At 49.7% G+C, this 111,525-nt stretch overlaps 5 protein-coding genes across 11 annotated transcripts in view; 2 read left to right on the top strand and 3 right to left on the bottom strand.

Moving 5' to 3' along the window:
- The window catches only part of TADA2A (transcriptional adaptor 2A), a gene marked incomplete at its 3' end in the record, with an annotated part of 22,140 nt that extends 13,685 nt beyond the window's left edge, over positions 1-8,455 (top strand). Inside the window, exons 9-15 of the mRNA XM_080629781.1 lie at positions 831-874; positions 1,515-1,625; positions 3,022-3,093; positions 3,692-3,824; positions 4,465-4,508; positions 6,555-6,628; positions 8,270-8,455. Of these exons, the coding sequence (XP_080485907.1) occupies positions 831-874; positions 1,515-1,625; positions 3,022-3,093; positions 3,692-3,824; positions 4,465-4,508; positions 6,555-6,628; positions 8,270-8,455 (664 nt within the window). The remainder of the gene's footprint in view (positions 1-830; positions 875-1,514; positions 1,626-3,021; positions 3,094-3,691; positions 3,825-4,464; positions 4,509-6,554; positions 6,629-8,269) is intronic.
- Positions 8,456-16,074: 7,619 nt separating this feature from the next.
- DUSP14 (dual specificity phosphatase 14) lies at positions 16,075-27,161 on the top strand. The gene is made up of 3 exons (XM_080630232.1): positions 16,075-16,180; positions 23,671-23,769; positions 25,143-27,161. The coding sequence occupies exon 3, from the start codon at positions 25,249-25,251 to the stop codon at positions 25,843-25,845; it is 597 nt and encodes a 198-aa protein (XP_080486358.1). The 5' UTR covers positions 16,075-16,180; positions 23,671-23,769; positions 25,143-25,248; the 3' UTR covers positions 25,846-27,161.
- A 5,218-nt stretch (positions 27,162-32,379) lies between these two features.
- SYNRG (synergin gamma) lies at positions 32,380-68,014 on the bottom strand (the record flags this gene model as incomplete). Of its 6 annotated transcripts, XM_080630141.1 has the most annotated exons (23): positions 32,380-32,511; positions 33,509-33,544; positions 33,992-34,102; positions 36,856-37,004; positions 37,290-37,386; positions 38,069-38,122; positions 38,840-39,003; positions 39,282-39,869; positions 47,338-48,288; positions 50,240-50,302; positions 50,481-50,599; positions 53,004-53,140; positions 53,987-54,235; positions 54,396-54,592; positions 55,291-55,368; positions 57,261-57,485; positions 58,215-58,514; positions 59,239-59,350; positions 59,953-60,058; positions 60,392-60,522; positions 62,108-62,226; positions 63,460-63,500; positions 67,932-68,014. In XM_080630141.1, 23 exons carry the CDS (start codon positions 68,012-68,014, stop codon positions 32,380-32,382), a joined length of 4,242 nt encoding a protein of 1,413 aa, XP_080486267.1. The 6 variants fall into 6 exon arrangements, with proteins under 6 accessions (XP_080486267.1, XP_080486268.1, XP_080486269.1 ...); XM_080630142.1 differs by lacking the exons at positions 57,261-57,485; positions 58,215-58,514 and having other exon boundaries at positions 36,766-37,004; XM_080630143.1 differs by lacking the exons at positions 57,261-57,485; positions 58,215-58,514.
- A 1,613-nt stretch (positions 68,015-69,627) lies between these two features.
- Positions 69,628-76,872, bottom strand: DDX52 (DExD-box helicase 52). The gene is made up of 15 exons (XM_080630100.1): positions 76,772-76,872; positions 76,395-76,596; positions 75,854-75,984; positions 75,470-75,655; positions 75,115-75,258; positions 74,415-74,526; positions 74,054-74,126; positions 73,703-73,906; positions 72,959-73,049; positions 72,325-72,447; positions 72,046-72,196; positions 71,581-71,656; positions 70,901-70,972; positions 70,426-70,518; positions 69,628-69,907 (listed from the first exon to the last, which is right to left on the bottom strand). The coding sequence occupies exons 1-15, from the start codon at positions 76,856-76,858 to the stop codon at positions 69,820-69,822; spliced, it is 1,833 nt and encodes a 610-aa protein (XP_080486226.1). The 5' UTR covers positions 76,859-76,872; the 3' UTR covers positions 69,628-69,819.
- An 8,061-nt stretch (positions 76,873-84,933) lies between these two features.
- HNF1B (HNF1 homeobox B) lies at positions 84,934-106,226 on the bottom strand (the record flags this gene model as incomplete). 2 transcript variants are annotated; one of them, XM_080629984.1, is made up of 9 exons in its annotated part: positions 84,934-84,954; positions 87,616-87,734; positions 88,399-88,590; positions 88,685-88,817; positions 91,390-91,553; positions 98,774-99,018; positions 99,463-99,727; positions 100,946-101,145; positions 105,889-106,226. In XM_080629984.1, 9 exons carry the CDS (start codon positions 106,224-106,226, stop codon positions 84,934-84,936), a joined length of 1,677 nt encoding a protein of 558 aa, XP_080486110.1. The 2 variants fall into 2 exon arrangements, with proteins under 2 accessions (XP_080486110.1, XP_080486111.1); XM_080629985.1 differs by having other exon boundaries at positions 99,463-99,649.
- Between the last annotated feature and the right edge of the window lie 5,299 nt (positions 106,227-111,525).

Raw genomic sequence — 111,525 nt, 5'->3', positions numbered from 1 at the left:
TACAGCAGGATGGGACAAAAACCTGGAAAATGGCACCAAAATGCTGACGGTGCTCTCAGAAAGGCCTCTATACATGGGACAGCAGTATTCGTTTATACATACTAAAGAAAATTGAATGATTTTGTAGAGCAAATTCCAAGCTGACCTCAATGAACCCAGCTCTGGAGCATCTCTCACCATTTGCAAAAATGGGGTGTTTATCAAATCACCACAAAGCAATAACCTCATGACATTGCTGCAACCTGTGACAGATGTGCTTGTCATGCACTTGTAAAGCTCTTACCTGCCTTTTTGCTCTGCTCATTTCCCTGATGCTGGCAGGAGCATTTCCAGCTTATGAGTTACCCAAATCACTTCCCTGTTTTTAACATCTAACCTATCATGGACAAATTCCTTCCTCCAGTGGGGAAATGTACAGTCCATGTCTCACCCTTGCTCTAGCAGAAGGACGTTTGTCCCTCTCTGAGGCTGGAAATCATGTTTCATGAGACATTACCTCAGTTTTGGAAGGACAAGTTGTAAGGCACCACAGATGCAAAATCGGTGCCTAAAGAAGCAATTTCAAACCTTTAAAGCAATTGTAGCTCCCTTTGTGCTTGGTGCTGTCAGGGTTGGGCTAATGCACATCACCATCCAAAACTGACCCTGATTAAAGCCACGCTGCATCACTGCATCATGTTTCTCAGCTGGCCAGCTCAAGGGTTACGGAGATTTCATCTGTGTTTGGTTTTAGACCCCTCTGAATCAAGGTTTTCTCTGAAGCCTTTGCAGTTATGAGGTAATACACAAGTTAATGCCTTCTATTAATACCACTTTGCTCCTAATTACAGGATTATAAGAGATCACGGCCTCATCAACCTCAGGAAATTTCAGAGTGAGTATCAGTTGTAACTGATTAACTTTAAAGGGGCCTCTACTTGGGAAGCACAGCTTTGCATGTTCCTAGTTTCCAGTGCACCAGCATGGTTTATTCATGCTGGACCCTATTCAGATGGTCTGAATTCCAGCAGATTTCCTGCCCCAACCATTTCCAACCAGATGGCTCTAACTATTCCCAGCTCAGTTCTCGTTACTGCCTTGGAATTGCTCTTCAGAAGCATTTTGGGCTCCACTGAGTAGGGATAGGGATGAAGGTGAAATCTAGACCTTTTAAGTGCATCTCACTACCTCAAACAACATTTAAACATCATCCTTTATGCTTTCAGAATTCTAAGGGCTGTATAATTGCGTTACTTTCTACTCAGCAATCTGTAGTTGTGAAAGCAAAATGGCCAAGAAGCGTACCAAATCTGGATCTAGGAAGCGTACCAAATCTGGATCTAGGAAGCGTACCAAATCTGGATCTAGGAAGCGTACCAAATCTGGATCTAGGAAGTGTACCAAATCTGGATCTAGGAAGTGTACCAAATCTGGACCTTTGGGCAGATCACAGGGGCTGGTACTCACTTCGGGTTCTACTGCAGTTATGCTCACAGCAGAAGAGATAAGGAGTGTCACTCTTTTCCCTTCCCTAGTTCTGGAAAGGCGATATCCAAAGGAAGTTCAAGACCTCTATGAAACAATGCGACGATTTGCCAGGATTCTTGGCCCAGTGGAGCATGATAAGTTCATTGAAAGCCATGCATGTAAGTATCTGGAGGATTTTAGCATATATCTTCTTCCATCAGCATAATGAGGGGTTGCATCATCTATAGTCTTTCCTAAATACATGCCACTTCTGGAGGGCAGAAGGTTGTTTTTCTCCTCCTCCCCATCTACCTACCTCAGAAAAACAAATACATTTGTGGTTTCATACATTAAATGAGCAGCAAGTGGTTTTTTCCAGTAAACTCTGTCTGAGTTCCTTGTTTGATTTCTCAGTTGACTGAACATTCTGGTCGTGCATTAGAAGTAGTATTTTCTTATCAAAAAAGCACTGTTCATTTACTGGGACTCTGTACCACTGGAAGAACAAAATCCCTGAAGTGTATGTATGTCTGGATTGAGAGATTGGGAGCTGGCAGCAAATGGTGAATTCTTTGAAAGATCCATGTTAAGCTATTACATATCTACATAATTATATAGTACTGTGGTCATTATGTCCCTTACCTTAAAGGGAGAGGCATTGTTCCATCACTGAATCATCTCAAGTCTTTATGCATAATCATAGCATGCATTTAGCCGCATTCCAGTAGGAGTTATTATATCCTGCTTAATTCTGTGACTTAAACTGGGAAAATTGTTGCTCATTAGGAGGCACAAAGCATTTAAACAGTTGTGACTGCATTTTCAGGACACCCTGAGTGAAATACCAAAAGCATGATCCTGCAGAATCAGGAGTCCCACATGTGAGTGCAAGCCCTGGAACCTAGTTTTGTTATTGTAGTGACAGCGAAGTCCTCAAGTTAACCTGAGAGTCAAGTACAGGCATTATCCAGCTCTCCTGAGTTGTATGAATAGACAAATGGGAGAGAAGCAAACTTGCTCACTGTAAAACTGAGCAATGCCTGGAAGCCAGCTGATAAAAGCTATAGGTAGTAAATACCTCTGAGCAAAAGAACATGGGTATTTCATCTTACTCACTGCAGGAAAAGAGTTGTCTGCAAGTTAAAATTTCGAAGGTCCTGTTATGAAAATCGTAATTCAAAGACCATATTAGATGTTATAAGGAGCCTGGATGGAGGAGTTTTTCAGACCTATTGTATTGCCTTCCAGAAAACCTGTGTTATTGTTACTTGCCTTGTCCAGGGTATGGCAAAGGAACTGTCAAAGCATGAAGATAAACTTAACTTCTCTAAGCACACGAAGGCTAGAAACAAGTTAAATCTGTGATCAAGGAGTGTTAAACACAGTGAATATGAGATCTGATACAGACTTGTACAGGAAGGTTAAGCCGGGCTGTGGTTGTGCGTACTGCATAGCTGACCTGTGCAGACAAAGAAGAAACAGCAACACTCCTTGTGCACCACAACTCACTGCCACTCCCACTGACCCACATTTGTTTTTTGGCTTTCCCTTCTGCTTGCTCTTGGGGCAAACCAGTGGAATTTGAGCTGCGAAGGGAAATAAAGCGACTGCAGGAATACAGAGCAGCAGGAATCACCAACTTCTGCAGTAAGTACCTGATGCATTATTCAGCCCGTTCCCATTCATCAAGGTGTGGAAGGACGATTTTACAACATTTAGGATGTGTTGAATAAAGAGACACTTCTTTGTGAAATGCCTGCCTCTTTAACTGAGCAGGGCTCTAGCAACAATGCTTCAGTCCAGCTGTGCTTTTTTAAAGCTAGTCTGAGCCATCAGCTTGGAGAATGTGCTGTCTCACTTTGCAAAGAGTCAGAAAGAATACATATATATATTGTCATGGCACAGTGCTCCCCAGTGCTTTATCTCTGGCCACTTTCATTGCGTGTCAACAAGCGTGATGTCTGGAGAGAGGCCTTAGACCTCTACATAAACAAAATAGCCTGGTTTATCCTGGAATTGGATCATGGAAGCTTTTTTGTTTGGTTTTTGGCCTGAAATTAACAGGGGGATGGGTGCAGGGTGGAATCTGATACCTTCTAATGCCAAGTAGTTGTCATGAGGGAGAATAGCAGAGTCTGGTCCAGACTTAGAGAACAATTTCTCACTTACTTCCTACTGTAGAACAACAACAGCCTGCAAATCTTGACCAAGGCAGCTGGTGAGACGTGGTTTCTGTTTGCCATAGGTGCCAGGACATATGACCACCTCAAGAAGACAAGAGATGAGGAGCGCCTGAAGCGCACGATGCTCTCTGAGGTCCTGCAGTACATCCAGGACAGCAGTGCCTGCCAGCAGTGGCTCAGTCGCCAAGCTGATATGTATGGTTACAGTAAGGCTGTGCATTTACACACCTCTGCTCCAGGCAGGTGCAGAAAACACATTGCTCTGTGTGATAACAACAGATTCGTTCCCAATTTATTCCAGTTCCAATTAATTCAGCAGGGCAAGAAACTGTGGGCAAAAGTGATAGTGCTTGTTGAAGTGCAGACAGGGAGGTGACTGGTAAAGGCTCAAGCGTCTCAGTTTTCTGTATTCTATATTTCAGGACCTGAACCGCTGTTAATAAAGTCATAGAGGGAAGTGAGGGCTTTATGGATAGTCATGAGTGCAGAGATGACACTTGAGATGGTTCAGATGATTTTAGATGTAGCGGCATTATTAATGTGTACTCACCCTGCACGAACACTTTGATTTAAGGAGTACACTGCATGGCAAAGGAAGTACATCCTGAATGCACATGGTCTGAGAAGATGGTTTGTCGCTTCCCCACTCACTGACTTTTTGTCATCCTCTCCTTCTGGGGGTGCTGAATATGTAGGAATCCTTTTGACTTCAGATCAGGGCCTGGGTTATGCAAAGTGAATTGTATCATTATTAGAAGTTGGGGGGGGAAATAGCCAATACATGCAGTTAAATAAGAAAAACATGAAGGCAATTAAATATTTCCTTTCTTTTCAGTGATTCCGGCCTGACCCCCACAGTCCCAGTTCCTTCAAATTCAGGTAACTGCTTGATGCTGATGATGAAAAGCCAGCCATGCACCAGCAATACTGTTCTGACAGCCACTTGGAGAGTGGCTCTTGTCCTTGAGTGCTGAAGCATCAGTCCTCAAGCCTCATGGTTAAGCTCTGCTTAAATCTGCCTTAATCCACAGCTCATTCCACCTGCAGATCCTGTAGGATTTTTTGCTGAGCTTCTAGATCTTTCTAACTACAGGTGGAAAACCCATCCTAGAGCTATGTTAACATGGCAGGAAAGAATCTGCACGTGGGAACAAAGTTTTGTCTTTAGAAGATTAAGGTAATCCAGGGTTTTAATGGAGCTGTGTAGCACATACCATAGCAATAGGAGCCTGACAGAAGGCAGATGTGGGAGTGACAGAATGAGATGGTACAGGCTGCCTGTGCAACCTCAGTTTTGCTTTTCCATGAATATGGAAAAATTAAATTCGTTAATTCTATAATCACAAATTATGGGGGTTTTTTTCCATCAAGAGAATCCCTACTTCTTTCAGTGGCCAGAAAGGACAGATTCAGGGCTCAAAGCCCTTATGAACAAGACTTCTACAGAATTCCATCGTGTTTGTTGAGGTCACAGGGTAGCATGCAATGAATGAGACCAGGATAAAGTTTTACTATAAGGTTGTTAAATGTTGCCAGGGAAAACTGGCTTCTGGCTCTGGCTCTACAACTAGTTTTTATGTGGATGCTAGTAAACTCAGAAGGGGACACTGAGTCTATATGTTTTTTCCCATTCCTGCCAGAAGCCTTGGAAATTTGGGTCAGAATACCAAGCAATTAGTCACTGCAGTTTGCACTGTGTTTTAAACATAGTTGCTGATTGCTAAGATCTGGTTCTTTGGAGAGAAAACAGCATTGTGTATCTCAGGGCATGCGAAGCCCATGAAACAGGGACAGCATCCCCCAGCTGAAGGACTGGTGTGAAGAATGAAATTCACTTCTTGTCAAGTATTCAGTGGCCCGTGAAGGTGAAAAGCCCAAGAGAACATGGATTGTTGTGCCTGTGGAGCTCAGATAGCAGGCAGTGTTTACAGCCAGCATCACATGTTGAACAAAACCCAAACAAAACACCATATAGTTGCTAATTGAGCAAACATCCTGCATAGTGAATAAGGCAAGGCTACTGCAGGAAAAGTGCCACGTGTCTCTGTAATTAAAGGCTGCATCATACTGAATATACAAGAGAGCAAATTAATGTTGTTTAACCTCACTTCTAGAGAGATCTTGACTTTACAGCCGTAATATGTTTTCTTTAATGTAGTTTGTATGCATTTCCTAGGTTTATAAGAGAGTAGAAATCAGATTCTGGCATGGCTCATTATAGTGTGCTTGTTCTGGGCTATAGAAAGAGGGAGCAGCACTGAGAAATACTATTAGCAACACAAACCAACCAACCTACAAGTAGGCAGCTCTCGGAAAGCAAAGTTTATGACCAACAGTGAAAGAGAGAACTATCAGTACTGTTTGTATCAATAACAGAGAAAAAGAAATCCACAAACTGCATTGGCTTTGCAACATCTGCATCATACTTGGAGGCATCTAAAGAACACTGCCTCATGGAGTTGTCAACTGCCAGAGAAACTGGCTGCTAATCCCAGCAATACGTAATCCCAGCACCCTTGCAGAGCACACCCCTTCACACCTGCGGGAGTCAGCCCTGCACCCTGTGCACACCCTCCATGCAGCACCCACCTCCCTGATTTGGCTGGAGAAGTGCTTTAGTCAGGAGGTTCAGCCCAGCTTAAGGAGGGTTGGTGCTAATTTGTCTTTCAGTTCCTCCTAAAAGCCAGTGAGGCAGAGTTAACAGTGTGAGAGTCTCATGTGTTCACAGCGCTTTGTCACTTCCAAACTCCTGCCTTTTATCAAATTAGTGCAGTTTTTGTTAAGCCCTGAATAACCCTGCTATAAACACTTGGATCACACTGGGTTAACATCCCGGATTTAATTGCCTCTGTGCTAACACAGGTAAGAAACAGTCACCATCAAACTGCTCAGAGTTACTCACCCATTTCCACGCTGTCTCCGCAGGCAGACGAAGCGCTCCACCGCTGAACCTCACAGGTCTCCCAGGGACAGAGAAACTGAACGAGAAGGAGAAGGAGGTGAGGAAAGGACTGGAAAGATACACCTATCCAAAACACCACCTTCACAGTGCAGGGGGGCTCACACCAGCTGTCCCCTGTGCTCTGAATATCACCCCACTTACATGCCCTGACTACGCTTCATTCAGGTTTTCCAGTTGGCTTCTTAATTTCAGCTACTGCAGCAAATCAGCTTGTTTAGCAAAGAAAGGCAGAGAGCACCGAGGTGCTATTACAACATCGACAGTGTGATCTCCTCTCTCCCTCTGTTGTGAGACTGGGCTGAGCAGAAGGGTTATTTTTACTTAATGAACATTGTCTTTAAAATGGGCAGAGGATTCAAGGGCTTCACTGGACGCATCATTGAACCTATAGAAGAGCTCTTTCTATGTTAAAGGTATCTCCCAGCCAAACCCCAACCAGTTATGGTAGTTTTTTCCCAGCAACCCTCATGTGAACCATGGAGGCATAACAGGGGAAAACCATGGAAAGAACACCACCCTATTTCTGGATTAAAGGCACATACCAAGGTTTTTGTGTGCACATGTGGCAAAGAATAAGAATCTGGTTTTCTTCAAGCCATGGGTTGTTAGCTCAGCCTGGTGTTACAGTTTGCAGTCCCATACCCTTGCCACAGTCACCTATAGCCCTGTTCTTTAATTCAGTGAAAGGCAACACCAGAAAACTACTGAAATAAAAGATGATTTCTTTCTTTCAATAGAAGTCATAACCTGCCCTTAACCACAGCAGATTTCAGTGTATGTGAAACACAGATGTATTTCAGATTTCTCCCCTCTGTGTGGAAGCTGTTTCCCCTTCACTGGAGATGGCAGCATTGAAAATCAGATCACAGATTCACCATGGAACATGGCACTTCTGGCTCCATTCAGCATATAAATAATTGTGACTAGGACAGTATAAAGGGAATCTGATTTCCGTGTGAGCTGAGACAGAAGGTCTGAGTTCCTCTGAATTCTGCAGTTTCCTATCAATGAGGAATAATCATTAAGCATTTCCTTATTAAAAGGAGGAGACAGCCACTATTTCCATCGGGAGTAATACAGCGCACCAGCTAGAAGGCAGCTGGTATTTGGGAGCTAAATGGGAACACTGCAGCCCAACAGCAGGCTTTTGAAAGCAAGTCCTTTTACCAGACTTGCAACCACGTCATGCCCTCCCTGCACGGTTTCCATCACAGCCTTCCAGAGGGGGCTGTGTGCATAGCTGCTTTTGTAGAAAGGTATTACAGACTTAGGCTGCAGGGGATTAGCAGACAGATGCCCTCCCTGGCTCTGTTCCAGCATGCCCAATTGCTGGTTGCAAGTCTCTTTGGCATGTGTGCTTCCCTTGGTTTGCAAAGAACACCACCCACACAGGACACACTCATAGTTCCGCTCCTGCGAGCCGGGAGCTCGCTTTCATCCTCCTAGTTTATTCTTTAGTCAGGAATGTTTTTGAAGGCAGCAGCCAACAAGCTCCTCCCCTCCCTACCTGTGCATGGAAACAGCTCGCAATGCCATGACCGTGTGTGTCCCCCTGCAAAAACACACATTTAAGATGCCTTCGGAAGAGTATTCCCAGTGTTACTCCCCCAGCAGGGATCACAGAGTGAAGGAGTGTGACAAGTGTTTGCGTTTATTGACTCCACCTTTTGTCTTCCAGCTCTGTCAGATGGTGAGGTTGGTCCCTGGAGCCTATTTAGAATATAAAGCTGCTTTAGTGAATGAGTGTAACAAACAAGGAGGCCTGAGACTGGCGCAGGCCAGAGCGCTCATCAAGATCGATGTGAACAAGACCAGGAAAATCTATGACTTCCTGATCAGGGAAGGGTATATCACCAAAGCCTGAGGACAGACATGGGCGCATGGGCTGGAGCAGACAGACGTGGAGCAGCTTTGAAGTCACTTTGACAGCGCTGACAGGTTTTAACAGTGTTGAATGAAGGACATTTCCCTTTGTTTAAAATCTTTTGGGGCTCTTTCTTTTGGTAAAAACAAGCAGGGAGCTGTGTTAAATTGTATGAAAACTGACATCTCTTTGTCTGGTTTCCTTTTGACTCCGCTGTTTAACACTGCTGTTGTCAGAATTCCGCTGCCCCATAGGGCTGGGAAGAATCATATGCCATATGAGCTGATCTTGAATGTGAATGGGCATTCGTCTCTTAACACCTCTTGTAACTAAAAAGAGAATCATGGTACTTTTATGCTGGCAGTGACCCAGAATGAGGACAGAAGAGCAGCACATAATGAGTCACACTTCGACTTTGTGTGAGTACAGGGGGACAGAGATGCCATCCCCTCCCTTCTTGTCCTCCCTCCTAAAGCAGTGGCAGCTTTCGAAGGAGATGACACTTGCCTGAGGGTGTAAAAGTAGAGCTTGGAGTGGTCTGGTCTTTTTAACTTAATTGTGACAAAGGATGGGAAAGGACATTGCGGAGCAGCTCCTCAACAGTTGTTGCTTTTATGTGATATTAGCACAGAGCACAGCAGGAGAGCACTGTACAAACCAATAAGCTTCATCTGCTTGCTCCTTGATTTGCGATTGTCAAGTTCTATCTAATCCCTTGGTTTAAGTCTTTGTTGCTCCTGCTTGCTGGAAAAGCTGGATGTTATGACCAGAGCAGCCTTTTGGAACTTAAGTATGAAGATGCTCAGTGCTCCGGCCTTCTCTCACTAAAGGGAGTAAGCAAGGAGCACAACAAACAGCCCAGAGCACACTGCAGCCCTTCCAGGGGCCTCAGCTTAGTACATTACCCAGTTAATCAGCAAAGCAATGATAAGTTACAAGTTACTACGCACACACTCCCCACCCTGTCACATCCCATGATCACTGCACGACTTCAGTACAGACCATTTGTGTTTGGAAATAGAGCTGGATGATGAAGACTGTTCTTTTCAGATGCAGCTTGGCATGGTTTAGTAGACAGTAAAGTCTTTATCAAACAGCTCCCATTCCATTAATGCTGCAGTAGCATCCCATAAGTAACCTAACAGCCAAAGCAGGTGGGGTGTTGGTGCTCTCAAGTTTGGGATGTCATGGAAAAGCCTGAGCTACAACTGTAGTGATGCCTACTTAAGGTTTCTTTCCCCAAGAGTAATTGCCCCGTGTACCCAAGGTGCCATTGAATATGAAGTATTCTGGTTTGTAATAAAATCAAAATGACTTGAAACAACCTTACAGCCACGTTCCTAGACTCTGAGTGAGACTATAAAGGTCAAGCAACTGCCTGTATCTATATCCATCATCTTCACACCGTGAGAAAGCACAACAGTAGCTGCATGGATCACTAAATTACCTAAAAAATAGTAACACTTAAAGAAAAGTAGCAGTAATAAACTACATGGTGAAGATTAAGGTCTGTAGAAATCGAGACTCTATAGATTGAACAACCAGGGAAGGGACAAAGTAAGCTGTAAATCCTTGGGAATGTTTTTCCCAGTTGTCTTTTAACACTGAACAGCCAAACTACCTTTCCTCTTGCCCAGTCTCCTGTGCCATCACTGGTACAAGAAAGCAGTAGGTGAGCTAAATACACTGATCCTTGCTGCAACCGTCCCAAAACCTGCCACATTCCCACCCAGCAAACCTTAGTGATGTTCCTGTGTCTCAAAGGGACCCCAACAGGACTCTTGAGAGTGACCAAACACTGAACTGCCCAAACCCGAGCTGAAAAGCCGGGAGAGGGAGGCAGGACATGAACCTCTTCACTCAAGGGCTTTCAAAGCACTTAAAATTGAATAAAACCCAAGAAAGAGACAAGCAGAACGACCCAAACACTGCAGCTGAGGCTCAGAGCGGGCTCAGCTGCGCTGCCGGTTTCCAAACAGAGCCGGCTTTCTGCAGGAGGCTCCTGCAGCGGACAAGGGCTCAAGCCAACACCAACAAATCCCTGCCCCTTCAGTGACAAAAGCTGCTGGTGCTTCCTCCCCTCCAGGTTGCCACGAGAACCATTAAACACACAGGAAAGGAAAGCCGTGGGACAGCCCCTTATTCTCATCCCTCTCTTCCCAGCCGGGTGCACACTGCTGCAGCCTCTCCAAACCACTTCCCAAGGCTCAGGGAAGGTGGGATTTGGGGACAAAAGCTGCCCTGAGCCAGTCGCTCCTCCTTTAAATCCCGGCTCCTCTCCGACTCCTCACAAAATGTCTCCGTTACTGCTGCCAGAGCCAGCTCCAGCCTCCCAGGAGCTCGCTGTCTCCTCGCTGTCATCTGGAGAGGCTTTCAAAGGGGGGATCTATCTTTATCCGCGCCGGGAAGCGCCATGTGCGGCTCTGGCACTGTGCAAGTAATTAACAATAATGGAAAGTTGGGGTTGCCATGGATATGCTGCTCTATTTACAACCCGCACCTCGCCCCAGCACCCAGCCTCGTGCGGCAGCCCGGGGAAATCAGAGCCCCATTCACTGCCTTGGCATGGGGCTTTATTTGTAACCAAGATGCTGGAATAAAGAGGCACACAAGCAGGATGGCAGGGGCAGGACAGAGGCTGATCCTGCCCATTGCTGAGGCACTGGCTGGATGCTTGGGCTGTGGGTTGGGAAGCAACTCATGGGGTTTCTATGTTGTCTGACCTCATGAGCATCCTGGACGTGTGCTGCCAATGAAAGAAACCAAATCAAAGCACCAAATTAGGTACCTCAAACTAGTCGTGACTTTGCTGTAAAAAAGGGAAAATATAAACGGCACTCCCCACACCCCTTTTTTAGGAACTTTGCTGCCAACAGGCCTCAAGCAAAGAGAAAACAAGGAAAAACCATCTGCCTGGAGGCTGGATTTGGTGTGCTGCTGCTGTGTGGGCCTCGCACACACGGCGCTCCAGGAACACCGGACCTCATTAGTTCACTGCAGGCTCCCAGCTAAGGATTGGAGTTGGCTTAATTAGAGACTTAGGTGAACATGAAAGATTAAATATGGAACAAGGCTGGGGCCAGGCAGCCAGATTGGGTTCATGTCCCCATACAGGTACCTGCGGAACTAAGGATGCCAGGGCTGGGGAGCTGCAGGGTGGCTCCATCCCAGCTCTTAGTCACTAATAAGCCCTGGCAGGAGGAATGCACGGTATGAGCCCTCTCCAGGGCTGTGACTCGCTGTCATGAGCAGCAGCAGCAGCACTGGGCTGGGTTTGGGTCTCTCACTGCCGTCACACCAGCAGCAAGCACACAGGACCCGGTGTGACTCAGCTGGAGAGGTGGGAGCTGCCACAGCAGCACCTGGGGCTCCGAGCGGCACCGGGCTGGATAACGCTGGTAACGAAGGCAAGAAGAGCCCTCATGGCAGTGCCTGCTCGAATTCCCATCCCCTGTGCCCCGTGAAACCTAAACCTCCTTTTGGAGACAGACACCAGGGCGCTGGCACGGCAACAGCAGGTAAAGGAACACCGGAGCTAGCGTGCGGAATGGTGTGACACCAAGAAGGGAAAATCCAAACTACTCAGTGATGCTCCACAGTGATCTCCCACTCTTCCAACACACTGGTTCAGTGACCTTGCAGGAAAAGCCAGCATGGATTTGTTGGTGGGGAAAGCACACACAGTGGCAGAAGTAAAACACATGGGTTTCCATAGTGCTCCCTTCAACTGGAATGGATGGAGAATGCCAAGCAGCAAAGACACAGCCTCATGCACACAAGTATCTGCAGCTCCCCTGTCCTGCTGTGCCCACATCCTGCCTGGATGCTCCCCACAGATCCCGATGTGCTTCCACAGGGAACCACAAGCCAGAACATACACCCCAGCCATGTGCTGGCACACCATAGCAGCATTGGATCAGGACTGTGTGGGAACCCAATGGGCATCAGTGAAGCAGGAAAGAGCACCACAGCCCATCCAGTGGGACAGCAGAGGGAATACTGGCCTTAGGGGATAGTGTTTTGCCCCATGTGATGGGACAGCTAGGAGGAGGCATGGATACCCGGGCAAGGCACGAGACTGCCCCAGCAGTGACTAAGCCTCTGGCACACAGCTCCCCACAGCTGGGTTCAACACACATGGGCTGTGGAATCACTTCCCCTTAACTCACAGTCCCATGAATGAGAGCATCCTATGGATCTGGGAATGGCCACACACCCAGCTGTGCCCAGCCGCATCCCAGGAGCCCTAAACCGGAATCTCCCCCTGCCCATGGATCACAGGGCTGGGATATCCCATCTGCTCTGCTCCTGGTGTCACTGGGAAGCAAACAAAATCCCTGTCATGTTGTGACATCCCCAGAGAGGCCTCCAGCGACCCACATTCGGCCACTTAATCATACATGGTGACCTAAACCCCTGGGTTTGTTTTGCCCCATTAGCAAACCACAGCCTGAGCTGGCGCCTGCTCAGGGATCCCTGCTCCATGCTGTCACCTCACACTGAACTAGAGGCAACTGATGGCTCCATGGCCAGATTTATCCCCTCTTTGCCTCCTCCCTGGGTCCGTGCTGCTGTCAGAGAGGTGAGAAGGAGAAGGCAACACCCCAAAACCTTGCCACAGTTCTCCAAACACCACAAAAGTGCCATCTGCCTGGGACACAAGTGCTGCCAGAATGGTCAGTGCCGGCTGCTCTGTGTTTGACTACCCTGGGATGTAGTTGTTGCTCCCAAACCCCAGGAGGTCCCATGTCCCTGAGCCCCCAGCATCACACAGGGACCTTTCCTTGCATCATGCCTGCGCGGGAGGCTGAAGGCAGGGAAGAGTAAACTCTGGCGTAGCCATGGAAACTGGAGAGGATAGATGGATGGATGGATGGCAGCGGGTCCCTGCGCACCGTGCCACAACCAGCCACCTGCTCCCCACTCAGCTCCCAGTGCCCTTGCGGCTGCTGAGCACCCAGCGTGGCAGGAAAACACCTGCGTGATTAAGCTAATAACCCTAATGAGCAGTTGATGGACTGCAAGCCAGACGCATCCTTCAGGAATGTGCCCTGGACCACACTGTGCCATGCTCACCCCAGCACAGGGTGTATCTGCCAGGCTGGACTGTGGTGAGGTGGGTTAGAGCCTTTTCAGTGCTCAAAGGCACCACAGGGGTAATCGAGGGGGTCTCATCCTGCTTCAAGCATCTTCTCCCTACACGGTCTTTGTATCTCATTTCAGAGATGCACAGGTTCCTATGGGAAGAGGGGAAACCAGCCCAAAAAGTGATTTCTGCCTCCTAGGAGAGCATCCCTCTCTGCAGCCACACTGAATCGCACACAGGTCCTGGCCAGATGAAGGTTAAGAGCACAATCGCACACAGGTCCTGGCCAGATGAAGGTTAACAGCATGAGTTACACCAGCATTTAAAACATCTGCACGCAGCTGTAGAGTTCGGAGCGACCCAGGGTGAGCTGGGGCTGTGCAAGAGCCTATTTCTCACCTAATGACAGTCAAAGGAGGGGGAAATGAGGGGGTGAGATGCTTGGGAGGGAACCCCACAGGCTGCACCCCAAACCCCATCCTCATCACTCACTGTGCTGCCTGTGGCTGACACCACCCTGGGGGTGCAGTGCAGTGGCTCAGAGCCCCAGGCCAGGGCATGGTCCCTTCCCCCCAGCTCCTGAGGTGACACCCCAAAGGTTCTGCTGCCTCTGAGCTGCTCCATAAACCCAGCCTCACCCCGGCTCTGCCTCTGCCCCACGGTGCTGCAGCTCCAGGGAGGCAGCAGAGGAAGAGCAAGGGCTGATGCGAGGCGGAGGCAGAGCCGAACCCCTTCACATTTCCATTTTCTGGCCTTTTGAGGCTTTCTTAATTTGTCTATTTCTGTTCCTCGCCCACCTCCGCGCGGAGTGTGACGAGAGCCCGCGCTGGAGAGGCAGGGCTTGAAGGGAGAGCGCTGCCTGCTAGGAAGCCTCATGGAAAAACAGCCTCTGGAGCAATAAACAGCTTTGGTGCTGAGGGCTGTGAGGGATGGCTCCATCTGGGCTGCTGAGTCACGAAACCTGCTCCAGTGAGACACCAGCCACAGGGCTTGGGGCTGGGGGAGCTTCCCATTAGGGATGTAGTGCTATTTCGGTCCAGAACGTGCGACAGCACCACCAGAAGCGGAACAAAAAGGAGCCGGGGTGGGAACGCTTCGCTCCAGCGGCTGGGGAGTTAAAGTGGAGGCTGCTGCCCTCCTCCTCCTCCTCCTCCTCTGCCAGCCCTGCCCCATCCCTGACATGGAGGTGGGAGCAGAACCTTCCACGTTAGGTGGTTTCCAAACGAAGCCAAAGAATCCCATTTGCCAAGTGGATCCCCCTGCCCCTCCATGGGGATCCTGGCCCATCCTGCCACCGGGAAGGGACCACCTTGGCTCCCAGCACAGTGCCCATGCGAGCCAGGATTCCCAAGGCACACTCCATCCTTTTCCCTGCTCCTGGCACAGGGAGGAGAGAGCAGTGGCTGCAGCTTGGGAATGTCCTGAGCCCATGAAGACCTGGCTTGTCCTTCCCCCAGGGCTATCCCCCAACCCCATAGGCACCCACCTCATCCCTGCAGGGACTCTGGCACGTCCCCATCGCCCAAGGGAGCCCACCTTGTCCCCACACACACTGGCAGGGGACATGACCTGTCCCAGCCCTAACAAGGGACCTCACTGTGCCCCAGCATGGATGTGGCCACATCCCCACACACCATCATGTCCTCACTGCGACCTCCTCACGTCCCCACAGGGACCCCGCCATGTTCCTTCAGTGACTCTACCGCATCCTCCTCCCCACAGAGCCCCGTCCACGTCCCTCCATGAACCCGCACTTGTCCCTACTCCCACAGTGACCCACACACAGCGCCATATCCCCCCAGGGCCCTCACCACATCCCCATGTCCACAGGGACCCTCGTGTCCCCACAAGGACCCCTCACGCCGCCATATCTCCTCAGGGACCCTCATGTCCCCTCACTGACACATTGCCATCCCCACAGGGACCCCATGTCCACAAGGACCCTCATATCCCCTCACTGACTCTCTAAAACATCCCCATCCCCACAGGGACCCACATTTGTCCCACACAGACTCCCTCCACACCGCCATATCCCCTCAGGGAACCCCACCATGTCCCCATGTCCACAGTGCTCCTCACGTCCCCTCACTGACTCACCGCCATGTCCATGGGCCTCCTTCATGTCCCCACAGGGACCCTCCCCTACCGCCATATCCCCTCGGGGACCCCCACTTGTCCCCACAGGCCCCTCACTGACACACCACTATCCCCATGGGCCTCCTTCATGTCCCCACAGGGACCACCCCCACACCGCCATATCCCCTCAGGGACCCCCCACGTCCCCATGTCCACGGGGCCCCTCACATCCCCTCATGTCCCCTCACTGACACACCGCCATCCCCATGGGCCTCCATCGCGTCCCCACAGGACCCCCCCCCCATCCCCTCAGGGACCGCAGGAACCCCAGCGGGCCGCGGCGCCTTTAAGGCTGGGCCGGGCGCCAGCTGCCTCCGCCCCGGGGCCGCGCCGGGCGGGCCGGGCCCCGCCGTAGCCTGGAAACCGCCGCTCGGCGGGCGGAGGGCGGGGGGTGGCCCCGGCAGCGCCGCGGTCAGGTGGCAGCTCCGGAGACCGAGCCCGGCGGCCGCCCGATAAAAGTGCTGCGCGGCCGCCGCCCGCCGCGGAGCCGCCACGGAGCCATGGTGAGGGGGTCTCGGCCGCGGGTGAGGGGACAGCGGGGCTGGGGGGACCGGGGAGGGGAGGAGGGGTACCGGTTTGTCGCCTTTCGCCGCCGATCTTGCGTTGTTTACAGCTCGCCCTGGGCTCCCTGCCTTCAGTGCCGTGTCCCCATGGAGACCACCGGGCCTCCCCTTCGCCTGGGGTCTGAGCCGGTGGTCTCCCCCCTTTACCCGTCCCGTTGGGGTGCGAGGAGATCCCCACCCACCCACCACCACCATCAGAGCGCGGTACTGGGGCTTAGAGCCCCGCTGGGGCATTGGGGCTGGATGGACACCCAATGGTTTGGGAGCTGGCTGTGCCCATTGCCAGGCTGGGATGGTCCCGTGTGCCCAGGGATGGTGCCGCGGTGGTGGGATGCTGTGGAGCACCGAGGCAGCAATGCCAAGAGGTGCCCCAAAAGGCCGGGACAGGGCAGGAACCTGTTTGTGGATGGTTAAAGCCCAGCCGGGCCGGTGATGGGGACTCGCTCCCCATCCGCGCCTCATTAACCCAGCGCAGAGGTCGGGTGCTTCCTGGGTTGGAAGCCAGCATCACCCCCCCCGCGGGCAGCGCTTCCATCCGGATGGGAGCCCATGGGGTGCCCTGGGCACCCCGGTGCTGGCAAACCCCATCGCGTGCCTGCGGCTCGCCAGCCTCCAAACCAAACCGGTTGCGTGCGCGGCCCTTGACTCAGCTCCGGAGTCCAGCAGGAATCAATGAGTGGCATTTGGCCGTAGGGAGATGGGGAAGGGTTGTAACCTGTTCGACTGGGCAGCCAATGAGTCTGTGTATGCCGGAGCTCCGAGTATTGACAGATGTGCTAATACCATGTTGCAGGGTCAGTTTATCCCTAAATGCCGTCACCACGGGAATGGTGGCTGGATTAGCACTGACAAAACACTGTTTTCTCTCATGGAGCTGTCCCTGCTTGGGCAGGGAGGGGATTCCTCCTGCAGGGCCTCTCCATCCATGTTCCTGGAGGTGAGGATGGGATCTATAACGCTCCAGCTATCCAGACAATGGATAACAGGAGTCCCCAGTCTGGGAAGCTCGTACCATTCCCGGCCATGGCTTGGCTAAGGCAGCCCTGGTGAGCCCAGGAGGGGAGCACTAATGCAGCAGGTTTCAGTCGGTTCACACCTACAAGGTGTGAGCCTGCAGCTCTGCCTGTCCTTCCTGCCACCAAGGGCCCTGGACAGGGCAGGCACATCCCATCCTTCCTGCAGGAGCAAAGGAGAAATCCCATGGATATCATCCAAGCCCTTGCTGCTCTGCTGGGTCTGCTCCAGGCTCTGGTGCTGCTTCCTCCTTGGTCAGGGTAATACTGGAATTTGCATGGCTTAATTCAATACCTGATCCCGGCTGGAATCTTGGAGCTGGAAAGGCAGAGAGCTCCTGCTGCTCTGGTGCTAGAAACGTACAGGGTGTGGGGGGGGAACCTGCCTAAACCATCAGACACTGCAGGAGGGAGGAAAGAAATACAGGAGCCCACACAGAAAGTCTCAAGCAGATCTCTGCTTTGAGTCGGTACCAGCTTTATTCCAGGGAACCGGCCACGGAGCACATCTGGGTGCCCAGGCAGAAGTTGGGAATGAGGAGAAGGAAAAAGGCATCTGGGAAAGGCAGCAGGTACCAGGAGCACTTTGCTCCTGCTCCCCAGTAGAGCCAGAGGAGTTCTCTGCTACCACTGCAGGACCTTCCTTATGGGGTGGCTTTCCCTGGAATGCCTCAAATCGGGTAGAGGAGCTTCTCCCGGTTCCTTTCCTCTCCAGGTACACAACCCTCACCACACACACACTGATTTATCGCTCAGGAAACAGCCCACTGAGCAACCACAGTGCTCAGGAATGCAAACAGCCAGCAGATAAGGCTCTGGCATTGGGAAATAGCTGAGGAATCCCTCAACAGCAGCTCCAGCTCCCTGGGTAGGAAGCTTTAAACCGGAAGGCAAATGCACTGTCCGCTGTCCTTGAGCAGCACAGGGCTGGGGGAGGCTGCCCCCATGCCCAGCACTCCCCAGTACTGGCACTGCAGCTCGTGGCTGGTCTCACACAGCTACTCCTCCGCTTAAATCTATAGAGTGGTAATATAATGGTAATAATAGATAGTGAGGATAATATAGTGAGAATCTAGTAACAACGAGGCAGGTTTTAGTTTCCCAGCAGGAAGCTCAACAAGTGCCGCCGCTCATCCCTGCCCTGTGCTCCATTGGGGTTCCTGGGCTGAGGAGACTTAATATTCCCCTTCATCCCCATCCCACGTGCAGCACGGAGGGACCCTTCCCGTTGGGAGGCTGGGCAGCAGCTCATGGAATCCCAGCAGCAGGAATCCCAGCGCTCGTGCTGCTGGCACAGGGAGTGTTTGCTGCCACACGTAAACCTGATTTCTAATGGATGAAAATTGGCCTCTCTTCCTGTTACCCAAAGCAACCCCATGGATGTGCTCAGAGGTGACCTCATTCCTTACGACCAGTCCATTCCCATCCTGCTTTCCTGCTGCTCTCCTTGATTCCTGCTTTGACTGCCCTGTGATGAGCTACTACCTGGAATCCACAGGGGATTCCTCCAGCGGGAGCTATGTCCCGGTCAGGTTTACTGGAGACCCCTCCTGGGAAGTGGGGCTGCATTTGGAGCATAGATTCATGGAATGGATTGGCTTGGAAGGGACCTTAAAACTCATCCAGTTCCAACCCCTGCCACGGGCAGGGACACCTTCACTAGAGCAGCTTGCTCTGTGTCCCCTTTGTCACACACGGACACAGGGGATGGAGCAGAGGAGCTTTTCTAAACCACCTGCAACCCAGATGCCGTAAGCTGGCACCCAAATAAGCTGTAGCTCTCAGAACAGCCCCTGTCTCCACTCAGGGTTTGAAACCAGCCCTTGGTGTGCAGCTGAGCACAGAACCGATGCCACACACAACTGTGGCATCCTGTTCATGCCTCCTCAAGGCTTGGGTCTGGTTTCTAAAGGATGTTTCAGAGGTTTTAAGTAGGATACAGATGGCCACACTGCAGGCTTGTACTGGGAGCCCTGTGCTCCCCGCAAGCACATTGGAGCCAGCAGCTCCTATATAACAGACACTGCTTTAACAAGAAAGATGGTTTGTTTCTCCTGCATAAAACCCTGTTGCAGAAGGAAGCTTGTCCCCGGCTGTATCACATACAGAATACAACGTGCATCACATACAAGGACCAAAGTGCTCTGGAGCAATCCCTATGGCAGCGGCTTTGCCGGCAGGACCCAGCTGTGCAGCAGAGAGGAAGCAGCTCTGCCTGATCCCGATCCCAATCCCGCTCCACAGCAGTGAGGAAGAGGCGGCTGCGTGGCAGGGAGCAGGGCACGTGCAGCGTGCCTGTGGGCAGGCTCTGCGGGAGCTGCCTCCCCTGCACATGGGAGAGCCCAGGAGCATCCTCGGATGGATCTTTCCAAAAACCTCCCCACCCGTTTTTCCAGCTCCTTTGGTGCTGGGAGAATAGGAAATCAGGAGCCAGGCTTTGGCTCGCAGAGCAGGGAGGGATCCAGAGCACTGCTAGACGTTTAGGAGCTCAGCCCAACGTGTGTTTTACAAGTTCCAACTATAACGTATGCCCTGATGGTCTGTGAACGCTTGCAATGCTACCCGTGCGGTTTACAAGTGCTTGTTAACCCCTCATAGGTTTACTCAGTGCATTAACCTCAGCAGCCTGGTCACAGACTGAGGCTCCATGGGGTAATGTGCCTGCAGCAGGAGCTGCAAGAGCAAGGACACTGCTCCTGTGTGCAGAAGGGTTACAAGGTCCTGGTGTTCCCCAAGCCTGGCCAGAGCAGCAGGCACACTGTTGGTGCCCATGGAAGGGAGATGGGCTGTGATCTCTCACCCCTCCAAAGGCAGCATCACAGCAGGCTGGGACAGGCTGATTGGGAATAATCAGCCCTGAGAGCTGGCTCAGGTCATGGGAGCAGCCCGAATTCCAGCTGTGTGGAGGAGGCAGAGCTGCACCTTGGAACAAGGCTGTGCTCATGGAGTAAATGTGTTTGATCTGGGGCTGTTGAGCAAGGACAAGTCCAGGACCTGTGCCTGAAACCCTTGTGAAGTTACCGGTGTGTGGCTGCAAGCACAGGGTCCTGCTGGGTGCTACACAGGCAGCCAGGCCTGCTCACAGCCTTGGGTACCCAGATTGTCACCTGGATTTAACACCTGACAGCTTCCACCCTGGGCTTGCCTGGGAGGATAACGCAGGCTGCGAGCAGGAATCAATGAGGGCTCAGCCCAAGCATCCTCCATCAGCCTCAGTCTGTCCCCTCCTGCTCCGCTGGCTTCCCAGTTCAAATCCAAACCACTCATCCCTCGTGTGCTGATGGTTCTGACCCATGTTCCCAAGAGGAGTCTGTGACAGCTTTGGGAGCACATCCACAACAGCCAAAGGCAGAAAGCAAAGACCCAGCACAGCAAATGGATGGGAAGAGGAGCACAAGAGCCAGCAGTTCCCACACATCCTCCCCTCGGCTCTGCCAGGTGACTGCTGGATAAGGGTGTAAGTGATACCCAGGATAAGCAGGCAGCCATTGGCCTCGGGCCCACTTCGAGCTCGCCTGGACTCAGCACAAGCAGGCCCTGACCCTGAGGATGGCTGCGGTTTGTGCTCTCTGCTGAGATCTGTTCCATGCTGCTCTCCACAACCATTTCTGAGCAGCAAATGGCTTCAGCCTGGCCAGGAGAGCCCTGAGCTCGTTCCTTCAGCGCCTGCAGTATTGACTCTTCTCTTCACTGCAGCATTAGGGAGCGTTTGTCATCTCTGAAATGAATAACGTCTCCTCTCCGGGGAAGGGGGAGAGGGTTTGCTTCAGCACTGACCAGTTCACACCCCCAGCCCACAGACCTGCCTCGAACATGATGCTCTGGGAATACAACCAGTGCCCCTACAGCAAAGCCAGAGCGGGACCAGCCATCGAGTCACACAGGTGCAGAATCCCACATGGTCCAGGGGCAGAAGGGCCTGAGGATGCTCTCACCTCTGCCAGGTACAGCCACAGCGCCATGTTCCTGACACAGAATCCAACACAAGCTGCAAGTCTGACTCAAGTCCCTCAGAACCAAGCCGCAGCCTCTGCTCGCAAGCCAGAGCCCTTAGAATAGGAAAATCCCCCCAAAGCATCCCAAACCATCAGAGAAACCATCCAGCAGCACCAGAACAAGCAAGCAGAAGCTCAGGCTTGCCAACTCATTGTCTAGGGACCAACAAACAAGGCTCTCCCCTCCTGCCCCGGAGATCACAGCGTGTTTAACTAACATCTGCCTGTTTGCCTCTGTCTTTTAAGCTTTCAGAGGTATTTTCAAGCCTTTCTCAGGAGGTCCTGGGCCCAGGAATACTTTCCTGTGGGAATTTCAGCCTTTGTCAGCAGGATGCATTCCAGGGAACAAAAGCAAGAGAACCAAACTCCAGTTTAGCAAGGCCTGGAAGAACAGAGCCACGAGCATTGCCAGCAGCAACCCCTTTGAGGCAGTGGAGACCACTGGATCCAGAACCCATGCCAGCAGCATCCTGGTAATGCTTTTGAGGCACTCTGATGCCAGGAAATCCAGCCCAGGTGGGATACAAACCAGGATCACACACTACCAGCCTCCCATGGGAGCCACCACCACAGGCAGAGCATTGCCCCATCTCCTTATGGACCTGACCACAGATGAACCACGCAAAGCACAACCTGGAGGTACAGCAGGAACGCACAGTGCCCTGTAGGAGCCAGCCTGAGCAGTGGAGAGCCAGTGGGTGCAGGATGAGGTCCCAGTCATGGAGGGTGCTGGCCAGGAGCTGTGTGGAGAGGACCTGGAGGCTTTGAGGACCAGAGCCACCTCCAGGCTGTAATTACCCACTTGGTTCCCCCACCCCTCGTCATGCAGATGAGGGACATGGCAGAAGCCACCAATCTGCTGGGGAGGGAGGAGGTCGCCCTGCTCCCAGCCCTGTGCCTACAGGGACCCCCTGCACCCAGCAGCATGGTCCCTGTGCATGGGGAAGACCAGGGCAGAGCCTAGGGAGGGTTTGCTTGAGTGCTACAAGATGAATCATCCCATTAACTGGAATCAGCTCTGCAAACGAGGATGGGAGCAGCAGCACCTGGTTGCTACCAGCCCAGCACCAGCCACTCTTTACCCAAGGGCTGTATCCTCTGGGAATTAAAGCCTTTGCAGGAGAGCACCACCACATCCATCCCTTTGGGATGGAGCCGCTCGGAAACTCAAGCCAAGGAGCTGTGGGGTTTGTTTCACACGAGGTGGTGCCAAGTGGCTGTATCAGAGCGTGTGTTGGGAAAGGCAAAGGGAGTTTGATGGGAGCAGGGCAGGATTCAGGCAGCCTCTGTCCCAGGGCCAGGCAGGAGGGTTGGGAGAAGGGGCAGCTACAGGGGCAGATGGAGACTCACACCCACAAGCCTGATGGAAGCTCCTGATCTGCATCAGCCTCTACTGATGGCACATGAGGCTCCTTCCCATTTCCAGGCTCCTGCAAGCCAGCAGCTGCTCAGCCTGGTTCGTGTGGGCACCGCGGCTCTGTCACATGCCTCAGACAGAGCATGGCAGCCGATGGCATCCCAGCCAGCTCCTGCTGTGGGACACGGGAAGGGATGCAGGGCTTGGCCCTTTCCAGAGCATCTTTCCCCCTGCATCTGCTCCTGCTGGGCAGCAGCAGCCTCAGCTCTTGCTTATATAAGGATCTCTGCTCCAGAACATTAACTCTTTATGTTCTGGTTCCTGCTGCCCAGTGTCAGCTCCATGGAGCTGGTGTGTGACTGTGACACATGACTATGGGCACCCGCCTGGCCCCACATCCATCCCGTTCCCCTTCTGCTGGTGGCAGGAAGCAGAGGTGGGACAGATGGACACCTCCCCGGTGTGCTCTGCTCTTCCCAGCGGAGCAGCGTGTCCCATAGCAGGAAGCTGCTCATCGCTGGCCGTGTGATGCTGTCCCGGGGGTGCTCAGTGCGGTTTGCTGGGCGAGCCCAGCCTGTCGCATGCAAATGCCCGGATCAGTTGGTGCCTGCAAACAGGAACCACTTTATGGAAAGCAGCTGAAGCCCTTCCCAAACCGCCCCGAGGAGCGCCCTGGGTGCCTGTGGGGAGCGGCTGCAGCCCCATGGATATAGGGCAGGTGAGTCCTGGGATGCTCTGCCCTGCACCAGAGGCCCTTGGCTGTGAGCAGGGTGAGGAGCTCCAGCAGTCACCCTCTGCTAACTCTTCCCAGCCATCCTCAAGGGAGGTGAGCCATTAAAATCCCCATTTGGGGAGCAAATTAATTACTTAAACTACTGTGTTTGAGCCATGACTTCTGTGCCAGCTCAGACTCCTCTGGGCCCACTGTAACTTTAATGCTGCTCCCAGTTCTTGGACAAGCACCCAGACTGGGGTTAACCATACCTCAGCAGAGGGGCTGCTTGGGATAGAGTCCGGGTCCAGCACAGATCCCAATAAACCCCATGAACTCTCTTCTCTCCCCAGCTCAGTGTTGGACGTGCTCTGTGAGACATCCCACCTTCAGCAGCCCATCACACCCGTGAGCCCATTGGTGATCTGGAGCAGGACACTTCCTTACCAAGGGTAAGTGCCCAAATCCTTTGTGTTACCAGTAACAGCTGCTTGATTCCCCCTGCTCAAAGGACTTTATTCCTTTGGGAGAACGTGCCTTTCCCTGCTGCTCCAGCTGGGCGCTGCAGTGGGGTGTCTGCAGGGGAAGCTGAGCGCTCCCCCCTGCACCAACCCTCTTCTTGTCGGGGCAGGAACTCAAAGTGCAGCACCAGCACTTTGGGCCCACGGTTCAGGGGCTGCTCAAGTAGGTGCCAGCAGGGATAAGGCACAGAGGAGCCCGTGTTATGCTCAGTAAGTTACCGTACCGCAAAGCCATGCCAAAAATCCCCTGGCAGCTTTACAAGCTGCTGCTGAGACCTGCCGCTGCTTCCTGGAGCACGGGATGCAGGCAGGGCTGTGCTGTCGTGTCAGGGCTGCAGGAGGGGTCTCTCAGCCCTTTGAGGACCCTCTGACCCATAGTTAATGGCTGGAGGGACAAAGTGGTCCCCAGGTCCCCTCCATGTGGTGCCCAGTGATGCTTTGGTACCTGGGCATCAGTCACTCCCCAGCATGCACTGGCTGGAGCCTTCCCATGGCCCATCTCTGGCTGGAGAACACAGAGCTAAAAGGGACTGGGAATCGGGATGCTCTGGGGCTCATCCCCTTCTCCAAGAAGTCCTAAATGAACAGGGGAAAGGAAGTGGGGCTCCTTCCTGGGTGCCCCAGCCAGGGATGCATGGCTCATGCAGGCAAGCCCAAGCCTCTGCAGAGCAAGGCTGTCTCCAAAGCATTACTCAGTCATTAGAGCAGAGGAGAAGAGCCTCCCGTGCCCCAGCCTGTGCTTCGGGTTTACTCGCAGCTCCTGACATAACCAGGTCACTCTTTCCACACTTCCCGGCCCAGCCGAGAGCCGCTGACTGATGTGGATGGACGTGAGTCACGGCCCTTCCACCCAGCAGCTCTCTGCCGCTGTGTGCTTTGGTGGGGCCGATCCTGCACCTCAAAAAGGAGCAGGGTGGCACTGGCAGAGGGCAGGGCTGTCTGAGCTGCTGGCATCCACAGCACTTTCTCACCATCCCTTTGGACTGTGGCCAGTTGTGGAGTTGCTGCTTTTGAGCACGGAGCAGGCAGAGGTAATCTTCCACGTGCTAATCCGTGCTGGCCGGGCCCACAGGTACCTGCCTAAGCCCTTGACGAGTAATTGGAGCTAATTAGGCTGGAAGAGTTTTTGGTGAGTATCTGTCCAGGCAGTGCCCGGGGGCCCCTTGGTAACAAGCTGGGTGCAAACCAGAACTACTTCTCCCAAAGAGCTCTGCCAGGCCCCAGCAGGGCGAGCTGGGTTTCCCTTTCCATGCCCAGACCCGGTCTCCTCCATCAGCTCATGGGGCCTTGCTTGTGTTTTGCAGTGACTCTTGCTGCCCTTGCACCATCAAGCCAGACCAATCCTTCCCCTTGGCTGAAGATCCCATTGGATCTCTTCCCATAATGGAAGCGTGAGTGCCAAGATCCTCCATGACCTCCAGAAGCCACAACTCCTTACCGAGAACTCTGATGGCTCCACGAATGCTTTCTGAAGGTGCTCTAGGGGGCATTGCCCAAATCACCCCCTCGCTGTACCTGAGCCGGGGCAGCGTCGCTTCCAACCGGCACCTGCTCCTCTCGCGGGGAATCACCTGCATCATCAATGCCACCATCGAGATTCCCAACTTCAACTGGCCCCAGTTTGAATACGTAAAAGTGCCTTTGGCTGACATGCCCAACGCTCCCATCTCCCTCTACTTCGACAGCGTCGCCGACAAGATCCACAGCGTGGCGCGGAAGCACGGTGCCACCTTGGTCCATTGCGCTGCCGGCGTGAGCAGGTCGGCCACCCTCTGCATCGCCTACCTGATGAAGTACCACAAGGTGTCCCTCTTTGAGGCCTACAACTGGGTCAAGTCCAGACGCCCCGTTATCCGCCCCAATGTGGGCTTCTGGAGGCAACTGATAGACTACGAGAGGAAGCTCTTTGGGAAGACGACGGTTAAAATGGTACAGACACCCTATGGCATCATCCCAGACGTTTACGAGAGAGAGAGGAGACCCCTGATGCCTTACTGGGGGATTTAATGGGACTGCAGACGGGGAGCACAACGGAAGGGACGCGCTGTTCTGAGTCAACCAGACTGGGGACATTCCCTTCTCCTTCTACAGCCAACTTGGGTTCTTTACCATACAGCAGAACCTCAACTAATTCTCACCTCACTAACCTGCAAGGCCAACGATCCCCTTCAAAGCATTTCTCTCTACAGGGATTCCCCCCACCCCCATTTCTCTGATTTAGAATGAGGTCTCCTTATGAGTTTATTCCTTCCATAAAGCCTCCCCTCTTTTTTTAGTCAGTTTAGGAGTATCCTAGGAGGAAAGACCAGAAAGGCATTTGGCAGAGTTGATGGACAAAGCGTGCTTTGTGATGCGGTAGCCTGGATATTCATTTATAGCTTATTTGCTTCCTTGCAGATCCCTATAGAGGCTTGGGAGCAGCACCAGCACAGGAGGAGCAAGGTCCTGCTCTGGGGTGGCGGGTTCTTCCAAGAGGGAGGCAGGTGTTGTGGTGCTAGTGCTGGTGTTTTCTTTACCACCCATAGTGACTCTCAGTATATAGTGTTTGAGATCTTTAGTTAGCTCTTAATCTGTATTAAAAGTAAAAAAAAAAACCAAAAAACCAATAAAAAGTATAAAGAGTGAGGTCAGTCCTTGTCAGCCACAAAACTCCAACGATCCAGGTCAAATAGTACCTGATCCTTTTTCACTCCTTCCATGCCAGGGCAATAGTCCTGGGATACGCTACTGAAAACTGCTGGTGTTCTTTGCTGGGTGGGAAGTAAGCAGAGATCCGGTCCAAACATGGCTCAAGACAGAGCGAGAGCTTGACCCTGCCCGCACTGGACAGCCAGAGAGATGGTCAGGGGACTCTGCGTGCATGGCCACCTTCCGAAGGGGCTGGGCCGTGTCATCCAACATCAGCCTGCCAGGAAACTGGAATTAGGCAAATCCTCTTTATTACTGAGCCCTAAGCACGGTCGTGACCTGCCTTAGCTCATTCCTACATCACCACGTCCTCAAGGTTATGCTGCATTCTAGAGCTGCTCTGCGCAGAACAGCGACCTGCTCACCTTCCCGGGCAAGGATGGCTTCGTGGAGAAGGCTTTGCCTTGTTCTGCGTGCAAGGAGCATGATTCCAACCCCAATGTGGGAGAAGCCTCCCCATGGCAGAGCTGCTGCCTCCCGAATGGTTTCACTAAAGCACTGACAGGACCATGGAGAGAGCAAGGCAAGCCCGTTCCTCACTGAGACGCTTGTGTCCTCTGTTGCATCTCTGAAGGAGGAAAAGCAGATTGCTGGATGCTGAGGTAGCTGATCTAACTGAGATTCTATACTTGTAAAACAACAAAAATCAATAAAGATTAAAGAAGAACATGTGTTGGTTTCCTCTTCAGAACCGCGCTGATGCACCACAAGTAACAGTGAGAACATGGTGTAACACTGGGCAGTGGCGTTAAACCAACCTGGACCTCAGTCTTGAGGAAGATGCTGTGGTCTGTGCCCATCGCTTGGCTGATCACTTGACAACCATCCAGGTGTCCTGCAATCCCTGCTCCTCATCACAAACCCCACACCATTCATTTGTCTGTATCAAAGGTTTTATCTCATTTAGCCCCAGCTGAAGCTGAGGTTTTAAGGAGCAGCAGATGTGGTTAAAGGATTGTTCCACACTGAACAATCTTGGCCTCTGTGATCTTAATGGTCTTTTCCAAGATAAAAGAACTAAATCTGAATTGGATGCAGAGGCTTTGACCAGAGGGCTCAAGTTCACTGTACAGAGCAGAATGTTCCCAGTGAGGATGGCTGTGCAGGTTCACAGCTTCACATTGGACCACTTACCCAGGGGGTTTGTGCTCCCAGCCACTGTGGGCATGGAAGTCACGAGGCTGATCACAGCTTCAGCACTGCATTAATGCCAATCCTGCACGTGGAGACACCGCTGTGAGACAAGTTAGTGCAAACTGAACACTGCAAGGGCTCCAGAGCCAAAAAGTCTTAGATATTCCCTCCATTCCCCTTCCAAACCCTTCTCTCAGCCATTATCCAGGATGCTCTTAGACAAAACTGCACGTAACTCCCCCCAGATACTTCCACACCAGTTTTCCCACCAATATCAACACATCCGTTAGCATCACGAGTGGGAAGCGCAACCCCATTGCTGGCACAGGGACATTTCCTCCTGCTTTTGCAGCTGAGCAAGCAGGAGTTTTCAGCCCACTGGAATGAAAGCTGCATGCAGTTCGGGTTTCACGCTTGTGTCCTGGTTTCAGTGACAGACACAGGAGACCATCCATTTACAAACCACATTCTGCTCACCTCTCTATTTTTACCATGGGTTACACCAGGGAAATGGGTGGTGAGAAAAGGAACTAGAAGGGAAGAATCAAGGCTGATCATGAGGCTGAAGCCTGACCGTTCAAAGGGGAAAACCACACTAAAACTGGGGTCTGCTTGCAAAACTAAACTCCCCCTACAAAAGGAGTGTGTCTGATTTAACACTATTGTCTATATAAGAACTGGGAGGGTGAAATTCTCTGCTTTGAATTATTATATAGATTATATACACAGTATAAAGCCCTAGGACCCAGGGAAGGGGAAGAGCCTAATGATTAGCCAGGAAAGCATCAGGAGTGAGACTTTGAAACAAAAGGGAAAGTTAAACTTATAAAACCAATGTAATTGCCTAATAAAGCACATAAGGAAATGAGGAATCCACCTGAAATATCCAGTAGGGATTCTATTACGGAGCAGCGCCGTGGTATTAATACTTGTGGGTGTTTCTTTGCAGAAGTCCCTCTTGTGTTCATTCAACAAAGGATGTTTTAGATGAGTGTTTTCCTTGGCACAGGAAGGTTTCTCCCTGCCAGGTATTTCCATGGAGGAGCTTCCCCCCATGGAGATGACACCTTTGGCACCAACAAGCAGCAAACCCAACGCTCTTCCTAGCTGTATCCTGGAGCATCCTGGAACAAGCCACTTCACAGGTCGGTCAGATATGGAACAGGCTCTTTATTGAATCTCAACACAGGATTTCAAACCCATCACAGGAATCAAGGGAGTTCACAGGGTATTCAAGCCCATCACGTGCTTCTCATAGGCTTTAAAACACTAGCAGTGACTCCAGCATTGCACAGACCAAAACTGCTCCAACCGCTGATCACAAAACCACTTCTGTAAGAGAACCGACGCTCGCCCCCAAGGTCAGGATAAAGATCACAAAGCAAAGAGAAGTTTTCTGACCACTTCTCCTCATAAAATCATGACATTTATATTTTAATATTGATTTCATACAGAGCAAAGATCTTTCTGAGGGAAGCAGTTTGTACAGCAGCAGCTTGTATTGCAAAGGCAGGTTTTGTTTCCAGTTGGATTCACCTGATGCGAGCTAACCAGGAATTGGAGCATTCCTTGGCTTCTCATGAGCTGCTTCCCACCCTTATGTTGAACTTCACCATCACTTCATAAATGCTGCACCAGTGTCAAGGAAGGAGCTGCTCAAACCGAGCCAGGTGAAGAGAAGCTGCTGCCAGAGAGGAAGAGCCAAGCATAGACTGGAACAATTCCCACTCCACAAAGAACCTCAGCAAGCTTGGGGAGATGCTCAACCACGATGTGGGAATGGATGGGCAGGGAATGGGCTGGGGATGCTCGGCTTGACCCCCAGCTCCCCCGTGGAGAAACTGCAGTGCACAGGTAGCACGGATGCATTGGGATACAACCGGATAAAGCAATATATACATTAAATAGCCAAGCAAATAATCCCATAGAATTCCAAATATACACAAATAGATAAAAATATCACTTCTCACAGGTAACCCCAGGGCAGCCTCAGAGAACAAGTACCTTAAAAGCAAGGAAGAAAATCCAGTTTCTCTTTCCTAGTGAAGAGCATGCAGGAGGAGGAGTTAAGAGTCATGAAATTCAAGACAACCGAAGCGAAAGGCAGCGTACCCATCAGCCTCTGTGCAAAGCAAGGGGGGAACGTGGTCTGAGATGGAGTGCTGTAGAAAACACTGTAACCTTGGATACAGATTGCAAGGACACTGGGCTTTGGCTGGCAATGCAGTAGCTGGGAAGATGCTGAATGCAACAGTGAGTCACTGTAATGACTAGGAGATGGGAGATGATCCTCCTTGCGCAATGCCTTTATCGAGGGTATCAACATGGAAACCATTCGGGATATTCCCATGACGTAAAGCGGTGCAGCTCAGAGCACTTTCTGCTTGCCACAAGCACCATAGCACTGCCTGTGCCTTCCCTTTGCAGTGGTGCCATACCCCACTTAGCTCTGCTGCAATTACAATGGTACCTGTCAGTTCCTTGGTTTTATGGTCTCACAGGCAGGCTGGATGCACCTCAGAAGGGAACTCACCTGCTTAACACGTGCAAGGAACACATCACTGAAAACCGCTTTCACGTCAGTGCAGCCGGTGCTGCAGTTGCTTTAAGTCTCACATTGTGGCTCCTTTTATTTGTCGCATTCCCTTTCAATTAGGGAAACCAAGAATCCCATCTAGCTCAGCGCGCAGGAGCGGCGGTGGAAACCCACACTAACAATAACCTCCCTTTCCCAATATAGCATTTCATAAGCAGCAGCCTTGCGTCAGCCCAGCCGCTCCAAACCACTTGAGAAGGCCCCTCGCTAGCAGCCAGGAGAGGCGTTTGCTTCCAGCCAGGCAATGCTGAAGTGCTCCTGGAATTCAGGATAGGAAAGGCAGAGCTGGCTCCCTGTGCCAACACGGAGCCCTGGCAGCAGTGGGAACACTCACACTGGTACAGCTGCCCCTGACTGTGATGGGAAACCGTATCTGTGCTCAGAAAGCTGCGGTGCTGAGTAATGAACGCCCCTAACAAGTGACACACAGAGCAGGCAGGGAGTGACTGCCCCTTCACAGGTAATTCCTGGGCAAGAGAAGGCAGGAGCCACCGTCACGCCAGGGAAAACCCGCCTCTCGCTGAGCGCGAGCTTGTGGCTAGAGGCACAAGAGGCTGAGTTCATGAAGGAGCTGATTTCAGGCAGCAAGATGATTTAATTCCTGTAAATAAGGGGCCAGGCACCCAGCACTCCTTGGAGCCAAGATGCTTCCATTTGGTGTAATTGACCGTTGAGGATAACTAAGCCTTTTTTTAATACGGAGCATCGTTTTTCCTCATTGGAATTCCTATTTCAGCAAATAACCAACCAGTGTCAGCTACTTATAACAGAGGCAAGGCTTGGAAAAGCTGTTGGTATCTTTGGAGAGAAGGGAGATTCTTGTAGAGAGCTGAGAAACTTAAGTCAAAGAATTAAGAGGCAACTTGTACCTGATGGATGTAGACCTCACTGCACACTGAGGAAGACTCTGTTGTGCTAAGGCTCTTACACTAATGCCATGAAGCTCCCACTGGGTTGAACAATTCTGTTCCTAGCACGAGAGCTGATTGCACTGTCATCTGCACACTGCATCTGAAGAGAGAATCGGGTATTTTAGATGCATGTGTAACACTTTAGGCTGTTCCACTGACCTCCTTCTGTCCATACAGGTGTACCTACCATAAGCAACAGCAACACCCTGCTTCAAACCCCAGCTTGCGTCAGCCCACCAGCGCCTTGCAGGGTTAAATCACACCCACCTGCAGCCGGAGCTCAGGGCCATCTTGTGCTGCCAGCTCTGAGTCAGAGAAACACGTTACTACAGAGAGCACAAGTTACACACAGGCATCCCATCGAGAAAGGCATATGAAGGTGTGACAGAGGTAACACACACATATACACACAGGAGCAGACACACTGCTGTCAGTGGAGTCCAGTTTTCAACAGTGATGCAGCCACAGAACTACCAAAGGATCAGGTGGAACATAAACCAAGGAAGGAGTCTGTATTTACAACAGAGTAGCAAAGACAACAAGGTTTAAAATCCAGCTGCCTGTACTAAAGAATCCAGGTATTATAGGGCAAATGTCAACAATTCCTTCAAGTCCTTATCCCCCAGCACTAACCAGTTACACACATGAATACAGTATAATTTACAGTACAGATCAGTGGAAATATAAATATACAGTGGCTCTGCAGCCTGATTCCTTCTAAGTCACTAATTCATTTTGCCTTGAGAGTTACTGTGACTCGTGCATCGCAATATTGGAGCAGCAAATAAGGAAAACCATCATGGTCCATAGACCGAAAGAAAAGATGTGTTTGCAAAGCTGTCCTTCAAGTATCTAAGTGGTCACTTCTGTGCAAATCAGTCCAGTTTTTCTTGGAAGCCGGGTACTGGCCTCTCTCAGGTTTATGCACTTGGTTAGCAGACTGCACTGCATATAAAGACTAACCTGCTTCCATCAGAAAGACTGAAACGTGGCTTTTTTTGCCACCCTGGTTATTCCTAAACCCCTGCCCCTTTCAAGTGGAATTCTTCACGAGCAATTTGTATGTGATGGTGGCTTTAACCTGTTAGGTACAGAACTCCAATCTCAGCCACTAACCGCAAATCCCAGGCCTTCCCACTTACCCTATCACACCATTTACCCCAAGTGTCGTGCATTATCAGACCCGATATTCCATCTTCAGTGCAACTGCTTTCAGAGCAGGTCTGGCAAAATGAGCCCTGGAGGTTTGGGCTCCACACAGTTGATCCAGAAGTTTGCACAGCTTGCATGGTACTGGTGCCCTCCATATGCCAGCTTGAAGTTATCTGTCTCCGAATTGAAGGCCTAAAATAACAAGAGTTGGAACAAGTGTGACAGTCTCATCCATTCCAGGGTCTGGAAACTCGAGTGGAGAATGGCTGTTGCCCAGGTATCACCCCAGACTGGCATAATGTGCTGGGACCCTCTCACTCTGAACACGCAACACTCTACTTTAGTGTGCAAAGGGTTTACAAGTGGACAAAGTTCCATCCATCACACCCGATGCCCACTTTGCCTCTTACACCCTGGTAAGGAGCCATCTGATCAGCACCCTGCTGCCTGATCTGAGGCCTGGCAACTAACTCACCTTGTTTCATCCATCCTCTAGTTCTGCTACAGATCCACAAAGGATTAAAAGCTGCTTCTGCCAGCCAGTGGGTAGCTACTGCATTTATTTCACCAGCTCAATTTTTGCAGGTGCCATTCTTGATATTGGAGTTATTTCAGGTTGAACCTGATCTACTTTCTTTTGTTAATTGGAGCTGCTTTACAATAGGAGCTGCTGAACAGCGTGTGAAGCCATGAACAAGCTTCAAACATCTCGATGTTTGTTGCTAGGAGATGCTTTCCAAGGCTTCACAGCCACCTATTTAAAACCCCCATTCTACCCTTGCTCCCCACACCCTGGATTTCCTGCAGAGATTGCTAAAAACGCCACTGCCTACTCCATACAGCCAAAAGTCAATATTTGTAGCACAAAACCCCTACAGCTCCCCCTCTCCTGCAACAGACACAGAGGCAGCTACAAACTCAGAAACTCACTGCAGTGCGTTTCCTACCACACAAGAGAAGAGGCACAAAACCAGGAAGCTATTCACAAGATACAAGCATGCAGACAAGACAAAGGGGAGGCTCTAGAGCGTGTTAGTTGATCAGATCAAGTGTTACGGTCACAAAAGATGAGACTAGGAGAAAAGGATTCATGATTGATACAATCACGAATGACAGCTGAAAGCCACTTCAGCCTCCCACACTCAACTAAGAATGAGTCTATAGAGAATATGGTTTTACAGGTTCATACTTTTCTAGGAAGCTCTTCCACAGGTTTCTCTTCTTTCTGCAATAACGTTGAAACCAAAAAGTCAGCAAAACTGCCCGGGTATGTTACTGAGTTGGCATTACTCTGTACACATCCTGGGATTCCCTCCCAGCTCTGCTAAGTGCAACAATCCCCTCCTGGTGAGCCTCAGAGATGCATTTCATACAGAAAAGTCATTAAGAGTTGTATTTTTAATATATAGATATATACACACACGCTTTTTAAGTCTTAGTATCCCAGTTTCCCCCTTCTGTGAACAAATTAACCCTTTATCCACATCTGTGTCATACCCAAAGCCCCGTGAACACAGGACTATTTGAGTCCCATCTATAGGTCAGATGTTGCCTTTTCCACTTCCAGTTATAAATTATAGCCATGAAAATGTTTTAGATACACCCAAGGCCTAAATGAAAGTCCAGACTGTCGATTACAACTGAGTTTAACAGGGAAGGCTGCTCGACTTACCTTACTTCTTGAATCCACGTTTAGGAGGCACACTCCACAGGCAAGATCCTGGGCATTTTTAATCCCTGGCCGCAGCATGCAGGAAGAGAAATCCAGGGAGTTTTCATCTGGCTGAAGAAAGGAGACAACAAAATTAGGCTTATACCTATATAGATAATTAGGCAATAAAATTAGTTACTTAAAGTAACTGAAAACATTTCAGACATCACAATCAAACTTATCAATCTGCTTGCTCCCAAGAGCCGCGGCAGGGACGACCTAACACATTCCTGCATAAACCTCTGCGTGGCTTCATTGAAGTCACTGGTGTGCATTTGCAGTCCTGCCACGCAATCTCCACCAGCATTCATTTATAACACTTGAGCAATTGAAGAAAGGGTTAGACTACAAAGGAAAGAGTTCTGAAGTTCCCACATCAAAAGGGGAAGAAACCTCTGAGCTGAGAGCCCAGGTGGTGGCTGCTCCATTTCAGCTCAGTGTATTAAGAACTGGACGGAGATAAACAGTGCTATGCACCAGCTATTTGTGCAGCTGCAAGGGAAGCAGGCATGGGCCAGCACAGCTTGCACTGCTCCCATTTGAAGTGGTGTCTGTGCTGGTGTTTATTGTCCTGGATTCTCTCTCATTGCCTGAGAGAAAAGGGGCAGTTGTTATTCTCTCCTAAGGTTATTTCTGCATCGAGACTATGGCACAGAAGTACAAAGTATTAAGGTTAACCAAACCAGAGAAGAATTAAGGTCACCGGCAATACACAAGCTCAGGTTAAAGAGAGGTAAAGGATGGGGGAATAACCCTGCAAATAAGTAATACATGAATATAGTCCCCTTTCCACTTACATTTCAGCCACAAGATAAATAATAGTTTAAAGCTTTGCATAAGGATGGTATAAAAGTGTTGAAGTTTTGCTTTCAGATAGTAGTGCAGTGACTGGAGATACAAGAAGCTTAAACAAATGGTGTGCTCCTAGGACACGTGTGCTCTTAATCCACATTCCTGCTATGCTGGCCCTGCTCCCCCGCGGAAGGGCTGGAGAATAATTGGAATCCTGCAGAAAACACTCTTTAATCTTTAAGTAAATCAATCAAATTAATAAAGGCAATCTAAAATTTGTTTACCAGATGCATGAGTGAAGCCAATGAGAAGGTCAGCCTCTCATTTGCACTGGAAAACCACAAGGCTCGGCAGGAAATTCCCTTGTAACAAAAGCCTTTAAAAGATAAAATTAACCTTGCCCAGCACATGCCTCTGAGCTAAAATCCTCCTGTTTCATTGGCACTTCTGCATCACTTGGGAGCTGTGATGGAAACATGAAGTGTGGGTTCCACAGCTTCCAGTGACCCAGTGGAGGAGAGGAACAAGAAGGGGTGATGCAGGAGTGAGGAGTCCCTGCCTAGTCAGTAACTCCAGGAGTACTGTGTGCGTAAGAGAAGTCCTTGCTCACGGCTCCTACCATGCTTACAGTTTAGCTGGCCTCCCACCAGCCAGGAGCTGCTGCGGCTCAGAGAACACGCGGCCAAGCTTTGGACTTCACGGTGATCCCTGTGATCTTCCAAGGAAAAGCACTTTGAGGGCTAAATTTTAATCCACTTGCTTAAACCCGGAGAGGATCCCGATAGCTTTTTAGGTTGTTACTGTCAACAGCACCAGAGTTCAAAGGGATCCGTCCCCATCTATCAGCTTCATCCGCCAAGCTGTAATGTATGGAAAGCATAACACAGGACAGCACCCAAAATACCTGCTTACCAGTGCTGTTTGTACTGGAGGTGTGTAAAGAGGGACTGAGCATCTACAATAGCTGTTTTGCAGGGAATCACAGTGAGCTGAAGATGGGTCTTTCAAGCAGAAGCCACGGACTCTGGGCTTTGCTTATAAATGAGTGTTTACTGGGAAGCCAAAACCTTTAGTGGCCATAGTTGTATTGCAAGAAGGAAGCCACGAATGAACATGGTCACTGAAAACATAACCATGGTAATGATGGGCTTACTGATGCTTGGTGTGATGTACTGATATGAAGAGTTAAAGACTCCTAAGGTATATACTGAGTTAAAGAGATCCATTATGCAAGATGGTATCAAGCACCTACCAATAGATGATTCCCTAAAAACAGGACTTTTACCATAGATAAATAAAGCCATTTTGCTCATTGTATTTCTTGCAATATACATACACAAAGAAGTGCAAAGCATTTAGTGGCGAAGTGATTTTATTGCCCTCTAATGGCATTTATCCTGTACCGGGCCCCAATGTGTCCCTCTCTTCCAGCCTCTTTGCAGGCCCTTCCCATGGGCTGCTGCCTCTCTAAGGGCCACCCCTCAGACAGCCCCCTGTAGCACTTGCCCAGTTATGCAGAAAGCTCTCAAGCTGCTACCAGACTGTCTCAGAGCATCTGAGCTTTTTCTGGCAGCTCTATTCAGAGGAGGGGAAGGAATTCAGTCTGCAGCATGAACCAAAACAAACTCAGGCATTTCCAGAAGCAGAGAGAAAGGAAACAGTTCAAAAGAACAGTTTAGTTATCCCTGTGCTCCTGGGTTGTGAGCATTCAAACTCATTGCAGGGATATTACAAAGCCAAAATATGCCCCACATTATTCTGGCTTCCTAAATGAACTTCAGTTTTACTGAATTTCCCTTATTGGAGAGGTCCATAGGCACATAGAATATCACTGACATCATTAAGACACTAAGAAAGCTCTTATTTACGTACAAACATGGCATTTTCTTACAGAGAGCTTTACACTGGATTTCACAAATGGCCATTTTGCAAGAGGAAAACACAAACCATAACGTTAGGGCACCCCATGGAGTCACTCTATGTGTAATTATAGCATTTCTTTTAGTAAAGCCATCGCTTATTTTGGGTCTTACCGTTAAAGCAGCAAGTGACATGAAGCTTATCAGGTTGTTCCACACTTTATCAATATCCTTCAGCAGCTGCTGGAGTTTCTCACTACAAACCGCAGTTGCTTTGATACCCAGCTCAACTCTCTTTGTTACTCGATAGACTTCCACAACCCCTGTTGACACAAAACACAGTGGAGGATTGCAGAGAACGCACTGCCAGCACAGGTTCCTGAAGCTTTTAACTCAGGAATAGCACAGAACAGGCACAGAACACAAAAGGTGGTCATGGACAGGTACTTCAAAGGAGTATTACATTTACTGAGCAGGGAGTTGGTCCTTATTTAGGGGCAGGCAAAGATTAAGCTAAAAAGTAACACTATCTTGGAAAGAGTGGGTATGTATTGCTGTTTTTCAGAGGAGAGCTTCCAGTGTAAGAGACACGGTACATTAAAACATACCGAGTAAATATTCCATGCCTTGGGCAGACTGGATGACTTCAGTGCAAACCGATGAACTACTGATTCCATTTAAGGTATCATTTGCTTTCTTGATGACCTGGTGGAAATGAATTTCATATGATGATGGTGTTATCTACCTTAAAACAATCATTACCAACAAGATTGTCCCCAATAGAAGCTGTTAGGCAAAAAAAGGAGGCAAATTGAATAAATGATTGCCATACTCCGTCACGTTTTTATATATTCAAGCTGTAACTATAAGAAGATGAGGGGGAGAATATAACATTTCAAACCTTAATGTATTCCCCCAAATCTTTTCATTACTGAAATAAGAGTTTGAAGAGCTGCATGCATTGCTGTATGGTTTAATAGCAGCATTCACAGCTTTGCCTGATACACAAATGCAAAGAAGGTCTGGCTGTGAAATACCTGACACCCATCACCAGAAAATGAATGGCCTCAAGCCTGTTCCTCAAGCAGTGCTGATGAGCCAGATGCTGGTATCAGTGCCCTGAACAAGGCACCCAAACACAGGACCACCACAGGAACCAGTTAACTTGTAATTGTAGGCAAAGCCAAACTAATCACAGCTGACAGGGAGATTAGGACAGGATCTTTAAGTGAGGGGTTATGCTTCTGCTGCGTGACAGCTTTGGGTTTAAAAGCTATAATCTACTTGGGCAGATTCCCACCCTTTCTATGCTTGTATGGTCTTAAACATTGGGCGACGTGGTACCTACAGGAAGGAGGAAGGGTTGTGGAGGAGGCTGTGCACTTACCTGCAGGGCACTCTCCAAGCATCTTTGCCATTCATACGCATACCTCTCACTTTCCTGTTTGAAAGAAAAGGACAGTCTGAATCTTGTTCCTACATTTCCCTTTCCCCTATCACAACAGACACACAGTAGGCAGGTATTTTAAGAGACTATTTGCAGAGCAGCTGTGTAAACTTCTCACAGCCCTATTCCTGGCTTTTTCCCCCATTCTTTAAATATTCCCTTTGCACCTGAACTCTAAAATTTAGTTTCTGGGGGTTATAACCAGTTTCAAAAGGAAGAACATAGCTGAATGGGTAACAGGTTTGCACTGTGCATACCCACTCCCAACATATTTGTTACAGATCTGCTGCTCTAGAAATGTGGATTGGCAAAATCTAATCTGAGCTCTTTTATCACCTATTCTCAAGATGAGCAAGAGAAGTAACTACCACACAGCCAAAAAAGCCATTTCCCAACGCCAATGGTCTCAGTGCCAAAACTGGGATTAGATTCAAGTTGTAACTAAGTTCCAGTTACAGGCTTAGACTGCAAGGTCAAGTGGTTCTGAGTTTCAGGCAACAGCACTTCTCCCACTTCATAAGTTTTAAGACAGGAGAGAAGCAGCCTCCTTTATGAGGAGACCCCAATCAAAACATCCAACCTAAGATGCTGTCTTAGAATCATACCCCAAGTTCAAACAGCAAAAGTCCCAAAGAGCTGGATACAGAACAGCCTTGCTATCACACTGATGAAGTCACTGCCAATTTACTTGTATCCCAGAGAACTCCTTACCTCAACTTCCCCAGTCAAGTCTTTGTATTTGTCCCTGATGACAGGCAAAGCAGGCTTCTCACTTAGAGTATTTGAACGATCTCTGAATGGCTGCTCCAAGACTGGTAAAGGTGAAGAGCGATTTATCTCTCTGTCTCCTAGGCTTAAGCTCCTTTTGTGAGACCCTAAAAAGCGAGGTTATAAACAAGTTATTCCTTTACTCATAAAGGCACAGGCTATTTAAAATTAATAAAGCCCCAGCTCCTCAATTCTCCAGGTTTTTGGCACAGTATTTTCTATCTAGACAGAAGATATCCAAATGCCACAGGAATCAAAGAGAGATTCAGCTCGTTTCCAGTGGCCTTTGGAACAATCCCCATCAACTAATTGGTCATTTGATTAGAAAAACCAGTCTTTGATAAGCATATGCATCATGAGCATCCTCCACCTTGAGCGCACCTACCTTGAACAGACAGGTCGAAAGTGGCCAGCTCACTCTTGATCATCTCCTCACTGGATTTCACCTTGCCTTGGGAAGTGGCCACCAAGAAGTCAAACTTGCTGATTTTGGGCTTCTCGCTCTGGAATTCTCCAAAGTCATCTGTGGATTCTCTCTGCAGGGCTGAGGAGAGAGCACCACCAAGGAAATCTGCGTCTTGATCACCTCCTGCATCCTGTGCTTCCGACGGAGGTCTTGCAAAATCACCAAAGTCTCCAATGTCATCCTCACTTGGAGCGCTGGATACGGGGTCTTTAAAGCTTGCGAAGGCTGCAAAGGGAACATCCTGTAAAGCATCCTCACTAGGGAAGGTTGTCACTTTGGAAACTGTTGTCATGGTAATGTTCTCTGAACTGCCAAACAAGGTCTCCTTCTTCTGAAGGACAGAAGTAGCCGCAGAGGATCCACTTCCTGAGGCCTGGACAAAGGAGGAGGAGAGCTTCTTGCCCTGATGAATGTCTTCTTTGTCGGACCAGTCATAGCTTGCCAGGCTGCTGACTGCAGACCCACTGTTATAGCTTCCAAATGGGGCACATTTTAAGTCATCCATATCTGAGAAAAACAAACCCCTGCAATTAGAAGCTGAAGTTCAAACGTTACATCTCTCTACGCTGCATAAAACCAACAGCAACTTGCTGAGGGTCTTAAAGACCTGCAAGAACACACACAGCGAATTGTTGCTTCAGTGAGGCTGAAACGAGGGTTTGCACAAAAATAACCTGACAAATACCTAAGCCTTTGGTGTAAAAACCCCTCCATTTAATAAACGTAAGCCTTGACCTTTGAATGCTGTCTTATATTTTAAGCTGAAAGTCACCATCCCACCACAGGCAGTGAAGAAGCACTAATAAAATAACCAGCCAGTACAGCCTGCACACATCACTGGTTCAGTTCTCTGATGCTGGCTGCACAATCTATGAGCTGAATTCAACCATTAGCAAATCAAACATCTTAACGCATTAGTTCATCTTATCAAACCCAACCGCGCCGAAGACCGGGCTAACTTCCCATCCCCTCCGATAGAGAATTAATACACTTTATTTGTATCAAAGCATGAATACAAAATTAAAGCCTAAGGAATGTGCTGCGAGGACTTTTAAACCCCAGAAACGCTGTTTAAGCTTCTCTCAGTTACACGGCCAACTTACAGGTTCCAGGAATGACAGGAATGTTGCAGACCACGGTTTAGCTTTCACAAACTACTTAGTAAATATAGAGCAAATCCAATCATTTTGCAGAAAGCTCCAAACGTTCATACTCACCTGGCAATTATATGGGCCAATAGGTTCTTCTCACTGCCATGAGCAGGTAGGAGATATAGCCTGGTTACATTAGAGCCAACAAAGGAGCCTGCACAGGGACCAGGGTCTGCTGCTCATTCACTGCTCTTTCATGTTTAAGCCTGACTGATCCATAGCGAAGGCGCAGAGAGCCAGGGGCTGGGTAGTTCTCATTAAAGCAGTAAAAAACCCCAATGAACCAACCTCTACTCTACCACGTTTGGCATTTCTTGTCCAGCATTACCAGCTGTCAGCTTGCATCAGACGTTCAGCTGCAGCTCAGCGCCTGCGGCCAAACAGGCTCGAGGTTAAGCAAACCTCAACCAGAACATACATTGTCTTTGCATTGTTTTAGCTGAGACTCTTCGCATAGACATTATGGTCTGAACTGGCACATGGCAGCTCGGGTTGAACACAGCCACGGTGGGAAGAAGCTGATTTACCAGCCTTTAGTCAATCTGGCCACCCCAGCCTGAGGATTAAGCCACTTTGTTAAGCATTTCTGCCTTCATTTATTTCTTGTGCTGCAAGGGGGGAGCACACTGTGCTTAGGCTGCTTTCCACATACAGGACTAATTATAGATTAGCTAAATATAATATATATATAATATATATAATATATTTATAAAACATAATCTATAGATTAGCTAAAATATACAATATAATGATGGAGTTTCATGGCTATGGCAATAAAAGGCCCTTTGCAATGGGCCAGCGAGGCACGGCACAGCGCCCATCAGATGTTGCTAAGGGACAGTCTTCCTGCAGCTGCTGCATTTGCCCATGACAGCACATCAATAGCGAACCTTCACACCCCGCATGTAGGCAGCAAGGTCTCAAATGTGAATATTAAAACACACAGAGCAAGCAGCTTCCAGAAGCGTAAACAGGGGGGAGATGAAATCACCTGCTTGTGGCAACAGCGAAGAGAAAGAAGGCTCCGAGGTGAAAAGGAGCTGACTTGGAAGGGATCAGTAATTTATCACAAGAAACCCCACCTCATGCTCTCAAACATAAGGGTTTGTTTGAAGAAGTGAAATGAAAGCTTTGCTAGCACTGGAGGCAGTGGCAGAATAACCTCCACAATGTTAGCCAACTGCAATTAATCCTGAGAGCACCAGTGTACGAGGCAGCCTCTTTTTATCTCCCAGTTTGTGTTGACTCCAAACCCAGCAAAGATTTAAGCATCACGGTTGATTCAGTGCTCAAAGGGAAATGCAAAGAGAGAACAATGGTCCTACTGCAAGGATCTGCACATTCACATCTTATTCCTTTGATAACGGGGAAGAGACTGAGCTGAAAACCCATCCTAAAGGACCAGGTTGGTGTAGTCCTGATCCGAACCGTGCGCAGGGGCAGGCAGAAGCACCAGTGGAAGTCCTGAATCAACAGGTCATGGCAGGGAAGGCAGAACAGGATTTCAGTCCTTTACAAACCAAGAGCCAAGATTCAACGGGTGAACTGATGCAGATGTGGAACCCATCTGCATAGGTGCAAGAGCCGAGATGAAATGTCACAGTGCAACTCAGTACATTTATTTGGATAGCTACTCTGGCGAATAAACTTTCCTAACACCATTACATTGCAGGAAGAAGACTGTGTTCAGAGACAAAAGGTTTACAGCTAACATAGTCCTATAGCAACTTATTGAAAAGCATCAAAAATGAGAACGTGGAACTGTTCACAATCCAAGGGAAATGCTGGGGGTTTATTCTATGGAGAAAAACCCCCAACATTTTGCTGTGCTCTGCTTTGCATTTCATAGAATTGTTTCCCACAAGCTGGATGTTTCTGAATAGAGGAAGTGAAATCAGAACCTTTGCCATAGCGAGGGCAAAGCTTATCTGAGTTTATCTGAGCGCCAGGCATATTTGCTGCATAATGAAGAGTGGAGCTTTCCCCCTGCCATTTAGCAAAGCAACTTGCCACCAGGCTCATAAGTGAAGCAGCAGTTTATGTGTGAAAAGCCCTCCGTGGCTGACCCCAGAGAGCTCTTCATGATGTGGGTATCTTAATAAAACACTCTTTCTGCTATAACAAAGCAGTGTTCAGAACTGCTCCTCCAACAGCCTTTGCCTTAAAGAGCACAGGTACGTGTGATGAATAAAAGAGCTCAGGTTGCGACACTGCAGTTCCAGCCTCTGATGGAATAAAAGCTTCCTTTTGCTGGTATGGCAATTCAGAATTTAGAGAGATGCATGGGTATCAGTGGTATTATTGCAAAGCAAGAGATGTTTAAGTGGGAAAAGAGACTAATTACTTCTAACTAAGCATCCTACTTGATGAAGAGAGATGCTACGGAGCTACCACCATTTGCTCCTGGAGGACACTTAGTGAGAACAGAATCTGAGTTGATGAGAAGCATCAAATTTGATCCCCCAAAATGAGCAAAATTCTATGCAGACGCCTTGGTTTGGGGATGTGCCATCTTTCTTGGGTGAGGTTAAAAGTGATTTCTGAACTAACTTTTCTTGGAGACCGTACAGCAAATGCCTGTCGAAGCAGGGCAATTCTTGACTTGATCATGCTTTTGGAATCCTATAGTCCTACCACAGGAGATGGATCAATAGATTTCAGTGAAATATACCATTATAAAACAGCATTCCTCAGTAATCTCAGCAGCAATTCTGCAGTGCCTTGCAGGAATGACACAGGAGATCTTAGTTTTGTTATAAAACCCCAGAAGCTCTGACTCGGATTAAAGCCACGTGTCATTAGCACCATCAGCTTCACACTGGTGAGACCATGAAGCACCTCCCAGATCAAATACATCAATACTGGGTATTGATCCTCAAATCACTTCGAAATGGGGCAGGGAGGGATGGGTGCATGTGTCTCTGTAAAAATCAAAGTCAGATCCGTTCACATATCACAACACCCACATTTTTTTCCCCTTAGAACTATTTTCTAGTGGACCAAGACTGGAAAAAGCAACCTTCACTGTGTCATGCTGGAGTGCAGTAACTTTCCAAAAGCTTCAGAAACCAAACCCAATTTGTATTTCTTCCAAAGCAAAAGGTTTGAAAAGCTTACCATTAACTTCCCATCCCTTTTGAACCACCAAAGCCATAGTCCAACCTGCCTGGGGACAACTACAAGCCAGCCATGCCGCTGCCGGGGCCAGGCAACGCAAGAGCTGCCAAGGAACGCCCAGGGAATACTGACAGAGGCTGAACACTGTTGTAACACTGCTTCCCAGTGTTATCTCATCTAAGAGGAAAACTTGACATCCTTCATTGGAGCCAACTATAACAATTGATTTCAGCAAGCACGGATTACATTCTGGCTGGAGGCGATTTAAAAGCTGGAGGCTTCAATGGCAACAGTTTAATCATATAAGGAAAACCCTTGACAGTGTTAGTGATATTCTGAAGAAAACTGGGAAAGACAGTTCGGAAGATTGTACTACATGGAGGGATTTTAACCAGGATGGGAGACCTTCAGGTTTTACATTTCAGTTCATATGAAATCCTAATGGATAAATACAACAAATAGCAGGAGCCCTGCAGAATTAAGTCTCTCAGCTTTATGCCCTCCGTTTAAAAAGCTTTAGGGCTAGGCATAAGCTACTGGTTTTCCAGAATGGAAGAGGGGTGTTGCTTTGGGTTTTTCTCTTTTAAAGGCATTCATGTTTGCTGGTTTCAATGTTTAGTAAGGCAGGACTTCCCAAACAGAGACAGGAAGCAGAGTCCTTCACTTTGGGACACCGGTTAATTTGCTTTAGATCAGCTAAATAAATATCTGAATATTGCTTAATGAGCTCCCAATCACAAAGGCCTAAATAGCAAACCGTTTTCCAGTTGGTCCCCTTCACAAAGGTGCACCAGAACCTTGGCTGGCAGCAGGGAAATCCAGATGGGAAGACAATAGAACAGACAAAACGTTCTCTCTGTCTTCAGTCTGAACTAACGCCATACCCTCAAACCAACGCACAGCAACAACTCTGCCATCCACACTATATTCAACCCCTCTCCAAACCTGCTCTTTTGACAAGTTATTCAGCCTGATAGGTGAAGATTCAGCAGTGCACAGGGCGCGAGGTCAGAGCGTTGGAAGAGGACAAAGAAGCTCACCCACACGCTGCTCTGCAAGAGAAAGGCCAGCTGAAGGGGATACTATGACTTTAAACTTTGTACTTTTAACACGGTGGTTTGCAACAAATCACACACATCCCCACGTGTTCAAAATATGCCAAGATAATATTTATTAACACAGCAGGACTTACAGATCACAAAAGATAGTGATACATAGGAGCTCGGAAGGGCGTTACCAGAATAAAGCATGCAGGTCAATACTTGCAGAAGAGAGATATCAAAGCAGATCTGAAAAGGCACATTCACACAGGAAATGTTTAGTTGAAATTAGACATTAGAAAAGCAGCAAAAAACCTGAAGTCGATTAAAATATACAGAGATCTCCAATAATGCCAAAGAAAAAGGTACTTTACAGATTGGTAAGTGCAGCAAATGGATAACCCTTTGAGAATACCCGGGTGAGGGTATGTTCTCGCTGCAACGTTTGGCAGGACACAGAATAAATCAGGTTCATGTGACTTTTGTCTTGGAGGGAAACATGAATTTGGCTTAAAAGAAGCAGCCTGGTTGAAACTAACAGCATGCAGCCAGTGCTCAAAGGGTTATACAAAGTAAATGCAAGAGAAATCAGGCAACATTAGCATCATCTACCTTCCACACAAAGAATTATAGCAAAGTTTAAAGAGACTGTATCCCCTTTGGACAGAGCAAAACTGAAAACCTTTCTTCCCTCAGAAACCTAAGTCTGGGAAGCAACTCAGTGATTTCTTTCTAATCCCCAGCATAAGCAACCTACCTGCCCATTCCTGGAAGCTACACAAGGTGAAATCTCAATAGCCAAAGGACAAAGACCTCTGTGTCAGTGTGTCAGAAAAGTCAAATCATTCATCAGCACCTCTGTGCTGCTGCTGTTTCACTGGAGGTGTTACACGGTGCTTGCAGACATACAGCTCCCAAGGACTAGTCTCAGCAGTGAGGATGGCAAAGGGTTACTGTCCCTTTTTGACATTAGATTTACAGATAGAAGAAAATGAAGAGGGGGGAAAAAAGAAATCTGCTTTTTAACTTCATGTGAACTGAAAAAAGAGGACTGGAACATCAGCAGTTCAGAGCCTGAAATGCATCAAACACACAGGAAGGAACACGTGAGCACACAAGTATTCGTAACGGGTTGGCTGGAGCACGCTCCGCTACGAAACCCAGAGTTCAATGGAGTAAAACTCTCCCTATGGAAAAACACCCCGCTTGGCACCAGAGGAGAATACAGACTCGTTGAAAGTCAATAAAAATAGCTTCTAATTAATACTTCAGAGTTCAAAAGTTCAGCAACAAGCACATGATCGGCCAACCCCTTTAAACAAACCAGAAAGTCTTTTCCTGCCACAAACGGCAATCACTCAGCACTTATTTCTGGGGCAAAAGCTCACGTCCTGTAGAAGAGCTCCCGAAGTCAAACTATCACCAAAAGAGGCTAGAAAAATACTAGGACAAAGTGCTTTCAAACCCCAAGTAAACCTTCGAGACCACACTGGAGGTGCTACGTTTGACAGCTCTCCCAACTTGGAATTGCACCAAGCAGCAAGAGGGAAATGAAAGGTCTCTGCTAATAAATTATTCCTGATATGTTGTACCCTGTTTGAGAGTATCTTCCATGAAGTTGCCACCTGAATTCTCTCCCCTACTTAAAAAATATCATAGACTGCAAAACTACAGCACTGTGTATTTATCTCTACCCACTAGCTGCAAAAATGGAAGAAATCTTTCATCTGGAAATAACCAATTCTTGCAGGAACAGCTTTTACACTTAAGAGTTTGTAGGCTCCCCCCTGCTTAGAAAAGCCTCTGACTGCACAATACTTGTTGCTAGAACACAGTAATGGTTCTTGTATTATTGAAGGCCACAGAACATTTAACTACACCTCACCTTCCTACGTACACGTGAAAAGGAAAAGCAGGACACTTGGGGTATTTGTTTGGTGATATGCGATCAGGTCAGAGATGGTCGAGTCACTCCCTCAGGAGGACTTTCATAAGGGGGAATTAAAGAAGGTGAAACCCTCATAAATGAAAGCCCATGGTTTTAAATTTAGGTCTAGGAGTTACCAATCATTAGAGTAGCACTTACAGGCCCTTTGCACAATGAGTCCAGTGAGGGATTTAACTCTACAATACTTCTACCTGCAGTCCTGCAAAATACTGGCTGCCCAGGTTAAGCCTCACTGTACTGGGGATATACTTGTGGTGTTGATTAAACAGCTCTTCATCAACAGCATGAAGCAGTGTTCTGCCTGCCCTTGTGGAAGCACAGAGCGGGTGAAGTCCCCAAACCAAATGCTTTGTTGAACCCAAGAGATTAAAGTGAGACTCTGCCATCCCTCTTGCTAATGCAAATGGAACGACATCGTTTGCATTGGAAAATGTTCCACTCAAATCCCTTAAGTGACAATAGCTGACAGGTACCAGCACTATGATGATGATGTCAAATCTCAGAAATAAACTGGCCTGGAGTTCAAACTGTTCAGTCTATTTATAGTCTCCTAAGACAAGAAAGAAACGCTGCCCTACCAAGGGGCTGTTGGCTAGCGGGTACACAGATTGAAGTGTCTTTCACTGCTGAAAGACCAGTGCATAATACTGTAATTTAGCACACAGAACACTGAAACCTCCATCACCTACGTTACCAGAGCAATCTAACCAGTTCCTCACCTGCTGCTGGTGGATGCTGGCCACTAACTGTTGGCAAATCCAAAGAGCTATCAGACATGACATGCTTAAGATCTCCTCCCACATCAGCCAGTTTCATGTCAAACTGAACAGACAACGCGTCTTCAGAATCCTCCTTGCCAACGCTGCTGCCTCCGATTGAAGGAAGATCCAGAGACTTCACTGAAGCAGAGTCTTCTTTGGCCTGCGTGAAAGCTGCAACTTTGTCCACCAGGGACTTATCTGCACTGTTGCACGTGGAAGAAAACTTGTTAGAGTGAAAGTCGGCAAAATCATCATCGCTCTTCACTGAAGAAAGCGCGTTGTCCTTCGCCTCCTCAAAGCCTCCTCCAGAGCCCTCCAGAGAAAGCTGTTTGAAGATATCGTATTTGGTGGGCGTAGCAGTAGGGGCAGAACTCTGCCCGCTCTTCACCGTGCTGGCAGAGGAGCCAGGCTGAGGAACAGGACCAGGCTCTAGCTTGAGTGCATTGTATTTGTCCTCTGGTTTCTGTTCGGAAAATCCACTGCTATTGTTGAAAGCCATAAAATCTGCAAAGTCGTCTTGTCCACTGGCTGATGAGCAGTTAGAAAACTCCCCAAAAAGGTTGAACTCTCCAAAGTCATCAGCTAAGCTTGAACTCTTGCTGGGTGCTGGTTGGGCAGTGGTAGCTGGAAGGGGTGGCGGAGGAAAGGAGCCCGATTTTGTTGTGTTAAATGCAGGTGGAAAGGACGTCTGCTTGGTTTCTCCAGTAGAGGAAAAGAGATCCAAGTCTGCTAGGTTCAAAGAGGTCTTTGCTTGTGTTTGCTGTTTTGACTGAACAGGCAGAGAAGGGAAGGGTGCAGGGAATGTTTTGTCCTTTGTAGGTGGCTCTAATGGTGAGATACTGTCAGCGGTTTTAAAATCTGTGAAGCCGTCATCGGATCCTGCAGGCTTGAACTCTGCAAGGTTCTCTCCTGAGAGCAAGAACAATGAGGAAACAATCATTAAAGACACTGCAGTGACAACAAACGCATCAGACTCACACCATGCAAGCAAGCAAGCAAATTAGCTCATGCAATGTCAGAAGTTTTTATGTAAACTATTTAAGTTAAGCCCTAGAACGGCAAACACAACCTCTATGAACCACCCAAGTTTCAAGGTTAGCAATTCTAAGTCATTCCAGCACACACTTAAGTCTTCCAAATAGCCTCAAAATCATACTACATTCCCTTTACACTGTGTTAGTATCAAAACACACCTTGACCAACAGATTCAAAAGGTGATCTGTCTTATTCAGCTTCCACGTAAGTTCTTTTTCTCACCTCATCCTCATATTTGCCAAGCAAGGAATGTAATCCTCAATTTCACTTATACCAATGCGGTATGTGCTTTCTTACCGAAGCAATTCTACCCCTCTCCCTTCGAAATATTGCCCCATTGCAGTTTCTTTATGGGGCTTCAGCAGACGGTTAAGACATTTTTAGGCTCTCATTTTAGTCTAGCGTGTCTTCCGTCTGCCAGATTCACCTAAATACACTACAGAGCGTGTGAGCAGAGCTTCAGTAAATACAATATAACTCAGGAGGCATCTTCTAGCTCCTGCTAAGACTGATTCCAGCTTTACTAAGAAGTTGGAGACAGACTTTCACATGAAAGTGAGCACGATTAATCATAAGATGTGCAGCTCTCCGGTTCCTCTACCCACTAAGTGTACGATCATGCTACGTAAGGATTATAATTCAAACCCAACTGAACATTTGGTAACAGTATTTTCATGGAATTTACATGAAATATTTTGATGTACCGACTTTGTAAGTTTTTCCTGTTCATACACAATTACCTTTTATAAAGCAATTTCTTTTGAACATGAAAAATGTTTAACCCATTCACCAGCATGTACATACCTAGACCATTTGTCATTTTATAGTATTGAGCATACTTGAAGCCAGGTGTCCAATAAACAGATTTTGTTCTATTTTAGAAGTACACCACTAACATTTAATTCCTCAGCACCAATATCATACTTTAAATGTGTTTAACCAAGACTTAAAAGAATACTCTTTATAAAAGTAGTACAGGACCATGACTATACCTGACACATTCTTCCATTCTCCCTCCCCTCCAAATCAATTCACTTGGCCCAGCAACAATACAACTAGTTATGGAATTGCTATTCATCGATCAAAACTAACACATCACAGCAAACTACACTTACTGCTGAATTGCAAACTTTCCCATCAGAAATGTGAGCTGGTGAAAGGGTTAAGAGTGGTCAGAGCTGGATAACAGGCAAATATAGTCATTTTATGTGGTTTAGAATATGTACGTAAAGAAGTAAAATGTTATTTCATTTCATTGCATTCAGTTAATCCTGAAGAGGTATTGAGCACAAGTATCTCCCAAAACATCACAGGAGTTTCAGAAACTCAGTCTCTGGAAGGAGTTCTGTCTCTGACAAATAAGGAGCAGGAATGAACTCAAGTAAGCAGTTTTATCCTAGGTTTTACTTTGCCCAATCAAAACCAGTTGACCATAAATTTCAATATAAGGGATCCAATTTAGTCTTAGAGCACCAGAGACTGAAAAGGTTTAATTCCACCCTAACAACAGAAAAAAGTTACAATTTTGTCCAGAAACATCTTATTCTGTCTTTTAAGAATGTACGATTCCTTACTTAAAATGAACAAATTCCAACCATATTGTCTTAAAATAAAATTCAGAAGCATCAAAGAGAGATGCCAATCTTCCAGAAATACAATTTGTACAGTGTTCCAATAGGATATTGCACTGCTTTTTCAGGATACTTCTTGCTAAGTTGTTTAGGGAAGCAGAACCATCATTATTTTACAACTGTAGCAATGGAGATGCTGCAGCTTATAGAGAACTGCTATAAAAATATAATGAAATACCTTAGTATTTGCTTACCTAAGTATTTGCTCTCTGATGGCTGCTCTAATTCACGGAAAGCACTGTACTTGTCTCCACCATCTAGTGAGTATGAGAAAAGAAATACATTCACAAAAAGGCATTATGAATCCATACTGTAAATTTTATACTGGCATAATTGCTCTGGTTTTTAAAGACTAATATCTTATCAATGCCAAAACCAAGATATATGACACATTACAATAAACTGCTTATAGCGGTTGTGTATTTTCCCTTTTACCTCCAAAAGTGGCTGTACTTTCAGCAGGCTTCTCAGCTGCAATTCCTTTAAACACAGCATACTTATCAGTTGATGAGAGTGTCTTATTACCTGGGAGTGGCATTAGTAAAGAAGGAACACTAAAAACAAAAGAGAGAAAAGCAGAGTTCCTTAATTTATCCATAAGAAATCCACATTTCCAGGTTTTATCTAAAGGAGTCTCTTATCAAGACTACACAAACCTAAGCTTGTACCCAAAAGAGTGCTTGATCAAGAACCTGGTGTAACTCCCTCAGTATCAGTTGGGAATAAGAGCATGTACACGGGCAGCTGGTAACTGATGGGTTAATTCACACTTTATCTCACCTAACCTTATTTCTTTAGGCCAGAAGCCAATTTTCCCCATTCTTGATTCTAGTTTGCACCAAACCATGAACAGAACACTCCAGAGCTTCACTCCACAGGAATTCTTAGCCCAGGAGAGAATACGCACATAGACATACCTCAGGAATCACCATTTCATTTATCACTTTGCCCCGGGCAGTGTAATGACAATTCTCCCTGACAGAACTAGATAAAGAGTTAAAACTGCATGATATTCTGCCAGCTCCATGCTTTCAGCTTATCTACTTCTGGTTTTATTTCATTACACATTAAGAGAATAAAGCAGAACCACTAAAGGAAGGAAAAGCTAACTTTGAATTTCTGGCAGTGTGAATCAGGGAGCTCAGGTAGCTATCTAATGAGCAAACCAAGGATTAGTCCATAGTTCCACAAGCAAATCTTTTTGCACATAAACACATTCTGCTTTCTATAGTGAAAGCGCCACAATAACTTAACACCATGTAGCAACTGCTGTAAGATTGAGAAGCCATTCTGTGAGAGCTTTGCCTGCCCTCCACACAAGGCCCTTATCAGACCTTGGCAGCTTTACACATCATCATCCTTTACATATGAATGATGCATTTTACCTCTAGTTCATGTCATTCAATGCTATGCACATGGAAAATGTGAATGAATTTCTACTGCGTTCTTCGGCCTGAAGCAAGAATCTTTCCAGAGCCATTTAAATCTCCTTATCAGCAGCCTACAAGCAACACACAAACCTTGCACTTGCACACACGTGCTAATGATGGTCTGTGGTGCTTGCAGACAGACAGTGCAACGTCAAAATATAGCTTATGGTAATATAATTACATTTCACATCACTGCAAACCAGGCTATTAGCTATGCAGTCCTGGCACACGTAATGGTTAATCATCTGTGCTCTGCAGATGGGTTTTTTCAAGGAAAGCTCCATAAGCAATTAGATTATAGCTCATTGTACCATTCTGCTCCAAACTGAACACTCGCACAACTGAATGAAGAGAGCTGCTGCAGTGAAAAAGAAACACTGCTGGATTCCCTACTTCCATCATGGAATTTACAAATGATGCTTCTGGTAAAACTCTGAGCAGCAGAATAGCTTTAATTACAAAATGCCATCTAACTCAAATTAAGATATACTTGAGATAGAGCATCTTCAGCTACACACGACATCAGCCAAGTGAAATCACTTGCCCAGAATGCCGTTAAGTGCCGTGTAACAGAACAATCTGTTTTAGTGTCTCCATTTGACATCACTGCTGAGGAAGCAACCAGTAATCTGTGCTTACCTGGAAAGAGCCAGTTCTGTTCGCAACTAAGAACAGCCAGTTTATGCACAGAAAAGGTCTGTGTCCACAATTAGACACCTGGGAGGCACACGAAAGCTTGCCATGTGCAGCAAAAGGAAACAACAGTGAAATTTTGTAACCACAGGACTTGGAGAGATTAATTGTAAACTCTCCAAGGGAGTAAACATGCTCCATTATTCGGTTATACAAAATCGCCTTGATCCAGAGCTACATTCTGGCAGCCTCCCAAAAGAAAAGCCAAGACTGCTGAAGTCTGAATGAGATTTCAACTGAGATTTATAGTCGCTTATTGAAAGTTTAAGCACTGGCCAGAGAAACGACAGAGCTAACAAAACCTTGTCCACTGGAGCTCTCAGTCATTTCAGAGTATGATGTCAAGCTCTTTACATTAATTCTGGGGTCCACATTCAGAGCCTGAAGAAAGATCTTGATGTCAGCAAATGGTTTCTATTAACTCCCACAAATGTGGGGTCATACTTTTAATGGAAGCACACACTAAAAGCAGAACTCTTCCGTCCTGGTGTAAGTTTTCTCAATAGCTTTACGTAAGATTTTCCCTGAATGCACGGCATGAAATAACTTCCAATTGCCTGTACAAACACTTGAAAACCCACCCCCATACCTTGTATGTGCAATTTACCTCAGCATGATGACTAGAATGCTAAAGAATGGCCAACCACCTATGGCACATCAAATGCCAGTTTTGATTCAGAAAGCCTAATTGTGGTTGTAACAACCTTTAAAAGAAGCTGGCAGAGTAAAAGTCAGGTGACAAAAGCAAATTACAGGCTAGAAAGCTACCCACAAAGGAGGAAAACATTTAACGTCTTAAGAGAGTTCTCAAACACTGAATACAAAGATGTGGTACCTGCTCCGGTGCTGTGAACTGGCTGCTTTGGAAGAGCCAGCCACATCCCCTTGGAAATCAGTGAAGGAGTCATCTAGCGAGCCAGACTTTGAAGCATCTTGAAACTCCTGGAAGTCATCATCTTCCGGTTTTACGACCTGAATTACAAACAACATGTCAATTGCTGTTCTGTTGTCTTTTCAAATTGTCAGCATGAAAGCAGTTTCGAGCAGTGTGACTGACTTACGAGGAGGGAAAAAAAGGCAAGAGAAGGAAAAAACCTTTCAATACGAGCATGCAAAAATTAGCATGGTCACTGGTTCCACTTCACCCGCACCAACTCAAAACACCCACAAGGTGTACAGGATTACAAGTAGCATGCACAAAGAACAAGTGAACAAGGAACTCTGCTCCTTTCACATTAAAAGTATTACTGATCATAGCCATGTCATCTTTTAATACAGGACAAAGATTAATAATTTCAAATCAATCAATAATTTATAATCAATACAGACAGCAAAAGCATCAGAAGAAATATCTGCTGAAGAAGGATGAACCATATTTTCAAAGAGCAAAATTTATCTCCCATATGATTTACAGTGCTGGAAACCAAAGGTTCTCACAGTCCTTGGTTCTCCTGAAGAATGCCACTTATTTTATGAACCAATAGAGTCTGTTGTGTAGTTTAACTTAAAATCCCATTTAATATGGGTTACAAAACCTAACTACAACTAAAATCCTCTTTCAATGCCACTAGTTCATAATGGAGAATGCTTTTGTACCTTTTCTAATGCCACCAGAAAGAAATGAAGAAAAATAAAAGAACATCCTATGATTCTGTGCTCCTCAGTGGCATGACTTTATGTTTTCGGATGTCACATGCTGGATTCCAGCTCCTCTTTTTGCTGTTTACTTAAAGGCTGCTGTCACTACTTAGCCCAGAGAGCCAGGCTAATTCCCTTTCCAGGACAAGGCAGATTTGCCACGTAACAGAGTGAGCTGACCTGGCTGGGTGGGTAGGATGGGAGGAAGCCTCCGGAAGGCTGTGCTGCAGCTCCGCCCGCTGGAGCCGTGATGCTCATCCCCATCACGGCCGGCCCGATGCTCAGAGGCATGGAGACGGGCGGTGCAGGGGGCAGCAGAGGCTGCTGGCTCACTGCGGCAGGCAGCGGCATTGGAAATCCACTTAACGTAGGAACGGGGGCAGCGGGAAACTGGTTTAACACGTCGGGACTCACTGCAGGGATTCCCCTCTGCAAAGGCAGAAGAGCAAAGACAACATCAAAAAGGCACGTTGCATTCTCAGTTCCAGTTTCTAGCTTGTGTTACTGAAATCATGAAAGAGGAGGTACTGGTCAAGCTGCAGGTAAACCTTCCAAATCAAAACATGCTGATCTCCAGTGTTATCCATACCTGAGTCACTGCTATCATAGCCAGGACAGCGTAGAGCTCCTCTTTGGTGAGCTTCCCAGGGGTGGTACGGTTGGCTAGAGCCCATATCTGTCCAAGGGTCTCTCTGGGCAATCCAGACGACATCAGGATGGGATAGAGTTTAGCTGTATCTATTCCAGCAGGAGTCAAAGTGGTTTCTAAGATTTTCTTATACAACTCTGTGATAAGGGAGTCAGTGTTAGAGACAACTGCTGGTTTCAAGGGAATTCACGATCGCTTTTCTATTTTGCCTCACTATCCTATCAAATTAGTAACACTCAAAGTAGAAGGTAAGGCAATAGCATTCTGGCATTGGATTGTATCATCATGTTTCACCTAAATGTGTTATGGGATGGTCTTTACAGTTTAACACAAAGAAATATTTCATATAAAAAATACTTAATGCTCTACTTCAAAACATGTTTCTTTAATGAAATTGCAGGATAATCCATATAAAATATAGTTATAAGATCTTTATGTATTTAAACCTCAGTGTAATCAATATTTACTACAGCATTTCATTTTCTATTTACTGTGTTATTTGCATATATAAGATAAATAGCCTTAAGAAATGAGCCTGCTTAATTACAAGAGAGGCCAAAACCCAGACTACCCATAAAAGCAATATTATCATAGCGATGCAACCTCTTCTAGCCTAATCTGTTGTCATAACAAATTCCAGATTAAACATTGAGCATGAATAAACCCCACAATTCTCCAAATGCACATAAAGCCACCATAAATTCATAACGTATCAAAGATACAGGATTCATCTGATGCCTGGAGAGTAACACTTTGCTCAGTAAGCACCAACAACAGCTCACACACGTTCACACCTTGTGTTGCCTGCTTGGCTAAATGCCACTTTCTTGTTTACCTGGGACCAAGTTATCGTTGTAAATCCAAGGAGGCATCATTTGCTGAATTGGGTCCTGTGAAGGGAATACTCCGACTCCTAAATGTGTTCCATTCAGTAAGAAAAAGAAAGACAACTGTATTAGGATATACAGGATCAGAGTACAAAGATCTTAAGAGACTAGATCGTAGTTGGTCAGTATTATTTAGCATTTCAGGTAAAGATTTCAGATAGGAATCGCTGTGCTCAGAGGACAAACAGCTACTGAAGGAATATGTATTTCAATGTAGTAACTAGACTGATTTGGCAGTAATAGCAAGTTACATACATAATGAAATAGGGAGCTCCTCATCTGCCTCCCTCTTAATTTCTAGTTGTGCAGAAGCTCAAGTCTCATCATCTCCTGAACGTTCATAGCAGCTATTAGGGCTACTTGGGGAGTAAATTAATTTGTACCTACCACCAGGACACCCTTATCAGGGGAATCCACAAACAGGATGAATCTCAGCAAGATCTTACCCCAACATTCATAAAAACTTATCCGCTGCCCCATTGTTCCCAGTCTTCAGATCCGGAAGACATCACAGCCGCCTTCACTACTACAGGCTTTCATAACATGATCTACCACACTTTACTCCCTTTGAACTGGTTACTTCCTTCTCTACTGTGTGGACTCTTCCCCTCAGTCTCACAGTTTCACTTCCTATCTAGTCTCCCTGAGCAGATTTTATGCTCATCTTGGATGGAGCTCTGACAAAAATCAGAATAATTCCCGATTTCATTGTCCTTCCCAGTGCCCTTGCACCTCCTCATCTTCCATATGGATTGAATCCTGGCTGCAGTCTAATTTCAATCATTCCACAACTCCAAGCACATTTTTATATAAGCAATTCCTTCCATTTCACCAGCCAAGGAAAATAAATTTGCTGCTTCCTCCAAGCTCATTATCCTTCAGCTTTAATCACCCTTCCATTCACTTCCGCATCCTACTGACTCTTGCTTCTCACCCCTGAATCCCTCTGGCAAAATTCAGCCCCTTAAAATCAAACGATACGAGAAGCAAAAAGGAATTCTCAGCCATATTTAGTTGACAGGAGAGTCTTACTCAGAACTTTGATAAGAGCTGTTCAGTTGGAACTGTTTAGCTCCAGTTGCTGTTGGAAGTAAAACTTGCCTGAAGTTTTCATCTAGACCAGCTTTTGAAATCTTGATCCCTACAGCACAGGTAGTTTTAGACCTAACACACATGAGCAGCAAATTGCCTGGGAAACAAAGAAGCTGGAGAGCGACTCTTCACTAGGGACTGTAGTAATAGGACAAGGGGTAATGGGTTCAAACTTAAACAGGGGAAGTTTAGATTGGATATGAGGAAGAAATTCTTTACTGTGAGGGTGGTGAGGCACTGGAATGGGTTGCCCAGGGAGGTTGTGAATGCTCCATCCCCGGCGGTGTTCAAGGCCAGGTTGGACAGAGCCTTGGGTGGCATGGTTTAGTGTGAGGTGTCCCTGCCCATGGCAGGGGGGTTGGAACTGGATGATCTTAAGGTCCTTTCCAACCCTAACTATTCTATGATTCTGTGATTCTAACTAGCTAAGAGTTTTAACCTAACAAGACTGTATCCTCCTCAAAATAAAGAGATGAAAACCCACCACAACATTGACCATCTTTAGTAATAAATTTCCTCACATAAAAATGAGAGGAATCTTCAGAGAACACATCTTCCCTCGAGAAAGAGGACAGAGTATTTGAAACCAGTGGACCTGATTAACACACATGTTAAAAGTGATTACAGCAATAAACTCGAGTGGAAAAAGTTCAGAGCAAAATCAGAGTTATACTTTTAGCAAGGAGCAGGAGGCACTGATGTATTATTCAAGCAGGCATTCAGAGCAAACTTGTGCAGGCCTGGCCTCAGAATTAGTGCACAGTGTGTTAGCATCCAAGCAGCAACTCATTAGATGTAAATTCTCTCGAATGTTTCATTTGCTCACCACACTCTTCAACTGCTCTGTTTTGTTCTGAAGCCTTGGGCACCTCTGCAGCGGTGGTACCACTTTCCTGGCCACCTACAACCTCCCAGTCACTGATGGTCAGACTGGGATGAACTTGGCTTGCAGCTGAGGCTTTGTGCCCAACTTCGGATGTTTTAAGTGTGGTTTGCTCTTGTTCAGAGTCATTTGAGCCATTATCTAAGCCTTTCTCCTCCAAGGAAGAGCCTGAATAAACAGCAGGAGGAATTATTTATGTTTTGTTATTAACCATCCAGATCACAATTCCACACTTCCAAAGGACAAGTATTATTGGTACCACTGAGGGGTTATCATGATGAGCATCCATCCCAGCTGAGACCAATAGCACCACTCTGTGCAAACACTTCTATAGCCTGATTCTGCCCTTTACTTACCATGGATACACAACAACTTCAACAAACAAAAAGCACCAAGTAGAAGGAATACATGAAACTATTTTCTGTTGGGATTACCACTGCATAATCATCTAGGCATCAGTAGTGCCCAATATCTACTTACCCCTGCAAAATTCATCATGTTATTCTAACCACATCCATTTAGCCTCCAAGAGAGGAAGCACACAAGTGCTCCACATAGCATAAGAGTTATTTTTCATACCACCATCTCACCCATATCTTTTTCTACTACACAGGCTTACAAAGATGCTAGCGCACAAGACTTAATTCATTTAAAATCAGCCATATGCATATTTAGCAATGTCTGGTTCCACACATGACTTGCATTTACAGTGCAGTTCTAAGGGAGGAAGAAGGGGACTTAAATCACCTTTTCCCATGGATCAGCAGGTTTCTACTCAATTGCTTATATATTACTTCTTCTGGCCAGACTGAAATAAACCCCAACAAAATAAGTAAAGACTCTGTGTAGCTCTATGACAGAAGGTGACATGTAAAAAATAACATACTTCAGAGTTACCTGTTTTATGGATACTGGGTGAAGATGCAGAGGTAGGAAAATAAGGAACCTGCCCAGTTGTACCATGCAGGATGGGTAACACTGGAGCCTGGGCTGCAGGGAGAGGCTGGACCACAGCCTTTTCGGAAAGCAGTTGCCCAGCCTCAGCAGCAGAATGGAAGGGCTGAAAAGTCTGAGAGGTGGGTTGAGGCACCAGTGTGGGGATTTCAACAGGCCCTTGTATAAAGTCACTAAATTCTTCATCATCAACAAAAGCAGAGTGGGAAACAGATACAGCAGAATGGGATGATGTGGGATGATCTGTAAAATGGAATGAACACACAATGGAAAGTGATGAGGAAAAAGGTTCACGGGTGGAAAGGGAGGAAAAGTGGCAAATACTAGGAATACATAGCAAATGGGTAAGGGAACAGCAGTGGATGCATCACTTGACAGGGATGTGAAGAGTTGTTATTGTCAACATAAAGAAAACATAAGGTAAAGCTGATCAGCCGCTTCCAACCGTGCATCTTCTCTCCCAGAGATTTGATGTAAATGTGTTGCTATTTGGATCTTAACACTGGCTATGAAAGTATTCTATTTAAACAGGCTGGAACAAACAAATCAAGAGGTACCATTTCAAACTGGACATAACAGGGATCTGCACAGGGGGATGCTCTCCCTCAAAGGACTGTTTCATCCTCAGAAACTCAGTAATAGATCATAAGATACAAAAGAAATGTCTATTCATTTTGACAGTTTTCGGCTCGATCAATTCCACAGTCACCCATTTAACAGAACTGATGCAGGATGGGCAAATCTACAATGTGAAATTGTCAGAAACCACTTGTAACTTCCGAATTACCAAAGAGCAAACCCACAGTAGAGATACAGATTTTAGGTAACAAACAGTTGCTGGAAGGACACTTTTAATCCACTCACTTTGTGCCACTAAATAAAAACACTTCCTGGAATTAGCTCCCCTGCTGAGGATTTCAAACAGCAGTGCTTTAGTTTCAGTTGGAAGATGAGAAAAATTACAAACCTGGCTTTTTGGGATGCGCCGCTGGTGTTGGGTGCATTTTAGCATCTCTAGAAAAACCATCTAAATTTCCTTTAATGGCTTCCAAAGCTTCATCCCTGCTTTTTTCACCTGTCTGGAACAGCACAGAACACATTGTTGAACACTCACAGATCAGCTCAGTTTTCTTTCAGTATCCACATTCTTCATACAAAAACCAGCAATGCCTGCAGTTAGATTCAACCCTTCTTTCTCCAGCAGTGCCTTCCTGAAGCACATCAGCATTAACTCCCATATTTAGAAAGCTTTTCTCTTGCAGACTACACCATAACAGCCTTCCCCAGCCTTTAGGCAAAGCTTTATGCACAAGAACAATATATAAAACCTTTTTCAGCCATTTGTATCCTGGCCTTTGAGCTCATCACAAGTGTCCAAAACTTTGTCCAAAGTTAACAAACAAGCAACCAAACATTCCATATTCCAGAAACTCCATCTGTTCCCAAATGTTACACACCAGGTTGGTTTATTTTTCTTGAGCTGATTTCATCTTCAACACCAGACTGTTTACACTGCATCAAGAGCACGGAAAGTACTGACTATTCCAGATGCTATTCAAGATGTCACCTGATGTCTCATACTAGTTCCCCACTTATTTGCTTGTTGAAAAAGATCATCCCATTACAAGCCATTAAAAAAAGCCTTAAGAAAGAAACACTGCAGTTGTTATTTAGGACATACCTTAGGTTTCACACTGCTTAGGAGTCTCAGCTTTTGTTTCTGCTCTTCAAATTGGCGCCGTTTCCTTTCCTCCTCCAAGAATTTCTGCTGATGCTCAAACCTCTTCCTGAAGAAAAATGAGGTCACAAAACAAGTCTAAAAATACTTTTTCATTACAGTTTTCATGGCAAACTTCTGCTTGATTTTTCCATTTGTTCTGTCTCTAATTCAGGTGGCTCAGTGTACACATTTCTGCTTCTTCTTCGAGCTGGGTGACAGCCACTACTAACTTCATAGATGCTTTCACATGCAATGGAAGGATCTCAACAACATTCCACAGCCCTAAACAGACTACTTCTGTAGAGGAACTATCAATATATTTGCTGAGTAAACCACCCCTCCACAGTACGTCTCCCCCTTTAAAAAGAAGAATTTCCTGAGGCAGTGAAGGGTCACTTACTGCTGTTCCTCTGCAAACTGCTTCTGCATGTCCGGGGTGTACTGCGGGGCTGCTGGGCGCATTCCCAGGAAAGAAGCCTGTCCCATGTAAGGCATTCCAGTCGCTGGCATGGGCCCTAAGGGCATGCCACCCTGGAATGAAGTAAATAACACAACTCCAAGGTTATTTTTTCCATAGAAAAAGCCAAAGCTCTGGCAATGACACCCTGACACGTTGCAAACGAGGGGGATCTCATAAAATGAGGAGTTGGATGAGCTGCACAGACTCGCTGCCACAGCACAGGGCACTGGTCCCTCAGTAGATGGCACTCTTCCCTCTCAAGTTACCGTTCGGTTTTGTTTCCTATGCTGAGTGATCGCATAATACTTTTAAACTCCCTGCTGGAGGTGCACACTCCTGTCCAACAAAGGATGCCACAAAATGTGCCCTAGTCATTTCACAAACAGCTTATCCAGGGTCCACGGGAGGGAGACACAATACAACAGCAGCCAAGAGGAGGCTTGTCTGAATAACCTGTGTCTGTACCAGGAACACTTGCTGAGAAATGTATTCTGGTACAATTATAGCAGCACAGATTGCTTAAAATAAAAGGGTCCAGAAAATAATTTCCTTCCCCTACCATTCATTTTGTATTTGGTACCAGAACACTTAAAAAGAGAACAAAAGTTGTTCATTAGACTTAGACCAGCTCTCAATCTCCCTACTATAGATTTCACAAAACGAAGGGAGGGTAAAGACATGTCAAGATGTGATCAATTCAGTTTGTCACATAGCAATTTGGCTACAGAGCCATGCCAAAACGTTCCATTTCAGCAGAGTGCGAATTTGTACATAAGCACATATGGTGCTAAACAGAAAAAATATTAAAGGAGTGAAAACATATTAGCTCCTCATTTTCCATTCTTACTGCTCAATTAGCAACAGCAGAGTTAGAGACAAAGTTACTTTAGGCAACAAAAAGAATGAGAATGAAACATAGGAAATGGGACAAATGGGAGAACCGGTCAAATGAGAAAATCCAGCCCATTTAAGAGATTCCTTGCTTCCCAGATCAAGGTATTTAAAAACAAAGCTTATAAATTGCCACCTACACTCAGGAAATTCCATTCTATGAACTCCAGCATTTGAGTAACAAAGGGATAAGACCATTCATTGAATTGGTCACAATCAGATTGTGGACACAGTCACTTCTGATCAATTTATAAAGGTCTCACGTAAAACACTACCCAAGACACCACCTTAACAGTAAGTACATAAAGCAAAGGCAGAAAAAGCACAAAGCAAAGTTAAGAAGATAGAAGAGGTGTGTTGTGGGAGTTTTGAATTATAGTGACTTAACAATTCAATACTGTTACTAACCACACTTTGGAGTAGGTGGCATCTGGTAGTCTTTTACCATCTTGTTGATGCTTTTGTTTCCTTTCCTGTTCTGAGACCGTGCGTCTCTTATCACACGCTGGTGTCATAGCACGTGTAATGAAATCAGTGTTCAGATTCTGACATCTCTGACTGGCCTATAACATCCAGGTTGTTTTAAATATTACTGATGCTATCCTTGCACTAAACCCTCACTTCTCTCGACTCTATACAGCGAATAATGTGTGCCAAAATCCTCCACTGCCTCCATCCAGATCCCAACGAAACTTGGAGAATTCTTTAAATTATCTTTAATTCTTTACATTATCCCACTTCAGTCCATATTTCATTGCCACTCACCTGCATGGTCATGGGTCCAGGAGGTATCTGAGAACCGTAATTCATCCCCATCATGCCTGGCATGTTGGACTGCATGACAGGAACCATTGGGAATCCTTGCTGTTGCATAGGAATCATCCCTACAATGAAACATTAAATAAGGTAAGCTCCCAGTTAGTGTTAAAGCTGTTTAATTGCCACCAAAGGGAAGGAAAAAGCTCTCAGTCTTGCTGGGCTGTCTGGATAAGTGATCAGTCTGAGGGAAGAATCGTTATGGGGCTTTCCCACCAACTAAGCTGCTGAATCCTCCCACCATCCTATGGATTCTCTGTGGGTTTCTTCCCCTGTGATTCCTGAAAGGGTCAGTTCCAATTAACAAGATGTAATTAACCAGGTTGACTGGTGCTGTAATTGTCCCTTCCTCTTGAAGAGGGAAACTGACAAACTGGCAGCTTTTGAAGATAAGTCTTGGGAAATAAAGTCATCACTTCACAAGGCAGCTTCACACCCCGATCTGGCTGGGAAACTTGTCTGTAGCTTCATTAGCCCACTATGTGTATTAGAATGGGTACAGGATTTGTCAGCTAAACTTCAACAGAATTGGACAAACCAAGCTGGAATGTATTCATTCACTGGATAAAGCCAAGTGGATTACATTGCAGTAGTTTCATATCTCATACTCTGCTGTCATTTGTTACCAAACATTTGTTACCAGCACACCACAAGATAATTATAACTGTGCATAACTGAACATCACAGGCAAAAGCACTCCAGGAGGGACACAACACACTGGGGAATGATCTATATACCAGTCCCTGTGCTTTTTATAAGGAAACTCTCAGCTTTCCCTACGAGTTCTCCCTGTATTTTCCCTTAATTAAACAAACAGCACTGCAGCAGGAATGAGAACAAAGGTGATTTAAGGCTGAGGCTCTCCTATTGTATTAATACTTTCCACATAGGTTGTGACTCTTGTCCCAGGGTCTTGCTGTGCTTTGTAAATATTTACCAGGTCTTGCAACACCCACACAATATGGGTATACACAGCTGGTAGATGAAGCATAAAGAGGTTAAATACCACACTCAAAACAACACAAACCTCTTAAAGGCAAATTCAGGTTAAAAAAGAGAGATGTATTTTTCCTAGATCTTTTAATGTAGCATTCTGGTAACGCTGCTTCTTCAACAATGCACAGAAAGTTATATAAATAGAGCTGTGAGAGTCAGAGCACCAGCACTGAATTCAAGGGGAAAACCAGCTGTGGAGCTGAATTCACAATCACACTTCTGAGCATCAGTGCAGAACTATTTTAGGTTGTTTAATGTTTCTGAAACAAAGAACTTTGTGCTCAAAACCTGAAGCTGATACATACCTTGAGGGGGGCCTAAACCACCTGCAACAGGAAACATGAAGCTGCAGGAGGAAAACAAGGATAGGTGAATATCTATCATGTAAATGATTGAAAAAGCTACCTTGATTTGCGCATCAGCATCACCGCCCACCTATGGTCAGCACTTTCCCCTCATCTTTCAGGTCTCACAACCCCACCACTGGGAAAAGCCACCCCTCACAGGGACTCCCCAAAGCACCAGAGTCCCACCAGCACCGTCACAGGCTGCCAAGCTAGGAAGAAATAGATCTTATCCTCCCCAGCAGCGCTAAAATGGCTTTGACTCATCCACATCACCCACAAGGGTTGGCACCTATGCAGGTTGGGAACAGGTCAGCTTGTCAGTGTCAGCCTTCAAGTACTGCAGAATGAATAAGCATCTCCTGTTGAAGTCTCTGATTCAGCAAGACCAATACCTGCACCAAACAATAGTTCTCAGCTGCTTAGGAACAGTTTTCTGCATAGAGGTAAATTATCCATGGAACCCCATCACCTCGGCATTTTTGCCCTTTAAAACATTAAGAAACATAAAATAATGCAGTTTCTACTTTCTCAATTATACCTAATTACAAGAAAAATAGTGCCTTGGAAAATATCCATTCCAGGATCAAGGGCAAACTGCACCTGAAGGAAGAACTGTTGAGATTTCAGCTGAAACCCTAACGGAAACTGCTAGCCCTCACTTTGAAACAGAGCATGGGCTGTGCTGCCAAAGAGCAACAAAGAACTTAAAGTCTCATTTGCAAGCAGCTCCCCAAAACCAACGTCAGCAGTAATTCACCAGACAACCTCACCCACTGTCTCAGCTACTACATCAAAATGCCATGAAAGGGAACACACTTATAGGTATTCAATATTCCTCAGCACAAGGGTGAATGTAAAAGAAACTGAAGAAGAAAATGCTGCCATCGGTGGCTGCAGACAGGCTTTCAAAACCTGCAGGAAGTTCTGAAAGCCAACCTGGCTTATAAATATAGAAGAGCTGTGTAACAGGAGCACTGAGATAAAATAGGGAATTTAAATTATGCATTTATCCAGGAGTAAATTGCACCTACCCACCGTACAGACAGCAGGTTACACGGTCACCAAGACAACCCATATTACTCTTCACTTCATCCTTTAACTCAGAACCTTCCTAATACTGAAGCTTCATCTTTTACCCTGACCACTCTGTGCTAGTTTCTCCTTCCACAACTCATACACACCTACTCTTTCCAACAGGTTCAGGTCTCATCAGCCTCAACCACCATAGGGTTTGGTTTCTCTCTCCGAAGAGCTGTGCAGACACATGCTACCTCATCCCAAAACAAGAGCGGGGCTTCTCTGGATGGGGTTTGGTCCACACAATTCACACTGCAGCCAAGGTCTATTCGACTGACTGGGGTTCAATCTGGTCACTTTTAATCCACTTATTAGCACACAAATATTAACATCATGAAGACAAATGGCTGAAAATCACAGAGGGATTTTGCCTGCATTCGGTTTCAACTACGGCAACAGTTGTCTGTGCAGAGTGTCTCCTTCAGCAATATTCCTCCCTTAAAAAAAGTGTAAGTGCAGATCACAGAATGGGTTTGGGTTGGAAGGGACCTTAAAGCTCATCCAGTTCCAATCCCCTGCCACGGGCAGGGACACCTACCACTAGAGCAGCTTGCTCCAAGCCCTGTCCAACCTGGCTTTGAACACTGCCAGGGATGGAGCAGAGTGCCTGCACAAGCCAGACCTACAAGTGCAACAACTGTAGGCATCATAAAAATACACCATTCTTCATTTAGTCAGAATGATGAACTATCAAAAGTTACTTCTGAAAAGCTCACAAGTACGGATAAATGTTCACAGCTTCATGCCTTCCCTTCTTATTGGGGAATCCAGTCAACAAGAATTTCCAAATCAGCATACATACTGGAACCTGAACACGCATAGCAAGGTACCACTGCTCGTTGGAGGCAAATAAAGGCCAAACTATTAAATATTTATCCCTTTCTACAGAGGTACTGACTTATTTATAAGTCTCTGTTGAAAGGAAAACAATTGACAAAAAACCCTGCAGTTAATTGGAGGGCACTGGAAGAAGAGGTAGTTAAAGCAGCAAAGCAAAGCTCCTGCAGCACAGTGCTCCATACCCGCGGCTCAAGTTCATCACGAACCTCACTCACTTAGATGTGCAAGTGCCAACATCAGCCTCACACATAACCCCCACCAACTTCTTTATTCAAGCAACAGGAGCTTTAGTTCTAAACTACAATGCAAAAGAAATGCCCAGACACATCTGATGCTCACGGCTGAGGCACAGGCATCTCTGAGGTCACCTGAAGCACCACAGAAAACCACTGAACTTCACGACCATATAGTGATAAACGTAACACAAATAACTTTGTTTTAAAGAAAACATTTTGATTCCAGTTATCGCCAAATAACAGCACCGAGAGGAGGATTAAGAACAGACAAAATGATTATTAACCAAATTAGAATAGCTTCCCTTTTTTCAAGGGGAAGAAAAAAGGATGGGCATGATAAATTAAGCCATCTGAAAGGAGCAATACACTACTTGGGGGCTAAAAGAACATTTATAGCAGGCTGACTGCATGCTCTAAAATGACTTTCCAGACAATGGGAACCCTTATGACCCCAGGTGTTTAAAGTATATAGATTAGTGGACTATTATCAAGCATGATGTTTCAATAGAGCTTCTTACTTCTTATTTCCACAAGGGTTTAATGCACCTGCAGATATTTCTGTGGTTCTCAAGAGCAGAAGCACTTCACCATCTAGGCTCATGCAACAAGAAGGTGTAATATGTGTACAATGCACAAATAAAATGAATAGAAGGAAAACAAAGCACTTGCCCTACAACAGGGCTCTTAAAGCAGTATTATAAATCTGTAAATTCTTATAAGCATTTTAAACATGGAGCTTAAAAAAAGCCAAAAACCAAGCCAAACAGCCATCAGCTTCAGTCCAAATGTAGGAGCATGGAGAGCAGCAAGTCCTTGTCTGTATTCCTAGAGCTCCAAACCACACACAGCATTTTCCCATCTAAAAGTGGATTTTTAAAGCCCTTCATTCCCCATCAGTACAACTCTACCAATGCAACGCAGGCTGTCATAGTATTGATGAGTGGAGAAATCCACACAAATCAACGTGAAACAAGGCAAAGAACCCACACAGAGAAAGGAGCTTTTCCCCTCTACCTCCAGACTTCATTCTCAAGGAAACCACAGTACTAACCATGGGAAACAATGCCTTTTGAATCCCTTTATTTCTCAAAGCCTTATAGTCTTACTTCCCAGCGTTGTTCTAAGAGGTCAGAGGGGTTATCCAGCCCTTCACAAGGATTGTTCCAGCTTTACATACATGGGGAAACACAACGACAGCATCCCATCCCATCCCTTCCACAGCATGCACAGGCACACACATACACCTGAACATACGTCTATATATACAAGGTCACCCCGGTACAGACCTGCCCTTCTCACATCCCAAATCACACCAACAAAACTGCACTGGTCAGAGATCCAGGACAACTTCATGAACTTATCTGTGAAGCACAAAATTCACTCACTCTCCCTGGAAGCAGGACAACAGATAAAGAGCACTCAAGAGCCTCCGTTAAAAGAATAATTACTTAAGTCTTCAAAGGCCTTTTTAGAAACACAGCTACATGTTCACAGCTCTCTTTGACACTGTTTCTTCCTCCTGACACTACTCCTCAGTCCTCATTGCTGAAGAGCCCTTTGTGGGATGGAGGGGAACACGAAGCTCCCCACAGCAACGGCTCCATCCTGCAGCAGTGGTGATAAGCAGCGTTTATCACTGCTGACAGCACGCAGGGATGGTGAAATCCCGGAACCCCTGTCCACCCCATGTCTGAGATTGCGGCTGCAGAGCCTGGTGGCAAATGGGCTACACCTGCCCAAGCCTGGACAAGCCAGGGGATAAGGTGGGTTCCTAAAATGCTAATGAATCACAATGCACTGTGGAGCCACCATGGCTGCTTTCCACACAGCCTGCCTGGGACCCACACAACCCAACCAAGACCACACATACCCCACCTGGGACCCCATATACCTCACTTAGGGCACCTACACCCCACACTGAACACCACATACATCACCTAGGACCCCACATACCCCACCTAAAACCCTACATACGTTATCTAAGGCGCTCACACCCCACCCAGGACCCCACACACCTCACACCCGATCCCCCCCAGCCCGTCTGGGCCCTGACCCTTCTGCTCCCACACTCCACCGAAACCCGGAGCCTCCACCCCATAGGTCTCCCCCTTACCTCTGCCTCTGCATCGCCTCCCATGTCTGCCCCTCCCATGTTCCCTCAGTCCCCCCCATACCTCCATCTCCCCCCATCTGTCTTCCTCCCCTCCCTCCGCCCCTCACCCTTTGCCGCACCCCGCGCTGCCCGCAGCGCCCCGGCCCCGCTCCGCCACCACCGACCTGGCGGGCCCCGCTCCGCCGCCCGCGCCGCCCGCAGCCGCCGCGCCGGGTCCCCCCGCGCCGGGTCCCGGCCGCAGCGCCATCTTCCCGCTCCGGCCCCGGCTGTCAGCTGAGCGGCGGCGGCTTCCGGGGCCGGGCCCGGCCGCGGCCCGCCCACAGCGCGGCCCCGCGCCTCGCCTCAGGAGCAGCACCGGGGTGAAGCGGGCAAGGGGACCCGGCCTCCGCTTCAGGGCCGGCTTTAAACCCGAGGCTGTGTGGATCAAGTCACTTCACCGATGTCCTTCTCTCACACCAAGGGATAAACGCAGCCCCAGGGTGTCCTGCAGCCCGGTGGAGCTCTCCCACACATGCCCCTGCCCAGGGCACTGGGAGTATTTATTACCTGGTCATTGGGCCAGCCCAAACCCTCAAGCATCCTAAAGTAAGCGCGACTGATGAGGTGCTATAGGACGTACGGGACAGAGTCGTGCTGAAGCAGCTCCTCTCTCTTCATATGATTGACCAAAGCTTCATAAAATACGTGACAAAGCGTGGAAGTTGTGGAGTTGTTCTTCACCTCAGGCAAAAGCGGCACTTGGTGTGCCAGAAGGGTAAATCCTGATACAGGCCATTGCTTAAATGCCTTGGTAAGTGACTGACCAGTGTTCATCAAACACAGCCTCAGAGAAAGAGCAAAGTGAGATCTAAGTTCTCATTTTAAAGCAAAGTACCTCAGAAAGAGCTGTGCTGTCATCTCCAGCAGTATTAGAACTGCTCCCTGCTATGCAGAAGATGCACTCGTGACTGAAAGCTGCATTCTCTCCCACTACCACTATTCTATGTGTTAGCAGGGCCTTTAAAGGTGAATATTGCTAATTTCTTTCCACGTCACATCCATCACCTTGCAGCAGTCAACTTGGTATTTACCAGAATATACAGCTTCACTTTTATTAAATACAGGCACATCCATCCATAGATGTCAAAATGAAGATCCTGTTTCCTATCTAACCCAAACACAAGGTGCGCTTCTGCAAACAAAAGCAAATCTAGCTCAGAAACAAGTAAAACAGAACACAGGACCTCCATCAGTCTCTCACAGAGCACAATGAACAGCGCTCTGCTGTAAATGAGCTATAAGGATCTGGGATCCATTTCCAAACTGGATTAAACAGGACAAGGCAAGATGAAAATCCTGCTTAAAGAATTGGAGGTGCAAAGGAGAAGCCATTCCTGCATTACTGGAATTCTGACACGGCCATGCTGGACTCGGAACCTGTTTGGAAGGTGGAAAACATGTGGAGTCCAACCAGGCTAAGGAATAATGCCTGCAGACTTGTTCCATCAAGGCAGGTCCCTCTATTAGAATCTTTTATGACTTTGTTCTGTTTTGAGGCTTACATATGAAAGAGTACAAAATTACTGAGGGTTACAGACATGCAAAGTATTACTTATTTCAAAATGAGTTTATAAAAGCAAAAAAGCAGGAGGAAAAAGGCTTTACTTTCACGCACAAGTGGGTTTGGTTTGGATTTTTCCTAATGTCTAGGGAATTGTCTGCCACTGAACCTTCTGATGTCTAACATATCGGGGTGATCTGAACACAGAACTGACTGCATTTCCAAGGAGTTAACATGAAACTGTGTGAGAGCAACACAAACAGATGCTATTTTTGAACTACTGTTCAGAAACAGAAGTCATTTATTGCAAGAGCAGAGTCTTCAGCTTCTATAAGAAGCATTCAGGAATCCTCTACCAGTATTTCAGTAGAGACTTTCTTGCATGTAAACATCTGTCTTCATCCAGAAGGAAGCATTAGGAATACTTTTCTCCCTTCACCGTTGCATCTATCTTCATTCTTCTGTTCTTCAGTGTGGATGTGTCAGCCCCAGCTCACACAATCTGTTCTTATTCAACTTTTGGAAACAGGCTGTAGCTTACTGCCCTTTTTATCTTCTTTAGCTTTCTTTTTTCCCTTAAGATTTTGCTTGGTAGTTTTCCTACAAGAAACACATCATGGATGAAGTATGACAGCCATGACACAGACAGCAGTTGTGCCATAAATCCTTCAGGAGCAACACCCCACAGCACTGGTAACGGTGTTCTTTATGCCCACTTTACTAGAGCAAATTACTACACACCAAGTCTTTGTGAGCTTTATCATTACAGCATAAGATCTGCTTCCTGTATTAGCCCTCTATGTGTTAAAATCAAAGCCAGCCCTTTGCCAGAAGAATAGAAGACGAGTTCTGCCAAGCGACAGCTACTCTGAACCCCGGCTTTAAGGCCAGTGGTTTAAACTCAGCTTGCCATCATTGATACATGGCACCACATTGAGACATACTGACAGCATTAATCCAATTCCCACAGGACAGGTATTGACACTAAAACTCCTCCATCACTAAAATCAATACAACTGGCTGGTCCACCCAAAGAAGTCATTATTGTGGCAGAAGCTTGCTGAGCCTTCTCTGGGTAAACAGCATCTCTTACCTCCTCTTGAGAAAAACCTACTTACATTTTTCTTTTGGCCTTTCTCAAGAAGCACTCAGGAGTGGTACAAATGGATTCTCTCATCAGTGGTTTCTTAATGAATTTCTTCTTTTGTTTGCTGAGAACAACATTTAGTGACGAAGGATTAAAGGGCAAAAATTAATATCCAAAGTAAGTAAAACAGATAATGAAACCTTTACCGGTTACAGATTTATGCCTCTGAATATATTTTCCTTTATTCCAGGATTAGAAATGCTGTCTCCAAGACATCCAAACAAACTTTAGTTAACTCCAGAAAAAACATAAGTTGGGAATTCCTTCCGTTTCCATTTTTGTCTGGGTAAAAAACTATCACCCCCATCCTGTCCAAAATTCCTTTTGCAGCTAAACTGCAGTTACACTGCAAACAACTAGATCTTCCTAACCCTTATACCCCCACCACCACTCCTGCAGGCTTTAAAAATGGGAAACAAAGTGGGAAAGTACTCAAGTGAACATACCTTTGCAGTTTGGGGAAGTGTTTTATGTAGTCTGGCACAGGACAGCCAGCTCGCTGAATAACATTGGCTATACTGGAAAGGAGAGGAGGGAAGAGATCAACACTGGTTGTGAGTGCCTGGACAAGAGAGAAGCATCTTCGGTGGAGAACAACAATCCCTAACAACTGGCTGTTTTCTTGTTGTGTACACAAAAACAAATTTGAAGTACGATGAAGAAGAAACAAAAAGACATAAAAGGCTTAAATAAAACTAATGACTCCATTTGGATACATTTAAACAAATTGAAACTAGGCGAGTACAGTCTTCAAGGAGATGAGGAAAAGGCAATAACCAAAACCAGAGAATGAAACCAATTTTGGACACAAGGAAGCAGCCATCACCTTGTCATTATTGGCATCATGACTGAAAGAAGGGAAAGGATGCTAGTTCCTCCCTTGCTGCATTAGTGAAAGGCTTCAAAAAGAAACCTTAAATTGAAATGTTCTCAGTCTTTCCCATACTGCTGTACTGCCTTTAGTTCTACCATGCTGACACAGAGTTCTGTTTGTTAAGAGCATTCGGTTCCCAAAGCAAGGCAGTACTGTGCTTAGGAGGTATGTGGTACCAGACACAACATGGTTCAGCAGCACACAATATAAAACACAAGAAACCATTTTAGCTCTATCATGTTTACAATTTACCTCCGTAATAAAGGTTTATCGTCCTCTGTGAAGAAAGTAACTGCTTTTCCTGTGTGCCCAGCTCTTCCAGTACGACCTGCCAAACAAAGATTTGCAGAGAGAGGTTTTACTTTAAATATCTCCTTTTATTCTGTTCATCTTCCTAATATCTCATCTCCCCGCTGTCACAGTTTAAAGCCATTCCCCCTTGTCCTATCACCACATGCTCTTCTAAGTCCTTCTCCAGCTCTCTTGTTGGCCTCCTTATGTATTTCTGAATATTTAAGGTTAATAGAAGACTGACAAAAAGTAACACAGTTTTACTGAAAGCTGAACCCAGATATAACCTGGCTCGAGCAATGTAGATGCTCGTGCTGCAGCAAAAGAGGAGGCCTGGTTTCAGGATTTTTTGCTCACGCACAGCGGCATCTACCTTAAAGATCTAGGACATGAGACAAAGGCCATAACCTGTGAACAATCACTCACCTATCCTGTGGATGTATTCCACTGCACTCGTTGGCAAATCGTAATTGATGACCATATTCACTCCTTTGAAGTCAATGCCTCGAGCTAGTAAGGCTGAGCAGATGAGCACCCAGATCTTCCCAGCTCTGAAGCTGCGAACTACATTATCTCTCTAGGAAGAGGAAAGAAAGGTACTTAGAGACTTAGCAATTTAAGAAAGAAGGCAAACTTGCTTCCTAACTCTTGTGTAAAAACCTTTCTTTCTGAAGTGTTTCTTGAGAAGAAATCATATCCTCCTACCTGTTGCTGAGTTTTGTCTGCATGGATGACATCCACATTGATGCCTTCATAAATAAGTTCATAGAAAAGTTCTTTAGCCCTCTCAATAGACTGCACAAAAACAAGGACAGGAGGTGCAAAACCCTGCAAAAGAATAAGTTTGTCTAAGGGTCAAGTCCTTTTCCTACTGTTACTGTTTGCAGACCCCAAGCTACTAAAGAGACTTAAAAAGCCCCAGTATTTTATATCTCGGAGGATGGATTTTGGTTTGGTTGCAGCCAAATCCTTGGGAGTCAGAACTAGGCAGGTTCATCTCCACTTCCTTTGAAGGAATGGTTCCTGGCTGTTGGTGGTTAATGCACAAAACCAGATGTCTTTTTCCCCCACTCAGTATGAACAGCCCACTCACACTGCCCACTGAAATGAAACAGACTGTTAATACAAACTGCTACAAAGCAAAACTCGAATACGTAGTCCAGAACAGGGAACACTCAGTTTTCTGAGGCAGGTACTTACTCTTCCTCTTGCACACCAAATCTGGACAATGGATAAACATGTGTCCCAGGGAAGCCTTTGTCCCAGGAAACTGAGTCTCTGACAGAACACACAGCTCAGTGTGGCCACAAGCAGAACGTCCTCCATCTCTCCCAATTACCTTTTTCACAAGCTCCCGCATGGCTGTGAGCTTTCCTGTCTCGGAGCCAACGAACAGCAGCTCCTGTTCGACTGTCTCTGCTGCTGAGTTCCTAAAAGCAGGAACACAAAAGAAGTGTGCTGTTGTCCCTAGGGTTACACACACGTGTTCACACATGTTGCCTGCTGCACGCATGTTCAAGCATGCTGCCCTCCACACTTGTTATATAGCATTATATATGGCAGGAAACTAGTTTGTTGAAAATCTGAATAATAACATCTAATCTAAATCATAGTTAGTTTAATATACTGTTAATAATATTAAAACAATTAAAATATCCAATTGTATATAAAATTGATGGAATATAATACTGAAAAAATACTAACCAAAATACAATATAAATATATAATAGTCTACATTTTGATAAAAATACATACTATAATATACATTATTATAGAGTATATAAAAATATAATTTATAATTTAATATATTTTTTCTCTATTTATTCAGGTTTTTATAAAAAACCACCATAAAATGCCACCTGATGAACAAGAAATATTGCAAGACAAACTTATTTCACCAGAACACTCTCCTAAGACTGATCGTTATTTGATGATCAAGTAATGAGCAAAGGAAAACTCTTTTCCCAGCATGCGAGAAAGATCTACATGCCACACAATGTCTGCTGGAAACAAACCTGCAGTTCTCAGACTCACAACAGTCATCAACCCAAGGAGGACAGTCAGCATCCACCTGCACACCCACCTTGCTCCAACGGACACCAGAACCACACTGTCCAGGTTGAGCTTACACCACTCCTCCACGTCATGGGCGAATGTGGCGCTGAACAAGGCTCGTCTCACCACGTGGGATGTGCACGCCAGGAAGATGGAAGCCAATTGCTCCCGAAACCCCGACTTCCCATCTTCAAAGAGCTTGTCCGACTCATCCACCACCAGCCATTCCACACTGGGAACAGAGAGGTTCTCCTTTCAGTAAAAGTTACTTGGGAAGAAGGCAGAAATACTAACAGACCCATCACAGATGTGAGGGCTACTCAAACCTTCAGTGTCAAAGCTAGTAGCAAAGCCAGATTTGAGAAAGACTCTTGAGTACCTGGTCAAGTCTACTGCTGGAGGATCTTGCTTCAGCAAATAAATGAGTCTGTTTGGAGTAGTAACCAGTATATCTATAGGAAGAAAGGAGAAAAGAAGAGGCAAAATGCTGAAAAAGACACAAAATCAGCCAGACTAACAGAGCCCTGAGAAACAAGCTCCAATCCAATCTGCCAGAGGTTCCCTATCAGTCTCAATTCCTACTTCTTCCACACCAACTACTTTTTTAGTGTTGAGCAATACATCGCACATCTCGAGTGGTATGAACTGAGCTCTTCTGGCCTGTGTGATTTTGAAGAGACGAGAAAGGTCAAGGACATTCTTTCAGTTTTTAGAAGCACTTCAGTAGTTACAACAATTACCAAATTTCTTTGAAGACTTGGGCCCAAACTTCTTTGCTGCTTCAGCTGCCTTGTGGATCATGTGTATCCTGAAGCCTGTCCCCTCAGCCAACTTCACCAGCTCCCGATGTGTCTGGGGAGGCAGCAACAGAGATTAAATAAGCAACTTCCAAACTGAGCTGATGAGCTCTTCTAACGAGAAAACCTGCAGACAATGCTGCAGATACTGCTTCAAGCATCACCTCAGTTCCAGTGCTGTCTAGTTTCCTTAGTATAATAAAATGCAGCTTTCTAGCCCATTTGAATACAAATGGAACTCTGCCCAAGCTGTCATTTTGATTTCAGTTTACTAACAGAGCTTTAATATTGAAATTATTTGTTGAAACTCTGTGTTTGGGAAAATCACAAAAAATTTCTTTTATAGCAAATCTCTTATAGCAAATATGAAAGCAAGGATTAAGAGCACCTAAGCACTGGGCAGTTTTAAATGTGATCAAAGAATCTTCAGCCTCTAAACTAATCATTCAGATTAGACCAAGGCACTACATATGTAGCTATTTCATAGAAGACTAAAGGCTTAAATAAATGTTTAAAACAGTTTTTCTCTGATACCTAAGGGTAATAAAGGAAAAAGACCTATTTACTAAGGTGCTATTTTACTGATTCAGAGTGAAAACTTTGAAGTACCTCAACATGATACCACTTTCCCCTCAACACCCACCTGGCTAGCAAGTTCTCGGGTAGGTGATATGATCAGAGCTCTGAATCCTTTGTTCCTAGGTTGTTTCAGGTGTGTTAAGAGAGGAATACAAAATGCCAGTGTTTTTCCAGACCCAGTAGGAGCTGAAGCCAGAAGTTCCCGGCCCTATGAGGAAAACAAGAAGGGTCTTACATTTTACTAGGGAAGCAAAAAGAAAACCACCCCAAAGCAAAACACACTCAAAAAAATCACATTCACATAAATATGGATGCCATAAAGTAACCTAAAATACATTGTTAAAAGCACAGCTCAAGAACATTGCTTTCCAAACCTTCCCATACTATCTCTAATCAACTGCAGCACCAGAAAAGCTTACGTGAAGCATGACGGGGATCGCCTGCATCTGGATGGGTGTTGGGACCCGGAAACCAGCAGCTTGAATATTCTCCATGATTTTGGGGTGGATTTTGTATTCCTTCTGAAGCTGATCAAATGTGGCAATCGGGTCAGGAAGATCTGTTCCTTGGACACTGATCTTGTGCTGATTTCTGAAGCGGTTTATCTAGAAGGCAAAAGCCAAACTCTTTCTTTCTGTGACAGCAGGAAGCGAAACAAATACAGATTCACCTTCTGGTTATTTTCCCCTGTATTCAGTCACTCTCTTCCCAAGAGGGATTCCCATAAACGAACCTCAATTTTCAGTTGAAAAGCCCACAGAATCTAAGGAATCTCTTGCTACATTAGAACCCCAGGGTTCTACCTTTTGTCTTCTCAAGCGTTCAAGTTTTTCTGCAGTAGGTTTTTTGTCTTTTGCATCTTCGTATTTTGCTTCCAGAGAGGACATCCACTTTATCCCGTTACTTTCTGACAACTCTGGTATCGCTCCTGCTCCTGAAGGTTCCATAAAAACAGATCTTCATTAGTAAAACCCAGGCAAACATTATTTAGTAAAAAAGAACACTGCAAAACTTTTCTCTCATTCCCACTAAAGTTAATGAAGACTCCAGAAGGACGGCAGCCACATTCCCCATACGTTAACACCGAATCATGGAGTGGTTTGGCTTGGAAGTGACCTTAAAGCTCATCCAGTTCCAATCCCCTGCCACAGGCAGGGACACCTTCCCCTAGAGCAGCTTGCTCCAAGCCCCATCCAACCTGGCCTTGAGCCTTTAATCTGGCCAATTATTTATCAGCTCTGGCACAGGCAATGAACCCAGAACCCTCTTGTTTTCTGGTAGAATGACCTACAGGGTTTCCTACCAGGGACGCACAGACACATGTAAACATATATATATGAATACCTCGTGTCTTTTTCTTTTTTCTCTTCCCTTCACCGCTTTCTGCAGCTCTTTTCCTTTTCCCACCGCTTTCCCCGGCTCCATCCTCCTCTCCAGCCCCTGCGAGCCCCCAGCCCTCCTCAGCAGACCCCTCAGGGGCTCCCTCCTTGTGCCCGAAGAAGTCGAGGCTGTCCAGGGAGGCGCTGCCGCTGTTTGCCCGTATCACCTGGGGGAAGAGAGCGGGGATAATGGTGAGATACCAGGGAGCGCCCGGACCGTTACCACAGGGCCGCGGGTAGGCCCGATGGCCGTCCGCACGGAAAGGACAGGGCCCTGGAGCCGGCGTCTCGCAGGGAACGCAACCCAAACCCTTCCCATCCTTCCCCCCGGTGCCATCGCACCCCGAAACGCCTCGCATCGAGCCCGAACCGCCGCACATCAAAGCGGGCACCGGCGCCCAACCTCCGGAACAAGTCCCACGCCTCCATGCTGCCGCGGCGCAGCGACACCGGAAGTACAGAGCGCTTCCGGAAGCGCGGAGGCGGGCTGCCTTGGCTGCGTATCCTAGCAACGGCGCCGCGGCGGGGGGTGTCATGGCGCCGCGTTGCCACGGCAACCACGCTGTCAGGCTCCGCCGGACCGAGCTCCGCGCTAGGCCGCAGCAGGTCCGGGGCTCCGGAAGAGGATACCCCCGAGGAGGGCACGGCCGTGTCGGCAGCCGGAGGATGGAAAGGACGTGGGTCCCTCCCCTCCTGCCCCTTCCAGACCCATCACTGCAGCTGTACCGGGGTCTGGAAGGGTCGGGAGGGGAGGGTGATGTTTGTTGATCCCCAGTTTCCTTTCTGTTTTATCATTTATGTGAGGTCTAAACAAATCAGAAACCCCAAATCCAATATGAGCCATAAAACTGTTCGACACCTTTATAAGCATTTTGTCCTTTTGTGTATTCCTGATGGCAAGTTAATTGCGCTGGTTTTAAGGAAGGTCTCGGCTGAATAAAAGGACAAAAGCTTTTGTGGGCAGTTTTTGTTGGGCTATGGCTGGGCGCTGGTGATTTACACCAGCATTATCTGCTCTTAAAGCACTGAGCTCTATCCATCACAGCGCCACAAGCAGGGGTGATCAGCGCTGCTGGGCACGGCCACTCTGCCCCTTAGAGATGTAAACTTGGGTCCTGGGTGTTTCAGAGGAGGCAAAACAGTGCCTTAGTAGCACTTCCCATTGCCTGGCTCATCCCTTGTGTTATATTCTCTCCGTGGATTGATGGGGAAGTGCCTTTGTGAGCTGCAACAACCGAGAGCAGAGGAATGTTTTCTCTTGCTTCCATTTAAACCCATCCAATCCAAACCATTCCATGATTCTAAGGTATTAAAAAGTATTTAGGACTCAGTCCTACAAGACCCTCCTAATTCAGGTGATCTCTTGAACTTGATGATCTCAAGGTCCTCTCCAACCCTAAAACTGAGATTCTATGGTGTTAAAAAACCACTTAAGGCTCAATGCCACAATGACCCTCCTCAACTAGCTGATCTTAAAGTCCTTTCCAACCCTAAAACCATTCCATGACTCCATGCTTTTAAGACCCACATAGGCCATTTCGGTGTAGGTTTGACACAAAGCCGGTAGCAGTCCCAGTGACACCTAAACTAAAGAATGTGCCCATTAACGTGTTCAACCCTTGATTCCCACTGATATGATCCAGCCTCACCACTGTGCCCGGAGAAAGAAGCGCTGCAGGCAATGGCAGGAGCAACCCAGCAACTGGCTCAGCTGCACAGGGCAATCAAGAGGCTCTGCATAGATTAAGATCAGAATCTCTTTATTTCATGTATTTATTCATTATGATAAACTGTGAGACCCAATAGTGCAGGTGGGTTTCCTAGAACTCGGTATCAGATCAAACAATACCGTATTTTTCCGGGTTTTTTTGAAGTAAAACAAACAGGAATCCCATTAAGCTACAGCAACATTACAGGAACTATTTTATGTCATAAAAGTCTTCAGGGCTAAATGTTCGCATTGCCAAAACCCAGGAGCGTTAAGGCACAGAGGCAATGGCTGTTCTCCCTGTTAACGCTCACTGCTTTAATTACAAACTTTGAGACGAAAAATGGCACAAACGCCATCATCCCACAGCCCCTTCCTGCCTGGTTTATGGCGCTTTTCCTTTGCCAGCCTTTTGACTTCCCGATGGATGGATGGAATCAGCCGCATGGAGACCCGGCTGGGTGCAGAGCACCGCAATGCTGCCACTTCCCTCCTCTGCATCCCCAGGTAAAGCCATTGCAGGCCAGAGACTCGACGCCGCATCCTTCAGGCCATTCCTGGGCTGAGGCTCTTGTTTTCTGCAGGGAGAAGTGACTGCCGGTTGCTGCGAGAGGATGGGGAAGAATGTGGAAGCATTTGTGTAACAAAGCACTATAAATCATCTCCAGTATCCATCACTCGCCAAGAGATGCTGTCAGCAGGTTCAAGAGTGAGGAAACGAGAAATATTCTCTTCATCAGTGGACTGGGAAATCCCTTTGTGTAAGGAGAAAGGCACTTTGTGCTTCCAAGGAGGCAGAAAGCTGTGTGCCAGGAGTGAGGGACCTCTATCAAGAGCAGTCCCTGGTGGTATGATCCCATATTCCAGCACAACCGCTCTTGTCACACTGCTGGGTTAACTTTGCTGCCCCAGTGCTGCTCAATCAATTACCCAGTGCTAATTGCCAACTCAGCGCTGACACCAGATGACCAGCGAGGCCTTTGCAGGGTGCATGCAGTGCAGGAGCACAGGCTGTTCAGCTCAGCACAGCCACGGACACAGTGATTAATGTCCCAACAGCCTGGTGTATGTAACCTGGGCAATCCTGTTTGATTAGAGCACGCGGAGGCTGGATCTCAATTCCATGGAAGTCAGCTCAAAACTTCACCTGCTTTCCCAAACTGATCCTGTACCTGGATCGACCGGAGCTGAATTCACTCTTTCTCTGTTGCTTTGTGAGCACGGTGACCTAAAGCCTCCCAAGAGAAGCACTCCTCTCAAGTGCACACTGCAGAACACCCCAGGGCAAAGATGACTGGCTTCGTTCCCTATCACTGATCCCAACCAGCAAAGGGAAAGCACAGTGCCTTCTGCCAGGGAGTTCTCACTCCATCTGCACCACAGCAAGCAAGATACAGCTGCCTGTGCCAGCTAAGGGGGCATCAACACCCCCCCCAAAGACACAGCCACACTGCACAGGGCAAACACTGTATTAGACCAGCTCATGGTCTTTACATGAACCCCCTGCACCCACTTGTATGTACTGGGCAACACGGAGCTTCCAACACACCAGGTTTGGCATAAAGTCCTAGCAGAGGAGGGAATTCACCAGCCTGCCTTGCCTGGAGCTGCTGGCAGGGTGCCTGTGGACTGAGCTGCCATGTGGGGGAGAGCCCAGGATGTATGCTTTCCCCCTTTCATTTGTTATCCCTGCAGACAGCCCCAGGGACTGGACCGCAGCAGGTACGGGCATGTTGTTAATAGGAGGGTACACCCCTGACCCCAAAACAGCCCCCATCCCACACAGGGGTGCTCAGGGGACTGCTGGAACAGTGTAGAAGATGAGATCATTGCTCCATAACCAACACAGCACTGAAATAAACCCCCCTAAGATGACAAAGCAAATGTGGTGAGCAACTTTATTCCACCACAAGCCCCATCAGGTCAGAGATGCTTACCTGTAGCCACGGGGTCCCCTCCTGAAGAGAGCCAGCTAAGGCCAGCATCTTTTGTGCATTCATTTTACAGGTGTAATTACAGGACAGTGCTTGTCAGCGGAACCTTTGCATATCTGCTCCTCACTATCCTAGTGCGTCATCATCACTAATATGCACATAACAGTCAATTAGCCCAGCTGAGTGCACTCATGACCTCTGATCCCTGCTGTGTCCCCCAATCCATTAACAGGCCCTCATCCTTTAGCTCTCAGTATGAATTGATGTAGCACCCATTCTCTTTCGGCAAAGAAACATGCTTCCTCATTCATCTGTCCATTTCCACTTTCTGTTCCTTTGTCCTTCCCTTCTGTTCCCTGTGTTGCTAACCTGGTCACAACTTCTTGACCCCGCGTCCTCGTCCTTCCCAAGGGTGTTGTAATCCCAACAGCTCCCAAAAAACTTTTACTTTCTTTCCCTTTACCCACATCTTATTTAGCAAAACTGGTTTCCAGCAGTAGGGGAGCTTTGATCCCCTCTGCAAGAAAGCCTGGCAATGTTTTTTTAAAGGCTTTCTTTCTAAGGCAAATGAATTCTTCATAAAGGGGGAAACGCTGCACTGGTTGGTCTCTGTTCAGCTGAGGAAGACAAATGGTCTGGTTTATTACTTGAAAAGCATAACAGTTGAGTGTGTAGATTTGTGATTTATCTGCAATTAAGAATCCATTTGAGCAGCGTATTTATTACAGAGAGGAGAATGAATTCTGCTGAATATTAAAGTAAAATCAAAGTTCCTTGAATCACAAGATAACGTGAGATGTCTGAGGTCCAGGTTTTGTGTGGCTCCATATTACACACACACACTGGGATGGGATAGCTGCTGCAGTGGATGTGCGGGGCTGCTTGCAGCTGGAGAGGCAGCCCTGGGTGATGGGATAGCAAGGGCCCCTAAGACCTTTGCAGGCTGGTGAGCCCTCTTGGTTGTTATGGGGAAGGTAGTGCAGGGATTGTGGCGGTCAGCACCCAAAGCTGCAGGAGCAATTGGAGATGCACTGAAGCAGGCAGAGAGTGGGTATTTCTCTACCTGCTAAGAGCATTTTAAGGTGCCCTGGGTCAGATTAGGAAAGGACACTGTCACAGTGCTATTCTCTGCTGCTGCTGCTTTTTATGACTTACATCTCTTACCCCCATCAATCCTTTCCACATTTCACAGGCTTTTGAAGATCTGCAAACACACAGTGGGATCAATGCATGCTGCCCAAAGCTGCCTCCTGCCTGGCACAGGGACTCCTCCAGCTCCGTATCCCTGCTCCCATGGCCAGACCACAGCGGGGAGCTGGCAACGCCTGCCAACAGCCCGGCCTCCCAACACAAGCACTTGCTGCATTCCTCTGTGTACTCCTCAAACTTCGCCACCAGCCCAACCAAATCCACCCAAAGGCTTCAAAGGGAAAAGCGTGTTTGCTGTCTGCAGGGGCCTGACAATGCTTTCCCTTTTGACCCATCACACAGCGCTGGGATCCCTGGGTGATGGGATGCGAGGTGCAGGCTGCATTGGGGGGGAGCACAGCCCCATATTGCTGCTCTGCTGCTTTTCCTGCTGAAATTTCCAGCAGATCTGTCCATCTGGCTGGACTGGCAGAACAAGTCTGGAAAGCAGCAGCGTTTGGAGCCGGTGCTGTTGTGCAACTGCGTGTTACGTTTACCCGCGCGCCAAACGGCATTTCTAAAGTTGCTGGAATAGCTCGTCTGTATTCCGGTATCCCTGGAGATACCCCTGTTGCCTTCATGGCCAGCAGGACGTCTGCTCCTCCATGGGAATGACCTGGGACTTCCTTAGCAATCCACATTATGCCGGCTGATGTGAGCTGGAATGGCTGCAGCAGGGCTAGAGCCTGGCCAGCACTGGGGATGCTGGCTGGGCCCCGGCACTGCTCTAGCAGCAAGGTCTGCACCACCACCAGGCTGCCATCACACGCCTAAGGATGGGGAGCCCAGCACAAGGTGTCCCAGTCCTCCAGGATCAGTGGCATGCAGGGTTTGGCCCTGCATAGGGCTTCCCTGGCTCTGTTCCTCCCCACAATTACAGAGGTGATAAGCACCAAGGAGCTCTTCTCCCCAGGAACATCCCCACGCTGAGGACTCCTGCTCGCAGTCTCATAAAGCCCTATCATGGCTCTGGGGCAGGCAGTGAGGGTGGCACTAACCTGGTTTGGACTGTTTTGAAGAGTGCCCTTGGTAAAGCCTCGTGGCAGCCTGTGGATCCTCATGTGCAAGGAATTCCCTTGTGAACAGCTCTGAACTATAAAGTAATCACTCAGCCCTGTAAAACTCTATCGGTCATAAATGAACTTTGCTGTTTTTCTGATAGCTTCTTTGCTCCATAACAACTGCATCATGGCCAAACACAACATGCCCAGCAGTAACAGGAGGAAAAGAAAGGTCTTCCAGCAGCCTCATTTGACATTACATTGTACTTTCCAACAGCTTGATGAGGCAGTGAGGGTGTCTACAGGAGCAAACACCACACCCAGTGCTTCTGCAGGCAAGGTAAGGTCTGGACAGGGACAGCCCCATTCCCATCCCTATGACAGCTGCTGCAGAGGCTGCTCACGGAGCAGTTTGGATGGAATTTCCCTAGGCAGAAATGTTTCCTCAGCCAGAGGTTAAATCTAGATCAGGGAGAGCTTACTCTGAATGAAGGCATTGGTATGTGTAGCATCCACAGCATCCTTTAGCAACCAACCCATCATGCATTCTACCTTCCCCGCTTCTGCTACCCAGGGGTGGGTGACAGCACATAAGGAGCTACTGATGTGCTCTGAGTCACTCAGCTATGTTAGCTCTTTGCAATCAAAGATCATCTAAAGCTTTACAGCAACCACAGCACACACCCCCACCTCCCCTCCTGCTTTACTGACCCATGGCCTCAGCATTCACAGCAATGGGGTCTGGCTTTGTCTGGCCCTCAGCTCCTAATTGGTTTGCTTAACACTCAGTTGCTAAAGTTAGTAGAGGATGAGGAATAAACTGCGCTGGGCTAAAGGCAAACTCATTAGCGCATCATTAGGAGGGTAAGGGTGTCCCCATCTCTTACAGCCTCCTGCTAGTTTTGGCTGGTACCTGGGGCTCCATATGAAACACATAAACCATGATACTCACCATGTTCAGGCAGGTAGAAACCTAAATCAGCATTGCAAGGGACAGCAGAAGGGACATGTCCCTGCCACCAGCCTGCATCCCACCTCCTGCCAAAGCACAGCAGATGATGGCTGTGGAATTTACACACCACACAGCAGCAGTGATTCAGAAGAAACGGTGTTTAATTATGGTATACATTAAATTAAATGTCATTCCGAGTATTGGTCTCCAATTCATGATGACTTATTTACAGCAGGGCAACCTCTATCAGTCCCAGCAAGGGTTAGAGTCCCACTGCACTCAACATTGTACAAACACAGAGCAAAAGAGCTTTTCTTGCCCCAAAGAAAGCATCCAGTGGTTTTCCTTTTAGCAGTGGTCGTTCATCCATGGCCATCTCTCGAAATCCCTCTCAGTAGTTGGCACATGCTCAAGAGTTAACAAAACGTTTGCAAAACTGGGGAGCGTTCGATCCATTTACAAGGGGGAGCAGGGACGGAGGAGCTTGTGTCTCGCAGGAGGGGAGATGGTGCCTTTTACAGTTACTGCAGCACTGTGTTTATTGATAAGAGTGGTCCAACAAGGCTCATCATCAAGCTGCTAATGGTGGAAAACAAGTCACCTGTACTGGCCATTACTGGGCAGGAGCTGGACACCTTCTGTGCCCCAAGAAGGGGAGAAAAGGAGTCTCTGGACTGCACTTGAGGAAGACCCCACCAGAATTCCTTGCAGCCGCATTCACCTCTGTAGCAGCAAATGCTACAGGCTCACCTGAAAGCTGCCGATGCTGAACGCTTCCCAACGGCCTGATGTGCTGACCAGGCTGCTGAGCACTTCCGCACCCCATCATCGACCTCAGAGTCCCCAAAGGCAGGAGGGTCCCTTGAGATCTCCACAGTGGCAGTTTTCCCCTTGCAGACGGTCCAGGTCCTGCTTGGGGCTCCGCTCATCTCGCCCTGTCTTTCCTTCACATGGGATGTCACCATGCAGAGGACACACTTCTGCCTGTCCTCTCGCAGAGACCAGTGTGGCCTTTGAATTTACTCACTTAAAGGAAGAAGAGAAATACAACACCAAAACCATCCTCGGCTCTGACCTTTACCAAAAAAAAAAAACCAACAAAAAAAAAAAGGAGAAAGAGAAGATAGTTGGGAACAATATATACAGATGGCAGAATTGCACTTAATTACAGTAGTTTACATCCATTAGGCAAAATTTACTTCTTTTTATATAAATCTCTATGTATAGGAGTGGGGAAGGGTGAGGATGGAGCAGACTGCACCTATATTTACAGTTCAATTGGCTCAGTTCAACAGCACACACAATTCCTCCTTCCAAACGCCAAGTAACAGACCCAAGTCCCTCTCAGTCCGTCGGGTGGAGGAGTATAACTTAAATATTATCCATCTTCCCCTTCTGCCCGTTCCCAGCACAGCTTGTTCCAGTTCCTCGGGAGAGCCAGCGGCCCCTTGGAAGGCAAATACTTCAGGAAAAAATCCCCAAGACACAGCTTGGAAATACTGCACGGAGAGAAGGAGAGGTCCCGGGTGGGCACCCATGAATCCAGGCCCGTTCCGATGGGGAATCTCGAGCCTCCGGCTCCTTTTTGGGTTGATGGGCTCCTCGCTGCGGCGCTGGGCTTTGCTCTGGCGACTCCCTGGGCTCGGCACACGGGTCACCTCCGGGATGTTGTGGAAAATAAGATCCCGTTGCTATGTGCGGAAGCAGCGAGGTGTGGAGCATCACCAGGCTTGCAGGGGACACTGCGGAGGAGAGAGCAGCGCAGTGAGCGGCAGGCAGGAGGGGGAAGGCATCGCAAAGCATTTGGAGGCATCATCTCCTGCATCATCCCGGGACCTCGGTGCTGCCACATGAGCTCTGCTTGGCTCCAAGTGGGAACGTGCTTTCTAAGCCAGGTATTGCGACCCTCTCCCCAAAATAGTAATAGAATCATAGAATCCCAGCCTGGTTTGGGTTGGAAGGGACCTTAAAGCTCACCCAGCTCCAACCCCTGTCACAGGCAGGGACCCCTTCCACTAGAGCAGCTTGCTCCAAGCCCCTGTGTCCAACCTGGCCTTGAACACTGCCAGGGATGGGGCAGCCACAGCTTCTCTGGGCACCCTGTGCCAGCGCCTCAGCACCCTCACAGGGAAGAGCTTCTTAAGATCCCATCTCCATCTCCTTTAACCTTTCTGGCAGGTTAAAGCCATTAAACCAGAGGGGGAAGGATCTGATCCACCACCGCATCCATCCCACCACAGCAGCCCCTTTTCCATCCTGCAGGCTGGGTTCCCCACCCGGGGTCCCCCCAGTGCCCGGTGTGGGGCCGGGAGTGACCTTGTGGGCTGGATCTCACAGCAAACATCGTAAGGTGGAGATAAGGAGACGCCAGGAGCCTCCCATGACATGTCATTAGGGCCGGGCCGCGGCTATCGGGTATTTGCTAACACCATAAAAATGGTGGCTTGGCCTCAAGCGTTGTCAAAGGAACCAGGAGGTATTTGCCCCTTCCAGGTCTAAATAACAACATCTGATAAGTGAACCACAGCATTGGGCTGAGAGGGGAGAGCTGGGGGGCCAGCTCCAACCTCCATCCCCACCGGCAGGACCAGGAGCATCCCGGCTCTCTCCAACGTGGAGCTTATGGGGTGCAGGATTGCCACCAGGGAATGCTGGAGGCTTTGCTTTGTGTGGGAAAGCCTTTCCTCTTGCAAATAGGGGGCTGCTCGAGGAGCAGCAGCACAAGCCCCCAGACTGGGGTTTTATGTGGGCTGTGCACCCTCTGGGTTTATCCATGAGCAAACTGCATTGGAAAACTGGGAATCCAAGGGACCTTCCCATCCTTTCTGCCCGCCTCGGAAGATCCCATTGCTTCCAAGTATCCTTGTGCCTGCCTTCTGCCAAGGCGAAGCATGGAGGAGCCAAGGGATGGCCCCTGTTAGCCGCAGCCAGGGAAGGACAAAAACCCAAATCACCAAAGGTATTTAGGTATTTGAACCATCTGGGGGGTAAGCAGCACTTATGGGTCCCTGGGCTCCCTCTTAGCACTTCATTCACCTCTTGCTAATGAAACCCCTGAGAAAAAGAATCAATATTCAAAGATGAATTTCTCCAGCTTTAGCTTGAATGGGTGGTAGGAAAAGAGACCCCAGGGGCTGCGGGGGAACAAGAGCCTGATCCTGCCCCTGGTGCTTGCAGTGCTTGTTCACCATGTACAAGGGGGCTAACGGGGTGGGTGCATGCCCCTTCTGCACCCATTTGCTGGATGGACCCATGGGGACCATTCTACAGCAAATTCGTGGGGACCCGACCCCATCTCCCCCCTCCTGAGCCATGGGAGCTCCTCCTGCTTTACCTGAAGTGATGGGGGGATCAGTGCAGCAGCAGGGATGGCCGGGCGCTATCTCCCTGCCAGGCACATTTCCTGTGTGCCCAGGGCTCCGTGCGGCCAGCCCGGCATCAAAGGCAGCCCCCGTGCTGGGGGAGCTCAGTTAATCAGGGGCAGTTCGGGCTGGGTGAACACCAGATGGGCTGATAAAGCAGCACAGAGGAAATGGTGCTCCCGAGGCCTGACCGCCTCCTGCACACCGATGGTCACCCCGCAGCACTACAAAGCACCGGAGCCCGACCCCAGCCGGGGGCAATGGTGCTCATCACCTTCCCGAGCACCCCCGCTCCCAACCTGCCACCCCAGCCCCATCCTTCACCCCGCACCATCCATCCCCGGTGCCGTCTCGCAGCAATCCCATGGTGTATTTACTCTGTGGTCATTGCAGGCATTTTTTCCCTCTCCCCTTGTCAAACCTCCGTAAGGAGGTTTATCTGGATGCAAGTTCAAGGCTCTCTCTTATTTATCTAGCGATCAATAAGGGCCACATATTTCCCACAGTCCCCAGAGGTGGCTTTCAGAAAGGGACTATTGTCTGAGTAAGGCCTCACACACCTGATGCGAACCAGGATAAGTCCAGCCTTACACCTGCGCTGGCACTGGGATGATGATAAAGGTTTATGGGAAGCTGGGGCGCATCGGAGCCTGGCTCTTCCACTCGGCTCCAATCAGGGTTGATTCACCCTGGATACCAAGGCAGCAGAACCTGCTTGGTCCTTATCTTCTCAGCCCAGTTTGTACCCCAGTAGGATGCTCCTACTCTGATGAGGCTGCCCCAGGGATGAGCATGGCCCAGCTGGTACCACCAGACAAGTCCTCATCATTCAGCACAATTGGTCCATCACCCAAATCCCCATCACCCCATCTGCAAGTAGGGTTTTGAAGCCTGTGAAGGGGCTGGGATGGGGTTCTCAGTGCTGGAGGTCTCAACCTCAGCTACACCCTGCTCCAGCCCCAATTCCAGGGGAGAACCATCCCTGCTCCACGTCTGCACACCCATCCTGTGCACCCTCATCTCCATCTGCAGGGCCATTACCTGCTTACTGGAAGACATATTGGTGAGCGTGCTGATGCTGCTGGTATCCGTCACCACCATCGCTGAGGGGAAGCGGGAAGTGTGGGAATACTGGGGAGGCTCCTGTTTGTGTGTATACACTGCGGAGAGGAGGGAGACAAGCAGCCGTCACGGAAAAGGGCAGAGCAGCCGAGTGCTGCGTTACAGCAGGTCACAGGGATGCTGCATGGTGATGAGCATCGTGGGGACATGGATGAGATAGAACAAGGCATGGAAGGAAAGCAGCCTCTAAGCCACCTCTTTCTCAGGTAGCAGCTCGCCCTGAGTGGGGACTGAAGGGCTGTGACTGGACCAGACACCAGAGATCCACAACCCCACTGCAGCAGAGACCAATGGGGGTGATGGATGAGCCTGAGAGGCAAAGCCAGATCCCTTCAGGGCACAGCAGGGAAGCGTTTGCTTTGCAGGGAGCACAAAGCCACCTCTTTGCCAAAGCAGGTGATTTAAGAGCATGGAAGGGAAAACACATGGAAGTTCATACAAGATGCTGAAGGGAAGGCTGCATCCCACCCACGGGGCAGTAGCAGAGTGGTATGGGAGATGTGGTATAGCTGATGGCACAGGGAAAGGAGAGGATGAGGCGGGATGTGGCCATGCAGCAGCACCATGCATCCCACTCACACTGGTACCCACGAGAGAGGCGGCAGCCAAAGGTGTGAGCAGGAGGAGAACACAGCCTATTTTCCACCTGAGCTCGTCCTCAGTGCCCTTCCCTTGGCAGGGACCACCCAGACCCTTCCTTACTGTGCGAGTTCTGCAGCTGGGTCACGGTGGCCATGAAGGGCTGCTGGGACATGTGGCTGGGCGACTGCTGCATCAGCGGCTGCTGGTGCGGGCTGTGCAGCTGCTGCGAGAACTGGACGGGCTGCAGAGCTGCCAAGCTGCCGGCGACGCTGTTGATGACGGGAACGCTCTGCGCCTGCGAGGTGTTGAGACCTGGGAGAGAGCAGAACAGGGATGTTACAGCGACCGGGCAGGGTGTCCCCCTTCCCACTGCAGGGCAATGAGGTCTGTTGAGATGAGCACTTACTCTGTGCGATGGCCATGACTCCCGAGAGCGGTGCCATGATGAGGTTCTGGGACTGCTGCGGGTTGTGGTGCGACAAGCTGTGGATGTTGGTCAGGGTGCTCACCGGGGGCAGCCCGCCCCCCGAAACTGAGATCTGCCAAGGAGCCAGCAGGACACACATCAGAGACACAGCTGAGGGCTGCTCCCATCCTCATCCCGCTTCAGTGTGAAGATGGGGGGGATCTAAAGCTCCATCCAAGAGGCGAGCGGTGCAGTCTTGCTGCAGCACACAGCTCCCACCACCCCGGGGCACAGAGCCCAGCCTGGATGCCCGAATGTGATGTTAATAAATAGCAAAGCAGCAGTGGTGAAGGATTTTGCTGGCACCAGCTTGCAGCTCCAGTAGAGCATGGTGCCAGGACATGGCTCATCCTAACCCTTTGCCATTTGTCCCCCAAGCCCAAGCTCCTGCCCTCGGGGACAGCTGAGGACTCTCGACACTCATTAACCATCACGGTTATAGGGGAAAGTGGGAAATATGAACTCAGAAAGGTAAAGAAAAAAGGCAGAAATCAGATAAAAAGGGCCCCATGGTGATGATTTTAGTCCCCTTTTGCAGATGGGCAGGACACTGGTGAGATGAGGCAGGTGCGCTCAGCCAGAGCCAGCTCATAAGGTTCAGGTCAGAGCTTAGGGATCAAACACACAAGGGCACTTGGGGCGTGCTGAGCAGAATGGAGCTGGTCCCCAGGGCAGACAGGAGGTTAAGAGCCTTATTTCTGTAATTGCTGTCCATTCCCCTAATCCCCCTCCTCAGCCCCCTTGCACTGAGCAGCCCCGCTCCCCATTCAGAGCCATCCCTGCGGCTCTCAGTGTCACCCTTCTGGACACGGTGCTTGTTGTGCACATGTGAGCTGGCGATAGCCCTGATGCCATTGAAACAAATCCATCAATAAATTCCAAAGCCTGGGAGTGACTCATATTTCCTGATCCGGTATTTTCCACTTTTAGAGTCTCTTCAAGGCCAGGTTACAACACACTCGGCTGCACAAGTCAAGCAGCTCACGGGGAGCACACTCTGCTCGCCCGCAGCCCGGCCTCCTTTCATGGGTGTTTAGATCCAAAGCACTGCACCCACAATCACCTCTGGAGATCGCATGAGTGGAAAAGACCCTCCAGGCACTGAGACCCTTTGCACTACCAGGACTAAGGGCAACACTGGAGCCTGAACCACCAAAGCCTTGTGCAGCCTCAGTGACTCTCCTCCCTGATTGCCTTCAGATGCAGCAACTTCCTTTCCAGCTCTGGGTTCCGTGTGGGGTACCAGAGGCACACATTTACTCCCTAGAAACCACAGCCTACAGCATGTTCTATTAAATCACTTGCAAGCACTAGCTAGCCCTGCTTCAAGATCAGAGATAAGCTGGCAGAGCCGCATGCTGCCGAGGACCCGAGCGGTCCCCAATGGTGCTGTGCAGCGTCCATGAAGTGGGAATAACTCAGCAGGGCTCTTGCAGCCACATTCCAGTGCCCACTGCAGTGCACAAGCTGCGCTTCCCGGTTTAACCCGCTCTATTCCCATGCTGCCATGTCCCACGCTGCAGCCCTGGCACCCAGTGCCTGCCACTGCTGCCTTCAGTCCTGACTCATTTTATGGCTTCAAGGCTCAGGGTTATAGGGCTCAACACACCCTTGAGGAGATATGGGTGCGCTTGGGGTGGAGGGAGAGGGCTGGGAGGGCTGGGATTGTGCTTGGGAATATCCCCCCTGCTTGGTGGGGATGCTTGGCTTTGCAGGGTCAGCACATGAGGGGCTGCACAGAGACCCTCGCTAGCCAAAGAGCACAGAAGGAAAGGCAACATTAAATGGTGCCATAGCTGAGGGAGGGACAATGAGGCCCCCCTCAGCCACCCGGCTTCGTAAGGAGACGGATGTGAAAGCCAAGCCTTTGAAAATGGAAGTGAAAACCCCAGAGGAGCGGGCTTGGCCCCGCCACACAGAGCCATGTTTGACTTTCGCTTTCAGCAGGGAACAATCCTCCTCCCGGAAGAGCAGCAGCTCCACGCGAACCTGCACCAGCCTGCGCCGGGGAAGGGCTGCATCTCCCATCCCATCCCATCCTGCCCCAATGCATCTCCTCTTTGCCCCACTCCATCACACACTCCTCCAAAGGGCTTCGCACCAGCCAGGCACCCACGGAAAGGAGCAGCCCAAGTGCTTGGGCACTGAAGCCCAGCCCAACCCTGCCTTACAACCACTTCTCTGCAATGGCATCTGCAGCTGTGCCCAGCAAAGCCCTTGCTAGAGCCTTGAGCACATGGGGAAGGGGATGGGGAGAAGCAGGAGCTGGGTTAGTGATTCCTTGGGATAAGAAGATCCCTGCTTGCCAGGAATGCACTTCCCCAACAGAACTCCAGAGTCAGGAGGGCTCAGGGACCAACAAATGAATGAGCGTTTTATCGACACCCATGTCACTGGCAGCAGAAAACCAACAGCGGTCCTCCCATCCGCCAGGCATGCAATCAATAAACCCCGGAGCAGGGCTCCTTCTCTATGGGAAGCATGGAAAACACGCCGCTGCCCGCCGGGGCCGGCCGCGCACCCCACAATGTGCCATTGTTCGCTACGGGCCGCGTGTGAAAGCCGGGGGGAAAGCGTGTTTGCTCTGCCCGCTGGGCCCTCTTATCTTATCAGCGCCGCCGCCACACCAGCCCAGGTGTACTCACCATTTTACCGTCGGGAGAGAGCAAACCGTGGCCCGGGTCCAGGCCGGCCGGGGAGACTTGCTGCAGCACCGCCTGGCTCGTGGGGACCATGGCACCGCTGCCGTGGTGGCTGAGGGTGCCGGAGGATGCTGCCTCGCCACTCGCCGCCTGGCTGTACCGGACCCCTGCAAAACACCGTGCCAGCATTGGGGTCAGCCCATGGGCAGCCCAGGTGGGGCAATGCCTTCATGAAGTAAAGGGGAAGGGCTCCACCACTCCCTTGGCTCCTTTGGCACAGGGGTGTGAATGGATGTGCAAGCTCCTAAATGGCACCTTTGAATGATAAACAGGAGGGATGGCGTGGAGCAATATGCCTGTTCCTCCTTCCAGTGCTGCTTCCCAGCTTCTCCCCACCCCATCTTCTGAAACGATAGTGGGAAGTTTATGGAGAGGGATGCTGAGCGCCCAACCCAGGCTGCCCATGGGTATCGATGCCTCAGACAGGGAGCACAACATAGGCCAGCAGCCTGAACACCCTTCTGCATCCCTTGTACTCTCATTTGCATCCATCATGCCCGTTCCTGCCATGTCCCCACAGCTCTCAGACACCAGCCTGGGGGCCCTGAGCTGCAGGGACCAGCTCTGCATCCTCCAGCTCTTCCCTCCCAGCTCCACACAGCCTATGGCCATCCCAGCACTGAGCAGCAGCTCTCTCACTTCTTCCTCAGGCCCTTCCACATCCGATTTCCCTCTTGACAAGTGTATGATTAACAGACTGCTGCAGGAACACCGAGGGACCAGACACACACAACCCTCCAAGCCAGACCTCAGCCCACCTCCATGAGGAGGGAAATCTGGCTTGAGCGCAGCTCTTCCATATAAATCTATTTAATTTGGCTAAGCCCCCCCGTGCTGATAAGCAGATCATCAGCCATGTGTCATGGAAAGGCATCCACAGATCACAAATAATTAACCCAGGAAAACCCACGGGAAACAAAAGCGTCTTTTACGAGGCTGCCTTGACGGCTACGGCGAAAAGCCATTTGTTATGGGTTCACTGAACTGCCCCGGGATCGGAGCAGTGGATGGATGGATGGAGCGACAGACAGCCCAGAGCTCTCCTGGGAAGGAAAACCATGGAGGCAAAGTCCACCTTCCCAACCGACACCAGCAAGAGCATCGTCCACCCGTGAGCCCGGCCACTGCACAGGGGCTCCCAAAATCACCACTGGATGCAATTGTTCAGCCTTTGGAGGTTTCTGGTGGCTTCTCATCTGTTCCAGTACAGCACAGACATCCCCAGGTAAAGGATTATCCTACTGGGGTATTGGGATCTCCTCCTCCCAGATGCCTGAAGGGAGGAGGTGATACAGGCTGGCTCAGCAAAGGATGCTCTAAGTGTGACACTAAATACCTCTGAATGAGGGGAAAGGAAACAAACAATAAGTGGAGTCCAGAAGCTTTCCACGAGCTCCATAAACACCCACCACATCGCAGACAGCTTCCTGAGCCCTCCACCAAAACCACAGCCAGCAGCCTCTTTAATCACCCCCAAACGTTCCCCATCAGCTGCTTAAACACGTCCCGCAGATAGGAATCTCCCGCGATGTCTGGCTCCTGATCATTTCCCAGCAAACCCCTTTTATCCCTGATAATAAAAGAATGTCCTCTGGCAGGTGGGTGTTTGCGGGCCCGAGTGGACGTCCCTGCCATGAACAGGGTAAACATTACTCAACCGGGGCACTGTCACACGCATTCTTCCCAGCCTCGTGCACACTGTGCTTCAGCCGCTGCCGCCTCGAGATCCTGCGGCGCTGCTCAAACAATGGCAGGGGAGATAAAATAAAGCCCTTTCTTCTGAGCACGATCTTAAAGATAGACCAGGAGCGCAGGCAGCTCCCATGAGGAAGAAACCCAGGGTTTCTGCTCCGTCCTCACTCCATTTCAGGTTCAGTAAAACCAAACAGAGTCATGTTTAACCCCAAAATCTCGCCGTGTCCAACTGAGGATGCTTTGTCAGGACATCCAAAGCCAGGAAGTTGTCTTTAAAACATATAAGAGGCTAAAAGCTGATTTTCAAGCTTTCCCTCCCAATCCCAAGGACAAGACTTTTATTGTCTGAGGAACAATAAGCAATGCTGAGATTTTCTGATAGTGTGGTGACCGAGGTTTTGGGGCTCAGATAAACCCACTGAAGACTCCAAGCCCTGATGAAGATTAGCTCTCCTGAGGAGTGCGAGGTCAAGCTATGGGACTGGTAGCAGTGGTGCCACCATCCAGCCCCACTGAGGACCCTGCTCTCATCAAGCTTCTGTATCCCCAAAGCCCAGGAATCGCTTCCCATGATAACAGCCTTCTGCCATTGCCACCTTGCAGAGCTTTAGGAAACCATCAACTATCCTGGCTTGGGTTTTTCCCATTCCTAGAATGGGATGGGCATTGCTGTCCATAGGCCCTCAGGATTGGGTTGGACTTGGGCAAACTAAATAGTTAATATTGGGGACCCAGCATGTTGCTGCTGCTATTGTCAGTGCTGTAACTGAGCTCCCAGATGATGGTGGGGAGCTCCCATCCGAGCTCCCCATTCCCTGGGCACACTGCACATTCCAGCCCAGCCTAGCCTAAGGCAGTGACCAGGGCATTAGCCACCTTCAAGCTTTCTTCCCCAAGTTTCTCCTCCCCAGCCACCTTGCTAGCCCCATTTTCCTGCTTTTGGGCTCTACTTGTTCCAGCAGGACCCTGTTCTGCACAGCATCCCCTGGCAGCACAACCACTGGGACCCCTCCGGGATCCCAGCAGCCAGAGTGAATGCACAGGGATGGTTCTGGCTGTGTGCACCAGGACATGAAGGCCTCCTCCTAGAGCAAACAGGGGTCCAGGGTTTATGAGCAGGGGCTCAGACACTGTCAAAGCCCAACATGAACATTCTCCTGCCTCTTCCCTGCACCTCCACAGCTGGAAGCAGCTTCCATGCAAAGAGGTTTATTCCTCCTCGACCTCTGGCAGCCCAAGAGAGTAGCCAGGATGGGGATCACTGGGAATGGGCCTGGCCATGGAGCCTGCCCTTGTTAAGGCTTCTTTTTCTGGAGCTACAGCCATAATATAAAAGTCTGTTTATGGGACCTGGCTATTGTGCAGCCCCCGAGCTGCACAGCCTGTGAACTGTTTTACTGCCTTCCCATGTTTCCAGACACGGAGTCCGGCTCCCATAGCCTTAACCCTGCATTCCAGCCAACCAGGAATCAGGGGTCCTGCCCCCGTGGCTTTCTACAGCCAGCCCTGGCACCCCCCAGCTTCCAGGGATGCCAAAACCATTGCCCTGATGCAGCTTGTGGGATGAGGAGAGCAACAGGAAGGTTGTGAGAGTAACATGGAAACCTCAACCTGGCATTTTGGTATCTTTGCTGTTTTCATCTCAACTTGTGCCATTTTCTAGGCACACCCCAATCTTGTGTCATTGGGAGTCAGAAGCAATGAAACCTCTTGGTTCTCCTCTGCTTTAGGTCCCATTGATATCATTAAATTGCACTTTAAAGAAGAAAAATCACTGCACTTCTAAACTCTTCCCATGCCCCCGCTGTCGCACAGCACATCCTAACCTCCTCCTGCAGCTCCTGCTGCACTTTTGCCCCGGAGCTTTGCAAACATCCTGTAAATCACCAGCGATGCCCAACCCCAAAACAGACCCAGCCACGCTGCACACCCAGACATGGATAACTCAGGGGCAGGGATTCAGCCCCATCCACAGGGATGCAGCCAGCATCATCGGGAGCCCGGTGGCGGGGTGGAAAAGGCAAAGTGTGACTTTCGGGGTCAAGCAGGACTCAGCAATACTGCACCTATTGACACTGTGGAAGCAGCCGGGTTGGTGATGGGACCTTTTCACCCTCCCAAAGCCAGCTCTGATTTTTGGGCTGCCACTCAAATTGTCCCTAAAGTGTTAATCTTGCTACGTTACAGAGGTGCATAGTTTATATCCATTATAAACCTGTTTATGGGGACTGGACCCTCCCATTGCACTGCTGTCGTAAAGTTCTAATTACCCCCCATAAAACAGGGAAAAGCTCCTAACAGCGCCCTGTACCCACCGAGCCCCACAGTAAACATAACAACCGCTGGCACCGGGTCCGCAATCAGAACCAGCACCTACCCTGGGCAACAACGTGTAGGATCCAAGTAGAAACCAAAGCACCTTTGGACTGAGGGTTTATTGATGGGCTCTTCTTTAAGGAAAGGTTAAAACCCTCCAAGTGGGTTTAGGAAGGATCTCAGGGGTGGTGCTGAGTTATCTTTATGTTTGTTATCTCCTTGTATAGAGATAGCTAAAAATACACAAGTAATGTGAGTATATAGGTATAGAAGTAATAGAAGTATATGAGTAATATATATATGCTTTTTATCTTCATCTACAGAGATATCTAAAAATATATAAGTAATGTACATTTATATATGTATGGGTTTTGTCTCCATCTATAGGGATATCTAAAAATACATAAGTAATGTACATTCATATATAGAAATGTTTTCTTATCTCCCTCTATAGGTATCTAAACATATATAGGTAATGTACATTCATATATATGGGGTTTATCTCCATCTACAGAGATATCTAAAAATATGCAAGCAAGGTACATTCATCTGTATGTTTGCTCTCCATCTATAGGGATAGCTAGAAATATAGAAGTACTGTACATTCATATATATAAATACAAATATAAGTGTATACTCTGATGCTGCTCTACTACCCTGATATTTGCAGAGCAGGTAAGGATGCATGGATGCATGGATGGATGGATGGATGCATGGACACCCCAACCAATGGGATGGGCTGGAGGCAATGCTGTGACCCCCGGCCATGGGGACAGGGCTCTGCAGGGTCCGCCGGGCGCCGCCATCCCTTTGTATGCAGAGGGAGGTGGGGGGCTGTGGGCAGGCGGTGCCTCTCCTAATCTCATCAATGCACTGATTGTCCTCTTGAAGATAAAGATGGCATAAGCCAGAGTCTACCGCATGGCACCGAGATAAAGCCCCGAGTGACCTTCAAATCAAACAGGGAACCAAGATCGCTGATAATAGCCCACAGTAAGGGAAAAGTCCGGAGTCTGAGAGAAGCCTCCAAGATGGATCGGCTTTAAGTATTTACCTCCAAACAGTTAAAAACTACAGCTTGAGGCTTGACAGATGGGTCCCCAAGAAGAGGCCAGGAGGATGTTTGACTTTTACAGCCCTAAACCCTGCCCGGCTGTCATTACACCCTTTTGCAAGAACCCATTGATGTCCTGAGGAGCAGCCGAGCCCCCTTTGTCTGCGGGCACGGGAGCGATTGTGCAGCTGCCCCATGCCACCAGCCCCATCGTTTCCTGCTGGGGAATGTCCTAGGGGAGACAGGGCTGTGCAGGGCAGGACTCGGGCAGCATCCCTGCGCCATCATTAAGCTGTTAAGGCATTGAGAGCCCCAGACGCCGCCGCAGCGGTGCAAGGGCAGTTCAAATCCCAGCATGGCCAGCCCGGGATGGGGTCAGCCAGGCAGCACTGCCCCACATCCCATTGAGGCATCTCATCTTAAACACAGTTTTGGAGCCAGTTTCGGGAGCTGCAAGCCGGCCAGACCCAGCTTGGTCCAGGCGAGCCTGATTCAATCACGGCTGAGCTCCATCCCAAACCAGTCCTAAAACCCCACCTCGCCATGCCCCTCTCCTCCTCCTCGGCAAGGCTGATGGATACGAGCAGCATCCACTAAGAAATTCCCGCAGCCAAGCCCTCCTGACCCCTCCAGAGGGGCCCTTCATGAACCATCACTGCAACCATCACTCCTGCCCTGCTCAAAAGCCCCTCCGAATGGGCTGTCATCGGCCCTATAGCCGGGACCGGCTCCTGCTGGCACTGCTCCGACAGGAAAATAAAGGTCGGGGCTTAAGGGCCCTGCAGCCCCAAGATAAATGCCCGCGGTTACAGTAATTGCCATCCCCTAATAGAAGCAAACAAAGGCTCTCGGGGGGTGCTGCATGCGCACTGGCAGGCCGGGGGCACATCAAAGGCACTGGGGTTCGTTCAAAGCCCGGTTTAATTGTCAATTAAGCATGCACAGGGACGAGCCATGACAATGCGGGGCTGCATGCTGGTGGGGCATTGTGGAGCCCCGCCGGCCGACACTGAAAACAGCTGATTCTGCTGACAATGTGCTTGTAGGGCACCTTGTAAGCAATCAGCCGGTGACAGGAGGGCAAACGTCCTCTCTGTCCCCGCCATTGTGCGGGGCATTCCTGGGGCAGGGTCACATCGTGGTCACCGCGGGCCGGTCCCAAGGGAGAGTGGTACCCAGGACTGGGATGGATGCTGCCTGTCCCTCTGCAGGAGATCAGTTGGATGCTGCTGCATCCCCCCCCGGGTACCACTTTTCGGTTGTCCTCACTTGCTAACCCCCAGAGGCTGGTGTCCATGGCCTAGCACTGTCCCCAGCTCAGCCTCCTCTTCATAAGCACCTTGCCCTTCCCGCAGGGACTCTCCACACACGGGTTTCATTTAATTTGCCTTTGTAACGAGCTGGGGGTGTGTAACGAGCCAGGCAGGGTCATTTCCAAGCGGTTTAACCTCCCTGGGCATGCCGTGCCAAGGGGGAACATGGGGTGATTGGGATGCAGCCCCTGTGCTGAGCCCCCATCACTGAGTGCCTGCTCCTGCACACCAGGACCCGGTGCATTGGCTGCGGAGGGCAGGAGGGGGACAATGGGGATTGTTCTCCCAACAATGCCTCTCTCCTCCCCGGCGCTGTTATCTCCTGCTTAAATCCCCCCACAGCTTTCGGCAGGGCTGCTCTCCCAGCCGGCTCCTCACTGTGCACAATGGGGCTGGATTGTGATGGGGAGAGGTGGAGGTTGAGCCCTGCACCCCTGAGCAGCTTCCTTCATCCACCTCCCTCCGCTCTGGCGTGGGGATGGTGCAGCACCACGCACCCAGCCTGGGTTAGTTCCCGCCCAGGACACACTGCTTCATCCTATGGGCTTTGTAGCATTGCCTGTGCATCCCTACCCTCAAAATCAGTGCGCACCAGTGGGCTGCATCCCAAGTCCCCAGCAGCGATGCATCAGGCACAGAGCAGCCCATCTCCCTGCCCCAATGAGCCCACACAGGGACGCCAGCGAATTAAACCAACCAAGCAAATGCCAATTAATCCTAGACAGGATGGAAATCCAGCCCCAAAACAGGGGGCCATAACACTGCAGTGACACCACTTGCTCCTCTCCACACCACCATCACTTGAGGCTGCACCAGGGACCAGGGTACCCATCTTCAAGACTACCCATTCACGTCCTAAGGGCTCAGCCCCCCTATCCCCAGCAGAAACAGGACCCAGCACTGCATTTGCTCCACCACCACCACCCGAGCATCCTTGCTGAGGGCTTACCTGTCATTTTGCTGGGCGGCGAGGTGCTGGGCTGGTTGTGGTGCGGGGAGCCGTGGGACAGCAGCAGGTTCATGCTGTGCGGGGGGGGCTGGCCCGAGCTGTAGGCATCCATGGCCAGCTTCTGTCGGAAAGCCTCCTCCTTCCGCCGGTTGGCAAACCAGTTGTAGACCCGCACCTCGGTCACCAGGTTGGAGCCGAGCCCGTGCGCCTTGGAGGGAGACACCCCCCGCTGCAGACACTCGGCCCTGCACATGCAAAGGGACACGTTGGAACAAAGGTGCTGCTGGAGGGGGGCTCCCACAGCACCGCCAGGCAGATTTGGGGGGGTTTAAGCCCTTCCTATGAGCCTGTCCGCTCTTTGCAGCAATATCCATACTGTAAAAGCCATCCCCCCTCCTTCTGGTACTGCTAGGATGTATCAGCATCCCTCAGGCATCTCTGCAGCATCCCTCGGGCATCCCTGCAGCATCCCCAAGGCATCAACCAGCACCTCTAGGGCATCCCTGCAGCATCCCTACCCCAACATGGAGCTCACCAAGCCCTGAACATCACCCATATGGGGAAAACAAGGCAGAAAGAAGCCGGGAAGCTCAGCAAAGCCGTGCCATGAGCCAGCGGCCGGAAGCCTGGAATCGGATGGAGTTTTTGGGAGAAAGGCTGCGGGATGGGCAGCACGGGGCAGCCTTTACCTGTTGCACTCCTCCACCAGCGCCTCGCGCTCCTCCTTGCTGGGGTTCTTTTGCCGGTCGTAGGCTTGGTACAAGATTTGCTGGGAGGCCGGCCCCCACTTGAACCGGTTGCGGCGCATCTTCTTGCTGGGGGTTTCGGAGCAGGCGTCGTCGAGCTGGGCAGCCCCCTGGTTCTGCTGATTGAACTCTGGAAAGAGAAACAGCAGCTGATCCTGACTGCTTTTGTCTGTCCTATTTCCACAACCCTGGACTGCCTGGTTGAACTCTGAAAGAGAAAGGAGCAGACGTGAGCTGGCCTGTAGCCGCCGCAGTGGTGCGTGTGTCCCCGTGTCCCCTCCTGCAGCACCCCAAACCCACGGCCCCCGCACATCTTGGTGCTCCCAACACCCACCCCAAGGAAAGGACCTGCTTTGCGCGCTGCCAGGGTGGTTATTGCCACCCCTGCGGGATGGTGTTCAGTGGGGAGGCACGTGCAGCACATGCATATTCATGGACAGGGTCCCCGCCGGTGGTGAATGTGTTTTGGGGGGGATCTGTGTGAGCAAGGAGCCAGGCAGGGCGGCTGCAAAGCCCCCCCGGATGGTGCCTTGCTCTGCTTGCACAGAGCCCCCATCCAGCTCCCGCTCCCATCCCGATGCAGTGGGACACCAGCCCCATGCCCGGGGCAGCAGCGCTAGAGGTGACCTTCCCCAGCCACCCGCCCTGGACCCGGCGCTTGTCACCGTGGCAGTAAAGGGAGATTAATGGGAGGGTTTTATTATTCCCAGTTTCGCAGGGGAATTCTCCCTCTTTTTTAATGGCTTTTGCCCCCGTGACAAGGGGAGAAGCGCAGGGCAAGGCTGGAGCAGGCTCTGTTTGCTCTAACGCTTCAAGGTGTGTTCTCAAAGCAGTGCTGCTAAACCCTTCTCTGCGCTTCCCGTCCGATGGAGATCGCATCCGTTCGGAGGAGGGAGGCAGTGTCAGTGCCCTGAACTGCAGCTTGGTCAAAACCGGGGCTGCTTTGACCAATGCAAGAGAGGTGCACAATAGCCTGTGCACTTGGTATTAGTTTAGATAGCACAGAGAGCCCCAGGACCGTGCTACAAATAGGAGCCATTCATAGGCTTTTCCTCTTTTCTCTCTACTTATTTTGCAAGTAGTTGCAGAAAATGAGGAGTCTCAGGGAACAGAAGGGAAAAGGAGGCAGAGGTGGGAAAGGCATCGAATTGAGTATAATCATTCATTGCTTTCCTAACTCTAACAAATACACAGAAACCCAAACTGTGTTACTGTGGTGAAGAGGGGATTTTGAACAGTCTTCCTATGCCTTAAATTCATTTTACTTCTAAAACTCTATTAGGAAGGGCACTGTGCAGCTTGGGTCAGGTACGGAAGCAGGCAAGGAGCCGCTCCTCGCCCATGGATGCACCCGCAGGCAGGACCGGCATGGGGGACCCCTTATCCCCCTTCTCCCCGGATGGCGAGCGCTGCCGCGGGTACTTACGCCGGAGGATCTCCCGCTGCTTGCGGACGTACCACGTGTAGAGAGCGGCTCTCTTCTGCGTCTTCATGGGGGTGCCCTTGTTGAGGTGCTGCGAGAGGTGGGACTGGTTGAGGCCGGTGACATCCACCACCTCCCGCTGCGGGATGTTGTGCTGCTGCATGTACCCCTTGATCATCTTCGCCGCCCGCCACGGGTCCTCGCTGCGGGGAGGGAAAACAAGGGGTAACCAGTCCTGATGGGGGAAAAGCTCCTGGTGTTCACTTCTTCCCATGATGGAAACCCATTATTATTACTATTATTATTATTGTTATTATTATTATCATCATCATCATTATTATTATCATTATTATTGTTAGTATTATTAATATTATTATTATTCCTAAACCTGTTTCAGAAGGGCACAAGACCCCTGGGGCGTTTGCCTTTCCCCGACAGCCATCCCAGAGCCCCCAGACAGCCCCATTCTGCCGCAAGAAGGCAGGAGCTGGTGGGACAAGGGATCATGGGGTGCCAAGGCCACCCCGGGGATGCCCACCAGGCTGCTCAGCCAAGGGGGGAGAATAAAGAGGATCCCTGTGGATGGTCAAGGTCACATCAACACCCAGATCCTTCAAGGAGAAACGCAGCCCGTCCAGTAATCTTCGCCATTGCGGTATTCACTACAATTCCTTCCTCTGAAGATGTGCACACACAAATACGTGTATGGATTTGGGATACCTGTACTGGGAATCTCTCTGAAGAAAGAGAAACCTCCCATGTGGAGCTGCTGAGATGGTTTTCCTGCCCTGGGTGCGGTACCCGCACTCTGCCCCATGCCCTTGGGCTTGCTGCTGGCTACCAGGGACCCCGCATGGCCACCAAACACCACTCACTGTGCTTGCTGCTTCATCCCCCTCTCCATTCCCACAGGGATAAATACCTGAAACTCAATAGTCATTGAAAAGAGACCCTAATTCCATGCTCCCACAACAGCGCACAGGGGCCATAAGCAAAAGGCAGAGAAGTGAAGGTCAAAGCAGGCACACAAACCCAAGCAAGCCCTGGAATGGAAAACCAAACTCAAACCCCTCAATAACTTTAAGTCGTTCTTGACTGTTTTTAAACACCCGAATTCAGGTCCTGCAGGATCCAGGTGGAAAATGGCTCTTTCCTAAACCCACATTACTCTGGTGTCCTTGGAGGAGCTGCCGCTAACCGGGAATTAAGGAACAAACAACTACAGCTACAAATCAAACGCTGTCTGCCTCCCTTAGGCCTAAGGAACGCACAACGCGATGGCAGAGGAACAGACCAGCACCTCCGCTGTACCCCAGAGCCCCGGGTTTATTCTGAACTAGAAGCAAGTGCTTTAACACCGACAAACCCAGTGCGGAGCCCAAGCCTGGTCACAGTCCTGCACTCAGATAATGCTGCGCTTGGAGCAACCGCCCAGCTGCTTTCCCAGCCCATTCCTTGTTTTGCATCCTTCGACTTGTCAAGGAGGAGAAAAACAACCCAAGCAATGGATTCCTTACTTGTTGTCCTGAATGCAGCGTGAAAACAAAGCCGGTTGGATCCAAAGCAAAAGCACCCGGCCACGGCCAGCGCGCTGATGGTGGCAGCGGCTTTGTCCCACTCGGGAAGGACAACACGGAGCCTTCCTAGGGACATCATCCCTGTGCCCAATCCTGCATCCTCCAAGCAGGAGGACCCCATTGTGTACACGGTGATGGTCACACAGAGCTGGATGCGTGGCACACAATGTGAGCTGGACACAGGCACACACTGACTCCAGTTCTCCCAATAGCCGGGACCCTGGGCTGGGATGAGCACGGTGCAAACAGCAAAGCCTGTTCCTGCCCCAAACCCACTGAGGTTTTGGGGCTCTCAGGTCCTTGTGCTGCCCCAGGAGAAGGTGAGAGCCAACAAGAAGGAAGCAAAGAACATGTCTGTGTACTGCAGCGCTCCTTCCCAATGGAGCCGGAGCCCGCGGCCGCCCTGCCCAAGCCAAGGGGCTCACAGGGACTTTTGCCACGAGCCCTGCATGTCACCCAAGTGATCCTCCTAATTACTGATTAATAATAAGCTAATGGAACAGAGCTCATTATCATTTCTAATAGCTGTTTGGTTCACAAATAAACCAAGTGCATTGCTTGCCCAGAGTTAAGGGCGAGCCAGCGCCAGAGTTCACAATTCAGGCTGCTTTCAGAACAAGGTGGTTTCTGAATTTCCATGGAATTTGGCAGCATTTTGGCTGGAAAAAATAGGTGAGAATTAGGGGCAAAAATCCCCGTGTTTCCCTCCATTTTGTTATCTTCGGGAAGGTTTCACACTTCCACTTTCAAAACAATTCCTGGGCCCTTCCTTTCTGAGCAGGGATTTCTCTTTACAAATCAACTTGACCGCATTCAAAAGGGTTAAACAACCTGAAACCAAACCCAAACATTTTGTTTCATGTTAAACAAAATGTTTGGACTTGACCCAAAATGAAACGTTTCAGTGTTTGTTTCACCTTCTTCCCCCCACCCCGCCTTTCTTTTCTGCTTAACCTAAAAAACAAGAGGGGAAAAAGCTTTCACTTCAACACAAGCCCTTTTCCTTTTTGTTCTGTCACCAAAATGAAATAAAACCACATTAATTGCCCGATCTTCTTTACGTGCAAAATAACCCACCCAAGCCAGGAGTGCTTTGTAACACTGGAAAACCAGTTCATGGCCCTCGCTGCAAGGTTCTTCACCACCAAAACCAAGGAAAAGGGGGGTTTTCGTGCACAAAATCAACCTCAATGAAGCCCGGCCGCCAACACTGACGAAGAAAGGGGCATTTCCCCCCCCTGCTCCATATGAAGCCTCTTGTCCCTCTCCCCAGGGACTCCCAGACCCGCTCACCCCCTTTGTCAGCCCTGCAAACAGGTAAATACGCTCCATATCCTTGGGAGAAATATGCCAAGAATTTACACAGATGGATTATAAACCCTCAGAAATTACCTCCCTAATCTCATCTCCCCTGCGCATGGGGAGCCAGTGGGGGGACATGTGCCGTGCCCACCCCTCCCTGTGCATATCAGGGTGGCTTTGGGGCATCTCCAGTCGGCTCCCCAAGGGTGTGCGGCTTCCCCACGGACCCCAGGCCCATGGGATCTGCTGGGATCTGTGAGCTCCGGAAGGTGGGATTGGGCAGGGATATGGAGCCATGGGGCATCTTGCCCCAGCACTGGGCTTTCCATGCCGCCGGTACCCCCATGGCCAGCCTCTATGAGGAAGCACAGTGCCAGAGTGGGCCCAGCCCGCCCGTGTGTGGCACTCGTCCTCTGCCACCCTGATGTGGTTTAAGCCCAGCCGGTAACACAGAAGCATCCCTTGAAGCCGTGACGGGGTCCAAGGGAATGTGCCGCTTGCTGAGGGGCTGTGGCTGGGGTGAACCACCTGGGACCACTGCACTGGGATGGGCAACTCCAGCCCATGCCATGGTGGGCACTGAAGCCCGCACCACGTTCCCAAAGGAGCTGCGGGTTGAGCACCCCACAGAGGTGGGAAGAGCCCGAAACGGAGCCAGCCCTGGGGAGCAGGAGCAGAGGGGGTTTATTCCCCATGTGTAGCTGCAATAAATGGATCCCGACTCCCCTATCCAGCTCCCTCATCAAGTACAAAGGCCTCTCTTAGAGCAAACACGAGCTCTTTGCAAAGGCTCCTCAGGGACATGTGCCTGCTCTTGTTTGTACCAAAGGCAAACTTTGCACAGAACACCTGTGGGAGCACAGAGACCCCGGGGCTGAGCCCGCTCTGCACCCTACGGACACCCCGGGATGGATGCGGCCAGCAACAAGTGGGAGACTGGGGCCAGGCAGCAGCACCCAGAGGTGCAGGGCACGGTGCTGCGCAGAAGGGGTGGGATCCCAGTGGAAACGGCCTGCAGTGATTTCTCCCTCGCACGGAGCCGTGCCCCAGCCGAGCCCTTTGACTGGAACGGGCGCCGCTGCCAAACCTTGCTCCCAAAAGGCACTGCCTGCCCCCGAGGCAGGCCTGGGGCACGACCACGGCGGTGTCCCCATCAGTGCCGAGGCACCGGGGCCGTTGGGGGGCAAGAGCCGGGGCTGCCCCAGGCAATGAGGGCTGGGAGCGGGTGCAGGAGGCACCGCGGGCTCAGCCCGTCCGCGGGATCGGTGCCCCAATACAGGTATAAAACCTCACAGCAAGCGGGGGACCCAAAGGTGCCGCGGGCGCACTCAGCGGTGTCCCGCGGGGCTCCCACCCGCCTACACCGGCCCCGGCTGCGCTTCGGGACGGAGCCGACATCGTCCGCGCCCCGGCGGGCCCGAGGCAGACGCTGCCCGCAGAGCCCGGGGCCGCTCCGCCGAGCCCCGACGGCGGCCCCGCTCCCGGCGGCGCGGCACGGCCGGGACCGGAGCGGAGCAGCATCGCCGGGACGGGCAGGAGCGCAGCCCGCGGGGGTTTCCTCCTTCCCCCGTCCCGGGCCGCTTTACGACCTCGGCAATGAATAACCCGCGGCTGCTCTCGCCCTCATCGCGGCCCTTTGTGTATCTTCTGTTGATGATTTATAGAAATAAATTAATAGCACCGCGCTCCACGTGTTGCAGTTTATGTTTTCAGCTCCCGGCGCGGACAAACGGAGCCGGCGGCCGCTCCGAGCCTCCACGGCTGCCGCGCCCGGGCTGGCAGCCCCCGACGGGGCGGGAGGACGCGGCCGGCGACCCCCGGCCCCTCTCCCTGCCCGCTCCCCTCCACGCACAGCCCCGCCGGGCCACGGCGCACCGGGACCCGCCACGGGGAGGGCCCACGGGGCGGGCGGAGAGCACCGGGACCCGTCCCCGGCTAGGGCGCACCGGGCAAGGTGCACCGGGCACGACCCCCGGGCAGGGTGTCTGGAACCTGTGGGGCTGTCGGGTCGAGCGGCTGCAAAAGGAGCTTGAGTGCGCCCTGTCCCCTCCCGCTCCCCGCGGGTACCTGATCATCCTGTCCACCTCCGCCCGCTGCTCCACGGCCTCCTCCGTGTTGAGCGCCTGCAGCTCCCGCAGGATCTGCGGCGTGTCGAAGTCGTCGCCGTCCTCCGAGCCCTCATCGCCGGAGAGTTTGCCCTTGCCGTGCCCGTTGGCCAGCGGCGCGAAGGCGGCCTTGCCGTCGGGCGGCCCGCCGGGGGACAGCGGCAGGCTCTCCAGCTTGACGCCGAAGCCTGCGGCGGGCACCATGTCCTCCAGGGCACGGATCAACCCCTCCTTGGTGGCTCCGGAGCTGAGCAGGGCTCCCAGCAGCTCCCGTTGCAGGGCGCTCAGCTGGGACACCATCCTCCCGGGCGCCGGCGGCGCGCCCCGCCGCTCGCCTCCCGCCTCCCTCCGCCGCTTGCCGCTCCGCCCCGGCCGGCCGGGCTGCTGCGGGGCGCGGGCCGCCCTCTACCAAGCCATGACCGCCACCATTAGGCAATATACCTTATGCAAATCAGCGCCGGGAGGCCTCTCCTCCGGGTCCCGCGCCCCCGCCCCGGCCCGGCCCTTATCGCCCGCGCTGGGGCGGACTTTGCCCGCGGCCGACGGGAGGCCCCGGAGGAGCGGCGGGGGCGCAACGGGACGAGACCGGGGACCCCAGCGCTGCAGCCCCGGCTGCCGTCGGGGGGCTCGGGGCGCGGCTGCGGGACCGGAGCTCCGGGATGGGGATGGGCAAACCCCGTCCTGCACCGCTCCTGCCCTCAACCCGGAGCCGTTGAGCTGTGCCCTCGGGGCTGTGCCCTGCACTGAAACGGGACCAAGCTGAGAAACCCCGACCCAAGCCTCGCAGGGGGTTCCAATCCCAGCACCCCCTCCAAGCAGGGCCCTGCTGCCCAAGCCCTGGCACAGAGCGGGTACAGGCCCCAGGAGAACCCCCGATGGGGGTCTTGGTACCCACTGCAGGGCAGTTTCGGGCCAGGCTCAGCACAGGTTCACCACGAGCTGGATGTGCACAGCACAGAGTGACCCTCAGCAAGCCAGGGACAGGGGTACTCAGGGGACACAGAGTCCCTGTTGAACCCTGGCATCCATCAGGGGCGGGAGCAAGGAGCAGGTCTGGAGGTGGGCAGAAGAGATCCAAGCCAGGCCCTGGAATCTGAACAAAACCATTGTGAAGGCACCGAGTCCCAAAGATCAACACATTCACTTCCATCAAAGCAGGGACGTACACAGGAGCCACCACCACAAACAGAGCACACACAGAAGGACCTGCAGGGGAAGGCAGGGCCAGTGCCCAAAATCTGTGGTCATGACTCCTCCAGCCTCCCAAAGCACTTTCGGTTTGCAGCCCAGTTCCCTGCCTCTTTTGGCTCAATCTCTTTAAACCCAGCACTTCCAACCCAGATTCAGACTTTCATAGGGTGCCTACAGCTGAACACACACTGCGGTGGGATGAAACCATCCCTGCTCCATGGAGCAGTGCAGGAGCAGCCCAGGGCAGGGATGGGAGCGCTGTCAAAGCCCCCTTCCCTTTGGGAGACAGAGCCACAGCCGATGAGAGGGCTGCGGGTCAAGGGCATCCCAAAGGGAGCGGGTTTGTGAATGAGCACGCGATGGCTGTGCAGGGTTTGATGGGCACACACAAGCTGAGCACAACCTATAGCAGAGAGGATCGAACCCCCCCCCCCAAAACCTCCTGGACCCCAGCTTGGACGAGCACCGTTCCCAGCTCTGCTCCCACATGCCCAGGGCTGCGTTACCAGGGAGGTGCTCTCATCCTTCACACCACAATGGGTCTCTGATCACCCCAAAGAGACACCAAACCACTGCCCTTGGGGACAGGGGCTATACAGAGCCACCACCGCCCCCGAGCAACAACTCACTGCCATCAGGACTTGGGGTTACACCCTCTGTGCCCCCCCACCACTGCCCCATTCACAGGGCTGAGCACCCAGACACCCCCATCATGGTCTGTGCCTGCCCTCAGGTACCCCCCACCCTGTCTCCAGCCTGGGAACAGCCTGGCTCTTGCTCCGAGAAGGTCCCTTCTCCCTTTCAAGTGGTCTGGTGAGCTTTGACTTGGTCTTTGCACAGGCTTCATGGCATCGCATGGTAATGATGTTCTGTCACGGTGGGTGACCCGGACCTTGCCCTGTTTCCACACATTCGGAGCCACCTGGCTAATGAAGTGGGCATCGTTTTCTGGTCCATCTCCCTCACCCCATTGCTCTTCCCCCTTCCTCCACACCCAGCTCCTCGCAGCGGTGTCAGAGCCTCGCTGGGACCGGCCCTTTCCCATCGCTGTCGGGCACAGCTCATTAACTCCATGGGGCTCCGAGCACACAGTTTCCCAGCCAGGGGAAGGCACCAGCCCGAGCTATCAGCAGGAGGGGACGGTGCTGGCGATGCAGGCAGCTGCACAGGGAGGATTTGGGAAGCTGAACACACTCTGCTCTGTCCCATAGGATGCAGCCCAGTCTGCGCTGATGAGGGTTTGGGTGCCTGGTGCTGGTCACCAGCTCCCAATGGTTGGAGATGGCCTCGCCTCCCGCTTCCCATAGCTCACAGCACCAGAGAGGCTCAATGGTACCAAATAGAGCCATTAGTCCTGGAAGGGACCTCTGGAGATCATCCAGTCCCACCCCTGTGCCAAAGCAGAGCCACCCAAAACAGTTCACACAGGAACGCATCCGGGGGGGCTTCAATGTCTCCAGAGAAGCCCATCCCCTCCAGACCACCTCAAGGGAATAACCATCCTAACGCAACTGCTATGGCCCAGCAATCCCTCCCTGCAGCCACAACCGCCTCCATCACCCACAGCGGGTCCAGCACCACCTGCACCAAGCACAGGCAGCAGAACCCACACCGGGGCAATGGGAAGGGGAAGCCTTGGGGCACCGTGCCCACGGCATCGCCGCGTCCCCATCACGGAGGCACGATCCTCAACGCGCGCCAGGGGATTTCTGCCCTTGTGCCTCATTCCTTCCCCGGAGCTCCATTTCCCGCCTGAGCGCGCGCAGACTTCGCCGCCCCTGACCCCGCGGGCAGTGGGCAGGAGCGTTCCCACCGAAGCAGGGCCATTCAACCCCCTCGCTGGCATTCCCGGTCTCCGCGGCCCCCACTCGCGGGGCGGTTTTCGCATTCCCGGCTGCCCGCGCCTCCCCCGCCGGGGCTGACGTCATGGTTTGAAGCCTGCTCCCATCCCCACCTTTATTAAATATGACCCCGGGCTGATCCCGCGCGGGGCGAAGGGAAGCTGCGGTTGCGGCAGGGATCAGACAGGAAAGGCAGAGCTGCCCGCCCTGCGCCCCGACAGGACACCGGGACCCTTTGTGCCCCAGGGACCCCGAGGCTTGCAGCATCCTGACACTGCAGGGACAACGGCGCTGATCCCGCTCTCGCTTTGGTTCGGGATGGAATTGCTCTCACTCCTATCCTCCCGCCCCAGGGATGGATGGAGCTGTGGGTCTCGCCCTGCAGAGGTTTTGGGATTGGTGTCCCAATGTTCTCATCCCCTTGGGCATCCACCCAGCACAGAGACCCTGTAGGCACCAAAACCCCATCATGAGCCGTGCTGCATGACCTGCTCTGGGAAGGGATGTGCCTGAGGGCTCACAGAGCCACAGAGCGAGGCAGGGGTGTAGAAACGAGTCCTCCTCCACCACATGCCCCTGTCTCTGAGCACAGTCTCAGGCTAGGCTGCCCTGGGGAAAAGATGCTCCCACGCTGCTCAGTACCAAGCTCTTCCCTGTGAGGGTGCTGAGGCGCTGGCACAGGGTGCCCAGAGAAGCTGTGGCTGCCCCATCCCTGGCAGTGTTCAAGGCCAGGTTGGACACAGGGGCTTGGATCAAGCTGCTCCAGTGGAAGATGTCCCTGCCCCTGGCAGGGGTTGGAGCTGGATGAGCTTTAAGGTCCCTTCCAACCCAAACCAGGCTGGGATTCCATGGATTTCTCCCTGCCTGGTTTCCACCAAGGCATTGTCTCACCCATCGCAAGCACTGAGCAAGGCTTCTCCCAGCCCTTCAGCACTGGAAGGGCCACAACGGGGAGCCCCCATCCCCACATTGCCCCACAGCACCCGCACTGGGGCACCCATCATCGCGGTGCCATCCCCCAGCGCCAGGCAGGTCCTGTGCAGCACCAGACAGAGGGAGAGGAGGCAGGAGCCGGGGATGGCACCGGGGCAGGAGGGACAGGAGCCACCCGTGGCAGGGGGACAGGGCCGGGTGGGCAGGAGGACACCAGCAGCGGGGCTCGCCTGACACTGCCATAATTAATGCTTCTCCCTTACACTCTGCAAACAACTCGGGACTCTTTGTCTGCTGATAAATGGCCCCTTTGAAGTTCTCCCTTCTCGAAAGCAAAGCAAAGAAACACTTTCATAGCCCGCCTTCATCCCCGTCCTTTGCCCAGACGCTGCTGCTCGGGGATGGGGGGGGGGGCACAGGGGTGCTGTGGCCCCTCAATCGCGGGCAGGGCTGCTCAGCTTCCCCTTGGCTCTGTGGGGCTCAGCACCATCATGGCCCAGTGTCCTTCTGGCCACCGCATCCCTACCATCAACGTGCTCCCAAGCCCCACTGGGATCCTCAAAACCCAGACCCCCCAATATAAAAGCCTTGGGGGGGTTCCCCACAACCACCCCAAGTCTTGATCTGGGGCTGAGGCTGCAGCTGGGTGAGCACAGGTGGAGGTATTGGGGTGCAGACGTGACCCAGCACCCCCAGGGGCCTCGGTCCCCGGGTTCTGCTTGGCTGCTGCAGCCAAACAAGTTCTGCTGGGCTATAAACGGCGCTGGACGCGGGGCAGGCCGGGAGCGCCGCCGCCATCCATGGCAGAGCTCCCGCAGGTTGTCACCGGTTACGTGTCAGGGCAAACAATGCTATCGGCCCGGGATCGCGGCACACGGGACACCACAACAGCGCCGCAGCCCCAGACACCGGCACGGGGCAGAGCCAGCGGCTCCCGACTGTGAGCAGGGGCCAGCCCATGTGTGGCTGCAGGATGGAGCCTGGCCCGGTACCATCCCATGGTACCAGTGTGGCACCCAGACCCAGACACTGGGCAGATGCCATTCGGCTTCACCGAGCGTCCTCCAGCCTCTGGTTAATTCCGAGACAAAGGGGAGGGAAACGAGCTGGAACCAGCGCAGGGCTGGGGCTGTGTTCTGGGAAAACAAAAGCAGGGGGTGGTGGCTGCAGCCCAGGACACACAAGGGGATGGGGGGGGATCCCCATTATGGGGGTTCTGTCCTTGAGACAGCTTCAGTGTGAGCCATGGCTGCAGTACAGGGAGCCCCCAGCCTGGGTACCCCAAGTCTTGGCCACCGTCCCCATGGCTATGGGTGCCCATCACCCCTCCCTTCACGCTGTGCACTGGGCACGGGTCACCTCTGCCATTTTGCCATAATGGAAAAAGACCAAACCGCGACTCCTCATAGGCAAAGCAACCGGATATGAGTGGAAGAGGGGGTTTGGAGGCAACAAATGCTGTTGGAGGTTGCAAACAGCTTCACAACTACAGCAAGGGTCCCCCGTGGGCACGGCAATGCCGGCCAAGCGCACCCCAACCCCTACTGCCGGTGGGACCCCCATCCCCAATGCGTTTCTCCACCGGGTGCCCTCCATGGGAGGGTCCGGCCCCTATTGGGGTCCCCTCTGGGCCG

Source organism: Psittacula echo, assembly GCF_963264785.1.
Source record: "Psittacula echo genome assembly, chromosome: 15".
NCBI classification, from domain to species: Eukaryota; Metazoa; Chordata; class Aves; order Psittaciformes; family Psittacidae; genus Psittacula; species Psittacula echo.
This window is presented reverse-complemented; position numbering and strand designations above follow the sequence as displayed.

Bases quoted from the DNA above. Each gene is read 5' to 3' on its own strand.
- DDX52 (XM_080630100.1), bottom strand. From the start codon at position 76,858: ATGGAGGCGTGGGACTTGTTCCGGAGGTTGGGCGCCGGTGCCCGCTTT. The intron at 73,050-73,702 runs GTGGGTGTGCAG...TCCTGCTTTTAG, and splicing joins CTGGTGTCCGTTGGAGCAAG to GAACTCAGCAGCAGAGACAG. The intron at 71,657-72,045 runs GTGAGTGATTGT...TTTGTTTGGCAG, and splicing joins GGAATACATCCACAGGATAG to GTCGTACTGGAAGAGCTGGG.
- DUSP14 (XM_080630232.1), top strand. From the start codon at position 25,249: ATGACCTCCAGAAGCCACAACTCCTTACCGAGAACTCTGATGGCTCCA.